Source organism: Diceros bicornis, chromosome 30 (genome assembly GCF_020826845.1).
Source record: "Diceros bicornis minor isolate mBicDic1 chromosome 30, mDicBic1.mat.cur, whole genome shotgun sequence".
NCBI classification, from domain to species: domain Eukaryota; kingdom Metazoa; phylum Chordata; class Mammalia; order Perissodactyla; family Rhinocerotidae; genus Diceros; species Diceros bicornis.
The window spans coordinates 1,273,209-1,404,334 of NC_080769.1; the positions used below are offsets into that span (position 1 = coordinate 1,273,209).

At 44.0% G+C, this 131,126-nt stretch overlaps 1 protein-coding gene and 1 long non-coding RNA gene across 7 annotated transcripts; both read right to left on the bottom strand.

The window, feature by feature from the left end:
- Positions 1–48,209: 48,209 nt before the first annotated feature.
- On the bottom strand, positions 48,210–82,815 carry LOC131394246 (ral guanine nucleotide dissociation stimulator-like). Of its 6 annotated transcripts, none has more exons than XR_009216087.1 (8): positions 82,732–82,815; positions 81,747–81,962; positions 81,270–81,372; positions 80,213–80,337; positions 78,862–78,933; positions 77,596–77,777; positions 76,964–77,054; positions 48,210–48,514 (listed from the first exon to the last, which is right to left on the bottom strand). XR_009216087.1 is itself a non-coding variant. In XM_058525458.1 (7 exons), exons 1-7 carry the CDS (start codon positions 82,780–82,782, stop codon positions 77,024–77,026), a joined length of 780 nt encoding a protein of 259 aa, XP_058381441.1. In that variant the 5' UTR covers positions 82,783–82,815; the 3' UTR covers positions 76,759–77,023. The 6 variants fall into 6 exon arrangements, 2 of the variants coding, with proteins under 2 accessions (XP_058381441.1, XP_058381443.1); XR_009216088.1 differs by lacking the exon at positions 48,210–48,514 and adding an exon at positions 63,449–63,917; XR_009216086.1 differs by lacking the exon at positions 48,210–48,514 and adding an exon at positions 76,263–76,321.
- A 45-nt stretch (positions 82,816–82,860) lies between these two features.
- LOC131394254 (uncharacterized) lies at positions 82,861–105,235 on the bottom strand. Its single transcript, XR_009216093.1, has 3 exons — positions 105,192–105,235; positions 90,125–90,244; positions 82,861–83,045 (listed from the first exon to the last, which is right to left on the bottom strand). It is a non-coding gene; the product is annotated as an uncharacterized LOC131394254 (long non-coding RNA).
- Positions 105,236–131,126: the final 25,891 nt, after the last annotated feature.

A 131,126-nucleotide genomic window follows, 5' to 3' on the forward strand; every position in this document is an offset into this window, starting at 1 on the left:
ATGTTCTGAATGCCCGAATTGGGAATCTGTGTCAAAACTTTGTTAGGAATTATGTGATCCTTACTAGCTGGAAGTAAGGGAGATGGGGCATGAAGTTATTTCTAGGAGTTGGAGACATACAACGTTTAGCTCAGTTCTGGGCATCTTTGAAACACCTATACAAACTTGTTCCTACATAGTAACTTGCAACTTTGAATGAGAATGTGCTTGCTTACAGCAACGTGCTATATGTTCTGAACGCACGAAATGGGAATCTGTGTCAAAACTTTGTTAGGAATTATGTGATCATTACTAGCTGGAAGTAAGGTAGATGGGGCATGAAGTTATTTCTAGGAGTTGGACATATACCCACTTTAGCTCAGTTCTGGGCATCTTTGAAATACCTATACAAACTTGTTCCTACATAGTAACTTGCAACTTTGAATGAGAATGTGCTTGCTTACAGCAACGTGCTATATGTTCTGAATGCCCGAATTGGGCATCTGAGTCAAAACTTTGTTAGGAATTATGTGATCCTTACTAGCTGGAAGTAAGGGAGTTGGGGCATGAAGTTATTTCTAGGAGTTGGAGACATACCAAGTTTAGCTCTGTTCTGGGCATCTTTGAAATACCTATACAATCTTGTTCCTACATAGTAACTTGCATCTTTGAATGAGAATGTGCTTGCTTACAGCAACGTGCTATATGTTCTGAATGCCCGAATTGGGAATCTGTGTCAAAACTTTTTTAGGAATTATGTGATCCTTACTAGCTGGAAGTAATGGAGATGGGGCATGAAGATATTTCTAGGAGTTGGAGACATACAACGTTTAGCTCAGTTCTGGGAATCTTTGAAATACCTATACAAACTTGTTCCTACATAGTAACTTGCAACTTTTAATGAGAATGTGCTTGCTTACAGCAACGTGCTATATGTTCTGAATGCCCGAATTGGGAATCTGTGTCAAAACTTTGTTAGGAATTATGTGATCCTTACTAGCTGGAAGTAAGGGAGAAGGGGCATGAAGTTATTTCTAGGAGTTGGAGACATACAACGTTTAGCTCAGTTCTGGGCATCTTTGAAATACCTATACAAACTTGTTCCTACATAGTAACTTGCAACTTTGAATGAGAAAGCGCTTGCTTACAGCAACGTGCTATATGTTCTGAATGCCTGAATTGGGAATCTGTGTCAAAACTTTGTTAGGAATTATGTGATCATTACTAGCTGGAAGTAAGGGAGTTGGTGCATGAAGTTATTTCTAGAGGTTGGACACATACCAAGTTTAGCTCAGTTCTGGGCATCTTTGAAATACCTATACAAACTTGTTCCTACATAGTAACTTGCAACTTTGAATGAGAATGTGCTTGCTTACAGCAACGTGCTATATGTTCTGAATGCCCGAATTGGGAATCTGTGTCAAAACTTTGTTAGGAATTATGTGATCCTTACTAGCTGGAAGTAAGGGAGATGGGGCATGAAGTTATTTCTAGGAGTTGGACACATACCAAGTTTAGCTCAGTTCTGGGCATCTTTGAAATACCTATACAAACTTGTTCCTACATAGTAACTTGCAACTTTGAATGAGAATGTGCTTGATTACAGCAACGTGCTATATGTTCTGAATGCCCGAATTGGGAATCTGTGTCAAAACTTTGTTAGGAATTATGTGATCCTTACTAGATGGAAGTAAGAGAGATGGAGCATGATGTTATTATTAGGAGTTGCAGACATACAACGTTTAGCTCAGTTCTGGGCATCTTTGAAATACATATACAAACTTGTTCCTACATAGTAACTTGCAAATTTGAATCAGAATGTGCTTGCTTACAGCAAGGTGCTATATGTTCTGAATGCCCGAATTGGGAATCTGTGTCAAATCTTTGTTAGGAATTATGTGATCCTTATTAGCTGGAAGTAAGGGAGATGGGGCATGAAGTTATTTCTAGGAGTTGGAGACATACAAACTTCAGCTCAGTTCTGGGCATCTTTGAAAGTCCTATACAAACTTGTTCCCACATTGTAACTTGCATCTTTGAATGAGAATGTGCTTGCTTACAGCAACGTGCTATATGTTCTGAATGCCCGAATTGGGAATCTGTGTCAAAACTTTGTTAGGAATTATGTGATCCTTACTAGCTGGAAGTAAGGGAGATGGGGCATGAAGTTATTTCTAGGAGTTGGAGACATACAACGTTTAGCTCAGTTCTGGGCATCTTTGAAATACCTATACAAACTTGTTCCTACATAGTAACTTGCAACTTTGAATTAGAATGTGCTTGCTTACAGCAATGTGCTATATGTTCTGAATGCCCGAATTGGGAATCTGTGTCAAAACTTTGTTAGGAATTATGTGATCCTTACTAGCTGGAAGTAAGGGAGATGGGACTTGAAGTTACTTCTAGGAGTTGGAGACAAACAACGTTTAGCTCAGTTCTGGGCATCTTTGAAATACCTATACAAACTTGTTCCTACATAGTAACTTGCAACTTTGAATCAGAATGTGCTTGCTTACAGCAACGTGCTATATGTTCTGAATGCCCGAATTGGGAATCTGTGTCAAAACTTTGTTAGGAATTATGTGATCCTCACTAGCTGGATGTAAGGGAGATGGGGCATGAAGATATTTATAGGAGTTGGAGACATACAACGTTTAGCTCAGTTCTGGGCTACTTTGAAATACCTATACAAACTTGTTCCTACACAGTAACTTGCAACTTTGAATGAGAATGTGCTTGCTTACAGCAACGTGCTATATGTTCTGAATGCCCGAATTGGGAATCTGTGTCAAAACTTTGTTAGGCATTATGTGATCCTCACTAGCTGGAAGTAAGGGAGATGGGGCATGAAGTTATTTCTAGGAGTTGGAGACATACAACGTTTAGCTCAGTTCTGGGCATCTTTGAAATACCTATACAAACTTGTTCCTACATAGTAACTTGCAACTTTCAATGAGAATGAGCTTGCTTACAGCAACGTGCTATATGTTCTGAATGCCCGAATTGGGAATCTGTGTCAAAACTTTGTTAGGAATTATGTGATCCTTACTAGTTGGAAGTAAGGGAGATTGGACATGAAGTTACTTCTAGGAGTTGGAGACATACAACGTTTTGCTCAGTTCTGGGCATCTTTGAAATACCTATACAAACTTGTTCCTACATAGTAACTTGCAACTTTGAATGAGAATGTGCTTGCTTACAGCTACGTGCTATATGTTCTGAATGCCCGAATTGGGAATCTGTGTCAAAACTTTGTTAGGAATTATGTGATCCTCACTAGCTGGAAGTATGGGAGATGGGGCATGAAGTTATTTCTAGGAGTTGGAGACATACAAACTTCAGCTCAGTTCTGGGCATCGTTGAAAGTCCTATACATACTTGTTCCTACATAGTAACTTGCGTCTTTGAATGAGAATGTGCTTGCTTACAGCAACGTGCTATATGTTCTGAATGCCCGAATTGGGAATCTGTGTCAAAACTTTGTTAGGAATTATGTGATCCTTACTAGCTGGAAGTAAGGGAGATGGGGCATGAAGTTATTTCTAGGAGTTGGAGACATACAACGTTTAGCTCAGTTCTGGGCATCTTTGAAATACCTATACAAACTTGTTCCTACATAGTAACTTGCAACTTTGAATGAGAATGTGCTTGCTTACAGCAACGTGCTATATGTTCTGAATGCCCGAATTGGGAATCTGTGTCAAAACTTTGTTAGGAATTATGTGATCCTTACTAGCTGGAAGTAAGGGAGATGGGGCATGAAGTTATTTCTAGGAGTTGCAGACATACAACATTTAGCTCAGTTCTGGGCATCTTTGAAATACCTATACAAACTTGTTCCTACATAGTAACTTGCAACTTTGAATCAGAATGTGCTTGCTTACAGCAACGTGCTATATGTTCTGAATGCCCGAATTGGGAATCTGTGTCAAAACTTTGTTAGGAATTATGTGATCCTTACTAGTTGGAAGTAAGGGAGTTGGGGCATGAAGTTATTTCTAGAGGTTGGACACATACCAAGTTTAGCTCAGTTCTGGGCATCTTTGAAATACCTATACAAACTTGTTCCTACATAGTAACTTGCAACTTTGAATGAGAATGTGCTTGCTTACAGCAACGTGCTATATGTTCTGAATGCCGGAATTGGGAATCTGTGTCAAAACTTTGTTAGGAATTATGTGATCCTTACTAGCTCGAAGTAAGGGAGATGGGGCATGAAGTTATTTCTAGGAGTTGGGGACATACAACGTTTAGCTCAGTTCTGGGCATCTTTGAAATACCTATACAAACTTGTTCCTACATAGTAACTTGCAACTTTGAATGAGAATGTGCTTGCTTACAGCAACGTGCTATATGTTCTGAACGCACGAAATGGGAATCTGTGTCAAAACTTTGTTAGGAATTATGTGATCATTACTAGCTGGAAGTAAGGTAGATGGGGCATGAAGTTATTTCTAGGAGTTGGACATATACCCACTTTAGCTCAGTTCTGGGCATCTTTGAAATACCTATACAAACTTGTTCCTACATAGTAACTTGCAACTTTGAATGAGAATGTGCTTGCTTACAGCAACGTGCTATATGTTCTGAATGCCCGAATTGGGCATCTGAGTCAAAACTTTGTTAGGAATTATGTGATCCTTACTAGCTGGAAGTAAGGGAGTTGGGGCATGAAGTTATTTCTAGGAGTTGGAGACATACCAAGTTTAGCTCTGTTCTGGGCATCTTTGAAATACCTATACAATCTTGTTCCTACATAGTAACTTGCATCTTTGAATGAGAATGTGCTTGCTTACAGCAACGTGCTATATGTTCTGAATGCCCGAATTGGGAATCTGTGTCAAAACTTTTTTAGGAATTATGTGATCCTTACTAGCTGGAAGTAATGGAGATGGGGCATGAAGATATTTCTAGGAGTTGGAGACATACAACGTTTAGCTCAGTTCTGGGAATCTTTGAAATACCTATACAAACTTGTTCCTACATAGTAACTTGCAACTTTTAATGAGAATGTGCTTGCTTACAGCAACGTGCTATATGTTCTGAATGCCCGAATTGGGAATCTGTGTCAAAACTTTGTTAGGAATTATGTGATCCTTACTAGCTGGAAGTAAGGGAGAAGGGGCATGAAGTTATTTCTAGGAGTTGGAGACATACAACGTTTAGCTCAGTTCTGGGCATCTTTGAAATACCTATACAAACTTGTTCCTACATAGTAACTTGCAACTTTGAATGAGAAAGCGCTTGCTTACAGCAACGTGCTATATGTTCTGAATGCCCGAATTGGGAATCTGTGTCAAAACTTTGTTAGGAATTATGTGATCATTACTAGCTGGAAGTAAGGGAGTTGGTGCATGAAGTTATTTCTAGAGGTTGGACACATACCAAGTTTAGCTCAGTTCTGGGCATCTTTGAAATACCTATACAAACTTGTTCCTACATAGTAACTTGCAACTTTGAATGAGAATGTGCTTGCTTACAGCAACGTGCTATATGTTCTGAATGCCCGAATTGGGAATCTGTGTCAAAACTTTGTTAGGAATTATGTGATCCTTACTAGCTGGAAGTAAGGGAGATGGGGCATGAAGTTATTTCTAGGAGTTGGACACATACCAAGTTTAGCTCAGTTCTGGGCATCTTTGAAATACCTATACAAACTTGTTCCTACATAGTAACTTGCAACTTTGAATGAGAATGTGCTTGATTACAGCAACGTGCTATATGTTCTGAATGCCCGAATTGGGAATCTGTGTCAAAACTTTGTTAGGAATTATGTGATCCTTACTAGATGGAAGTAAGAGAGATGGAGCATGATGTTATTATTAGGAGTTGCAGACATACAACGTTTAGCTCAGTTCTGGGCATCTTTGAAATACATATACAAACTTGTTCCTACATAGTAACTTGCAAATTTGAATCAGAATGTGCTTGCTTACAGCAAGGTGCTATATGTTCTGAATGCCCGAATTGGGAATCTGTGTCAAATCTTTGTTAGGAATTATGTGATCCTTATTAGCTGGAAGTAAGGGAGATGGGGCATGAAGTTATTTCTAGGAGTTGGAGACATACAAACTTCAGCTCAGTTCTGGGCATCTTTGAAAGTCCTATACAAACTTGTTCCCACATTGTAACTTGCATCTTTGAATGAGAATGTGCTTGCTTACAGCAACGTGCTATATGTTCTGAATGCCCGAATTGGGAATCTGTGTCAAAACTTTGTTAGGAATTATGTGATCCTTACTAGCTGGAAGTAAGGGAGATGGGGCATGAAGTTATTTCTAGGAGTTGGAGACATACAACGTTTAGCTCAGTTCTGGGCATCTTTGAAATACCTATACAAACTTGTTCCTACATAGTAACTTGCAACTTTGAATTAGAATGTGCTTGCTTACAGCAATGTGCTATATGTTCTGAATGCCCGAATTGGGAATCTGTGTCAAAACTTTGTTAGGAATTATGTGATCCTTACTAGCTGGAAGTAAGGGAGATGGGACTTGAAGTTACTTCTAGGAGTTGGAGACAAACAACGTTTAGCTCAGTTCTGGGCATCTTTGAAATACCTATACAAACTTGTTCCTACATAGTAACTTGCAACTTTGAATCAGAATGTGCTTGCTTACAGCAACGTGCTATATGTTCTGAATGCCCGAATTGGGAATCTGTGTCAAAACTTTGTTAGGAATTATGTGATCCTCACTAGCTGGATGTAAGGGAGATGGGGCATGAAGATATTTATAGGAGTTGGAGACATACAACGTTTAGCTCAGTTCTGGGCTACTTTGAAATACCTATACAAACTTGTTCCTACACAGTAACTTGCAACTTTGAATGAGAATGTGCTTGCTTACAGCAACGTGCTATATGTTCTGAATGCCCGAATTGGGAATCTGTGTCAAAACTTTGTTAGGCATTATGTGATCCTCACTAGCTGGAAGTAAGGGAGATGGGGCATGAAGTTATTTCTAGGAGTTGGAGACATACAACGTTTAGCTCAGTTCTGGGCATCTTTGAAATACCTATACAAACTTGTTCCTACATAGTAACTTGCAACTTTCAATGAGAATGAGCTTGCTTACAGCAACGTGCTATATGTTCTGAATGCCCGAATTGGGAATCTGTGTCAAAACTTTGTTAGGAATTATGTGATCCTTACTAGTTGGAAGTAAGGGAGATTGGACATGAAGTTACTTCTAGGAGTTGGAGACATACAACGTTTTGCTCAGTTCTGGGCATCTTTGAAATACCTATACAAACTTGTTCCTACATAGTAACTTGCAACTTTGAATGAGAATGTGCTTGCTTACAGCTACGTGCTATATGTTCTGAATGCCCGAATTGGGAATCTGTGTCAAAACTTTGTTAGGAATTATGTGATCCTCACTAGCTGGAAGTATGGGAGATGGGGCATGAAGTTATTTCTAGGAGTTGGAGACATACAAACTTCAGCTCAGTTCTGGGCATCGTTGAAAGTCCTATACATACTTGTTCCTACATAGTAACTTGCGTCTTTGAATGAGAATGTGCTTGCTTACAGCAACGTGCTATATGTTCTGAATGCCCGAATTGGGAATCTGTGTCAAAACTTTGTTAGGAATTATGTGATCCTTACTAGCTGGAAGTAAGGGAGATGGGGCATGAAGTTATTTCTAGGAGTTGGAGACATACAACGTTTAACTCAGTTCTGGGCATCTTTGAAATACCTATACAAACTTGTTCCTACATAGTAACTTGCAACTTTGAATGAGAATGTGCTTGCTTACAGCAACGTGCTATATGTTCTGAATGCCCGAATTGGGAATCTGTGTCAAAACTTTGTTAGGAATTATGTGATCCTTACTAGCTGGAAGTAAGGGAGATGGGGCATGAAGTTATTTCTAGGAGTTGCAGACATACAACATTTAGCTCAGTTCTGGGCATCTTTGAAATACCTATACAAACTTGTTCCTACATAGTAACTTGCAACTTTGAATCAGAATGTGCTTGCTTACAGCAACGTGCTATATGTTCTGAATGCCCGAATTGGGAATCTGTGTCAAAACTTTGTTAGGAATTATGTGATCCTTACTAGTTGGAAGTAAGGGAGTTGGGGCATGAAGTTATTTCTAGAGGTTGGACACATACCAAGTTTAGCTCAGTTCTGGGCATCTTTGAAATACCTATACAAACTTGTTCCTACATAGTAACTTGCAACTTTGAATGAGAATGTGCTTGCTTACAGCAACGTGCTATATGTTCTGAATGCCGGAATTGGGAATCTGTGTCAAAACTTTGTTAGGAATTATGTGATCCTTACTAGCTCGAAGTAAGGGAGATGGGGCATGAAGTTATTTCTAGGAGTTGGGGACATACAACGTTTAGCTCAGTTCTGGGCATCTTTGAAATACCTATACAAACTTGTTCCTACATAGTAACTTGCAACTTTGAATGAGAATGTGCTTGCTTACAGCAACGTCCTATATGTTCTGAATGCCCGAAATGGGAATCTGTGTCAAAATTTGTTAGGAAATATGTGATCATTACTAGCTGGAAGTAAGGGAGATGGGGCATGAAGTTATTTCTAGGAGTTGGACACATACCCACTTTAGTTCAGTTCTGGGCATCTTTGAAATACCTATACAAACTTGTTCCTACATAGTAACTTGCTTCTTAGAATGAGAATGTGCTTGCTTACAGCAACGTGCTATATGTTCTGAATGCCCGAATTGGGAATCTGTGTCAAAACTTTGTTAGGAATTATGTGATCCTCACTAGCTGGAAGTAAGGGAGATGGGGCATGAAGTTATTTCTAGGAGTTGGAGACATACAAACTTCAGCTCAGTTCGGGGCATCTTTGAAATACCTATACAAACTTGTTCCTACATAGTAACTTGCTACTTGGAATGAGAATGTGCTGGCTTAAACCAACGTGCTACATGTTCTGAATGCCCGAATTGGGAATCTGTGTCAAAATTTTGTTAGGATTTATGTGATCCTTACTAGCTGGAAGTAAGGGAGATGGTGCATGAAGTTATTTCTAGGAGTTGGAGGCATACCAAGTTTAGCTCAGTTCTGGGCATCTTTGAAATACCTATACAAACGTGTTCCTACATAGTAACTTGCAACTTTGAATGAGTATGTGCTTGCTTACAGCAACGTGCTATATGATCTGAATGCCCGAATTGGGAATCTGTGTCAAAACTTTGTTAGGAATTTTGTGATCCTTACTAGCTGGAAGTAAGGGAGATGGGTCATGAAGTTATTTCTAGGAGTTGGAGACATACAACGTTTAGCTCAGTTCTGGGCACATTTGAAATACCTATGCAAACTTGTTCCTACATAGTAACTTGCAACTTTGAATGAGAATGTGCTTGCTTACAGCAACGTGCTATATGTTCTGAATGCCCGAATTGGAAATCTGTGTCAAAACTTTGTTAGGAATTATGTGATCCTTACTAGCTGGAAGTAAGGGAGATGGGGCATGAAGTTATTTCTAGGAGTTGGAGACATACAACTTTTAGCTCAGTTCTGGCCATCTTTGAAATACATATACAAACTTGTTCCTACATAGTAACTTGCAACTTTGAATGAGAATGTGCTTGCTTACAGCAACGAGCTATATGTTCTGAATGCCCGAATTGGGAATCTGTGTCAAAACTTTGTTAGGAATTATGTGATCCTTACTAGATGGAAGTAAGGGAGATGGGGCATGAAGTTATTTCTAGGAGTTGCAGACATACAACGTTTAGCTCAGTTCTGGGCATCTTTGAAATACCTATACAAACTTGTTCCTACATAGTAACTTGCAACTATGAATGAGAATGTGCTTGTTACAGCAACGTGCTATATGTTCTGAATGCCCGAATTGGGAATCTGTGTCAAAACTTTGTTAGGAATTATGTGATCCTTACTAGATGGAAGTAAGAGAGATTGGGCATGATGTTATTATTAGGAGTTGCAGACATACGACGTTTAGCTCAGTTCTGGGCATCTTTGAAATACCTATACAAACTTGTTCCTACATAGTAACTTGCAACTTTGAATGAGAATGTGCTTGCTTACAGCAACGTGCTATATGTTCTGAATGCCCGAATTGGGAATCTGTGTCAAAACTTTGTTAGGAATTATGTGATCCTTACTAGCTGGAAGTAAGGCAGATGGGGCATGAAGTTATTTCTAGGAGTTGGAGACATGCCAAGTTTAGCTCAGTTCTGGGCATCTTTGAAATACCTATACAAACTTGTTCCTACATAGTAACTTGCGACTTTGAATGAGAATGTGCTTGCTTACAGCAACGTGCTATATGTTCTGAATGCCCGAATTGGGAATCTGTGTCAAAACTTTGTTAGGAATTATGTGTATCTTACTAGCTGGAAGTAAGTGAGTTAGGGCATGAAGTTATTTCTAGGAGTTGGACACATACCAAGTTTAGCACAGTTCTGGGCATCTTTGAAATACCTATACAAACTTGTTCCTTCATAGTAACTTGCAACTTTGAATGAGAATGTGATTGCTTACAGCAAAGTGCTATATGTTCTGAATGTCCGAATTGGGAATCTGTGTCAAAACTTTGTTAGGAATTATGTGATCCTTACTAGTTGGAAGTAAGGGAGATGGGGCATGAAGTTTTTTCTTGGAGTTGGAGACATACCCACTTTAGCTCAGTTCTGGGGATCTTTGAAAGTCCTATACAAACTTGTTTCTAGATAGTAATTTGCAACTTTGAATGTGAAAGTGCTTGCTTACAGCAACGTGCTATATGTTCTGAATGCCCGAATTCGGAATCTGTGTCAAAACTTTGTTAGGAATTATGTGATCCTTACAAGCTGGAAGTAATGGTGATGGGGCATGAAGTTGTTTCTAGGAGTTGGAGACATACCCACTTTAGCTCAGTTCGGGGGATCTTTGAAAGTCCTTTACAAACTTGTTCGTACATAGTAACTTGCCACTTGGAATGAGAAATTGCTTGCTTACAGCAACGTGCTATATGTTCTGATTGTCCGAATTGGGAGTCTGTGTCAAAACTTTTTAGGAATTATGTGATACTTACTAGCTAGATGTAAGGGAAATGGGGCATGAAGTTATTTCTAGGAGTTGGAGACAAACCCACTTCAGCTCAGTTCTGGGGATCTTTGAAAGTCCTATACAAACTTTCTCCTACATAGTAACTTGCTACACTGAATGAGAAAGATCTTGCTTACAGAAACGTGCTATATGTTCTGAATGTCCGAATTGGGAATCTGGGTCAAAACTTTGTTAGGAATTAGGTGATCCTTACTAGCTGGAAGTAAGTGAAATGGGCATGAAGTTTTTTCTCGGAGTTGGAGACATACCCACTTTAGCTCAGTTCTGGGGATCTTTGAAGGTCCTATACAAACTTGTTCCTAGATAGTAACTTACAACATTGAATGTGAAAGGGCTTGCTTACAGCAACGTGCTATATGTTCTGAATGCCTGAATTGGAAATCTGTGTCAAACTTTGTTAGGAAATATGTGATCCTTACTAGCTATAAGTAAGGGAGATGGGGCATGAAGTTTTTCTAGGAGTTGGAGACATACCCACTTTAGCTCAGTTCTGGGGATCTTTGAAAGTCCTATACAAACTTGTTCATTGATTGTAACTTGCTAGTTGAAATGCGAAAGTGCTTGCTTAAAGCAACGTGCTATATGTTCTGAATGCCCGAATTGGGAATCTGTGTCAAAGGTTTGTAAGGAATTATGTGATCCTTACTAGATGGAAGTAAGGGAGATGGGGCATGATGTTATTTTAAGGAGTCGGAGACATACCAAGTTTAGCTCAGTTCTGGGTATCTTTGAAATACCTATACAAACTTGTTCCAACATAGTAACTTGCAACTTTGAATGAGAATGTGCTTGCTTACACAACGTGCTATATGTTCTGAATGCCCGAATTGAGAATCTGTGTCAAAACTTTGTTAGGAATTAGGTGATCCTTACTAGCTGGAAGTAAGGGAGATGGGGCATGAAGTTATTTCTAGGAGTTGGAGACATACCAAGTTTAGCTCAGTTCTGGACATCTTTGAAATACCTATACAAACTTGTTCCTACATAGTAACTTGCAACTTTAAATGAGAATGTGCTTGCTTACAGCAACGTGCTATATGTTCTGAATGCCAGAATTGGGAATCTGTGTCAAAACTTTGTTAGGAATTATGTGATCCTTACTAGCTGGAAGTAAGGGAGATGGGGCATGAAGTTATTTCTACGAGTTGGAAACATACCAAGTTTAGCTCAGTTCTGGGCATCTTTGAAATACCTATATAAACTTGTTCCTACATAGTAACTTGCTATTTGGAATGAGAAAGTGCTTGCTTAAAGCAACGTGCTATATGTTCTGAATGCCCGAATTGGGAATCTGTGTCAAAACTTTGTTAGGAATTATGTGATCCTTACTAGCTGGAAGTAAGTGAGATGGGGCATGAAGTTACTTCTAGGTGTTGGAGACATACCAAGATTAGCTCAGTTCTGGGCATCTTTGTAATGCCTATACAAACTTGTTCCTACATAGTAACTTGCAACTTTGACTGAGAATGTGTTTGCTTCCAGCAACGTGCTATATGTTCTGAATGCCCGAATTGGGAATCTGTGTCAAAACTTGTTAGGAATTATGTGATCCTTACCAGATGGAAGTAAGGGAGATGGAGCATGAAGTTATTTCTAGGAGTTGGAGACATACCCACTTTAGCTCATTTCTGGGCATCTTTGAAATACCTATAGAAACTTGTTCCTGCATTGTAACTTGCTACTTGGACTGAGACAGTGCTTGCTTAAAGCAACGTGCTATATGTTCTGAATGCCTGAATTGGGAATCTGTGTCAAAGGTTTGTTAGGAATTATGTGATCCTTACTAGACAGAAGTAATTGAGATGGGGCATGAAGTTATTTCTAGGAGTCGGAGACATACCAAGTTTAGCTCAGTTCTGGGCATCTTTGAAATACCTATACAAACTTGTTCCTACATAGTAACTTGCAACTTTGAATGAGAATGTGCTTGCTTACACAACGTGCTATATGTTCTGAATGCCCGAATAGGGAATCTGTGTCAAAACTTTGTTAGGAATTATGTGATTCTTACTAGCTGGAAGTAAGGGAGATGGGGCATGAAGTTATTTCTAGGAGTTGGAGACATACCAAATTTAGCTCAGTTCTGGGCATCTTTGAAATACCTATATAAACTTGTTCCTACATAGTAACTTGCTACTTGGAATGAGAAAGTGCTTCCTTAAAGCAACGTGCTATATGTTCTGAATGCCCGAATTGGGAATGTGTCAAAACTTTGTTAGGGATTATGTGATCCTAACTAGATGGAAGTAAGGGAAATCGGACATGAAGTTATTTCTAGGAGTTGGAGACATACCCACTATAGCTCAGTTCTTTGCATCTTTGAAATACCTATATAAACTTGTTCCTATATAGTAACTTGCTACTTTGGATGAGAAAGTGCTTGCTTAAAGGAACGTGCTATATGTTCTGAATGCCCGAATTGGGGATCTGTGTCAAAACTTTGTTAGGAATTATGTGATCCTTACTAGCTGAAAGTAATGGAGATGAGGCATGAAGTTATTTCTAGGAGTTGGAGACATACCCACTTTAGCTCAGTTCTGGGGATCTTTGAAGGTCCTATACAAACTTGTTCCTAGATAGTAACTTACAACATTGAATGTGAAAGGGCTAGCTTACAGCAACGTGCTATATGTTCTGAATGCCCGAATTGGGAATCTGTGTCAAAACTTTGTTAGGAATTATGTGATCCTCACTAGCTGGAAGTAAGGGAGATGGGGCATGAAGTTTTTCTAGGAGTTGGAGACATACCCACTTTAGCTCAGTTCTGGGGATCTTTGAAAGTCCTATACAAACTTGTTCCTTGATTGTAACTTGCTAGTTGAAATGCGAAAGTGCTTGCTTAAAACAACTTGCTATATGTTCTGAATGCCCGAATTGGGATTCTGTGTCAAAACTTTGTTAGGAATTATGTGATCCTTAGTAGCAGGAAGAAAGGGAGATGGGGCATGAAGTTAATGCTAGGATTTGGAGACATATCCACTTTAGCTCAATTCTGCGGATCTTTGAAAGTCCTATACAAACTTGTTCCTACATAGTAACTTGCAACTTTGAATGAGAAAGTGCTTGCTTACAGCAACGTGCTGTATGTTCCGAATGCCCGAATTGGGAATCTGTGTCAAAACTTGTTAGGAATTATGTGATCCTTACCAGATGGAAGTAAGGGAGATGGAGCATGATGTTATTTATAGGAGTTGGAGACATACCCACTTTAGCTCAGTTCTGGGCATCTTTTAAATACCTATAGAAACTTGTTCCTGCATTGTAACTTGCTACTTGGACTGAGAAAGTGCTTGCTTAAAGCAACGTGCTATATGTTCTGAATGCCCGAATTGGGAATCTGTGTCAAAGGTTTGTTAGGAATTATGTGATCCTTACTAGATGGAAGTAAGGGAGATGGGGCATGAAGTTATTTCTAGGAGTCGGAGACATACCAAGTTTAGCTCAGTTCTGGGCATCTTAGAAATACCTATACAAACTTGTTCCAACATAGTAACTTGCAACTTTGAATGAGAATGTGCTTGCTTGCACAACGTGCTATATGTTCTGAATGCCCGAATTGAGAATCTGTGTCAAAACTTTGTTAGGAATTAGGTGATCCTTACTAGCTGGAAGTAAGGGAGATGGGGCATGAAGATTTTTCTAGGAGTTGGAGACATACCCACTTTAGCTCAGTTCTGGGGATCTTTGAAAGTCCTATACAAACTTGTTCCTAGATAGTAACTTGCAAATTGGAATGTGAAAGTGCTTGCTTACAGCAACGTGCTATATGTTCTGAATGCCTGAATTGGGAATCTGTGTCAAAACTTTGTTGGGAATTATGTGATCCTTACTAGCTGGAAGTAATCCTGATGGGGCATGAAGTTATTTCTAGGAGTTGGAGACATACCCACTTTAGCTCAGTTCTGGGGATCTTTGAAAGACCTATACAAACTTGCTCCTACATAGTACATTTCCACTTGGAATGAGAAAGTGCTTGCTTACAGCAACGTGCTTTATGATCTGAATGTCCGAATTCGGAGTCTGTGTCAAAACTTTTTAGGAATTATGTGATCCTTACTAGCTGGAAGTAAGGGAGATGGAGCATGAAGTTATTTCTAGGAGTTGGAGACATACCAAGTTTACCTCAGTTCTGGGCATCTTTGAAATACCTATACAAACTTCTTCCTTCATAGTAACTTGCATCTTTGAATGAGAATGTACTTGCTTAAAGCAACGTGCTATATGTTCTGAATGCCCGAATTGGGAATCTGTGTCAAAACTTTGTTAGGAATTATGTGATCCTTACTAGCTGGAAGTAAGGGAGATGGGGCATGAAGTTATTTCTAGGAGTTGGAGACATACCAAGTTTAGCTCAGTTCTGGGCATCTTTGAAATGCCTATACAAACTTGTTCCTACATAGTAACTTGCACCTTTGATTGAGAATGTGCTTGCTTACAGCAACGTGCTATATGTTCTGAATGCCCGAATTGGGAATCTGTGTCAAAACTTGTTAGGAATTATGTGATCCTTACCAGATGGAAGTAAGGGAGATGGAGCATGAAGTTATTTCTAGGAGTTGGAGACATACCCACTTTAGCTCATTTCTGGGCATCTTTGAAATACCTATAGAAACTTGTTCCTGCATTGTAACTTGCTACTTGGACTGAGAAAGTGCTTGCTTAAAGCAACGTGCTATATGTTCTGAATGCCTGAATTGGGAATCTGTGTCAAAGGTTTGTTAGGAATTATGTGATCCTTACTAGACGGAAGTAAGGGAGATGGGCATGAAGTTATTTCTAGGAGTCGGAGACATACCAAGTTTAGCTCAGTTCTGGGCATCTTTGAAATACCTATACAAACTTGTTCCTACATAGTAACCTGCAACTTTGAATGAGAATGTGCTTGCTTACACAACGTGCTATATGTTCTGAATGCCCGAATTGGGAATCTGTGTGAAAACTTTGTTAGGAATTATATGATCCTTACTAGCTGGAAGTAAGGGAGATGGGGCATGAAGTTATTTCTAGGAGTTGGAGACATACCAAGTTTATCTCAGTTCTGGGCATCTTTGAAATACCTATATAAACTTGTTCCTACATAGTAACTTGCTACTTGGAATGAGAAAGTGCTTGCTTAAAGCAACGTGCTATATGTTCTGAATGCCCGAATTGGGAATGTGTCAAAACTTTGTTAGGGATTATGTGATCCTAAGTAGATGGAAGTAAGGGAAATCGGACATGAAGTTATTTCTAGGAGTTGGAGACATACCCACTTTAGCTCAGTTCTTTGCATCTTTGAAATACCTATATAAACTTGTTCCTATATAGTAACTTGCTACTTCGGATGAGAAAGTGCTTGCTTAAAAGAACGTGCTATATGTTCTGAATGCCCGAATTGGGAATCTGTGTCAAAACTTTGTTAGGAATTATGTGATCCTTACTAGCTGGAAGTAATGGAGATGAGGCATGAAGTTATTTCTAGGAGTTGGAGACATACCAAGTTTAGCTCAGTTCTGGACATCTTTGAAATACCTATACAAACTTGTTCCTACATAGTAACTTGAAACTTTGAATGAGAATGTGCTTGCTTACAGCAACGTGCTATATGTTCTGAATGCCCGAATTGGGAATCTGTGTCAAAACTTTGTTAGGAATTATGTGATCATTACTAGCTGGAAGTAAGGGAGATGGGGCATGAAGTTATTTCTACGGGTTGGAAACATACCAAGTTTAGCTCAGTTCTGGGCATCTTTGAAATACCTATATAAACTTGTTCCTACATAGTAACTTGCTACTTGGAATGAGAAAGTGCTTGCTTAAAGGAACGTGCTATATGTTCTGAATGCCCGAATTGGGAATCTGTGTCAAAACTTTGTTAGAAATTATGTGATCCTTACTAGCTGGAAGTAAGGGAGATGGGGCATGAAGTTACTTCTAGGTGTTGGAGACATACCAAGATTAGCTCAGTTCTGGGCATTTTTGAAATGCCTATACAAACTTGTTCCTACATAGTAACTTGCAACTTTGATTGAGAATGTGTTTGCTTACAGCAACGTGCTATATGTTCTGAATGCCCGAATTGGGAATCTGTGTCAAAACTTGTTAGGAATTATGTGATCCTTACCAGATGGAAGTAAGGGAGATGGAGCATGAAGTTATTTCTAGGAGTTGGAGACATACCCACTTTAGCTCATTTCTGGGCATCTTTGAAATACCTATAGAAACTTGTTCCTGCATTGTAACTTGCTACTTGGACTGAGAAAGTGCTTGCTTAAAGCAACGTGCTATATGTTCTGAATGCCTGAATTTGGAATCTGTGTCAAAGGTTTGTTAGGAATTATGTGATCCTTACTAGACGGAAGTAAGGGAGATGGGCATGAAGTTATTTCTAGGAGTCGGAGACATACCAAGTTTAGCTCAGTTCTGGGCATCTTTGAAATACCTATACAAACTTGTTCCTACATAGTAACTTGCAACTTTGAATGAGAATGTGCTTGCTTACACAACGTGCTATATGTTCTGAATGCCCGAATTGGGAATCTGTGTCAAAACTTTGTTAGGAATTATGTGATCCTTACTAGCTGGAAGTAAGGGAGATGGGGCATGAAGTTATTTCTAGGAGTTGGAGACATACCAAGTTTAGCTCAGTTCTGGGCATCTTTGAAATACCTATATAAACTGGTTCCTACATAGTAACTTGCTACTTGGAATGAGAAAGTGCTTCCTTAAAGCAACGTGCTATATGTTCTGAATGCCCGAATTGGGAATGTGTCAAAACTTTGTTAGGGATTGTGTGATCCTAACTAGATGGACGTAAGGGAAATCGGACATGAAGTTATTTCTAGGAGTTGGAGACATACCCACTTTAGCTCAGTTCTTTGCATCTTTGAAATCCCTATATAAACTTGTTCCTATATAGTAACTTGCTACTTCGGATGAGAAAGTGCTTGCTTAAAGGAACGTGCTATATGTTCTGAATGCCCGAATTGGGGATCTGTGTCAAAACTTTGTTAGGAATTATGTGATCCTTACTAGCTGGAAGTAATGGAGATGAGGCATGAAGTTATTTCTAGGAGTTGGAGACATACCCACTTTAGCTCAGTTCTGGGCATCTTTGAAATACCTATAGAAACTTATTCCTACATTGTAACTTGCTACTTGGAATGAGAAAGTGCTTGCTTAAAGCAACGTGCTATATGTTCTGAATGCCCGAATTGGGAATCTGTGTCAAAACTTTGTTAGGAATTATGTGATCCTTACTAGCTGGAAGTAAGGGAGATGGGGCATGAAGTTATTTCTAGGAGTTGGAGACATACAACGTTTAGCTCAGTTATGGGCATCTTTGAAATACCTATATAAACTTGTTCCTACATAGTAACTTGCTACTTGGAATGAGAAAGTGCTTGCTTAAAGGAACGTGCTATATGTTCTGAATGCCCGAATTGGGAATCTGTGTCAAAACTTTGTTAGGAATTATGTGATCCTTACTAGCTGGAAGTAAGTGAGATGGGGCATGAAGTTACTTCTAGGTGTTGGAGACATACCAAGATTAGCTCAGTTCTGGGCATCTTTGAGATATCTATACAAGGTTGTTCCTACATAGTAACTTGCATCTTTGAATGAGAATGTGCTTGCTTACAGCAACGTGCTATATGTTCTGAATGCCCGATTTGGGAATCTGTGTCAAAACTTTGTTAGGAATTATGTGATCCTCACTAGCTGGAAGTAAGGGAGATGGGGCATGAAGTTATTTCTAGGAGTTGGAGACATACCCACTTTAGCTCAGTTCTGGGCATCTTTGAAATACCTATACAAACTTGTTCCTACATAGTAATTTGCAACTTTGAATGAGAATGTGCTTGCTTACAACAACGTGCTATATGTTCTGAATGCCGGAATTGGGAATCTGTGTCAAAACTTTGTTAGGAATTATGTGATCATTACTAACTGGAAGTAAGGGAGATGGGGCATGAAGTTATTTCTAGGAGTTGGAGACATACCCACTTTTCCTCAGTTCTGGGCATCTTTGAAATACCTATACAAACTTGTTCCTACATAGTAACTTGCTAGTTGGAATGAGAAAGTGCTTGCTTAAAGCAAGGTGCTATATGTTCTGAATGCCCGAATTGGGAATTTGTGTCAAAACTTTGTTAGGAATTATGTGATCCTTACTAGCTGGAAGTAAGGGAGATGGGGCATAAAGTTATTTCTAGGAGTTGGAAACATACCAAGTTTAGCTCAGTTCTGGGCATCTTTGAAATACCTATACAAACTTGTTCCTACATAGTAACTTGCAACTTTGAATGAGAATGTGCTTGCTTACAGCAACGTGTTATATGTTCTGAATGCCCGAATTGGGAATCTGTGTCAATAGTTTGTTAGGTATTATGTGATCCTTACTAGCTGGAAGTAAGGGAAATGGGGGATGAAGTTTTTTCTCGGAGTTGGAGACATGCCCACTTTAGCTCAGTTCTGGGGATCTTTGAAGGTCCTATACAAACTTGTTCCTTCATAGTAACTTGCAACTTTGAATGAGAAAGTGCTTGCTTACAGCAACGTGCTGTATGTTCCGAATGCCCGAATTGGGAATCTGTGTCAAAACTTGTTAGGAATTATGTGATCCTTACCAGATGGAAGTAAGGGAGATGGAGCATGATGTTATTTATAGGAGTTGGAGACATACCCACTTTAGCTCAGTTCTGGGCATCTTTGAAATACCTATAGAAACTTGTTCCTGCATTGTAACTTGCTACTTGGACTGAGAAAGTGCTTGCTTAAAGCAACGTGCTATATGTTCTGAATGCCCGAATTGGGAATCTGTGTCAAAGGTTTGTTAGGAATTATGTGATCCTTACTAGATGGAAGTAAGGGAGATGGGGCATGAAGTTATTTCTAGGAGTCGGAGACATACCAAGTTTAGCTCAGTTCTGGGCATCTTAGAAATACCTATACAAACTTGTTCCAACATAGTAACTTGCAACTTTGAATGAGAATGTGCTTGCTTACACAACGTGCTATATGTTCTGAATGCCCGAATTGAGAATCTGTGTCAAAACTTTGTTAGGAATTAGGTGATCCTTACTAGCTGGAAGTAAGGGAGATGGGGCATGAAGATTTTTCTAGGAGTTGGAGACATACCCACTTTAGCTCAGTTCTGGGGATCTTTGAAAGTCCTATACAAACTTGTTCCTAGATAGTAACTTGCAAATTGGAATGTGAAAGTGCTTGCTTACAGCAACGTGCTATATGTTCTGAATGCCTGAATTGGGAATCTGTGTCAAAACTTTGTTGGGAATTATGTGATCCTTACTAGCTGGAAGTAATCCTGATGGGGCATGAAGTTATTTCTAGGAGTTGGAGACATACCCACTTTAGCTCAGTTCTGGGGATCTTTGAAAGACCTATACAAACTTGCTCCTACATAGTACATTTCCACTTGGAATGAGAAAGTGCTTGCTTACAGCAACGTGCTTTATGATCTGAATGTCCGAATTCGGAGTCTGTGTCAAAACTTTTTAGGAATTATGTGATCCTTACTAGCTGGAAGTAAGGGAGATGGAGCATGAAGTTATTTCTAGGAGTTGGAGACATACCAAGTTTACCTCAGTTCTGGGCATCTTTGAAATACCTATACAAACTTCTTCCTTCATAGTAACTTGCATCTTTGAATGAGAATGTACTTGCTTAAAGCAACGTGCTATATGTTCTGAATGCCCGAATTGGGAATCTGTGTCAAAACTTTGTTAGGAATTATGTGATCCTTACTAGCTGGAAGTAAGGGAGATGGGGCATGAAGTTATTTCTAGGAGTTGGAGACATACCAAGTTTAGCTCAGTTCTGGGCATCTTTGAAATGCCTATACAAACTTGTTCCTACATAGTAACTTGCAACTTTGATTGAGAATGTGCTTGCTTACAGCAACGTGCTATATGTTCTGAATGCCCGAATTGGGAATCTGTGTCAAAACTTGTTAGGAATTATGTGATCCTTACCAGATGGAAGTAAGGGAGATGGAGCATGAAGTTATTTCTAGGAGTTGGAGACATACCCACTTTAGCTCATTTCTGGGCATCTTTGAAATACCTATAGAAACTTGTTCCTGCATTGTAACTTGCTACTTGGACTGAGAAAGTGCTTGCTTAAAGCAACGTGCTATATGTTCTGAATGCCTGAATTGGGAATCTGTGTCAAAGGTTTGTTAGGAATTATGTGATCCTTACTAGACGGAAGTAAGGGAGATGGGGCATGAAGTTATTTCTAGGAGTCGGAGACATACCAAGTTTAGCTCAGTTCTGGGCATCTTTGAAATACCTATACAAACTTGTTCCTACATAGTAACTTGCAACTTTGAATGAGAATGTGCTTGCTTACACAACGTGCTATATGTTCTGAATGCCTGAATTGGGAATCTGTGTGAAAACTTTGTTAGGAATTATATGATCCTTACTAGCTGGAAGTAAGGGAGATGGGGCATGAAGTTATTTCTAGGAGTTGGAGACATACCAAGTTTATCTCAGTTCTGGGCATCTTTGAAATACCTATATAAACTAGTTCCTACATAGTAACTTGCTACTTGGAATGAGAAAGTGCTTGCTTAAAGCAACGTGCTATATGTTCTGAATGCCCGAATTGGGAATGTGTCAAAACTTTGTTAGGGATTATGTGATCCTAAGTAGATGGAAGTAAGGGAAATCGGACATGAAGTTATTTCTAGGAGTTGGAGACATACCCACTTTAGCTCAGTTCTTTGCATCTTTGAAATACCTATATAAACTTGTTCCTATATAGTAACTTGCTACTTCGGATGAGAAAGTGCTTGCTTAAAAGAACGTGCTATATGTTCTGAATGCCCGAATTGGGGATCTGTGTCAAAACTTTGTTAGGAATTATGTGATCCTTACTAGCTGGAAGTAATGGAGATGAGGCATGAAGTTATTTCTAGGAGTTGGAGACATACCAAGTTTAGCTCAGTTCTGGACATCTTTGAAATACCTATACAAACTTGTTCCTACATAGTAACTTGAAACTTTGAATGAGAATGTGCTTGCTTACAGCAACGTGCTATATGTTCTGAATGCCCGAATTGGGAATCTGTGTCAAAACTTTGTTAGGAATTATGTGATCATTACTAGCTGGAAGTAAGGGAGATGGGGCATGAAGTTATTTCTACGGGTTGGAAACATACCAAGTTTAGCTCAGTTCTGGGCATCTTTGAAATACCTATATAAACTTGTTCCTACATAGTAACTTGCTACTTGGAATGAGAAAGTGCTTGCTTAAAGGAACGTGCTATATGTTCTGAATGCCCGAATTGGGAATCTGTGTCAAAACTTTGTTAGAAATTATGTGATCCTTACTAGCTGGAAGTAAGGGAGATGGGGCATGAAGTTACTTCTAGGTGTTGGAGACATACCAAGATTAGCTCAGTTCTGGGCATTTTTGAAATGCCTATACAAACTTGTTCCTACATAGTAACTTGCAACTTTGATTGAGAATGTGTTTGCTTACAGCAACGTGCTATATGTTCTGAATGCCCGAATTGGGAATCTGTGTCAAAACTTGTTAGGAATTATGTGATCCTTACCAGATGGAAGTAAGGGAGATGGAGCATGAAGTTATTTCTAGGAGTTGGAGACATACCCACTTTAGCTCATTTCTGGGCATCTTTGAAATACCTATAGAAACTTGTTCCTGCATTGTAACTTGCTACTTGGACTGAGAAAGTGCTTGCTTAAAGCAACGTGCTATATGTTCTGAATGCCTGAATTTGGAATCTGTGTCAAAGGTTTGTTAGGAATTATGTGATCCTTACTAGACGGAAGTAAGGGAGATGGGCATGAAGTTATTTCTAGGAGTCGGAGACATACCAAGTTTAGCTCAGTTCTGGGCATCTTTGAAATACCTATATAAACTGGTTCCTACATAGTAACTTGCTACTTGGAATGAGAAAGTGCTTCCTTAAAGCAACGTGCTATATGTTCTGAATGCCCGAATTGGGAATGTGTCAAAACTTTGTTAGGGATTGTGTGATCCTAACTAGATGGAAGTAAGGGAAATCGGACATGAAGTTATTTCTAGGAGTTGGAGACATACCCACTTTAGCTCAGTTCTTTGCATCTTTGAAATCCCTATATAAACTTGTTCCTATATAGTAACTTGCTACTTCGGATGAGAAAGTGCTTGCTTAAAGGAACGTGCTATATGTTCTGAATGCCCGAATTGGGGATCTGTGTCAAAACTTTGTTAGGAATTATGTGATCCTTACTAGCTGGAAGTAATGGAGATGAGGCATGAAGTTATTTCTAGGAGTTGGAGACATACCCACTTTAGCTCAGTTCTGGGCATCTTTGAAATACCTATAGAAACTTATTCCTACATTGTAACTTGCTACTTGGAATGAGAAAGTGCTTGCTTAAAGCAACGTGCTATATGTTCTGAATGCCCGAATTGGGAATCTGTGTCAAAACTTTGTTAGGAATTATGTGATCCTTACTAGCTGGAAGTAAGGGAGATGGGGCATGAAGTTATTTCTAGGAGTTGGAGACATACAACGTTTAGCTCAGTTATGGGCATCTTTGAAATACCTATATAAACTTGTTCCTACATAGTAACTTGCTACTTGGAATGAGAAAGTGCTTGCTTAAAGGAACGTGCTATATGTTCTGAATGCCCGAATTGGGAATCTGTGTCAAAACTTTGTTAGGAATTATGTGATCCTTACTAGCTGGAAGTAAGTGAGATGGGGCATGAAGTTACTTCTAGGTGTTGGAGACATACCAAGATTAGCTCAGTTCTGGGCATCTTTGAGATATCTATACAAGGTTGTTCCTACATAGTAACTTGCATCTTTGAATGAGAATGTGCTTGCTTACAGCAACGTGCTATATGTTCTGAATGCCCGATTTGGGAATCTGTGTCAAAACTTTGTTAGGAATTATGTGATCCTCACTAGCTGGAAGTAAGGGAGATGGGGCATGAAGTTATTTCTAGGAGTTGGAGACATACCCACTTTAGCTCAGTTCTGGGCATCTTTGAAATACCTATACAAACTTGTTCCTACATAGTAATTTGCAACTTTGAATGAGAATGTGCTTGCTTACAACAACGTGCTATATGTTCTGAATGCCCGAATTGGGAATCTGTGTCAAAACTTTGTTAGGAATTATGTGATCCTTACTAACTGGAAGTAAGGGAGATGGGGCATGAAGTTATTTCTAGGAGTTGGAGACATACCCACTTTTCCTCAGTTCTGGGCATCTTTGAAATACCTATACAAACTTGTTCCTACATAGTAACTTGCTAGTTGGAATGAGAAAGTGCTTGCTTAAAGCAAGGTGCTATATGTTCTGAATGCCCGAATTGGGAATTTGTGTCAAAACTTTGTTAGGAATTATGTGATCCTTACTAGCTGGAAGTAAGGGAGATGGGGCATAAAGTTATTTCTAGGAGTTGGAAACATACCAAGTTTAGCTCAGTTCTGGGCATCTTTGAAATACCTATACAAACTTGTTCCTACATAGTAACTTGCAACTTTGAATGAGAATGTGCTTGCTTACAGCAACGTGTTATATGTTCTGAATGCCCGAATTGGGAATCTGTTTCAATAGTTTGTTAGGTATTATGTGATCCTTACTAGCTGGAAGTAAGGGAAATGGGGGATGAAGTTTTTTCTCGGAGTTGGAGACATGCCCACTTTAGCTCAGTTCTGGGGATCTTTGAAGGTCCTATACAAACTTGTTCCTAGATAGTAACTTGCAACTTTGAATGTGAAAGGGCTTGCTTACAGCAACGTGTTATATGTTCTGAATGCCTGAATTTGGAATATGTGTCAAAACTTTGTTAGAAATTATGTGATCCTTACTAGCTGGAAGTAAGGGAGATGGGGCATGAAGCTTTCTCTACGAGTTGGAGACATACCCACTTTAGCTGAGTTCTGGGGGTCTTTGAAAATCATATACAAACTTGTTACTACATAATAACTTGCTTCTTGGAATCAGAAAGTGCTTGCTTAAAGCAACGTGCTATATGTTCTGAATGCCCGAATTGGGAATCTATGTCAAAACTTTGTTAGGAATTATGTGATCCTTACTAGCTGGAAGTAAGGGAGATGGGGCATGAAGTTATTTCTGGGATTTGGAGACATACCCACTTTAGCTCAGTTCTGGGCATCTTTGAAATACCTATAGAAACTTGTTCGTACATAGTAACTTGCTACTTGGAATGAGAACGTGCTTGCTTATAGCAACGTGCTATATGTTCTGAATGCCCGAATTGGGAATCTGTGTCAAAACTTTTTTAGGAATTATGTGATCCTTACCAGCTGGAAGTAAGGGAGATGGGGCATGAAGTTATGTCTAGGAGTTGGAGACATACCCACTTTAGCTAAGTTCTGGGCATCTTTGAAAGTCCTATACAAACTTGTTCCTACATAGTAACTGGCAACTTGGAATGAGAAAGTGCTTGCTTACAGCAACGTGCTATATGTTCTGAATGTCCGAATTCGGAATCTGTGTCAAAACTTTGTTAGGAGTTAGGTGATCCTTACTAGCTGGAAGTAAGGGAGATGGGGCATTATGTTATTTCTAGGAGTTGGAGAAATACCCACTTTTGCTCAGTTCTGGGAATCTTTGAATGTCCTATACAAACTTGTTCCTATATAGTAACTTGCATCTTGGAATGAGAAAGTACTTGCTTAAAGCAACGTGCTATATGTTCTGAATGCCCGAATTGGGAATCGGTGTCAAATCTTTGTTAGGAATTATGTGATCCTTACTAGCTGAAAGTAAGGGAGATGGGGCATGAAGTTATTTCTATGAGTTGGAGACATACCCACTTTAGCTGAGTTCTGGAAATCTTTGAAAGTCCTATACAGACTTGTTCCTAGATAGTAACTTGCAACTTGGAAGAAGAAAGTGATTGCTTAAAGCAACGTGCTATTGTTCTGCATTTCCGAATTGGGAATCTGTGTCAAAACTTTGTTAGGAATTATGTGACCCTAACTATCTGGAAGTAAGGGAGATGGGGCATGAATATATTTGTATGAGTTGGAGGCATACCCACTTTAGGTCAGTTCTGGGAATCTTTGAATGTCCTATACAAACTTGTTCCTAGATAGTAACTTGCAACTTGGAATGAGAAAGTGCTTGCTTCAAGCAACGTGCTATATGTTCTGAATGCCCGAATGGGGAATCTGTGTCAAAACTTTGTTTGGAATTATGTGATCCTTAGTAGACGGAAGTAAGGGAAGGGGGCATTAAGTTATTTCTAGGAGTTGGAGACATACCCTCTTTAGCTCAGTTCTGGGGATCATTGAATGTCCTATACAAACTAGTTCCTACATAGTAACTTGCAACTTGGAATGAGAAAGTGCTTGCTTAAAGCAACGTGCTATATGTTCTGAATGTGCGAATTGGGAATCTGTGTCAAAACTTTGTTTGGAATTATGTGATCCTTAGTAGATGGAAGTAAGGGAGATGGGGCATGAAGTTATTTCTAGGAGATAGAGACATACCCACTTTAGCTCAGTTCTGGCAATCATTGCACTTCCTGTACAAACTTGTTTCTACACAGCAGCTTGCAACTTGGAATGAGTAAGTGCTTGCTCAAATCAACATACCATATGTTCTAAATGCCCGAATTGGGAGTCTGTGTCAAAACTTTTTTAGGAATTATGTGATCCTTAGTAGATGGAAGTAAGGGTATGGGCCATGAAGTTATTCCTAGGAGTTGGAGACACACCTACTTAAGCTCATTTCTGGGAATCATTGCAAGGCCTATACCAACTTGTTGTTAGATAGCAACTTGCAACTTGGAATCAGAAAGTGCTTCTTCAAAGTAAAGTGCTATTTCTTCTCAATGCACCAAACATGAATCTCTTCCAAATCTTCTTTAGGATTTATGTGATCCTTAGTAGCTGGAAGTAAGGGAGATGGAGCAAGAAGTTATTTCCTGGAGTTGGAGTCATAGCAAGATTTTCTCAGCTGTGGGCATCTTTGCATGTCCTATACAACTTGCTAGACAGCAACTTGCAACTTGGAATCAGAATGTGTTTCTTCAAAGGAACTGGCCATTTCTTCTCGATGCCCAAAAAGGGAATCTGTGCCCAATCTGGTCAGGAAATGTGTGATACTTACCAGATGGAAATAAGTGAGATGGGGCATGAAGTTATTTCCAGGAGATAGACACATACCCACTTTCGCTCAGTTCTGGCAATCATTGCAAGTCCTATATAAACTTGTTTCTACACAGCAGCTTGCAACTTGGAATGAGAAAGTGCTTGCTCAAAGCAACGTTCTATGTGTTCTGAATGCCAGAATTGGGAATCTGTGTCAGAACTTTTTTAGGAATTATGTGAACCTTTCTAGATGGAAGTAAGGGAGATAGGGCATGAAGTTATTTCTAGAAGTTGGAGACATACCCACTTAAGCTCAATTCTGAGAATCTTTGCAAGTCCTATGCAAACTTGTTGCTAGACAGCAACTTGAAACTTGGAATCAGAAAGTGCTTCTTCAAAGGTACGTGCCATTTCTTCACAAAGCACCAAACATTAATCTGTGCCAAAACTTCTTTAGTAATTATGTGATCCTTACGAGATGGAAGTAAGGGAGACGGAGCATGAAGTTATTTCCAGGACTTGCAGTCATACCCAGTTTTTCTCAGCTGTGGGATTCTTTGCAAGTCTTATACAAACTTGTTACTAGACAACAACTTGCAACTTGGAATCTGAAAGTGTTTCTTCAAAGGAACTTGCGATTTCTTCTCAATGCCCAAAAAGGGAATCTTTGACAAACTTTTTTAGGAATTATGTCATCCCTACTAGATGGAAGTAAGGGAGATAGGGCATGAAGACATTTCTAGGAGTTGAAACATGCCCACTTTAGCTCATCTCTGGGAATTTTTGCAAGTCCTATACAAACTTGTGGCTAGACAACAATTGCAACTTTGAATCCGAAAGTGCTTCGTCAAAGGAACATGCTATATCTTCTCAAGGCACCAAACGTTAATCTCTAGCAAAACTTCTTTAGGAATTATGTCATCCTTACTAGCTGTACGTAAGGGAAATGGGGCATGCAGTTATTTCCGGACATAGAGACCTACTCACTGTAGCTAAGTTCTGGCAATCTTTGCCAGTGCTATACAAACTTTCTTCTACACAGCAGCTTACAACTTCGAATGAGAAAGTGGTTTCTCAAGGGAAGGTGTTATTTCTTCTCAATGTCCTAATTGGGAATCTGTGTCAAACCTTTATTAAGAATTATATAAACCTTACTAGATGGAAGAAAGGGAGATGGGGCATGAAGTTATTTCTAGGAGTTGGATACAGACCCACGTTAGTCCAGCTCTGGGAATCTTTGCCAGTCCTATACAAGGTTGTTGCTAGAGATCAACTTGCTGCTTGGAATCAGAAACTGCTTCATCACTGGAACGTGCTTTTTCTTCTCAAGACACCAAGTATTAATCTCTCCCAAAACATCTTTAGGAATTATGTGATCCTTACACGATGGAAGTATTTGAGATGGACCATGATTTTATTTCCATGACTTGAAGTCATACCCAGTTTTTCTCAGCTGTGGGCATCTTTGCAAGTCCTACAGAACTTGTTGCTTGACAGCAACTTGCAACTTAGAATCAGAAAGTGTTTCTTCAAAGGAACGTGCTATTTCTTCTCAATGCCCAAAAAGGGAATCTGAGACAAAACTTATTTAGGAATTATGTGATCCTTATTAGCTGTAAGTAAAGAAAATGGGGCATGCAGTTATTTCTAGGAGATAGAGACATACTCACTTTAGCTCAGTTCTGGAAATCTTGGCCAGTCCTATGCAAACTTGTTTCTACGCAGCATCTTACAACTTGGAATGAGAAAGTGCTTCCTCAAGGGAATGTGCTATTTCTTCTCAATGCCCTAATTGGAAATCTGTGTCAAACTTTTTTTAGGAATTATGTGATCCTTATGAGATGGACGTAAGAGACATGGGGCATGAAGTTATTTCCCGGACTTGGATTCTTACCCAGTGCTTGCTCAAAGGAACTTGCAATTTCTTCTCAATGCCCATTTGGGAATCTGTGACAAATCTTTTTTAGGAAATATGTGATCCTTACTAGATGGAAGTAAGGGAGATGGGCCATGAATTTATTTCTAGGAGTTGAAGACATACCCACTTATGCTCATCTCTGGGAATCTTTGCAAGTCCTATACAAACTTGTTGCTAGGCAGCAACTTGCAACTTGGAATCAGAAAGTGCTTCTTCAAAGGAATGTGTTATTTCTTCTCAAGGTACCAAACTTTAATCTGTCCCAAATCTTCTTTAGGAATTATGTGATCCTTACTAGGTGGAAGTAAGTGAGATGCGGCTTGAAATTCTTTCCAGGAATGGGTGCTATATATGGCTTGGCTTACCTCAACTCTGGATTGCCAGTCCTATAGTAACCTGTTGCCATACCTGCCCTGAGAAGCCATGATCAAGACACTGTCTTCTGAAAGGCATTTGAGATTCTTTCTCAAGGACCAAAAATGGCATCTTTTTCTTAACCTGGTTTACGTGTCTGATCATTACAAGATGGAAGGGAGAGAGTTCAGGCACAAAGCAATTTTTAGGAATGGATGTCACACCCAGTTTCGCTCAGCTCAAGGTATTACTGCCAGTCCTATACAAACATTTTGCCAGACAGCGACTTGGAACTTGAAGAAAGAAAGTGCCAACTCAAAGAAATGTGTAATTATTTCTGAAGTCCCAAAATGGTAGTCTGTGCCAAACTTGTTTAAGTATTATGTGAGCCTTATTAACTTGCACTAAGGGAGATGCGGCATGAATTTATTTCCAGGAATGGGTGCTATACATGGTTTGGCTCAGCTCCACTCTGGATTGTCAGTCCTCTACAAACCTGTTGCCAGAGCTGCCCTGAGAAGCCGGTATCAGAACATTGTCTTCTGAAAGACATGTGAGAATCCTTCTCAAGGGCCGTAAATGGCTTCATGTTCTAAACTTCGTTTAGGTATGTGATCCTTATGAGATGGAAGGGAGAGTGATCAGGCACAAAATCATTTTCAGGAAAGGGTGTCATACCCAGTTTAACTCAGCTCTAGCTATGTTTTGCAGTCCTATACAAACTTGTTGCTAGACAGCGACTTGCAACTTGGAATCAGAATGTGCCTCCTCAAAGGAACGTGCAAATCCTTCTCAAGGCCCCACAGAGCATTCTGAGCCAAATCTTGTTTAGGTACTATGTGATCCTTACTAGATTGAAGGAAGTGAGATGGGGCATCAAGTTATTTCCAGAAATGAGTGCTAGACATGTTTTGGCTTATGTCTACTCTAGATTTCCCGTCCTATACAAACCTGTTCCCAGACGTGACCTGACAAGCCTGATTCAGAACTCTGCCTTCTGAAAGTCATGTGAAAATCCTTCTCAAGGGCTGTAAATGCCATCATGTTCTAAACCTGGTTTCAGTGTATGATCTTTGCGAGATGGAAGGGAGAGGGATCTGGTACAAAGTTATTTTCTGGAGTGGGCATCATACCCAGTTTAGCTAAGCTCTAGGTATGATTGCCAGTCCTATGCAAACTTGTTGCTAGACAGCGACTTGGAACTTGGAATCAGATACTGCCTTCTCAAAGGAACGTGAGATTCTTTGTGAAGGCCCAAAACGTGAATCTGTACCAAAATTTGTTTAGGTATTATGAGATACTAGCTGGAAGGAAGGTAGATGGGGAATGAAGTTATTTCCAGGATTGTGTGCTAGACCTGGTTTGCCTCAGGTCCACTTTGGATTTCCAGTCCTATACAAACCTCTTCCCTGATCAGCACTGACAAGCCAGGATCAGAACACTGCCTTCTGAAAGGCATGTGAGAATCCTTCTCATGTGCCATATATGGCATCATGTTGTAAACCTGGTTTCACTGTGTGATCCTTACGAGATGTAACGGGGAGAGATCAGGCACAAAGTTATTTCCAGGAATGGGTGTCATACCAAGTTTAGATCACCACTGGTATGATTGCCCATCCTATACAAACTTGTTGCTAGACAGCGACTTGGAACTTGGAATGAGAATGTGCCTTCTCAAAGGAACGTGTGATTCCCTCTGAAGTCCCTAACTGGGAACCCGTTCCAAATGTTGTTCAGTTACTACTTGATCCTTACTAATTGGAAGGAAGAAGTGGCTGTGCAGTTGCCGTGCCCAGGTGAGGCTCACCCCGAGGCGGTCGTGAGGGTGGTGGGTGGAATTGGGATGGCGTGTGTGTTGGCACCAGCAGTGGCGACAGAGACTCAGAGATCAGGGATCTCTCTCTCTCTCTCTCTCTCTGTCTTTCTGTCTCTCTCTCTTTTTCTCTCTCAGGGACCTGAGGAGAGGAGGTTGGCATGCCCTGCCCACCTCACTTACCTCTCCCCTGGGCCCTTCTTTCTCAGGCCACTCCAGGAGCCCTGCGGGCTTGGATTCCACCCATCAGACCAAGGGTACATGCGCAGCCACCGGGACCTGTGGCGGGCCTCAAGAGTCCTCAGTTGAGGCCCCGCCGACTGCCAGGCTCTGACCGGGTGGGGCTCTCTTTCTTGCCTGCCAGATTCAGGTGAAGAAGGAATGCCGCCCTTCTTTACTTGGCTTCAGCTGTTGTCTCCCTCCATTCCCCCACTTCCACTCAACTGGCTGGCTGCTTCCCTTCTTTGGAAGCGGTGGTCTGCCCCTGGTGGCCAAAGGCAGACTGGGGTGGGAGGTCAAGGCTCTGTTTCAGCCAGCTGTTTTGTGCCAGGCCTCATTTCATCCTGGAAAGACAGAACCATAGCGTCACCCCAGGCCTGCACTTTTTGACTCCAACCAGGTGGAGGAAAGGCTCTGTGGAGTCCGAAGGGCTGAGACAGGCATATGGCAATGTAATGAGTGTGGCCCAAGCAGGCCTCAGGCCTAGGGACCCGAGCCCACACTGGGCACACCCTTCCAGCATCAGGTCCCAGCCTCTTCTCTGGAGTTGGGAAGGCCTGGCCTTCCTAGTGCCCAGGTTATGGCTCTGAGGAGAAATCCATGATGGAGGGCATGTGTAAGGTCCTCTGCCTGAGGGTGCAGGTGCAGTGCCCATGGCGACAGCAAGGCTGGCTCGGCTTGCCTGCTTTCTCCAAAGGAGGCTGGCCAACCAGCCAAAGCAGCCACCTGGTCCATGCCCCTTTTGAGTGGACAAGTTCTGGAGGAAAATGCTCTGGGGCCTGGCACCAAGATTCCTTGGATGTGTGCTGGGCCCCATCAGAGCAGGAAGCAGCCTGGCAACCAGTGTGCCAGACCTGAGATCTGGTCTCCCACACCTGCATCCCTGTCCAACCCAGACCTCTCGAGGGAGGACGATGGTCTTGGCAGTGGTGAGTGAGGTAGGACTGGCAGTAAGACTTTCCTGGGATGCTCCGGGAGAGGGGGCCAGGGGATGGCCTGCCCCTGGCCAGGACTGCGGGACTGACCCAGCTCAGGGCTGTCAGGGGCAGAGAGAGAATCACCCTCTGCCCCTTCCCTTTAGGTTCTTATGGCAGGCCAAATGCTTAACAAATCAGATTATCTGGAGAAAATAATACCAAGCTTAAGCACGTGTGTACATGGGGGAAACCAGGGAAACTGAGTCTCTAAACACAATGGCAGAGGTTCTCCTCTTATATCCTATCTTCACCCAAAAACAAAGGAGGATTTTGGGGATGGGGTTTTGGGATTAGAGAGAGGCAGAAGATAATTATCATGGAGTGGGACATGTAAACAATTGTCTGAACCATTTCCCCTGCACTGGGTTCAGGTCCAGAAGGGACAGCATGGAGGTGACCAGGAACTGGCCTCTCTGTGGTGGGGCTGGCCCAAGACAGCAGTGGTGGTGGGTGGAAGTGGGATGGCATCTGAGTTGGTACCAGCCATGGTGACAGCGACTCAGAGATGAGGGATCTCTCTGTCTCTCTGTCTGTCTGTCTCTCTGTCTCTCTCTCGGGCACCTAAGGAGAGGAGGTTGGCATGTCCTGCCCACCTCGCCTACCTCTCCCATGAGCCTTTCTTTCTCTGGCTGCTCCGGGAGCCCTGCAGGCTTGGGTTCAAACTGTCAGGCCAAGGGCGCAAATATGGCTGCCGGGGCCTAGGGCAGGCATCGGGGGTCCTCAGTCAAGGCGCCGCCTGCCCTCCAGGCTCTGACAGACTGGGGTGCTCTCTTGCGCCCACCAGGTACAGGTGAATAAGGTGCACCAACGTTCTTGACTTGGCTTCAGGTGTTGTCTCCTTCCCATCCTCCGCTTCCACTCAGCTCGCAGGGTGCTTCCCTTCTTTGGAAGCAGTGGTCTGGCTCTGGTGGCCAAAGGCAGACTGGGGTGCCAGGCCAAGGTTTTGCCTCAGCCAGCTGCTTCGTCCCGGGCCTCATTTCTTCCTGGAAAGACAGAACCACAGCCTCACCCCACGCCTGAACTTTTCAACTCCAACCAGGTGGAGGAAATGCTCTGTGGAGTCAGAAAGGCCGAGACAGGCATAGGACAAAGCAGTGAGTGTGGCCCCAGCAGGCTACAGGCCTAGGGAGCCGGGGCCACACTAGACAAGCCCTTCTGATGACAGGTCCCAGCCTCTTCTCTGGAGTCAGCAAGGCCTGGCCTTCTTAATGCCCAGGCCACGGCTCTGGGGAGAAATCCATGATGGAGGGCACACATGAATCCCTGTGCCTGAGGGCCCAGGTGCCATACCCAGGGCAGACTGCAAGGCTGTCTCGGCTCGTCTGCTTTGTCCAAAGGAGTCTGGCCAACAAGCTGAACCAGCCACGTGTGCCAGGCCCCTTTCAAGGGGACAAGTTCTGGAGCAAAGAGCCCTGGGGCCTGCCGCCAAGTTTTCTGGGGCTTGTTCTGGGCCCCGTCAGAGGAAGAAGCAGCCTGGCAACCGGTGTGCCAGACCTGAGATCTGGCGCCCTACCACACCCGAGTTCCATTCCTGCCCAGGCCTCCCAAGGGAGGAAGACGGACTTGGCAGTGGCGAATGTGGTGGGGCTGGTGCTGAGCATTTCCTGGGATGCCCCAGGAGAGGGCGCCTGGGGATGGGCTACCCCTGGCCAGGTCTCAGGGACCAAGCCAGCTCAGAGCTGTCGGGAGCAGAGAGAGAATCCCCCTCCGCACTTTCCCTTAAGGTTCTTATGACTGGCCAAATCATTAACAAGTCAGGTTAGCTGGAGAAAATAGTACCAAGCTTAAGAACTTGTGTACATGGGAGAATCCCAGGAAACTGAATCTCTCAGCACAGTAGCAGAGATTGTCCTGTTGAATCCTATTTTCCACTAAAGACAAAGGAGGATGTTGAGGGTTAGGTTTTGGGATTTGAGAGGGGAAGAAGACAATTCCCATGGAGAGTGACATGTAAATGTTTCTCTGAACCCTTTGCCCAGCACTGGGGTCAGGTCCAGAAGGGCCAGAATGGAGAGAATCAGGAACCGGCCTCTCTGTGGTGGGGTTGGAATGGGTGAGGGCGTGGGGGTGGTGGGGGAAGTGGTATGGTATATGAGATGTCACCAGCGGTGGCGGCAGAGACTAATGGTCTGGGATTTCTCTCTCTCTATCTCTCTCTCTCTGTGTTTCTCTCTCTCTGTGTCTCTCTCTCTCTGTCTGTCTCAGGGACCTGACAAGAGGAGGGGGGCATGCCCTGCGCACCTTGCCTACCTCTCCCATGGGCCTTTCTTTCTCTGGCCCCTCCTGGGGCCCTGTGTGCTTGGGTTCAACCTGTCAGGCCAAGGGTGCATGCGTGGCCACTGGGGCCTATGGTGGGCCTTGGGGGTCCTTAGTGAAGGCTCCCCCCATCTGCGAGACTCTGACCAGCTTGGGCATTCCCTCATGCCTGCCAGGTGCAGGTGAAGAAGGTGCACAGCCATTCTTGACTTGGCTTCAGGTGTTGTCTCTCTCCCATCCCCCACTTCCACTCAGCTCGCAGGCTGCTTCCCTTCTTTGGAAGCGGTGGTCTGGCCCTGATGGCCAAAGGTGGACTGGGGTGCGAGGTCAAGGTTCTGCCTTGGCCAGCTGCTTCGACCCAGGCCTCATTTCTTCCTGGAAAGACAGAACCATGGCCTCACCCCACGCACGCACTTTTTGACTCCAACCAGATAGAGGAAAGGCTCTGTGGAGTCAGAAGGGCTGAGACAGGCATACAGCAAAGCAGTGAGTGTGGCCCCAGCAGGCTACAGGACTAGGGAGCCAGGTCCATGCTGGGGAATCCCTTCCAGCGACAGGTCCTAGTCTCTTCTCTTGAGTTGGCAAGGCCTGGCCTTCCTAGTGCCCAGGCCACAGCTCCAGGGAGAAATGCAAGATGGAGGGCACCTGTGAGACCCTGTGTCTGAGGGCCCAGGTGCCACACCCAGGGCAGACTGCAACGCTGGCTTGGCTCGCCTGCTTTGTCCAAAGGAGGCTGGCCAACCAGCCGAACCAGCCGAACCAGCCACATTTGCCAGGCCCCTTTCAAGGGGACAAGTTCCGGAGCAAAGAGCCCTGGGGCCTGCCGCCAAGTTTTCTGGGGCGTGTGCTGGGCCCCGTCACAGGTGGAAGCAGTCTGGCAACCTGTGTGCCAGACATGAGATCTGGCAGTCTCCCACACCTGGGTCCCTGCCCCACCCATGCCTACCTTCATCGAGGGAGCACGACGGTCTTGGCAGTTGCGAGTGTAGGTAGTCATTAGAGACTTAACTTGGACTTGTAGTAAAAGAGCCTAACATAAGAACATTGGGCTTGGGCTCTGCCATTTGTAACCTGGGTGAGTTTCCTAGCCTGTGTACCCAGTCTCTTCATCTATAAATTGTGAGAAGAAAAACATCTACTACATCTGGATATTTTGAGTGTTATGTGCGTTAATGTATGTTCAAGCGCAGAATTAACATTCAGAGTGTAGTCCCTGGCTCAGAAGAACTGTTTGATGCTATTATCATAATTATCATTATTTCACGTCCTTATCATCCTCGTGAGTTGCCTGTAAAACCAACCATTATCCACAGTGTCAACAGTTTTCTTCCTGGTCCCTGCTTAAAGGCCTGCAGTTGGTGCCTCGTGCTCTTAATCTCCTGTTTTTATCCCAGTCCTTGTAGGGATACATTTATTCCTTTCTTCTTTGCACTAAGGTGCTGAATTGGGGGCCCACACCCAACCCTGCATGTTCTTTTAATATCCGATGCTTTTGAAACACTTATTACTGTTTACCTGGTGGATTATACTCCCTCACATGAACAACGTACAGAAGATAGGATGTAGGAATCGTTACATGTAGGACTCTGAGTTTATCATAACACAGATTACAGTTGATCAAGGACCAAAGTAGTGTTCCTTAATGCAAAAATCTTCAGAGATGAGTGTGTTCTAATGTGACACCACCTGAAAATAAAACAAGCACATAAAAGCATAAGTAGTTTTAAAAGGAAAAGCACACAACTAAAAGAATTGATCCCATTAAATACACTATTCTATTTGTTTATGTATCAAATTATTGATAGGAAATAGCCAGGTGTAGAGATAGTAGAATTGAAGAATTTCATAGAGAATTATTTAACAATTGTTCATATCTTGTGTTTTACATCTTTGATTAGGGTAATATTTTCACCTTTTCCTTTCCTGGTGTCTCTATCTTTCTCAACTTTTCCAAGAGATATATTTATATTATCCTCTAAAATTTTAGAGAAATTTTTAAAAAGTTCTGAAACATTTTAATTTGTATTAAATTAATGTTGTTGATTTTGTATATTGGAATAGCACTAGATTGCAAGTTAATTAGTGATAATTCGAGATTTAGTTTGGTAAAAGATGGTAGTTGGAATTAATACCAGGATGTTTGTAACCTAGTTTTTCTTCATTATTTGATGTAGTTTTCAAAGTGCCAGAGCTGGTCATTTTTAATATAATAAAGAGTCTCATTTTAAAATATGTGTTCCTGGAGAGGGTGATGGAAGTAAGTAGAAAATAATTTACTGTAGTGACTTGTTTTTCTCTAATGGATCTGTTATAAACCCAACAGCCATATAGCATTCTTTTGTCCAAATGACCTGATGGCACATAAATTTTCTTGCTGTGAATCGAGCAATCTGGGATCACACTATCTTCTCCCTCTTAGTCAGGCTTTCAGTTGTAACAGTGACATTGTCAATAATATAGTGACAAATTTGCACACAGTCTAATATTTACTAAAATATATATATATCAATTGCAACTTTGATAACATAATTGTTAAGTAAGGAACTATTTGCAGTGCACTTAAGAACTGATTGCTACACATTACTGTGTAGTGACATCATGGTTAAAACCATTCTTTGCAACATGTGGCCCATTTCAATTTTATTTTAAAGGAAAAGGTTCAATAATCTTTCTCTTTTTGAAGAAGAAAGAATTGCATTTCCATCTTAGAAAATTGAGAACTTGTTTTTTGCCTTCGTTTTTCTCTTCAGCTCTTTATATTGCTTATTAATTCACATGTCCAGTTACTTCAGATTCATGGTGCTACCTCCTCTGCCTTTTTCATGGCTCTCACTTTAATTTTTTCATAATCCCGTCTGTGAGAGAGGTTTCTCTCCACCTTCATATATCAAGGAAGGAACTGACCCTCCTTTATGTGAACTTGGAGACAGAGGCCAAAGTGAAGCCTCAGTGCCCCTCCCCACCAGTGAGCGGCAGAAGGGCTGCAGATTCCTGTGAATCTTTTTCTCCCCTCCTGGCTCTCTACATAGTTGGCATTGTCTCCATGGAGGAGCCCAGCTTGTTACAATGGAATTTTTGAAGTCTATAGGAGCTGGCTGAAGGATGAGACTGGCTAGAAAGGACACCAACAAGCAGTGTGTTCCTAAAGTTGGTGGCAGAAACATTAAGAAGAAGAAAACCTTTGCATTTATCTTCTTTTGTCTTTATCTTCTCGCTCTTTGTTTTCCTTTACTTATATGGTACAAACCCTGTCCACCCCCCATGGCGGTTTTTTTTTCCCTCAAATCCCCAGTACTTAGCTGTATATCTTGGTTGTGGTTCAACCCCTGGTGGTTCTTTTTCCTAGAGTCCCCTTGCATTTTATACATATCTCTTTAGTTCAAATTATTTCTGTAATGTAATTTATCTGTTTATACATATCTGTCTTCCTTGCAGACCCCCAACATTTCAAGACCTTTGGGCACATAGTATATACTTAAGTATTTGAGTGAATCAATGAAGATCTTTTGTGGAATAAGATCTAAATAAATAAAATACCTACCCAGCACACGAATGCAAGCATTTGAGAGAGAGTTTTGTGTCTGCTGAAGCAGGCTGTGGACAAGTTTAGGGGCTCAATGCCAAGGTTACTCAATAGATTTAGATAAAATGAAAGAGATAATTAACTTCAGTTTTAAAATTCATGGAGAACAGGAGCAGGATATCTAGGTGTGACTCAGGACTTGATCATTCTTGTTGCATCTTTGAAAAATCCAGTGCTTTATCTTTCTATGAACATGTGACTGGCCAAGAGAGTGAACAGAGGACTGGCTTTTAGAAAGGCTATTTTGTCACAGGAAATCCTGGAGGAAAATATATGGAAGGAGAGCTGGTAGAAACATGGCAGAAACTTTTTGTGTAGAAACCCTAAAAATTGTGTTTACATGCTGGCTGAAAGAATTGTAATCCAACTTTTCTCCAATATAGATTTGAGCAGCTTTTAAATATCTAGGTATACAAAAGGATTACAATGGAAAATAGATCAAACCTAAAGGAATTTAGGATGGAACAATGAAATGAAGCTGAAATAAGCCAGTGCACTGAAATGTGTTTCAGAAGGACCTGCAGTTTTTTTTTTTTAATGTTTTAATTTTTTTTGTGTGTGTGTGTGTGAGGAAGATCAACCCTGAGCTAAAATCCATACCTCTCCTCCTTTTTTTGCTGAGGAAGACTGGCCCTGAGCTAACATCCGTCACCAATCCTCTTCCTTTTTTTCCGCCAAAGCCTCAGCAGATAGTTGTATGTCATAGTTGCACATCTTTCTAGTTGCTTTATGTGGGATGCAGCCTCAGCTTGGCCAGAGAAGCAGTTCGTCGGTGCGTGCCTGGGATCCGAACCCAGGCTGACAGTAGCAGAGCTTGGGCACTTAACCACTAAGCCATGGGGCTGGCCCGAGGACCTGCAGTTTTTAAAAGTAGTTGGAAATGTATCCCTCAGGTTTAAAGTAGAAAGGGAAATGGGAACAATTCTCTATCATCTCATGTCCATGAGATTAAAAGCAACAGTCTCTCAGAGAAGCAAAACTTTTCTGGCCTCTAATGTCCCAAAAAAGTGTTTTGAATGGTGCCTAATGAAAGAGATTCTGTGTGACGTAATGCAAATACAGTGTCATCAGCTCATTTTCAAGTTTAGTTCAAACACTTTAGGACACGTTCGGTTGAGGCAATGCAGAATTCTATAAGGGGCCAAGGAAGAGGCTGACAGCATTCCCTCTCTCAGCTTCTCACTTGAAGGGAGAAAATGTTCTTGAACAGAATGACCATGTCTCCTAAAGATAATGCTCCATCTTCAATTTTTCTTTTTGTAAACTCAGCCCACATTTCCCCTTACATATGCAAGCTAAAGCCTGAGTGTAGACATCCTTTGTTGGCAATGAGGAGCAGATCCATGCTATTAAATGATCAAATAGGCAGAACATACGGTTGGGCCCTTTCAGGAAAATTACAGGTTCAACCCCACCTTCATTGGTGGAGGACATGGTATACCAGAATTAAAATATCTACCATTTATTATGTAGTTAATCATAAATCATGTTATTTAAATGAAATTTAATGAATTCTTCTTCTATTAAGTTGACTAGACTTTAGTCAACCTGATGTATAATTTCATATAGGTGCATTTTTACTTAAAATGTAAAACTCTTTAGAGACAGCTTCATTCAGTTTTAGAGGTGTATTTTGTATATTTTGGTGTGATTTTATTTATTTTCCTTCATAGCAGAGAGGCACATCCTAGTCTTTTTCTTGCTGCCCTCTCTCTACAAGATAAAACTCATCCAAGTTTATTTTGTTTTTTAAGGCATAGGCTTACTTTGTGATGATACAGAGATCATTTCTGAAACATATTTAGAACTGTGGGGAGCCCAGAATTTTAGATTATGCTCAGAATTTTGTGATGTAACTTCAAAAAAAATGGAACATTTAAAGTTTTGCCAGGAAAGTTTTCTCCTACTTTGCTTCACAGTAATTAAAAAAAAAAACTGTTTAGTTTCTTAATTCTTCAGAAGGGTGAGTGAAGGATTTGGCAGGTTTAAATGTACCCTTGAGAGAGCTCTCTCTGAGTTACTCTTTCAAAGCAACCATCCCAGTTGATGAATATTTAATGGGGACTCTGTCAGTCCCAGAGATGAGAGAGGCAGTTCCTGAAGCTCCAGCAGGTACTGGGAGAGGAGAGCACTGATAAGCAGTGCCATCAGAGCTTGGATGAAGCGTGGTCATTCTCAAGATGTTGGAACTGAGTGGAGTTCTCAAATGCAGCCCAGGGACTCTAGACCTGAGCCCTGTTCAGAAGCCAGTTGAGTTGTCATTTTCTCTGAGCATGGTGTTGTCGGGGAAGAGGGAGGAGCCCCCTCTTCCCTTTTCCTTAAGGTTCTTCTGGCTGGCCAAATAATTAAAAGACAGGTTAGCAGGAGAAAATAATACCAAGTATAATAACATGTATACATGGGAGAAACCAGGGAAACTGAGTTTCTCAACACAATGGCAGCGATTCTCATCTTAAATACCATCTTCAGCTAAAGACAAAGGAGGATGTTGGTGTAGGTAGTGTTTTCGGATTTCAGAGGGGAAGAATGCAATTCACAAGGAAAGGGCAATGTAAATATTTGTCAGAAAATTCTTTACAGGGCTGCCTATAGAGAATGTGGTTAGAGAGACAGAAATCACAGTAATCAAGAGTATATAAGGCCGGCCCCGTGGCTTAGCGGTTAAGTGCATGCACTTCGCTACTGGCGGCCCAGGTTCAGAACCCAGGTGCGCACCGATGCACCGCTTGTCCAGCCATGCTGTGGCCGCGTCCCACATACAGCAACTAGAAGGATGTGCAACTATGACATATAACTATCTACTGAGGCTTTGGGGAAAAAAAGGAGGAAGATTGACAATAGATGTTAGCTCAGAGCCGGTCTTCCTCAGCAAAAAGAGGAGGATTAACATGGATGTTAGCTCAGGGCTGATCTTCCTCACACACACAAAAAAAGTATGTACATTTAAGACCTCTCCTTCTGTACTGATAAGAGTTTCCAGAGACAAGGCCATACCCCCCCTTCCCAGTACATGGAGGGAGATACCTTTACAAATGTAAATATTTGGTAAACAGAACATTGAAAAGAATGGCCTTATTGAGGACCCTGCCAGGCTGTCCATACCCAGAGTTAAATTCCCTTAGGCAGTTAGTGGGGAAGGTCAAATGTCCGCCAGAGAAAATAATCAAAGTAACGTGATATATTTCAGGGTGGTCAATTTTGATTTCCCACAGTGTGTTCTCTCTGCTCGTGCCCCTTTTTGCCATTTCTCATGCTTCCCCTAACTCTTTCTCTTTCCTACACCTTCTTTCTTCTTTTTTCTCTCTTTCTTACTTTTACTCCATATTATATTCCTTCTCCTTATCATTTTTTTCTTCTTCTCTCATTGTTCTCATTCATTTTCTTTTTATTTTGTAGTACAGTTACTCTGTACATCACTTTCATCTTAAAATCTTGACCCTCTACAACTCCTATACTTCAGCTAGCTATTTTGAAGAGAGTATTTTGATAAATTTCTCTTAGATGTTATAACATGCTGATTCAGGGAAATAAAAACTATCACGAAAGGGATGGGGATGGAGAATGAATTCAGTTCAGGTAGTCATGAAATAAGACAGAGGGAAACTGAGAGCTTAGGTGTGGGTGTTCAAAATATTTCCTGATACATCTTTGTAGTTCATTGGTGTGGTAAACTGCACACAGTCTTATTTACTGTTGGAGCCCAGAAGTTTGCTCCTCTGGGCAAGTCAGCATGTCTTGGCCTATAGAAAAGACTCTAGGAAACACTGCCTGCATTTCTAATGTAAAGAGCTGTTCGTGTTCCACCAGGAGACCCTTTGGGCTCTTCCCTGCACTATCTGAATAGAAACAGAGGAAGAGAAGCTTTTCTCAATCTGCACAAAGCCGGGACCCTATCTTGAGTTTGAGAGGATTTGCATGTGACTGAAAACACAAGTGTTCCAGAGTTTGGATTTGCTTTAATAGGATCTATTGGCTGGCTTTGATGTTAAAGGTCTTTATTCAAAATTGACTACCTCTAGTGCTAAGTTCAGAGTGGAGATTTGTCAGTATAAGAGAGAAGAATCCCTTTTTGATTAACTCAGTGAAATATAGTATTTGGGAAAATGGTTATATTTGAAGGCCACTTGTTAATATTCTGTTGCCACAGTGACATCTGTTGGTAAGTGACTACTTCATGTTATTCTTAATCATTTCTGTTTGAAAGACACACCTTGAGCTTGATAAATAAATGGCAAGCAATAGGATATATTGGAGTATATGAGGAAGCCATTTGGGGTAAAGCTAATTCGGCCTGAATTTGTTTTTCCAAAAAGGCCTGTGGCCTGCATTGTGTAACTGCTTTGCCATGTCCCAAAGAGAAGAGTAAATGCCTTTAAGATAAGGATGCAACTTCCCCGCCACTGGCATTGCCTTAAGGATAAGCATTTCTCCCTAATCTAGGATTTGATTGCTGCAGTCATCCTGTGACCACCCAGCTCCAGACAACAGACCTGACACCAGCCAAGCCCATCGAGACAGCAGACCTGCTCCCCGCTGTGTCCATCTATATCTATTCTGGCAGGGCAACCTGGCAGGGCGGATCTTCTTATAGTAAAAGAGACATTGCAATCATATGTGATACTTTCTCTTTGACAGTATGTAACTGCTCTGTACACCCCACTTCTTTGTTGCCCTTCCTTCCTTAGAGAAGGAAGGCCCCGGGCCACGGTCCTCAAAAGTTGGCTCATAATAAACTCACCCCAATTTTGATTTATAGTTTGATTATGGATTATTTACATCGACAAGCTGACATGCAGGAAGTAGTAAAGGCACAGTGGTATCTGTGTTGCCAGATATAAAATCTTTCCTCCCTCTTTCCCTTCCCAGGATGCCCACTCTTCATGGTTTCACCTACTTCCATGCTGTGCTCATTCTTCTGATTACTCCTTTCATTCCCTCCTACAATTACTCAACAAATATTTAAACACCTACTCTATGCCAGGCTTGGGATACACTAAGGAAAAAATTTTCTACAAAATCTCTGTCTTCACAGAGTTTGTTTTTGTTGGGTAAGAGAGATAATGGCTAAGTAGGCAGACAAGTGAATTACATAGTCTATCATGTGATGATCTGTTTCATGAAGAAGGTAAGTGACAGGCAATGGGGAGAGCTAGGGAATGAGTGGGTTGCTACTTTAGAGAGCCCAGGGAGGCTGGAGCAAGGCCCAGAGGGAAGAGACAGGGCAGGAGGACATGCAGATGTCCCAGGGCTGCAGAGATGCTGTGGAGGGACTGTGACTCGGATGTCAGTGGGCAGCAAGAAGCCAGTGTGGCTGGAGCACAGTGAGCAAGAGCAGAAATGCAGAGAAGGTTTGAGATGTCAGGGAGGGTGAGCAGATGAAAGAAGGCCCCTGGGCCCATCAAAATTGTGCTGTAAGTGAAATGAAAACTTTCAATGTCATTTAACTATACGTTATACAATTTAGGTAGTAAATACCTTTTGTTTTTCTATAGCCTTGTCACGTACATCAACTAAAATGTTGCTAAATTGGGAATGTCTAAATTATCCCCAGGAGTGACTGCTGTATCTTGTCAGGTGTCTAGTCTGCACAGCAGTCGGAGGTGGGAGTGACGTGACAGTCAGGAGATGAAGTCTAGTCTTCAGGTTGCCACCAACTGCTTGTGTTATGTCTCATCTGTAAAACGTGGAGGATGGAAAAGACGAGTGGTTTTCAGACTCCGATCCATGGAGCACTGGGGATTCCTGAAGGCTTTTTGTTTTTCTTCTTATGTTTGTAAACATCGCTGCAAGCTTCACGTAGAAGAAAGTGTCCCCTAGCTTTAAAAAGATTCCTAGACTTGGTTATCCCTCAGGTTTTCCAGTATGAAGAATTTGCAGTCTCACAGACTCCTAAAGGACAGACTAAAGGAGCACAATCCCTTTCTCCCGAATGTCTCTGGTGACAGTGCTCATCATCTCTCATTCAAACCAGAAGGTGATTTGTCAATAGTGAGATGTGGCATTTGAGACCCCATCCTTCAAGATGGCTGAGTTGTCATCTATCATTGTACAGACTTACGATAAGTGAATAATATAAAAAGTGAATGTCTCAGCAGGTACTTTCTGGCACAAAATAGAAACTAGGAATTGAGAAAAGTAATTATGATTGATGTCTGTCAATAAGGGCATAGGGCTATTCTAATTCCAAAAGTAATTAACGGCATGAGTGTTAGTCACTGTACATATTAAATATATTGAAAAGCAGTCATGTTCTCATAACACAGAAGTATAACTGGAAGATAAACTGGATGTTTTTGGTACTTATAGCTAAAGATATATTTTATTTAGTTCTATTTTCTGATTGAGAAAATGAGAAAATTTATTTTTTAGTATACTGACTATCTTCTTCCTTTCCAACATAGAATCTCAATCTGCTATTTTGGAAACTCCGAAAAAAATGTTCAGATGTTGTTCAACAAGTAAGAAGATCTTGTTAGGATGTGGAATCCTTTTCTCTCTTATTTGTCATAAAATTGTGACAAACTCTGATTTATCTTCCTGTCTGCCCAGCTGGCTAGGCCACCTTGTTTCTCTAAGCCTGCAGGGGAATCCAATCAGGTGGAAGGGGATGTTTTCTTCCACTTAGACTTTGCAGAGGAAATCAACCTTGAAGTGGAACTGAGCACATGCTTTTCAGAAGCTGCATCATTCTCTACCCAGCCAGAACATTGGACCTGACAACAACTGGATCCAGCAGAAAACTGGCCACTCTAGGAGATGTCATGTGGAAATGTGCTTGGTTGGACTAATAATGACAAGGATATGATTTTTAACAAAATCTCTCAGAGCTTTTCTAAAATCAAATAATATTCTTAAGTTGCTTTAGTAGATGAAACATTAGTTAGTGTCTTTTTAATTTTCACAGCTTTTTTTTCTGTTACTAAAGAAGCCACATTTTATGTCTTTTTTTCTTGTACCAAAATGGACTCACTATTAAAAAAAGGAAACCTGCAAGAAAGGAAACACTCATATGGGATAGAAATTGTGGATAGCAGTTGCTACTTTTTATATAAAACTGTTTAATTTATTTATACTTTCTCCCAACTCGGCTTTTGAAAATAACTTAGTATTAGAAATTACCAGTAAGAAGAGGGTGTGCTCTCTTGAGTGTGGTCCAGTAGAAGTCAGGCGACTGAGACATGAGTTCTAGGCCCAGGTCTGTTTCTGGGTAGTGTGTGAAAATGTACTTAGGCTCTCTGGAATGTAGTATTCCTTTCTGTAAAATTAAAGAATTTGATGATTTTTGAAAACTTTTCCAAATATTAAATGACTTCTCTTTTAAAAAGAAGCAGACATATCCTCCTTAAACTTAAAAATTATCAAAAATGTTTTGTGACCTTTCACTTGTCAAGAACAACTGATGTCCCTTTAATTATATTTATTGAAAATAAAGATCATAAAAGTATAAATTTAGGAATCTAATAAATGAATTAGCATAAAAATGATCCAGGAAAAAATTTATGATCAATCAAGATACTACATTATGAAAGTATTACTGCTTATTACAGTATATAAAATTATGACACTAAAATAGCAGGTTTTTCCAGTTTGTAAGTTTATATTGTTACTCACATATCACTATTAACCCTATTATGTTTTACAAGTAATAAAATATCTTGAAAGGAAAAAACAATAAACCAGCAGCCCTGCATTTCACATGAAAGTTGTGCTCCCCTGGAGGGAAAATGAGGATACAACATTGGTCGAGTACTTCATTTTGTAATCCATTGGTGCCTCTCAAAACTATAGCTATTATTGTAAGAGTAAAGATACTCTTAAGAATAGTGCCACAAAACAGGTTTTCCCAGCTTCTTTTTGTCAAAGCTGAGACCTACATCAGGCTGGGGCACTTGAAGAGGCATGGTGGACTCAGCTGAGGGTTACTTAATTACTGTGAGATGATTAGCAAATAGCAAATAAGATGGAGAAAGATTAAAAAGAGGTAAAGGGAAACAAAGCTGGAAATAAGAATAATAGTGCCTTCAAAATATCCTCTCATTATTTTTATAGCTTTTTTTTTTTTTTTGAGGCATGACTAGGATAGTATGTTAGATTTTTCTGAATCCTTATCTCCAGGGCATATATTACTGAGTTCTTCATTATATATGAAAATGCCAAAGAAAATCTGGACAAAAGTATTCTATATTATCAACAAGGACAAAACATGTACAACATGTTAATTTATTATTATTATATTATTTATTATATTTTATATAATTTATATATATAATTATATAATTTTATATTTATTATTATATATTAAGATTCCAGCTGTAATAGTCAAGATATATATTCACGTGTGTAAAATTGTGATGATTTTCTATTTTTCTAGGGCTATGAACCGTGGTAAAATATACAGTAATAAGCAGAAAACCTGATGAACTAGGTGATTTAAAACACCTGATATTACAGCTTGGCCATTCGAGGGTGAAATGGATGAATTTAAATTTCACAGCTTCTCCTTTCTTTGTAGCCAGTGAAGTGTCTGGAAGACAGAAAACACATAAAACTAATTGAGAGTTAACAGTATTTGGAAGCAGTTGAGGTTAAGCACTCGACAATGATGTTCCTTACTTCTGGAGCTATTGACTCTTTGTTATGAGTTTATTGTATAGGCGGGTTCTCTTCTTAGATGATTTGTGTATGTGTCATAGAAGAGAGACAAAGAAGGAGAATTAACTGTCAATCTACTGTGCACCGGTTCCTTTATTGTATTATCTCATGCAATTCTTACAGTAATCTTTTAAAGTAACTATTATAATTCATATTTAACTGATAAAGAAAACCATGTTTACAAAATTGATCAAGGATAAGAGGGAAGATCTGAACATCAGTCTGTTGGGTTTTATGCCTCATATTCTCTCCACCGTGATAAAAATGGTACTTCAACATGGGTACTCACCGTCTGGCTATTTAATACCAGGTCCTGCCAACAGCATTGGATGAGATGAGATGAGAAGTTTATTTCCAAAGTTATTCTACTATATTTAAACTATATTATTTATGAGTCAGATGTCAAGACATGTTTTAGAGGCAGAGAGAGCAACTGATTAGTTCACCTACACATTTTTCAGGTTCACTATAACTTTCGTGTGCCACCTTGTGTCAACTTTACCAACTTTAGTGCTTCACTGTTCTTCTTTAAAAAACTCACAATTTCACTTTTCTTGTAAAGCACCTTGCTGTTTTCTTCTTAGTCACTAGATGGCAGTTCTGTATGTCTGTAAATTACCACTGCAGCAGGAAACGAGAGGTGTTAAGCCAGTTTACTCTGTACAAATGATGGCCATAGGAGGATTTCTGGTCCATCAAGGCTGCCTGTGTTTTTCCGTGGCCGTAACGGGGATGTCTAGGACAGCTTAGTCAGAGGCACGAAGCAGAGTCAGAAAGCATCCTCTAAGTTCTTCTTCAGATGTGCGTTCAGTCACCTGCCCTCTCACCTGAGTACAATGGAGTTTGTTGAATGTGTTCTGACTCTTACTCTCTCTGTAGTTAATAAGTCTGGGAGCTCCATACCCCTAGAAAAAACACACGACTCATAAAGCCTTTTCCATTTGTTCTCTTTAAAATATCTGTGATAGTGATTTTTATACAATGACCAGTTGGTACAATTTATTATTAGTTTCAGAAACATCTTTATTTAGGAACAAATCAAGGAAATGTAGCCAGAAAAACCCAGGACCCTGTCACCGTAGCCGAATCAATGAACGCAATGACCAGGGACCGAGGAAAAGAAAAGTGGTTTAATTTTGCCAGCAAAATGAGGCTGTAGTGGGCACATGCCCCAAAATCCACAGTCCTCCTGAGGCATTAGGAGTTGAGGCTTTTAAAGGAAAGTCTGTGGGAAATAATATATCCTTGGTGACTGATTATTTGTTGGAGGAGTGATCCCAGTCTTCTGGCGCCAAGCCGCTGTCATCTCTATCTACAGCGGGAGATCTAGGGCTCCATCAACCAATCTTCTCTCATCACCAGAAATTTGGCCTTGGGGTGTGGACGGCAACTGCTGCCAATTAACGATTACAGTTTACAAGGTTTTAGGTGGAGGAGGGGAGCTGCGGCTTTGCAGTTCGGCGTCCTCCCATCAGCCTGCGTTTAGCTGAGTTAGGGGAGCTGCAGGTGTCCTCTGTTTGTCTGTCCCTGTGATGAATGGTGGATTCGGCGCCAGGAAGCGGGAGTTGGGGAGCTTCAGCTTCTTGATAATTTTGAGATCTCAGTCTCCCTGTAACAAACCACAAGAACTGGTAATTAGTCAGAGTTTCAGTTTGTAGACACCTGGGCTTTCAACAATTTATTACCTCCATTTGTCTTGTGGAATTCAGGAACACAAAGGGTAAAACAACCCATATCTACATGTGAATATAACTTAGAGAAGCAGAGAAGGGGGAATGAGTGCTTTTTGATTTAACCCCATATATGGTGGGTTCAATGCTGGGGAACAGATATCAGGGCTGGTATCAGAAACAGATGTGAGGAATGTGGGGTTGCCTAGCTGATGGTGCTTGAGGGATTCCTCATGGGAGTCTTGGCATAGAAAAGTTTAAAGAGTAAAGCATCATTGGTCAGATCAAAAGTGTGGGGTGAACATAATTCTGAAGGAATAATGATGGAGATATAAGAACAAGAAGCCACTTGAATTGCGTTGGAAGGTATTAGACACATCAAAGAGCTGGGAAAAAAACCTTGTTTAATGTAAGTTCTTTCTAAACTCTAAGGCAAAAAGTAATATGAATTACATGGTAATTATAAGCCACAAAACAAAAATTCACAAGACAAGTAAAGAACTAAAGTAGAAACCAGAGTAAGAAAAATAGAGGTTAAAGGAGAGATGGAGAGAGATGGTTGGGGTCAGAAAACAGACAATCCTTGAAGTCTCCCTCAGACTCTGATCATTCTTAGTGCTCAGTAAACACTTTGAGCCCATGAGCCTGGGGAGGGGCAAAGTGAGAGGTGGTTGGGAGGGACCACAATGCAAGGATACCCTTGTGGAGGCACTGACATTGAAAATCAGTGACATTTTGCCAAGGTGTTTACCATAATATATTAAGGATTATTCTGGAAAGTTAAGGATTTTTCTGGAATGTACATTTTCATTTTATGGAAACTCCAACTAGCCTGGAGAACGATTTAGACATTTCAGCTTTAGAAATAAACAGAGGGGTCGGCTCGGTGGCACAGCAGTTAATTGCGCACACTCTGCTGTGGTAGCCCCGGGTTCACAGGTTCAGATCCCAGGCGCGCACCAATGCACCTCTTGTCAAGCCATGGTGTGGCGGAATCCCATATACAGTAGAAGAAGATGGGCACAGATGTTAGCCCAGGGCCAATATTGCTCAGCAAAAAGAGGAGGATTGACATCAGAAGTTAGCTCAAGGCTGACCTTCCTCCCCCCAAAAAAAAGGAAAGAAAGAAATAATGAGAATCTTTTCTGTCAGTTTTAAGAATGAAAACCAGTTAGCATCTGGAAAACAGTTGCAATTTGACATGAGAATGTGAAGAAAGAATTAGATGTCACACGTTGTTTTTGCTTTTCTCTGGGGCAGTAGGGCTTGCAGGGGGAATGAAGTTCCATCTTTGCTCTATTGAGTTTGAGAAGGTGTAAAATTCATTTGTGCTGGGCAACACTGTTGACCTGTGGAGAAAGACAAATGGTTCCAGCAGCTGATCTAAAGGAATAACTGAGCTCATAAAAGTTCTTAGCTTATAAAAGGTGCTTCTTCTTTATTGAACTTTACTGGACATCCATTGACCTATATGTGCAAGATATTTGTGGTAGGTATTGAAGAAAATACAAAGAATTATAAGGTTCCAAGCTCCTCCACATACATGAAACTGTTGCAAGATGTAATTAGGTTCTGCCAAGGTATTTAGTGTATGTTGTATTACAGAACCTAAAAAAATTGGGAATGTTATTCAGAAAATGTAATTAAGGACAGCTCCTTAGGAGAGGTAGACTAGATCAAGTCCTCAAATGGATCACTTTTGGGCAGGTGGAGGGAAGAAAGAATGAGGATTTCAAATGGAAGAAGAGGGGAAAGGTACAGACGTAGAAAGGAACATGGCGTTTGGGCATGGGGGTGGGGAGGCCATGACAGGCACAGTCTTCCTGTGACTGAGAGGCAGCTCAGTTTCCTCCTCCAGGAGCCCAGCACTGCTTCCCACCTCCTGGCCTCCTCCACCTGCAGACCCCCGGCCTGAACCAAGGCCTATTTATCTGGATCGCTGCCCAGTCTCCCAACAGGTCCCTCTACTTCCAGTCTTAATTTCTTCTAATCTTTCCTCCACAATACCTCCAGAGTTACCTTCTAGAATCTAAATTTGCTTAAATCTGATATCTGCTTAGACTGCTACAATGACTGCTCAGAGCATCCGAGAGAACATTCAGACTCCTGAGCTGGACACGCAGGCTTTCTCTTGCTGTCCTCATCTTTAGCCTCATCACCCACTGTTTCCTACATGTTGGCTTTTTTCCAGCCTTAAAAATACCCCCATACTCTGAAATCCTTAGCATCCTTTATATCTGTCTTTTTATATGTGTTTCTTCTGTCTTCCTACCCTCTTTTTTGATCAACTTAATTCCTATTTCTCAATCTAAACTCATGTCAAATGTTCCTTCCTCTTGGACACTTTTCCTGGGAGGTCTCCATTTAGAGACCCCTTTTGATGTCGCCACTCGGGGACCTTGTACTTATCTACTTTTTCTTAACTGTTGTTTTTTTCATGTCTCATTGACAGTGAGCTCCTTAAAGCTGAGACTATCCTTCTTCTTCATAAATAAATGGCAAGCAATAGGATATATTGGAGCATATGAGGAAGCCATTTGGTGTAAAACTAATTAGGCTTGACCTTGTTTTTTTTTCCCCCCCAAAAGGGGCCTGTAGCCTCTGTTCATCCATTGTATATCAGCTTTAAGCAATTAACATGTCCCAAAGACAAAAACAATGACCTAAGGTGCTGATGTGATAAATGCAACTTCTCCCACATTGGCATTTCCTTAAGGATAAGCATTTCTCCCTAGGCTAGGATTTGATTGCTGTGCTCATCCTGTGACCACCCAACTCGAGACAACAGCCACATCCATGGAGACAGCAGACCTGATACCTACTGTGTCCATCAATCAACGTGCTGAAAGGTCAATGTCACGGCTATTATGAAAGGAACATTGCAATCACATGTGAAACATGCTCTTTGATGGTATATAACCACTCTGTACACCCCACTTCTTTGGAGTGCTCCATTTCTTAGTGAAAGGACTCTCCCCGGCTATATGGCCCTCAAATGTTGGCTCATCATAAACTCAACCCAATTTTGATTTATAGATTGGTCATGGATTATTTGTGTCAACATTCTATTTGTCCCTCCAGTATCTAAACACAGTACCTGACACCTTTGGGGCACTCAGAAAATGTTTGATGATTGAATATGTATGTGAGAGACCACACTGACTGGAGAAGAAGAGGCTTTTCGGGGCGTGCTAGAAAATTCGCTCACATTCCTACCACAGTGGTTGAGGCTGTGTGCTTTGGACCAGTTTGTCTGGGCACCAATCCCAGTTATTCCACTTTTAACTGGGGAACCTGTGCAAAGTATTTACTCTCTGAGATTTAGTTTTCTCATCTATAAAATGAGGCTACTGAGAACTCCTGTCTCATAGGGTTTCAGTGAGACTGAAATGCATTAACTTATGTAAAGTGCTTAGAAGAGCTCCTGGCGCATAGTAGGCACTAAAATGTTAGCTGTTATGTTATCATTATTGCTCTTATATATAAGCAATACTCTGGTTTTGAAAAGATGCTTTCATAGTATAGTTGATCCTCATTATTTGTGGATTCCGTGTTTGCACACTTGCACACTAGCTAAAATGTACTGACAGCCTCCAAATAAACACTCACAGGGCTTTCATGTCCATTTGCAGATATGCACAAAGTGGTGAAAAACTTGAGTCACTCGACATGCACGTTCCCAGCTGAGGGGAACAAGGTGACGCTCTGCCCTCTTGTTTCAGCCCATGCTGTAAACAAGTGTCCTTCTTGCAGTCTATTTAGTGCCTCATTTCTCATCTTTTTGTGCCTTGTGTTGGTGACTTTGCTGTTCAATATGTCCCCCATGTGTAGCGCTGCAATGCTGCCTGGTGTTCCTCAGGGCAAGAGATTGTGACATGCCTTTACAGAGAAAGTATGTGTGTTCGACAAGCTTCTTTCAGACATGAGGTACAGTGCTGTTGGTGTGAGTTCAATGTTAATATATCAACAATATATTTTAAATAAGGTGACTTTAAAGAGAAACACACAGAGAATAAGGCTACGTATTGATCAGTTGAAGAAAATGTGACTAAGGCTTGCAGCAACCTAACCCTGCATTTCTCGTAGGAGCAGTGGGTCATATTCACTGACTCAGTGTTCACAGTGACTTTATAGAATGTCACACTGTGCATAACAAGCATCATTGTGCATATCTTATGTAATCCTCACATACTCCTTTATAGTAGGCAGGGTAGGGAATAGGTTGTCCACATTCTACAGGCTATTCCAGACCTTATGAGCCAAGTAGAGAATTTAAAATGTCTTGTGCTCAGCATAAGAGCCATGAGATTTTGAGCAAGGAAGATCTATGATGAACTGATGTTTAAGGAAGAATTACCTAGCAAGAGAATGTAGTATCAAGAGGAAGAGGGAGAATTGAGCCAGAAAGGAGGACCAGTTGTTAAACTCTCCAAGTATTGCCAATGCTAGATGAGGAGATTCGGAGCTAAGGTGCTGATGTGATAAAAGAAAAGTAGCAGACAAATGATGAAATAATGGATTTGGTAACCATATATAGGGTGTAAGTTAGGCTGTGGTTCTCAAAGTGGGGTCCCTGGACCAGCAGCATCAGCATAACCTGGGAACCGGGTAGAAATGCAAATTCTCAGGTGCTGCTGCACACCTGCTGAACTGGAAACTCTGGGGTGGGGCCTGGCAATCTGGGTTTCAACAAGGCCTCCAGGTGCTTCTGCTGCCCATCAAGTTTAAGAGCCAATGAATTAGAAAAATGATTCAAACACGTCACCATGCCCAGGTAAGCGACAAGGCAGAGAGGTGGTATTTGTTTGGAAGATAAGATGCATTTTAAACTTTAAGAAAAAGTAGTTCAACGTCTGTTTCATCATAAGGATTCCAGCATTTAAGATCTTTTAGCTCTCTGCATTTAAGATCTTTTTTCCACAATATGTTTTCCTTTAGAGAGCCCCTGGTAAGTTATTTACCATTTACCACATGTTCTGAGAATCCCTTCTTTCTTGAAATACCCTTTCAGACGTGAAAATGTACTTTATTTTTGTACACAATCTCCTCTATTTAAAATTCGGATTTCTCTTCTTATAGGATCATGTACGGCACATGCAGCCTTACTGTAAATTTGGGATGTCATTGGTTTGTTCCAAAACCTTAGAATGTTTTAGAATTTAGAACAAGATGAAGAGAGAATTTATATGTTTCTCTGTAGGACTCATATTTTTCAGATGTCTAGAGGTATCCCAACTTGCCAGTAATGTGGCCTTAGATTTAGCAGAACTTGAAAATCCTAATATAGTAGGAAGTGAATTACTTCTTTTTTTTTTTTAAGATTTTATTTATTTATTTTTTCCCCTCAAAGCCCCAGTAGATATTTGTATGTCATAGCTGCACATCCTTCTGGTTGCTGTATGTGGGACACAGCCTCAGCATGGCCAGAGAAGCGGTGCGTCAGTGCGCTCCCGGGATCCGAACCCTGGCCACCAGCAGCAGAGCGCGTGCACTTAACTGCTAAGCCACGGGGCCGGCCCAAAAGTGAATTACTTCTCTCGTATTAACATTTACAAAATAAATGATCACAATGTTAACTTACCAATAAGCACTTTCCATATTCCAGTCTCTGAAAGTATCTTGCTTACATAATAAACAAGATAAAGTTTCAAAGATGAGCCAAATAACTTTTCAGCAAAAGCTTGACTTGAGTCTATCTTGGCTTCCTTTTTGACAGTTTTAGCCTTAATGTTACAGTATTGTTTTCTTTTTCTAGGAATCAGATAACCTTGTATTTGGTGAATATTTTAATTTTTAATGGCCACTTGTATTTTGTGATACGCACGTGTTTAAACAATCTATAATAACCCACCATTACCACCCATATATAAGATTATACAGGAATGGAAGAATTTTGGCTGACACTGTATATAATTGTTCAGCCAAGGCAGATGGCAGACTCTACCACTTACAATGATTTAGGGGTTTGAAGCAGTATTTTTAAATACAAATAATCTCAAAATTGGTAATATATAAAATATAATACTGTGTTAACTAACCAAAAGAGTTAAATTTGTTACCTTTCCTCCATTTATAAGGATGCACCCATTATATAGATTCTGTACAAAATTGCAAAGATCACTTTTTTCCTTTTCAAAGTTTATTTATTTTAATTTTTAATAGTGAGAAGCTTAGTATTGGGTAAACTGCTGCACAATTACTGGAAATGCTGAGAGTCTTTTTGAAAAGTGTAAAAGTCTAAAGACAATGAAAAGTACATTTCTCCAATGTCAAGTCCTTTGAGCCTCTGTCTAGTAGTACACTGAAGAGATGGAAGATTAAGTACCAGCACAGGACACAAGAGAACAGGCTCCCAACTTGAGTCCTTCCCACTGACCACAGTGTGCCTGGCAGACGCTTGGAGATTAAATCTGGTCTTTGTCCATGGGTGGGCCCTGAGAGGAGGATTTTGCTTAAATGACCAAAGAATAGACAACATTTTTTCTTGATAATAAGTAATACTTACCATATAAATTTCTTTATAAATCTCTGAATAAAATAAAAAAATATAACCCGTACAGAAATCAACTCTTACTGACAAGCCCCACAGCCTTCTCTAGAAAGCTCAACAGAAAATGTCACAGCTGACTGTGAATTGGTCTTCTCTGAAAGCCAGCCAGCCCTTCACTGATAGCTTTGGATGAGGAAGGCCAGATACAATTCTTTGAAGATGTTTAGCTGAATTCAGAACCAAAAATCCTACCTCCAGTTGGCTCCTCTGTGAGAATGGATGGCCGGCCTTATTTCACAGGCTGGGCAGATGAGGTTTCAGATGAGCTCTGTTCCCCAGGGATGGAAAAGCTGGATTGTGACATTGATTCAGAGCTGACATTTTGCAGATAAAGATAGGGTCATAGAGGGAAACAAATATTTCAGCAAATTGGATTTTTGTTCTCTACAGTGGGAGTAATTTAACAAGCAGATAGTCTCTCACTCCAACTTCTCTTCCCTCTTCTCGATCTGTAATATCGCTGTAAAAATTCTCTCTATAAAAATTTCAGTCTTTTTTCTTTGCAGTCTATTTATTATCATCTTTACGAATTCTTTGACTTCACCACCTTCTTGGCACCACAACGCTAGCCATTGAGATATTAGTATAGATTCGGTTTTGCAATTTCATCCTCTTATCTCTATTTCCTCTGCCATTTCTTGGCTTTAGTTCTTATTGTATTTTATGCTTGAAAACATTTGAAGCTTACAAAGTATATCAGTTCCTTATTTTCTCAACTTTTTATTATCTAAGTGCCCTCAACTATCACTTTTTTAAAAAAAGAAGTGAAATACATAACAGAACAATACACTGTAATAAACTGACCACTTGTAAAATTAAGTTCAACCTGAAATCCTTCCCCACTTAACAGAGACCATCTTTTATAATTCACCATGCTTTAGTTTGGGCAGGGTCAGTTTATCAATGATTTTTGGATGTTTTAGACCACATGAGAGAAATACAGTGTAAGGTAAAATTGTTAATCTTGCAGAAGTTGTAGAATTTCCTGATGGTTAGGGAAATCAATGGCGGAGAACCTGAATCATAGGAAAAGTAGTTAATTAATTAGCACCTGACAGAGTTTGTTAATTTGGTAAGGATGATGATAAGACATATATGTTGAAAAGATAACTTTGCATATCAGAGTATTGTCAGAGGCTACTGGGAAAATTCGTAATGTTCTCAAATACTACAAAAAATGACCATTTTTTGATAAAAGATGTCATACATGATGGTATCATATACTTCTGTCAGAAAATTTGTAATGAAGAAAATGAACACTTGAGTCATTTTAATTCTAACAATTTTTTCATGCCTATTATTAGGTTAAAAAAATTTTAAGTAGTAAAGTGGTAAGTAATGTACTTGCTTCATTTTTAATTTCTTTTAGGAAAACAACTTTTTCACATTTTTAAAAAATATTTGTATTTATTTTATGCTGAATTTATTCCTGGGCACAAAGCCTTTTTTTTAAATTAAATAACACCAATTCTTTTCAAACTCTTTCAAAAAGTTGAAGAGGAGAGACTATTTCTAAAGTCCTCCTGTGGGGTTAGCAGTATGCTGATATCAGAGCCAAAGACACTAAGAGAAAATAAAATGACAGGTGTTTGAAACTACAGAAATAGAAAACTATAATAGAATACAATAGAAGAGAAAAGTACAATTTCTATTGTAGAAAAGTACAATATCTTTGATGAATATTGATACAAAAATCCTCAATAAAATAGTAACAAACCAAATTCAGCAGCATATTAAAAGGATTATACATCATTTTTAGGTGGGATTTATTCCTGGAATGCAAGGATGTTTCAATATATGAAAATAAATCAATGTAATAAACTACATTAACAAAATGAAGGAAAAAATAAAAAGATCATCTTAATGGATGCAGAAAAAGCATTTGACAAAACTGAACATGCTTTCATGTTAAAAACCCTCAGATATAAGGAAGCTACTTCAACATAATAAAAGCCGTATATAGAAATTCACACAGAACACCATATTCATGGGTGAAAGACTGAAAACTTTTCCTCGAAGATCAGGAACACGGCAAGAAGGCCCACATTCACCACTTCTATTCAACATGGTATTAGAAGTTCTAGACAAAGCAATTAGGCAAGAAAAAGAAAGAAATAGCATCCAAATTGGAAAGGAAGAAGTAATATTATATTTGTTTACAAATATTATCTTATATGTTGAAACCCCTAAAAATTCCAGAAAAAAATTTTTAGAACTAATAAATTCTGCAGAGTAGTGGGACACAAAATCAACATGCAAAAATTAGTTGTTCTTCTATACATTAATAATAAGTAATCTGAAAAAGAAATCTAGAGACATTACATTTTTATTTACAATATCATCAAAAAGAATAAAATACTTAAGACTCAACTTATTCAAAGAGGTAAAAGTTCCAATGATGTTTTTTGCAAAAATATAAAAATATGTCCTAAAATGCATATGGACCCTCAAGGGACCCTGAATAGCCAAAACAATCTAGAAGAAGAAGAACAAAGTTAGAGAACTCACACTTCCTGATTTCAAAACTTACTACAAAGTAATCAAAACAGTGTGGTACTGGCATAAATACACACAATATACTAATGAAATAGTATAGAGAGCCCAGAAATAAACCTTTGCTTATACAGTCAAATGATTTTTGACAAGGGTGCAAAGACCATTCATTGGAGAAAGGATAAGTTTTTCAACAAATGGTGCTGGGAAAACTGGATACCCACATGCAAAAGAATTAGGTTGGATGCTTACCTTACACCATATACAAAAATTAAGTCAAAATAGATCAAAGATGTAAATGTTAGAGTTGAAGCTATAAAATCCTTAGAAGAAAACACAGGGTAAAAGCTGTGTGTCATTGAGTCCAAATGCCATTGCCAACAATGATTTCTTTAATATGACACTAAAGACATAAGCAACAAAAAAATAACAAATTGGACTTCATCAAAATGCAAAAGTTTTCTGTATCACAAGATACTATCAACAAAGTAAAAAGGCCACCCACAGAATGGTTGAGAATATTTGCAAATCACATATCGGATAAGGGCTTAATATCTAGAATATATAAAGAACTCTCACAACTCAACAATTAAAAAAACACCCAATTTAAACATGCACAAAGGACTCGAATAGACATTTCTCCAAACAAGATAAAAAATGGCCAGTACACACATGAAAAGATGCTCAACATCACTAAGAATCAGGAAAATGCAAAATAAAACCACAATGAGATACATCTTCATACCCATTAGGATAGTTACTATCACAAAATCAGAAAATAACATGTTGGCAAGAATGTTGAGAAATTGGAACCCTTGTGCTCTGATGGTGAGAATATAAAACTGTGGAAAACAGTATGGTAGTTCCTTCAAAAATTAAAAATAGAATTACCATATCATCTAGCATTTCCACTTATGGGTTCTGAAATAATAGAAAATATATTTATTGGTCTCTGCCTCTAGTTCCTGGCACAGAGCTCCTAAAACCCTTGTAATTTCCTAAATGATAAGAGCACTAGGAGCATCTCTTGTTCTAATATTTGTCTTTGACTCCATCCCTGACACAGAGCTCCTAAAACCCTTGTAATTTCCTAAGTGATAAGAACACTAGGAGAATCTTTTGTTCTATTGAGGCAACTCTGGGTGGGCTCCTGGATGGCTCCTGGATGGGGGCTGGTCACCAGACAGACCAAGCCCTGATTAGAAGCTTGGAATATTTAGCCCTACTCCTTATCCTCCAGACAGGGGAGAGGGGCTGGAAACTGAGTTAATAATTGATCATGCCTACATGAGGGAGCCTCAGTAAAAATCCCAATAGAAGGAGGTTCAGAGAGCTTCCAGGTTGCCAATGACAAGGAGTGACTGGAGAGTGGTGCACCTGGAGATGGCATAAAAGCTCTGTGCTCTTTCTCACATACCTTTCCCTATGCGCCACTTCCATCAGGCTGTTCTTGAGTTATATCCTTGTATAATAAACTGGTGATCTAGTAAATGTTTCTCTGAGTTTTGTGAGCCACTCTAGCAAATTAATCAAACCCAAGGAGGAGGTCGTGGGAAGCTCTGGTTTACAGCCAGTCAGTCAGAAGTACAGGAAACAACCTGGGCTTCTAACTAGCATATGAAGTTGAAGTGAGGTTGGGTGGGTGTGCAGTCTTATAGGACTGAGCCCTCAACCTGTGGAATCGGATGTATCTCTGTGTTGACAGCATCAAATTGAGTTGAATTATCTGACGACCAGCTGACATTCCAAGAATTGCTTGTTGGAGGTCTGGGGAACCCTCCCACATGGGAGAAAATGAATCTCAGAACACCATTTATGGGTATACACCCTAAAGAACTGAATGCAGAGGTAAAAAGACATATACATACACCCCTGTCATTAACAGTGTTATTCAAAATAGCCAGAAGCTGGAAGCAAGCCAAGTGTCCATCAACGGATGAATTGACAAAAAAAATGTGCTGGATACACACAGTGGAATACCATTCACCCTTAAAAAGGAAGGAATTCTGACACATGCTATGGCATGGATCAACCTTAAAGACTTTATGCTAAGTGAAATAAAGCCAGCCACAAAAGTAAAATAGTGTATGATTCTACTCATATAAGGTACTTAGAGTAGTCAAATTCATAGGAATAGAAAGGAAAATGGTGGTTCCCAGGGGCAAGAGGGAGAGACAACAGGGAGTTGTTGCTTAATGTGCACAGAGTTTCACTGCAAGGTAAAAATAGTTCTGTGGATGGTTGGAGGTTATAGCTACACAATAATGTGAATGTACTGAATGTCACTGAACTGTACACTTAAAAATGGTTAAAATGGTCAATTTTATGTTATGCATATTTTATGACCATTTAAAAAAATTAATTATTTCCAACAAATAAACAAACACTAGCTACATGCAATAGCATAGATAACTATCACAATCATAATGCGGCATAAAAGAAATTATATTCAAAAGGCAATATATTTTATAATTCAATTTATATAAAATCCAAAAAAGACAAGGTCTGGCTTCCAGTAATGGTGGAGTAGCTTGTTGAACTAACACTCTCACAGATAACAATGATAAAATCTGCATAAAATATTATATATATTTATAGAGAATCATTTATCTATATGTAATATACATATAATAAATGTGTATGTGTGTGTATGTATAAATCTCTTCCAAAGCAAGCAGAACTGAGACAGCGTCTTCCCTTAAGTGATGGGAATTGCACCAGGAGATATTTGCAAGCTTGAGTCTTTTGCCTCAAAGCATTCCAAAATCTGTACATGGCCCAGACAGGGGAAAAACTACAGTCTTACTTGTAATGCTACAGGACATATTTTGGGGCTGGCAGAGTAGCTGGAAAGTTAGGGGAGAAATTCTGGAAGGGAGGGACACACAAAGAGGAAAATCTCAAAATATGTATGAATGTCTCCCCCCAACACACACCAAATTGGCAGATCTTTGAACAACACACATGCACAGTAGGCCCCAGAGGGCCTTGTGTAAACAACAGTTGGAAGATGAAAGACCTGAATGAGGATTTCAGCTATGCTCACTGTAAAGGAGACAGGATTGGAGTTTCAGTCCAGCCAAGTTAACTCTCTGCTAGAAAAACAACAACACTCTTCAAAGGAATACAATAGAATCCAGAGTCTCTATAACTATCATTCATGGTTTCCAGTACACAATTTTGAAAAATCATGAGATTTGAAGAAATAGGAAAATGTAATCCATATATGAGCAAAAGCAGGCAGTAGAAGCTATCCTCAAGGTGTTGCAATTAGCAAACAAGGATAAGAGAGTAACTATTATAAAGATGATCATGGTGGTAAAGAAAAATATTCTCATAATGAATGAACAGATGTTGAAACTCAGCAGAGAAATGGAAATTACAAAAAAGTACCAAATAAGAAGATGAAATAAAAAAATACTTTTGAGTTTACCGGTAGATGAGAAACAGTAGAAGAAACATGAAGATAGAGCAATAGAAATTATCTAGCCTGAAGAAAAGAATGTAAAAATTTTGAAGAAAAATGAAGAGAGCCTTACAACCTGTGAGATGATTGAGTCTCCAGCAGAGGGGAGAGACAGAAAAATTAAATGAGGCAGAAAGGTAAATCAATAAGTAATAGCATAACTTTCAAAATTTGGTGGAAAATCTAAAATTTTAGATCCAAGAAAGTCAGGAAACCCACAAAATAAAACACAAATTAAAACCATACCTAGGCACGTGATAGTCAAGCTGCTAAAATCCAAAGATAAAGGAAAATCTTGAAAGCAGTCAAGGAACTACATATATACATGGGAAGACATTACATACAGGGAGAAATAATGTGAATGATGGATGATACATTATCAAACACAAAAGAGACAAATCAATAACAAAATGACATCCTTCAAGTGCAAAATGAAAACCCAAAAGTCAACACAGGATTCTATATTTAGCAGAACTCACTTTCATAAAGGAAGCAGAAGCCACAATAAGAGACCGCACACATATTAGATAGCTAGAATAAAAAATCAAATTGCAAATACCAAGTGCTGGTGCGGACTAGGAGCAACTAGAACTAGGAATGCAACATGATAGTTGCATTTGGAAAACAGTTTAGCAGGTTCTTATAAAGTTAAACATACATTTATTATATGACTCAGATATCCCCCTCCTAGGTATTTACTGAAACAAATTAAAAACTAATGTTTAAACAAAAACCTTTGTGTGAATCTTTATAGCCATTTTATTCATAATTGCCAAAAGCTGGAAATAAACTAAGTGTCCTTCATCAGGTGAGTCGAGAAAGAAGCTGTGGTGCATCGGGACATTAGAATAGTACTTGGCAATAAAAAGGATAAACTCTTGATTCACACAACAACATGGATGAATCTTGGAGGCATTTCTCTAAGTGAAGGAAGCCAGATGCAAAAGGCTATATGGTATATGATTCCATTTACATGACTTTCTAGAAAAGGCAGAATTACAGAGATGGAAAGTGATCAGTGGTTGCCAAGGGATGGAGTGGGGGAAGCGGTTGACTACAAAGAGACAGTATGAGAGAATTTTGGGGGTGAAAAAAACAGCTCTGTATGGTACTGTAGAGATGGATACACGACCATAAAGTTGTCAAAACCCGTAGAACTGTACACCGCAAAGAGTGAATTTTACTCTGCAAATTTTAAAAATCAATCAGGATGCTGGGGAACTCAGATGGAATGCAGCAACAAATGAATCTCACTGTATTACAAGCACCTGACATAACCACACAGAAGGGGTGGGGGTGAAAGGTCCTGACCTAAGTAACTTTGGAAGACAGTGCTTTGACGGGATACTGTAAATCTAAAGTACTGGACAAAAACACTGTACACTAGGTGATAAATGTGTTTCTCATAAGGGTATGGATTAGCAATTCTGAAACTAGTTGACACATTAGTAAATATATTGTAGATAACTGGAGTTAAGTTTCTCACTGTTGGTAAAAGAAGTTACATATAAACAAAAGGAGAATGCTAGAATAAAATCTGTGGTGCTGGATTGGAGTTGGAAGTATCAGTATAAATCCATGTCTCTTTTAATATCTCTATCCAGATAGATAGTTAGATTGATAGATAGATGGATAGATCAACAGATAGATGTGTATACCTGAGTTTATATTCATACATACATTTCCAAGCTCTGCTGAGTGGGTCTAGAAGCAGTTACACTCTAGTATCAATGAGCACACCTAGCTCCCAGATCTGCATTTATATCATTCTCCAATAAAAAGAAGCAGGTTTTCTTGGAGAAGTGGCTAATTCTAGGGCTGGAGATGGAAAATACAAGATGAACCTGGAACACCTTGTAATGCCAGAAAGTAGGAAAGTGCTTTAAAAAAAACACAGAAAATGATGAGATGTGTCAAAAGGAATCAATCTGAAAGACTTCCCAATGGCTCAAGCTGGAAAATTGTGAGCAACAAAATAAATAATGGTAGCATTGGATTATTACCCAGAGAACAAAATAAATATCCATGAGTCTATACTGATATGAAATAGATTAAATAAGAAAGGAAGAAAGAAAGAGAAAAAAAAAAGAATGAGAGAAAGAGAGAAAGAGAGGAAGAAGGAAGGGAGAAGTAGGGGGGGAATCTTCCTCACAGAATTCCAAATAAAAACGTGGCTGGATAGCATGAAATAGAAAATTGCCACTAGAACACCACAGTAATAATTACTGTGAGCAAGACTGACTGAAGAATGCAAAAACTGTGGGTGAAACTTAAAGAAGAAACAGTACATTTGCAGAGCCTCAAAGCATCTCCCTCCAAATACTTAAATTTTTTCTCTTAATTTCTTTAAAAGACCTATGACTATTTAAAGCAAAAATTATAACATTGTATTGTGGGATTTACAACATGGGTAGATGTAAAATTTATGACAACAATAACATAATGGACAGACATAGGTAAATGGAACTGTTCTGTAGCAAGGCTTCCATATTTTACATTGATTAAACTGGTGCACTATTAAGTCTAGGTAGGCAGTGATATGTTAAAGATGCATATTGTAATCTGGACCAACCACTAAAAAATGCAAAGGTGTGTCACTTAAATGCTAATAAAGGAATTAAGAAGCAAAAAAAAGGGTTTGTACAAGAATGTTCACAGGAGATGACCTGCAAGACGAGCGCACTGTAGGGCAACCACAGAGCAGAACGCCCTCAGCCATGCCAAGGAGCAAACGCTGACACACACATGCTGGGTGAGTCTCATCAACCTCGTGTTGAGGGAGGCAAGCTGGACAGAAAACAAAACACTTGGGATGATTTCAGCCAAGATGAACCTATGATGAAAAAACCAGAGCAGTGGTTGCCTCGGGGGAAAGAAAAAATTGCCTGGGAAGGAACAGGAAGGAGTTTTCTGGGGGTGATGGAACTATTCTATTCTTAAAGGGGTGAAGGTTATATGGGCATGTTTATTTGCCAAAACTGTACAGTTGAGAGTTGTGTCTTTCAGTGTGCGTACATCTTACACCCCCCACACACAAAGGACTAAAAGAATAATAAAGTGAGGTGGGAATGGGATGGAATGTGGATGAAACAAAATTGGCTGACAGTTAGTAGTTGTTGAAGCTGGGTGACGGGCCTACTATGCTATTTTGTTTATTTTGTATATTGTTTAAATTGTTCTGTAATAAAAAACTCGTATAAGAAGACAAACTCGATATACAGTGTTTGCTGGTAAGATATCGCTTACCTTTTGGGAGGAAGGAGGGAGAAATGGATTGTTGGCGCTGGAATGAAGCTGGTGCTAGTTCTTGGTCACACAAGTGTGCTCGCTTTGTAATAATTCTTTGAGGTTTACATGGATGATTTCTGCATATATTTCTGTACTCATGTTATACATCAATAAACATTTTAAATCCTTCATATTTGCACAAAGATCCTAACTCAATATCTCAGAATAACAGCAATGTTTTGTTTTAAAGTGGAACACGTTCACTCATGACATCATCAGATGGATCTATTAATGCCCTCATCCTTGCGTGTCCCCCTGGGTCTTTCCATTTTTGCCTCAATTTGGCAAGTGGCATGGCTTTGAGTTTTTATGATGGGTATGGGCCCTTCAGGTGGGCGAGGTCCAAGGGAAAGATCTCTGCAGCGACCTTGACCACGGGAACCAGAGGGAGGATCATGGCAACCTGGAGGGATGGAGGGGATGATAGGACAGGTGGCCTTGTAAAGGCAAATTCCAGAATCCCAGGCACCCAATATTTCCATTTTAGATATAGAATTTACCCTTCAAATACTGGCCAGGAAGTTTCCAGGAGGGCTGCAAGCATCCTCAGCAATAGCCAGGCTGGTGAGCCCCACCCCTACCTGAGTGCTGGCCTCAAGGGATGTAGCCCAACCACACTGCGCATACTCTGGGGGGTGGGCAGGGCATAGAGAGTGGTCATGGTATAGAGAAGAGGCGGAATAGAGAGTGGGGTGGAGAAGCAGAGGGATGGGGACCAGGGGCGGGGGGACAAGGTAGGAGTTGGGGCCCCTAGCTGTGTATGCTGGGAGCTTTTGTCTCTTAAACGCTCCCAGCTGGGAGCTTGCAGGACCGCAGGACTACAAATCCCAGGAGGCTGTGAGCATGGGGCGGTGCCTAACCCTGGGGGGAGGAACAGGGCTGTGTGCGCTTGGCCGAGGGACACACCACCCTTGACTCAGGACTCTGGTCCTGCACCCGCTGCACGTGGACTGAATCCCAGAGGGATGCGACGGGACTAGCGGGACCAGGGAGTTAGGAGGATGTGGCGGCTGCATGGGCAGCCAAGGGCCTGCAGCGTGCAACTGGTTTTGTCCAAAATAGAAGTCGGACTCGTGCCTCTTCCACACCGCCTTCCTCCGTTGTTTGATTCCTCCTCCCACCTGCGTGCCTGTGGGTCTTTCCACAGCCCCCTACCAAGTCCAGGGCCAGGTGCTTCTCTAAAATGCTTATGGGAACTGGTTTGACATCCCAGAAACTTTCCACTTTGCCTGCTGCCCTCTGCCTTCTCCAGCCAAAGTGCCATCCTTTCATCAGCTTTTGAGAGAGATTCCCCCTTGTGGCTGGTCTTGCAAGTACAACTTAAGAGCTTTGCTGGGTGGTAACACTGGCTCTTTCTTGCCTTTTTCACAGGTGTGGAAGTTAAGGCATCTGTGAGGTTAATCACTGGTTTCCCCAGGATCCGCTAAGAGCAGAGGAGAACAACCCAATTCCCAGGCAAGTATCTAGTAGGCCATTTTCACCAACGCATTCCAGGGCAGTGGCCTCCAAAGCAGCAACCTTAAGACGAGAATAGCTTAATCATTTTGCCCTTTAGATTGATCACCTAATCTCAGCTCAGGCCTGAGTGGCCAGTCTCTCAGGGACACGAATGGCGACTCTGATCACTCAGGAAGAGACTAGTCATCCAGCTTTGGGAGAGGGATGTTCAAGGTAGACAGCACTTGGGCAGCATTTGAAACCCGTCACCTTTAACATCTCTGCTTTGGATTCTGGCAAGGTTCCCACATAAACATGCCTAGGGATAGTCAGAGGTACCATATTCTTTAAAAATTGATTAGAGTTGTGAAAGGAACAGAGCATAAAATATCTTGCTTATTTGCAAAAGATAAAATGCAAGCAAGACCTTCCTGTTAATTTTTTTCTGCTCATTCTCTTAGCTGTACTGTATGTTTGAATGCAGAAACAAAAAACTTGAATTGCCAAATTCTCTTTTCCTGAGATTGGTAAATTAACTTAAATGTCTTATTGAAACCTGTGGAGGAATGGTTAGCAGCTTTCATGATTTATGTCGTCCCTAAAAATCTGGGCGTTGATCTACATGAAAAAAACTCCCTGTTTATATTACACATCCCAATAGGTTACATTTCCGATTCCTGAATGTGGGATATTATCAAAACAACTGAAAAACCTGGTCATGGAAACTGGACCCTGTCACTTTGTCAAGAATTTGCCTCTTTATGAATTAATGACACATGAATTCTTTAACAGTTTTGTAAAGAAAGAATGAGAGTGTGTAGTGTCTCTGAATGTGGTAAGATAGGGAAGTCTTGTTAGACCACATCCTCGGGTTCTTCTCTCGTGTTCAATAGGCCCAGGTGATAGTCCGTGTAGTCAGGTGCAGCGCCGCTCCCCCAGCCCCCAGTGTTCCATCCTACTCTGGCCTGTGCCCTCTTCAGGGGGTTCTGATGACACTGGTCCACAAGTGTTGGAAGGAGACATTGTAACATGAGAATATTCATCATCTTAAAACAAGGATTAATGGAGAGGAAAGTCTCAGGGTGTGTGTGCTCTGATGCACTGCTGTTGGGGTATGGCCGCAGTGACCACTGTGCTCCCAGCAGTCCCCACAATAGCAGTCTCAGGCGTTTGATCTCCTGGCGCAACCACAGCAGCTGTTGACAGAGCTGGGAACTCATCGTGGTTCAGTGTCTTCCATCAGATTTTGTCGCTCTGACCCTCCTCTGCTTGCCCCATTCCCACGCCTATCCGCTGTGTTGATTGCTTTGTAGTTGTTTCCTAGGAGCCACTGTGTGTAACTCTATTTCACAGTGTCTTTAGGGACCCACTCTCACTACACAAGTCACTGTACAACAGCCCCTTATCCTGGTGTAGCCCATGTTTATCCTCTCCAGTGGAGCTGTGAAGAACCCTGCTTAGTCGGAGCTCCTCTCATTCTCATGCTGCTGGGGCTGCTTACGAAGCTGGGCATCTCATCTTTGGTCATCAACATTATTCTTTTCATCGATTTTCTGAAGTCAGAGACGACTTTGTTAATAATGTGACACTGATTCTAACAGACACTTTTATGTATCTTCCCCAACAGCTCTGTGAAGTAGGCCTGTGATCCCCATTTTACAGGGGGGGGACACTGAGGCTCAGAGAGGTTGAGTAGCTTCCTTCACTTCACACAGTTTCTTGGTACATTTTGAGTCTCCACCTGGAACTCCGCCTCTCAGGTGTGTGCACTTAGCTGGTGTTCCACTTTGTGCCTCTCTGCCAGCCTCTCCAAAGGCACACGCCCCATCCTGAGTCCATTTTCTGCTTGATGGCAGTCACCCTGCACAAACCGGCCCCATGCAGGGAGTGGATTAGTCGGGCATGGTCCTCCAGCTTACCCTGGGGAGGTTCTAGGTTTCTTGGGAGAGCTGGAGCAGTGGAAGATACTGACCATCACTCACCTGGAAGGTTTGTTATGTAGAAATACTCCACTGACTTTTTGCAGGTGTCATGTCTTCTTTGTCTTCATTGCTTCTCTGGGCTTTCTCTTACAGTCCGTGCTGTGCAGTAACATACAGTACAGAGACTGGGGAACATAATGTTGTTGCCCTGCACCAAACGGTCACATTACTCATTTTTCTAATTATGAAAGAGTTACATACTGTAAAAAAAGTGAAATTACCCAGATCTGTGTAGAGCAAAGTGAAACCTCCCCCATCCATCCCTTTCCCTGCAAACTCACTCCCCTACTCAGAAGGAACTATTGTTAAGAGTTTGCAGCTTATTCTTCTGGGCATTTCCTATGAATTTATAAATACACATAAAGTTTTTTTAACATAAATGACATAACTACATCATTTTGCAATTTGTTGTTTCCCAAACCATATATCATAGATGTCTCTCCTTATCAGTGCTCGCCACTCTAACTTAGTTTTTTAGAAGTTTTAGAGGTACTCCAAAGAACAGGAATACCATGATCTGTTTATCTCTTCTTTGATAGAGATGGGATTATGTCCAGTTTCACTATTATACATAATGCTACAGTAAGATCCTTGCATGGAGTTTATTACACTGCTATTCAACTGCTCAATTTTCCTTGTTTCCTCTTGGTCAGAGACTATGATATATTTTTAACAATTTTATGGGAATTATTATTGTTATTATTATTATTATTTTTTGTGTGTGAGGAAGATCAGCCCTGAGGTAACATCCATGCCAATCCTCCTCTTTTTGCTGAGAAAGACTGGCTCTGAGTTAACATCTGTTGCCAATCCTTCTCCTTTTTTTCCCCCAAAGCCACAGTAAATAGTTGTACGTCATAGATGCACATCCTTCTAGTTGCTGTATGTGGGATGTGGCTTCAGCATGGCCGGAGAAGCGACGTGTTAGTGCATGCCGGATCTGAACCCGGGCCACCAGTAGCAGAACACTTAACCACTAAGCCACGGAGCCAGCCCTATGGGAATTATTTTATAGGGAATTTAATTTTATCACTGAATAAAGACATTTATGGGGAAACTGGACTTTAAGGTCATCCATCTCAGTATTCTGGAGAAAAATCATGAAACTTAGAAGGTATGAGGCTTGCTCCATCACAATCTAACAAGTCATGTTAACAATTTAAAGTTGAATGTTTGAATAGCCACTACTCTCTCTGTTCAGAGGAAGAATGACTTTTTCTTGTCTAGAAAACATCTGACTCCAGGGGCTCTCAGTTGTGCTTCAGAGAGGGTAAGATATTGGTGTTGTATCTGTTTCTCTTCAGCTGTAGGCTGCATCTTCTAAAGATCATAGAATTGAACATGGTCCAATAAATGTATATGATTTGGGTCAAAAATTCAAAGTAATGAACCCAAGATAGGAATCCATAACTTTGGTTCTTAATAAAGAATTTCCTTTGATATCCTCAAGTCTCTGTGATTACTGTGTATACATGAATGAAGTATCCCTCTGTCCATTTCTTAAGTTGTTTCCATTGACTTTATGGATTTATCCTCTAATCCAGATTCTAAGTGTGAAAGAACATCTTGGTCCTTCAAAGAAAAGAAGCCATTGAAATTTGATTTTCTTTTAGCTCGCCATCCTACAAGTTTGAGGAATAAATTATCATGTAATGGTACAATGATTCTGAAATCTAATTTTTAATTAGAGGGGTGTAAGGTATGAATGAATGGTGGTTCATCCCCATGGTCAAGGGTATTGTACACGTGGACGTGTAAACAAGATTCAGGAAGCTGCTTCAGCCCTGTGACATCCCTGAGAACCACAGTGCAGGAGGATCTAGGCACACAGCCATCTGCCTAGATCTCCTGGGTTACATGTAGATCCAGGGGTCTTGAGAGTGGTGTCAGAGCAGCTAGCTTTTATCTATTTCTCCCCTTCCTTCTCTCCAGCTTATCTCAAACAGTCCTGACTATCATATTTTAAAGACCAATTATAGTTATTTACATGAGCTGCTTGTTCATTACTGCAGAGTAATAATCAGGCATACCATTAAATATCATTTAATCTACCTAATTAAATTTGTTGTACCTTTTGATTGATTAGAACACTAAAGTTAATTCAGAGTTTGATATTCACCAAATGTGTTAATCTGCTTACAACTGTCATGTGCCTCATTCCTCTTAGAAGTGTATCTTTGGCCCATCACAAGATTTTAATGAATCAAATCATCATAAATTAAGATAATGTACTGTCTTTTGGATGATCGGGAGGCATATGGGTCCATTTTGGAAATATGCCCATCTGTCTTTGCTCCCCATGGGAAGTTTCTGGTCACTAGGTCTCCAGGTGGCTTGCACAAGCCCTAGGTCTATAAAGCTTGGTGCCTCTCCTTCTAATTGAGGTAGAAATAAAAGAGGTCAGAGAGACTTATTAAAGTTTTGGTTGTATGAAGTCTTCAATGAAGACCATCCATGCATATTGTTCTGGATAGCTCTCTGTTCCTAAGACTACTAGCTACTTTAAGGGCTTGTCTGGAACTGTCAATGGTCTGATATTTTACCTTACCTGCAAACGAATAAGTTAGCTACCATGGTCTTACAGATGCTGGCAAAAGATACGAGACCCATGGGTCAGAGACACAGGACTTAATGACACAGCAATGGCAGTGGCCAGAGTATCAACATTTGCACTGGTTCACTAAATCCCACTTCCTGCAGGATGATACACAGTGGGTCAGGAGACATGCAGAGGGTTGCAAGAACTCAGAGCTTAAGGAACTCAAATCTTCAATAAGAGGCAGGAAATCTGCTGACCTTTGGTTTGGGGAAGGGTGTTATTTTTATTATACTGGGGAGTAAGCAAGCCTGCCTTTTGCTCCAGAGGAGGCCACTATTTCTATCTTCCAAGGTTGTCAGCTCTACACACATTCTTGAAAAGATAACCTGGTTTTACTGGCTTTCAAAGGTAAGCTTGAATGAGACTTCATCATCATTCCGTTCTTCTGTTACCTTTATTGAGATTGTCCAAATATGCTTTTTTCTCTGTAAAGTTCACTAACTTTATTCATACATAAGGGTTGCTTTTGGTTTTATTTATTAAGTTAAAATTTTCTTATTAGAGCAAATGAGGAAACTATTATGGGTTGGATCTGAAGGTATGCTTTTCCAGGAAAAATGTGAAAGAAGATCGGTGCTCACAGAACTTTGCCACAAGGAGTTGATATCAACTTAAATGATTTTGATTTGAATAGTGTTTTGTACAACTTTCTTCCATCTTACTTCATCCTCTCTGCTTCCTGTAACTCTCATATGGGAATGAGGCAGTTTCAGGGATTCACTGAACTCATTTACAATATTAAAATGGTTTTTTCTGTTGTTTTTTTTTTTTATTGAGGTAAAGTTAACATACAACATTAAATTAGTTTCAGCGGTACAACACAATAATTCAGTGTTTGTATAAATGTTGAAATGATCACCACAATAAGTCCAGTTAACATATGTCCCCATACATAGTTACAAATTTTTTTCTCTTGTGATGAGGACACGGCGTACTTCAAGGTGCAGAAGAATCAATGATGATGTCATACTTTTCCATATACAACTTGATGAATTTGGACATAAGTATACACCCTTGAGACTGTCACCACCATCAAGGCCACAAACATATCCATCACCTCCCAAAGTTTTCTCTCACCTCCTTTATTACTATTATTGTGTAGTAAGAACTCTTAGTATCTACACTATTAGCAAATGTGATGTACGCAATACAGTCTCGTTAGCTGTAAGCACTATGCCATATCCTAGATCTCCAGAACTTATTTATCTTGATTACTGAAACTCTGTATCCTTTGATCATCAGCTCCCCATTTCTCCATCCCCTTAACCCCTGGCAACCACCATTCTAACCTCTGCTTGTATAAGTTTGACTATTTAAGATTCCACATATAAATGAGTATTTGCCTTTGTCTGTCTGCCTTATTTCACTTAGCATAACGTCTTCTAGGTCCATCCATGTTGTCAAAAATGGCAGGAACTCCTTCTTTTTTCAAGGTTGACTAATATTCCATTTCTTTATCCATTCATCCGTCAGTGACATTTAGGTTACTTCCATATCTTGGCTATCGTGAATTAGCTACAATGAACATTAGAGTGCAGGTATTTCTTTGAGACCCTGAGTTCAATCCTGTGGGCATATACCAGAAGTGGGATTGCTGGATCATATGCTAGTTTTCATTTTTGGAGTAAGCTCCATACTGTTTTCCATAATGGTTTTACTAGTTTACATTCCCACAAGGGTTCCTTTTCTCCACATTCTCAAAAACATTTGCCATCTTTAGTTTTTTTGATAATCGCAGTCTTAACAGGTGTGAAGTGATAGCTCATTGTGGTTTTGATTTGCATTCCCTGATGATTAGTGATGCTGAACACCTTTTCATACACCTGTTGGCCACTTGTATGTCTTCATTAGGAAAAGTCTACTCTGGTCCTTTGCCCATTTTTTAAATTGATTTATCGTCTTGTTATTGAGCCAACACGAAAAAAGAGAACAAGATTTCCAGGCATTATGGATGCTTCCCAGTTGATACAGATGGTTTTGTATTTACAGTGGTACCAAAAGATCATGTTTCATGCTTTTTCTTCAGCTTGTTATAAGACCAGCAGTAGCTGCGGCATGGCAGATAATTGGGATCTTCTGGGTTTGGAGGTTTACAACATAAATGAGTGGTAAGGAATTTTTTATTATTCCAAGGAAATTATTGAGATCATAGTCCATGGAATTCAGGATTGATAGGTGTAGGAGGAAATTAAGGTGAGGATCGGTGATCTGGCACTACTTCTGATCATGAGGCACAGGTATCTACTGTATGAGTGTTTGAATAAAAATATTAGAGATCAGGAATTTGTGGTGGGTGAATATGTTTTCTGAATTATTTACTTTTGAACATAACCATTTGGATTATGTGAACATCTGGGATATGGGAGTAAGTCGTTAACAGGGGGTGGTTGATAATATCACTATTGATTTAACTTCTATGAACACCAAGTGGTCAATGGATTAAGCAAATGAGTAATCAGAAAACACAGAAATGGTAGGATTTGGGATTTAGTAAAGGACTGGGGACCGACTGTCCTGAGAGAGAGTGCCAGGACTTATGAGGTTGAGAGTGACAAGGACAAGAAAAGAATAGAAACACACTCAAACAAGGAGGGGGTGTTAACAGGATGGGGGAGGAGAAATGATCTGGAGTAGCCTTGAGTTTTGACCTTGAGCTTTCTGTTCTTGATGCAAATCTGCCTGATGACATCCCGGGACACAGGTCAGATCTATTCCCAGAGGATAGAGGGAGGGTGGAAGTACAAAACAGCCAGGATAATTGTCCTAAAAAGGCAGGCTTCCTTTATCATTTGTCTCAATTTCATGATTTACTTTTGTAGGGTAAGAGGAAAAGAAGGATGATAGCCACGTCTTCACAGAGGAAGCAGCATAACTGTGGGATCCAGTCCAAACCAAAGCCTGGTTTAAACATCTCCATCCCTATAAGGATGTCCAGTGACATATTCAAGAGGCTGGGTACTAGAATTCCATCCCATCCTGGCAATGAAGGGTCTCTGGGAGGACACCTTGGACCAGCCCCACCAGGTCTGCTGGCCAGAGAGACTGCAAGGACTCCAGGCCTGCAGCAGTGCAGGACAACTGGTAACTCCTTTCAAGCTTGCCAAAGGGTTGCAAAACCTAGCACCTAGTCACACAGGTGAATCCCTGCCAGGTGTGCTCGCAGGTGGTCTGCACTCCAGGTCCCATGCCCACTCCTGCCGGTCTTCAGATTTGGCAGGGATGATTCCAGGAGCTGATCTGGGCATTCCACAGCTCCACTGCCAACAATTTCTGGCGACTGAGGAAGGTATCAGGAAGGAGGAAAGGGCAGTGAAGAGCACAGGAGAGAGACTGGTGATAGCACTGATGGCGGACAGACTTGCTAGTGAGGCAGAGAAAGTGAGGGGCCAAGAAGGCCGTCTTGACAGCAGATGAAATGGAGCAGGCACCTCAGTGAGGTCTCTTGGCAGCATCCCAAATGTTTTTGTGCTTTGAGCTCTTGAAACTTTGAAATATAACAATACGTTTCTTTTATTAAACTCTGCTGCGTGAAATAGAAAATATAGACAGTGGTTTCTTTCTGAGGTGAGAGGTTGAGTTGCAGGTGAGGAGAGAAAGATCTTCCTTTTTCATGCTGTTCTCTCATTTTCCTTTACTATGTACTTTATTTATTTGTACTTTCAAGTCAGCAGCGAGTTATCAACGTCACAGGATGATTCAGTTTTTCCCCATACAGTCACAGTAAAACCTACTTAAAGTGGATTATTCTTTTTGTGTAATATTCCAATAGATTCCAAAATATTATTTCCAAAGCACTTCGATGTCTATGTTCTCAAATTAGATATTTACTTCTAGGTCTCCATTTTTGTGTTCCTTCTTGCATGCTACTTCAGAGTTGCATCTAAGGAAATACCAGATTTCCCTCAGTTTTTTAGATCCATATGTGTTGGAAATTTGATTCATGAAGATGGACATGGCAGCTGGGGGATTATGCTATTATCAAGAGACCATTTTTCGGCATCAGTAATCTGACAAGAACTCACTGCTTGTTGAGATTTAATTGACTATTTGAGGAATCAAGCTTTCACTATTGGTACTTCTCTTTCTCTTTGGAGGGGAAGTATTGCCTTCATAGTCTTTCCATTACCAAACCACTTTCCTGGGTGGCTGTGCCCTGTCAGGAAGGGCCTGGGATGCTGGGAACCAGGATTCATCCTCAGCTTCTGCCTGTCCTGAGAAGGCTTCCCTGGCAGAGTCCAGCCTGTGTGTCTGGGTGACACTTGCAGCCATCAGAAAGGAGGCGATAACTCACAAGTGCCAAGCGATTCATCTGGCTCTTGTCTTACAGGGTGTTTCCAAGGGATGAGGTTCAAAATGCCACTTGGTAACCCCTTGAAAGCTCCTGGTCACGGGGTGGGTTCTCGGTGTGAGGTCAGAGCAGTGTCTATTCACCACCAGATGGGAAGCATTTCAGTATTTTAATTGCTAAGTCTGTGTTCATGCACGACCATGGATCATCTGTTCCGTGGCATTTCCTGCTGGACCACCCCACACCCCTGTCATGCCTCATCTTTCAAAGCTCCAAACAGGGTTCACAACCCATCAGGTGGTTGTAATGTAACCACAGCGCAAGACGGGAAAAAAACACAACCACCCAAGGGTGACACACTTTAATGGTTCGGGCCAAATTGCCCCATTTGGACAAGTTGGCAACATCAACACTGAGTATGTAAACTGGAGGACTGTCTAAGACCATGGACCTCAGAATGACACGGCCTCAGATGTCACCTGGACAGCAAGGGACAGTGTGGGGTCACTCACTGGTCAGGATTATGGTCCCTTATCCTGGTAAAGCAGAGCTCACTCGGGATCCATCAGGCCAAGCCAGGGAGGAGGCTGGGGGCCTTCTAGGGAATTTCTGCCCTAAAGGGAATGGCATACGGAAGGCAGTTGTGCTGGAAATCCTGGTTCACAGAGAGCGGTCGGTCGTGTTTATGGAATGAGGCCCAGTGGTAGACTTAAAGCTGCGTCACAGATCTTTCCCATTGGATACAAAACAGCAGGAAACAGATTTCACAGTCCTGGACATGGACCCCAGCAGGATTCAATTCTAGGTCAGTGGTGAACATGGAGGCACTAGAGGGGTATCAGGAGGGAAAGTCCTGTCTGCCTTTAGTCCATTTGCAAATCACCTTTGCGGGCCTTGTCCTCTCCACATGCATGTTTTGATCTTTTTACATTGTTTTCCCCACTTACAGCTGATGCAATTCCAGAGATTGAACTAGAAAACTACAAGTTCCTAAAATTTGGTCAAAAGAAACCTCAACAGGAGAAGCAGAAAACATTCCTTCTTCCTCCAGAATGTAGAAAGGCACCCCCTGCCTATGGCACGACCTGGTCCTGGGTAGTGCTGTTTTAAAGACATCCACATTTCAGTGGTTGTTGCTTTGCCTGTGAAAGTACCATTAACCTTTAAATCCCAGGAGAACGGGCCGGGGACCGTGTCCGCCCCTGGAGCGGCTGAATGATACTGAAATGAACTTGTTCTCGGAGTTAGGGGGAATTGGGAGTGATGTCACTAGCCAAAAAGGGGGCTGGCCTTTCTCCCTTCTCCAACATACAATAAGTTGATGACTCAGAAGAGTTCTTTTTTTTTTTTATAATTTTATTTATTTATTTTTTTCCCCCAAAGCCCCAGTAGATAGTTGTATGTCATAGTTGCATATCCTTCTAGTTGCTGTATGTGGGACGTGGCCTCAGCATGGCCGGAGAAGCGGTGCATCGGTGTGCGCCCGGGATCCGAACCCAGGCCGGCAGCAGCGGAGCGTGCGCACTTAACCACTAAGCCACGGGGCCGGCCCAGAAGAGTTCTTGATTCAAGGAGAAATGTGAGATTCTGTGTCTCACTCACATGCCTACAGAAAGCGACAGAACCACACCACAACTCCCAAGCTGTAAAGGGAACAGGACTTTAATATAATATTCAAATATGTCATTTATTATTTACAACAAATAACCACTGTCTCTCCCCAATGGGTGAGTAGGTGCTGAGGTAGAGATGTCAGGGAGCTGGGATGGGGTCATCCCTTCTCTCTTGGGCTTCAGGGGACCCCAGGAATCAGCTTACAATGCTCCCCTTCCCATCAAATGGGAGGAGCTGACCCTGTGCATCGCAAGCATCCCAGCTGTGTCCCCGCTGCTGAGGATGGGGCTGTGATCGGCCACTGGTATGGGGTTCGGGGTTGGGGCCTGGGGGCTGAGTAGAAGAGTCGGGTTATCTTGCGTGGCCTCCCTCAGAATCATGGCCCCCCACCATGTCCCCACTGCACTGGGTGCTCCAGACCCTGTGCTCAGTGCTGTCAGCCACCAGTACCCCATTTGTCCCTGCCACGTGAGCGATCATTTAGTATTACCTATTTCACAGAGGGGGAAACGGAGTCTCAGGAAGCTGAAGAGAGTCACCCCAGTCACAGGACTGGTCAATAGTGGAGCTGGGATCCCAGTGCCAGCTATCCGACTCCCCAAGGCCACGCTTAGCCCAAAGCCTTACTGAACCCCTAGGAGTCAGTCACCCCGGCCCAGACACTCACTCACCCCTGACCTTGATGATGGCCGGTTCTTCTTGGCCTTGCGTACTCTGCAGGCCAACTAGGTCTAGCGCTCTGGCTGGCAGGACAAGGTGTAGCTACAGGACAGAGAGGCACCTGTGAGCCTACCAGGAACCACACCTCAGGGGTCCCCCCACTGCCTGCCCAGCAGCTGGAGTCTGGGTGTCCCAGAGATCACCATGTAATCAGGCCGGGGGATGAGTGGGGCACCATGGAGACAGGCTCTCTGGACTGGCCAACAGGGAGAGTCCACCCCTGCCCTCACCCAACTCCTGCCCGGCCTCACCTCTCATTCTCGTTGAGCAACTCCATGTCCTGGAACGAGGCCCCAAATGGCTCCCTCGGGCTCTAGCTTGTAATTCTTTGCAGCCTCCTGGAGCAGCAGGATCTCCCTCATGACTCGGTATTCCTGGGACCAGAGGGAAGGAGAGGATGCAGACAGGGCCTGGGTGGGGGATGCTGCAGGGGTCTTGTTGGAGGTGAGGAGTGGGGCAGGGGACCAGTCCTGGAAACCATCCTTCCCTCCAGTTCCATCCAGGATCTACCAGTTCTCAGAATGGGAATAATCAACCCCTCCTCCAGGAAGATTTCCTTGATGCCATCCTCCCCTCAACCCACCCGCCAATTGGATGGGTCTCCCACTTCTCTGGTATCAAACTCTTCCACTCAATGTAAGATACAGCGGGTGAAGCCAAGGACTGTTCTGCCCAGAAGGTCTCTGATTTCCACCTCCTTCCTCTCCCCTGCAGGGAGTGCCACAGCTGCTCCTCAGTACTCTTCTCAAGGTTGATCCCATTCCCCTGGAAGGTAGACAGCCAGAGTACATCAGACAAAGACCCCTAGCCTGACTAGCTCCCTATGCCCACCCCTTCTCATGTTGCACTACTGCCAGATCCCCAGAGGGGGCCAGGCATGCAGAGAAAACAGGACTTGGACCTAGGCTTGCCTCTGGGCTCCAGAGGAGGAGGACATGGGGGTGTAACTGAGGGACCTGGCAGCACAACTCTCTCTGATGACAGACTTGGAGGCTGAGGCTTCAGGCAGAGGGGACTGCTCAGGCACTTATGTGCTTCCTGACTTGGGGGGGGCCGACTTCTTTCTCCCTTCATGGGCAACATGGGAGTTACAGGCTGAGTCCAGCTCAGATAAAACCTCACGCAGCTCTGCCATCAGGCAACTCTGAGCTTCCCCAGCCTGGGTAACTGGAATGGGTTTCTCTGGCAGAAACTCTGTTCACTCATCGCTAAAATAGGCCTGATGCCCCAGCTGCCAGCGGTGGCTGCAAGGCTTTCATGAGAGGAGATGTGCCAAGTGCTGAGAACTCAGAGCTCAGTTCGGGGGCTCCCGCATCCCAAGGCTCAGAATCCTGGTCCTTCCTGCCTAGACCTCAGGTGCACCCACCTCGAAATAGTCACCCATCACCAGGTGCAGCATCAGCAGGTCACTGAGCAGAGTTCCAAGATAGGGGACAACACCTTGTGACATCGGGGTGTGGGTGGGATGAACCTTTGCTCTCAAGTCGACCCCATGTAGACCCTCTCCTGAAAAGTCCCCACACTCAGCCACCTGGCCCACCCCAGGGTTCCCACGAGGAGCAGCCTAGGACCCTCAGCAGCCTCCCGTCAATTCCTACTCCCTTCACACCCCAAGAACACCACACTCCTCCTCCTCACCTCCCAGGGCCGGCTTCTGGCAAATCACAGGGTGTGCAGTCCCTTGCCCTCCCCAAAACACACTCATCCTGCACCAGCTCTTCCAGGCCCTCCTCTTGGTCACTTCTACTGGGGGATTCAGACACTGTGGCACCAAGATGAAGGGCCCTCATCTTTTGATTTCAGGCCTCCAGCTGGGAGCACAGAGCCCCTCCCCCACAGGCACACTAACCTGCCGCTGCTGCTGCTTCTCCTGCACTCTCTGGGGGTTGCTCTCTGGGGGAGCAAACGTGGAGGGCCCCTCCTGCCAGGGTCGAGGACAGTGTCAGTGAGGCCATACTCCCCTCACCCCATTTCTCTCCAGCACCACTGGCCTCCGACACTGGACATCTGACTTGAGTCAACTGGTACCAATGTCATTCCATCCTCCAAGGTCTTGTGATTCCAGAACAAGCCCAGCTCCAACTCTCACTCTGGGTGTGAGCTTGGGCTTGTGGCCTGGCCTCCTTGAGCCTGTTTCCTCATCTGGAAAGTGTGAGAACTCCGGCTACCACACAGGTTCTCATGAGGACTCAGTGTCACAAGACTGTCATCATTGTTCTGGCCCTCACCCCTCCAGGTGGAGTAGGCAGAAAGCTCCCACATTCCTTTCCTCCCTCTTACCTCAACACCACCCTGTGAGGCCTGCACCACACAATCACCATCCCTCCATTTCCCTGATGAGGAGACAGAGACCCAAACATAGGCAGTGTGTTGCTCAGGGGCCCACAGAAGAGAGGCCGCTTGCCCCTCTCAGTCAGAGGCCCTGTTCCAACATCCTTGCCTAACCCCCAGCCCCACCACTGACAAGAGTCCTGTCCCTTGAGCTCTCAAAGCTTGGTCCTGGGCTGAGTCATGGATGGAGAGGACGGGGTGTCTTGGGAGTCTGGTTGAGTGGCTCCTGCCTGCCCCAGTCCCGTGGAGTGTCTGGGCCCCAGGCTGGGCCAGAGGCCAAGCCAAAGCCTTCTCCTCCCCAAGGAACGCCTCAGGACATTCCCCTGCACTGAATCCTTTTTTTTTTTTTTGTGAGGAGATCAGCCTTGTGCTAACATCTGCCAATCCTCCTCTTTTTTTGCTGAGGAAGACTGGCCCTGGGCTAACATCCATGCCCATCTTCCTCCACTTTATATGGGACGTTGCCACATCATAGGTCGACAAGCGGTGCGTCGGTGCGCACCCGGGATCCGAACCGGCGAACCCTGAGCCGCCGCAGCGGAGTGCGCGCACTTAACCGCTTGCGCCACAGGGACGGCCCCTGAACTCTTTCTTTATCCACTCAAGAACTGGACCTCCAAGGTGCCACCTCTGATCAACAGAGAAGGGGATGACAGGACATTTTGATTCCCCGTTTACATGAAGCTCCTAAGGTCCTTTCAGCAGGATCCACTAAGAATCCATCAGTTGCCTAGACGCTTCTCATAAGCCACTGGGGGCATATGTCATTGCCAACCAGGCACTCAGGTTAGACTCCTGTGGTTGATTCAAGTGAAGTGACTGCTCTAGGGGTCCAGTGGGGAGTCCCAGAATGCACACACATCTCTCACCTGAGGATGAGCAGCCTGTTTTTCCACCTGGGCCATGGGAATCCTCTGCCACGCACATCCCTGGGGCAGGCAGGATGCAGCCCCTTGGAGATGTGGTGAAGATAGAAGGAGCAGCAGGGTCCTGGCTTCCTGAGGATAGGTTTAGGCTGAGGGCTAAACCCACCCCAACCACCCAACAGCCTGGAAGAAGCTACATCCAGCAGGATGGACATACATGGAAGCCAGAGACCTGTTGATGGCGCCAGCTCGGCAACTCCTCCTGGAACAGCCCAGCCAACACCATTGTGTCTCATGACCAGGGCCTCCCGCCCACAAATGGCACCCCACCTGCCCATGGGCAGAACAGATCCCTCTGCTTGTTAATCTGGATGAGATAGACGGGAATGTTTCAGAGAAAGTTCAAGGGAGAAACTATCAAAACCACAGCCTGCCCAGTGCCCCTCCTCTGCACCCTTCCTCTCTTTCCAGACCCCCAGCCTCCACTCTACCTTGATCATCAGTTCTCTGCTCAAGGACTTGTCTTGACTATTGAGTTCCTTAAGATTTTCAGAGCTCTCTCTCAGGGGAGGGGAAAGAACGAGGGATAAATTTAGGAATAATGTGAGGGGTCTGAATGCAAATCCCTTTTCTTTGCAAACCCAAGAGATTCAAACTGCCTGAAGGAGTGTTCTCACTGGGCTCCTCTGAGCGCTAAGGTCTCATGGAGCTGGGAGGGGGCTCTCCTGTTGGTCACTGGGGTCTCCACTCCCCAGTTCTACAGAACAGCTCTGTTTTGACTGCTTTGAGTTTCAACTGGGCATGGGGTTCTGTTGCTATAAACACTTGAAAATCTCCAATTTGGCTCAACTTAGTACCTGACACTTAGGGAAGCCGAGTCCTAAAGCAGAACTGGTGCATTAAGGACCCCGGAAGGTTTAGAGACCCCCTGCCGAGGCCCAGGCCCTGTCCCCAGCATTTGCTGCCTCCCAGGAGTTCCCAGCTGACTGAGGGGCCAATGGCAGACATACAAGAGATCCCCCATCCACCCTGGTCCTCCTATGGAGAGAGGCCTACCCACCGGGAAACTTCCCCCGTGTGTTCTTCAGGTGGCTTGTGAAGGTTTTCTGCAGAGCAGAGTTGACAGTGCAGGACGAGAAGAAGTTCTTCAGGATCTCGAACTCCTGGGGAAGGGAAGAGAATGAGCTGTGAGGTGGGGCACTGTAGCCCAGCTTGCTCTAGCTTCAGTACCCTTCTATTTAAATCTCCCCTCCTGGATGAGACAGATGCTCAGGGAGTCCCAGAAGGGCACATTTAGGACCCAAAGAGTAACACTCACAGGGAGCAGGATTTTAGCTCAACCCAGGGAAGGAGCCAGGTAGGAAGTGAGCATCCTCTCACTGGGACCTGGAGTTAAAGTCAGCGGGCCCCTGGCAGGAAGGTCCTAGGGACTGTGCAGGGGCTTAGACCACACACTGCAATCCTGGGAGCTGATAAATGTGGAGAGGCAGTTCCCAAGGCTTCAGAGAGGGGCTCCACTGGGCCTCCCACAGCACACCTGGGCCACCTGGATCCAGCGCTCCACCACCCTCACCCTGTCCTGGGCTGTCTTGCTCGGGTCCCCGAGGCAGGGGATGATGACGAAGCTGGCCACCCTTCTGACGTGGTCGACGGTGGCCTGGACGTTGGGTGTCTGGTGCTCATTGCCGGGCTTGTTCCTCTTGCCCCAGGTGGAGCCCAGACACGGAGAGGACACCACCTTCTGGAAGAGCTCCTGGAGAACAGGGGGAGTGTCACCGAGCCCTGCCACACCCCAGGTCTGTGCCTACAGCCCCCAAAGTCCCACACAGGAGTCACAGTTTAGAGCTGGAGCTCAGAAAGCTCAGGATGTGGCCTGAGCCTTGTGACAGTCCCTGGCTTTTCTTCTCTGTCCACTGAGGACACCCAGCACAGGATGACCCAGGACCCAATACTGGCAGGGAAGGGAGAGGGGCATTTGAACCCAGCCCGTGCTGGCTAACTCCAAGCTCCAGATGGTGGCTCAACTAGGCTCATCCCAAGGGGGCATCTTCCAATACCCTGATCCCCCCTCTGGTCCCACTCCACATTCTGATGCACATCCCCGCGTGGCAGCTACACCCACAGGCCTTGTCTGTCTCCCTTGTAGTGGAGTACACATCAGGCGTCTAATAAGTCCTGAGGCTGTTGAGACTCCTGAGCAGACGGTTGGGCCACCAGGGTCCAGGCTGTACACAGTGAGCCCTTCCCTGCACAGATGGGCCAGGGCCCACCCAGCTTTCCATCTCTTCTACCTCATGGAGTTGGCACAGTCACTCTGTGCAACAGGTCCTCTTAATGTCCACCTCCACGGTCTGCAGGTGGACAGCAAAGGCTTGGGTGTTCAGAAAGTTGCCCAGGTCTTATGATTGGTAAAGGGTGGAGCCTGGATTTGGGCCCAGATCATAGGAGTCTGGATCAGGTCTGGGGCAACGATAGCAGAGGGAAGGCCTGCCCCACACCACCCTGAAAGCCCAGCTGCTCACCGCATCCATCATGGTAAACTGCTCCACCACCAGCTTAGGAGGGAAGGCCATGAGATTAAGCTTCTCACGCTCCTTAAGAGCCACAGGTGGAGATGGACTTCTCACTAGAAATGATGGTCCAGGTGACTCTAGCTAAGCAGCTCCTACTCCTGCTGGAGCCCATGTTGGCCCTTGCTCCACCTCCAACACTGCTGGTGGAGGGGACACTGGCTCCAGTGCTAGAGGGGGTGGTGTCAACGGAGCTGGAGCCAGCTCTACCTCCACCACTGCCCACTGCTCTTCTTCTGCCGCTGGCTGGAGCTCAGCAGCTGACGCTGGAGTGGGATAAAAACAAAGATTCACCCACATAGCTGACTTTCCATGTGACCTTCTAAACACAAGAAAGATCCCACTCCCTTCCAGGAATACCCAGCCTGCAGTCCCCCTTACCATCTGGCTCTGCCTCAGTGGCCTCCAGAAGCTCACACCGGACAAGGGTAAGAGGGTCACGGCAGCTCATCTCCTAGCCAGGCAAGGTGACATTCATGTACATCCCCTTTAGCTTCAAAAAGGGATAGCCTGAGTCTGGTCCCTCCCTAGTTCTAGTCCAACCTCATCATCTCAAGCTCCTGAGTGTGGAGACCCTCTGCTCCTGCTCTCATCTCAGAGCAGCACTGGAAAGTGTGGGTGGCCTCATGTACCTGCCCCTTGTCTAGTGAGTTTGTGGAGTTGAAACCATTGGGCAGTTACTCGACAACCTAATGAGTGGAGTTCTGCAAAGACTGCCTGGGAACTGGGCCAGAAGAAATCAGGGGCTGCCTGCACACTGCCACTGGGGCCAACCACCAAGAGAATATCTGTTCCTCAGTTCAGGCACAGAGGGGCATCTCTGCAAAGAACTCTGGTCAGGGAGGGAAGGAGATGAATCCTCTAGTGCTCGGTAACAATATGAGTAGAGGTGCTCACCTTCTCATGCTGCCAGGCATGGCCTGAAGTATGAACATGACCTAGCTGTTAGGTTTCCGACACCTAACAACCAGCACCTGCTCAGGAATGACCCGCCCCTTATGTCCTGCCTTCTCTCCTCCTCACAGACACATGCACACACACACACACACACAAAGAGGGGCAAGGGGTGTGGGGCTGATCAGGTGGGATCACAGCTGTGCCCTGGCCTGCACTAGCCTCCCCTGGGCTGCCCCGTGTTACCTTTCACAGCCTCCTGCCAGATGCCCAGAGGCGTCAAGAATTAAGGCTGAGCCAACATCGCCAACTACCAAAAAGATTCTCTTTCTGGGATTTTTTGAGCCCAGATCCTCCAAAAGTTGGGAAACAACAACAAAACATCTTTGCCTGTTGACTGTCTCCAATCAAGTGAGGTGGATGGGGCAATGTGGGTGCCTGGTTACCAGAGTTCTAAGATCTGTTGAGGTCTATGACCCCACGTCATCTCTTGAACTGTACACAATGAGACCACATAGCCCTACCCACAGGTCCCTGGAAACCTAACTAGGGACCTAGTTTTGAGGAGACAGAGATGAATGCAGACCTCCTTTTCCTTACTATTTCTTCATCCTGGGATAGTCCCTGTGCCTCTCAGGTCCTCCCCAGTCTCTAAACCTGCACCATGGGAATCAAGCTAGAATCTACTTCCTAGGGACATCACCCGGTGTATATGAGATAATATCTATTACCCCTGTGGGCTGGTGTCACATGTACCTAAGGCACAAACTTAGAGATGGAAGAATAACAAGGAGGGGTGGGATGTAGTACAGAACACCACTCAAAACAGGCCTGGGCTCCAAGAATGTGATATTGGGACAGTCACTTCCAACTTGGCCTCATTTTCAGGTCAACACCATGAGGGGGTTGCAACTAATGGAAATTCAGATATTGCCATCTGTGGCATAAAACCATTCAATTGTTTCCTGTTTTATGGAGAATGAGACCAAAGTGCCTCATCTTGGCCTATGAGGTGGGCAGCCTCCACAGTGGTACCCAGTAAGCCCCACCCATGTTATACACTTCCCCGTGGAACCACAAAGAGGTTAGTAACTGGCTTCTGAACATAATAAGAGCCAAAGTGATGGGATGTCTTGTCTAAATTTTAACTAAAAATGTCTCTCACTTCCTCTTACTCCCTCTCTCATGTGCCATCTCTCTCTCTCTCACTCTGTCAAATCCCTGGAAGTGAGGAATCAAATACCGGTGTATTGGGGCTGCCCAATGTGGAGGCACATTGAAGAGAGAAGCAAGGGAGTGCCTGGGCCAACAGACAGAAAGGAACTCAGGCTCTCAATACAAAATGAATTCTGAAGGCTGAGAGTGAACTTGTGGGCCAGTCCTCCCCTAGTCGAGCCTCAGTTGAGGCCACAGCCCCAATCTGTTAAACTCACTGAGACAGAGGCACCCAGCTAAAACATGCCTGATTGCTGATCCACACAAATTGTGAGATTGTCAACATTTGTTGTTTTGAAATGCAAGGTTAGGGGCAATGAAGTCAGAGAGGGAAAGGTAACGAACACAGCCTACCAGGCCCTGGCCCTACCTTCCACCCTAGCTCCTGTTCTCTTCTCCCAGCCTCCCTCCAGTTGCATTGGCCAGCTTTCTAACCTCCTCTGGCCAAACTCACTTCTGCCTGTGAGACTCAGGACCAGTGGTGCCATCTCCCTGACACACTGCTCCCAGACTTGTGCAAGGCTGACTCCCTCTTGTCATTCCGGTCCCAGAAAATGTCACCCTAGAGAGGTCTTTCAGACCCTCCTACCCAGTGACGCCCAGCCCTCCCTCACAGCCCCCTGATGTGTTTCTCCACAGCACTTGCTCTTTTCTTTCTCATGTCTTTGCTTTTGTCCATTTCCCCTCTAGACTGTGAGCTCCCGGCAGGCAGGGACCACTTGGTCATTTTCATCCTGCACTTCAGCCCACCAGGGCACCTGGCACAGGGTGAGTGCTCAGGACACAGCTGCTGAATGAGTATATGGGTAGATGTTGCACCCCGCCCCCTGCTTTTGACCAACTTTCATTGTGGAGATGAACACTAGTAATAGGAGGTACAAGTTGTTTCTGAGGCAGGGGGACAGCCAGAAAGACCTCTGGTTGACTCTTCGCTGCTCCAGGAGCTCAAGAATAGTTCAGTGGACACCAAGTAAATTCCAGGATTACAGCAGAATGACTTGATATATATATATATTATGTAATGGTTACCAAAATAAGTTTAGTTAACATCAATCACCAAACAGAAAAAAAGATTGTTTCCTGATGATGAGACTTTTTAGGATCTACTCTCTTAGCAAGTTTCAAATATACCACACAGCAATGTTAACTTAGTGCTGTATATCAAGTATACCTCAATACAACTGAAAAAAAATAAAAGCAAAAACTCACTGGCCACCACTGACACAAGAGGCTGCCCGCCCCCTCGTGGCCAGAACTAGCACTGCTGCCCAGGCCGGAACTCCAAACAGAAAGGAATCTTTCTTCAGGTGTCCTCAAGGCAGATGCTCTCCAGGGTCCCAGGGGTAAAGCAGCAGGACCTGTCAGCTTCGAGGGAGTGGGAGGAATCTCGGGAGCCTACCGTGCACCTCTCTTGCTTTTCCCCACCAGGTGTCCTCTTCACTCCTAAGGCATCCTAACTGCAGCCATGACAATGATTTCCCCTACTTCCAGATGAGGACCGCAAGGGTCCAACAAGGATTAGTCTTCTCCCTGGACTCTGGACTTGGTGTCCAGTGCTCTGGCATCTTCTTCCTTATCCTCAGTTCTCATCCACCCAAGCCCCCTAGCCTCGTCAGTTCTAAAGGATCTCCAGGGGCTGGAAATCATTTTCTCAGGGTTTCAGAGCACAGTAGGTCATCAACAGAGAACCTAGTCCAACAGACATGTAGTGAGTGCATGGAACACTTGGAGTCACTCGCTGGATGCACTCCACTTTATACAGGAGGACCCTCACTGAGATCTTCTCTCCTGTTCCCAATGCCTACACAAAGGGAGGATGGGCTCATCACAGTTTTGGGTGCCCACAGAGGTGGACTGCAGGACCCCAGTCCTGTGATCCCCAGGCTGGGCCAGGGATGGATCTGGAACAGGTAGACACCTAGGAACCTTAGGGATTCCTCTTCCCATCTCTGGGCCCCTGTGCACGAATCTAGGAGAACGGATGCTACTGCCCCGTGGGAGAGCTGCCTCCAAACTCTCTCCCTCCTGCCTCTTGTCACATCCCCGGTGTCAGCTCTTTCTTGACTGCACCTCAGTGTTCTCCATATGAGAAGTCAAGTGTGACGGAGTGTGCCTGTGCAGGTGTGATGATGAGGAGAGGAAAATGACCCCATATGGAAAAGGGTGCGCAGCAATCCTCTAGGATCTTAAAGCCACTCATTGCCAAAGGAAACCTGAGGGAAGAGGTGGAGCCTTGGCCAAGTAAGCTGGAGCTCTCTCTAGTCTTCAGGACTCTGACGACCTCCTGTGGTCTGGGACAGTACCTGCCTCTTTCTAGGCCAGTTTCCCAACTGCACAGTGAGGGGTAAGATGTGCAACAGCACAAGCATGTGCTCGGCCAGGACAAGTCATCAGGCCCCATAGATACATTAAGTATGTTTTAATGTGTATTGAAGTGTATTGAAGACATTAATATTGCTGTGCAATCATCACCACGATCCATCTTCAGAACACTTCTCATTTTACAAAACTGAAACTCTATACCCATTCATGAATAATCCCCCATTCCCCCTCCTCCCACCCACTGGCAAACACCATTCTACTTTCTGTCTCTCTGAATCTGGTGATTTCAGGAAGCTCTAGAAGGGAAATCACACAAGGTTGTATTTTTGTGACTAGCTTATTTCATTTAGAGTAATATCTTGAAGGTTCATCCATGGTGTGCCGTATATTAGACTTTCCTTCATTTTTCAAGGATGAATAATATACCATTGTATGTATATAGCACATTTTGCTCATCCATACATCCCTGGACAGATACCATAGCAAGGCCCACAACCAAGCCCAAAATAAAATGGGGCCCCAGCCAGATTTTTCTCAACAGTACCCTGGAGACTACTTTTTTAAGCCATATCCCATATGATATTTACTAAGGATTTAATCTTGGGCCGAGAGTTGCTTTTCAGAAACTCCATTTCTCTTCCTTAAGCAAGTTTCAACTACTTTGAACCAATGAGACAACAAGACGGCTTGCAAGACTCAAACTGCAACTGCATAAGTGACTGGAGGATGAACTGGGGGACCAAGAACTCCCCTGCCAATCATGTTAAGGACACCGTCTTTTGAACGTGGGATGTGTGACAGAACATGAAAATCTGTGCTTGCACAAAATAAGTGACTGGAGGATGAACTGGGGGACCAAGAACTCCCCTGCCAATCATGTTAAGGACACCATCTTTTGAACGTGGGATGTGTGACAGAACATGAAAATCTGTGCTTGCACAAAATGCCTAGGACTGCTCCCAAACTTACTGCACCCGCTCCTTTGCCCTTTTCAAGCCCTTTTCAACAGCCCATTGGGGAGAAATATTTAACCTTCGTCTCTTTGCTGGCCAACCTCGTAATAAAGCTTTTTCCCCTTCTACAAGAGCGGGTATCCTGTTTGGCTAATGGGTGCATTGGGCTGTAAGCCCTTCCTTGATTACAATACTTGTGTGGCTTCCATGTTTTAGCTATTATGAATAATGATGCCATGAACATGAGTGTTGAAATATGTCTTTGAGAACATGCTTTCAACTCCTTGGTGGGGTATACACCCAGAATAGGAATTGCTGGGTCCTATATAATTATATTTTTAATTTTTTTTAGGAATTGTTATACTGATTTCTACAGCAACTATATATTCCCACCACAATACACAAGGGTTCCAACTTCTCCACATCTTGGCCAACAGTGGTTCTATTCTTTTTCTTCTTCTTTTTTTTTTCTTTTTGATAGATGCCATCCTAATGAATGTGAGGTGGTCTCTCACTGTGTATCTGATTTGCATTTCCCTAATGATTACTGATGATGAGCATCTTTTCATATGCTTATTGGTTATTTGCATATCTTCTTTGAGCAAATGTCTACTCATATACTTTGTTCAAATTTGATTTGAGTTGTTTGTTTTTTGTTGTTGAATTTAGGAGTTCTCTAACTATTCTGGATATTAAGCCTTTGTCAGATACATGGTTTGCAAATATGGTCGCCCATCCTATGGGTTGTGCTTTTACTCTGTTGATAATGGCTTTTGAGGCACAAAACTTTTTAATATCCATGAAGTCCAGCATATGTATTTTCCTATTTTATTGGCTGCTCTTGGGTGTCAGAACCATGAAATCATTACCAAATCCTATCTTGTCAAGTTTTGCCTTATGTTTTCTTCTAAGGGTATTATAGCATTAGCTCTTACACTTAGGTATTTGATTCACTGGGAATCAAGTTATGTATACAGTGTTAGGTAAATGTCCAAGTTGATTCCTTTGCATGTAGATATCCACTATTTCCAGCACAACTTGTTGAAAAGACTTTTCCCCATTTAATAATCTTGGCACCCTTGTCAAACATCATTTGATCACATGGGTGAGGGTTAATTTCTGGGCTCTCAATTCTGTTTCCATTGCTCAATATGGCTGTCTTTATGCCATGACAATGCTGTTTTGATACTGTAGATTTATAGTAAGTTTTCAATCAGGAAGAATCAGTCCTCCAACTTAGTATCTCCTTTCAAGATTATTTTTGGTATCTGGGCTTATTTGAGATTCCATAAGAATCTTAGGATGGGTTTTTTTCTATTTCAGCACAAAATGCCCTTGGGATTTTGATAAGGACTGCACTGCATTTGTTGATCTCTTTGGATAATGTTGACACCGTCACAATAAGGAGTGTTCCAATCCACGGTGATCGGATGTCTTTCATTTCTAATAGTGCCGGATGGCTGTTCAGGTGGGGGGGGGCCCTCCTCGAGGTAGTCGTGAAGAAACCCACAGTTCCTCCTCACTGTGCCTTCACCATTTCCTTAGAACCCATCAACAGTCAACAGAGGTCAAAATGCATGTAAAATGCACGCAGGAAGTTTTCAAAGATTGGATGTGCATGGAGCACACATTTCTTCCACTCCTCTCCATTAGCAAGAACCACGGACTGAAGCAGCAGACCCTAACACATGGAGACTGCAGACTCACCCAGCAGACCCCAACAAACGGGGACTGTGGACTAACTAAGGGCCAGGGACTCGGGTTCCTGGCAGAACCATCTGGCAGCTCAAGCTGAACCACTAAGCCTTTGCCTGGCACTGCTGACTAACCAAGTGCTAAGACTGATGCTCTCTTAGAGCATCCTGTCAGTCTAGACTGACCCACTGACCCTGGACTGGAAAGCCAGGTAGATCAGGAGGTGAAGGCAAACAGAGTGGATCTCAGATCCAAGAGAAACTTACCCACAGCCCTCAGAAACAGTGAAAAAGATGGAGAACTCAAAGGTTTTGCTGGTACCAATGACTGTTTCTCATCCTCGAAGCCATCAGGCGTCTCCTTTGGATCCCACTGCTGCCACCAAACTGGTACAAAACAAAATAAAATTCAGTAAATTTTAAACATCTTATTGGCTTTATTCAACAGTTCATGAATCAGGCAGCATCCAGTCTAGCAGAGAGAAAGGACCTCCAATGAGTTCTACAAAATGAAGGAATTTATAGGCAGAAGGGAGCAAGAACAAGGAAGTTACACTAGATAAAAAAGCGGGTTGGTTACTGCAAGGTTACTTTCCTTTAGAGGATGGCAGGGTTCTATCAGGAAGATGACCTACCTGCTGCGCATGAGGTGATTCCTGATTGACTGGTTTAAGATTCTATTCCTGGGCCAAAAGTCTAATTAAGTCTCGACTTGTTTATGTGAGGCATAGCCTAAGCGGCTCCATTTGGGTCTGGTGTCTTGTTTTAAACACATGACTTCTGCTGGTCCCTGCTTTCCCCAGTTACCCCCCGGCTGTCCCTTCACTGACCATTGTTGGTCACACACCCACTGCACCTGCCTCCAGTCCTTCCCCTTCAACACCGTAATCTCACACACAGCTCCTCCCGACACTATCATGACGTCTCCCACCACACGTCGCCTATACTTTCCACACTGCCATCAAGATGCTTCACAAACACCACCACCATTTATGTCCAATGGGCTGAGAGGCCTGCCCGTGCACTGGGAATCAGGAGCCGCAGGGTCTGTCACTTGGCCTCCAATCACCTATTGTACCCCAGCTGAAGGGCTTACCCTGCGGAGACACTCAGTTTTACCCAACTCAATCGCACAACATCTTTGCCCCAGGCTTCCTTCAAAATGCTCCACTCACTTTCTGCCCCAACTGCTCCTTGAGGAGTCATTTTGGGGTAGCCTTCGAGACCACCTTGGTGATTTTGTGCTCAGGCCCAAACAGATCTTGGCCGACAAACACTTTAACCATACCCCCTGAAATCATATAGCATAGGTAACTAGTGAATGGGTGCAAATTACTGGTTTTACTTCCAAAGGCCGTAATGAATATTTCACACCAGGAACATCCACTTTTGGGTTTTACTGTAGGCTGATATCACAAGGCTCTCACACAGTGAGGCTCTCTCTTCCCCAGCCCTCTGAGCAGATTTCTCCAAGCTATATTCTGCAATACATCATTGTTTCTATCTCAGCCTGCTTCCCTCAGGTTGCAGGTCCCCTGAGGTTCCTGCCCTGACTGGCTACCACCAACCCATAGAGACACTGTCAGTCCTATAGGACTGGGTGTTCAGTTCTACTAGGACTGACTGACTGGACTGGACACAGGTGCGGTGGCCCTACCCACGCAAAATCAGGTAACTGAGGCAACCAAGAAGTATCAAAAACCTTAACCCAACATCGACAACAACTCCATAAGACCCTATCCTAGCCCTTGTGGAACAGTCTCATGAGTCTCTTGCCTAAATGGTTTTAGAGAATGGCCTGGCCCTAGATTGTCTATACCAACCAACGAAGGAGGGGTTTTTGCCTTTCTTAGAACCACTTGCTGAATGTACATCAACACACAAGTTCAAACCTACCTCCACCAGATGGCCCAAGAGGTTAAAATATTGTGTAATGTTACCTAAATCTTTTAAAAGATACCCAAGGCCCCCGAGATCACTGACCTATTTTCATGGCTGGTCTTTCCAAGTTGGCGACAATGGAAACAGACTGGATTTTAGACTGTTGCTTGTACAATTTTAGGATCTGTTACTATAGCCATCATCGGATATTTACTCTCTTGGCTACAATGTGCCCTATCCCTAATAACTCTATTAATTACCCTTATTAACTATCCCAACCAACTTTAAATTAACTAAATTAAAATTAATCAATACCCTGATTAATTTAAAAAATTCAAAATTTTTATGGAGAATCTACTTAACACAGAATACACTGTTGTAAGCATTTAAAGTATACAGTTCAGTGCCATTTAGTACAATGATTATGTCGTGTGGTTATCACCACTAACTAATTCCAGAACATTTTCAACACCCCCAAACAAACCCATACTCATTCACACTATTTTCTCCTAACCCAAGCCCATGAAAACAACTCATCTGTTTTCTCTCCCTATTGATTTGCCTATTCTGGACAGTTCATTCAAATGGCATCATGCTATCTGTGGCCTTTGTGGACGACTTCAGTGAGCACACATGTTTCAAGGTTCATCCATGGCCGAGCATGTAGCAGTAGCTTATTCCTTTTTATGGCTCCATAATGTCCTATATTATGAATAGGGCACATTTGGTTTATGCAGTCATAACTGGATAGAAATTTGGGTTTGTTCCACTTTTGGACCACTGTGAATAATGTTGCTTTGAATATCCATGGAAAAGTTTTTCTTTGAACATATGTTTCCAATGGTCTTTTGGACATACCAACCTTGTGACTCTCCTGGTCCATGGTAATTCTAGGTTTAAGATTTTTAAAAATGGCAAACTGTTTTCTGCAGTGGATGCATCAAATTACTTTCCCACCAGTAATGTATGTGGGTTTCCCATTCTCCATATCTTTACTAACACTTGTTACTTTCCATTATGTGGAGTATAGCCTTCATTTTGAGTGTGAAATAGTATCACACTATGCTTTGAATTTGCATTTTCTTAATGATTTATGATACTGAGCATCTATCTAGTGCTTATTGGCCATCTGTGTTTCACCTGGAGACATGTCCATTGCAGCTAGTTACCCATTTTCATTGGGTAACCAATGAAAATGGTTTCATTTCAAATTTCTTTGAATGAAGTTTCATTTCAAACTTCTTTGTTTTTTATAATTGAGTTCTAAGAGATCTACCCCAGGTAGATTCCATGGCTCCAGGCTCCCCGGGGGCTACTAGGAACTCAGGCCCGTGGCTTAGCACACCACCTGCCAGTTCCAGCAGCCATAGACAGCTCTCATGGAACCAGGCTTCTGACAGGCTTCTGCAGAACCAAGCCCCCAGCCCACCCAGGTGCTTGCTGACTCAGGCGGCCCCAGGCAGCTCCCATGGCACCAGGCACTGGCAGGTTCCCATGAACCCAGTCTTCCATCTTGACCCAGCGCCTGCTGGCTCCTGCAATCTCAGGTAGCTCCTGTGGCCCCAGGCTACCAGGAATCCAGACTTCTGGCCCACACCAGCACAAACTGTCTCTCATGGCACAGGCTTCTGGCAGGCTCCCGTGAGCCAAGACTCTCAGATCATCCCAGCTCTGGCCAACTCTCATGGCCCTGGATGACTCCTGTGGTCACAGGCTCTCAATGAGGACCTGCCAAACCAGGGTCCAGTGGGGTTACTCGTGAACTCAGGGTCCCAGCTGTGCCCAGGGCCAGACACAATACCGTGGACCCAAGCTTTCCACTCACCCCAGTACCAGGCTGCTCAAGGACTCCAGCAACAAGCCTGCCCCTGGACACCACCAGATGGCCTACCCAGGACCCCTAGATGGGCTGAATGTGAAGGCTTTGGTTTACTAAAGCCAGTCTGTAATAAGTGGAAGAAATGCCTACTTCCTCAAATTTGCAGACACCAATGGAAGGTCACAAGGATCATGAATAATCAAAGATCCATGACACCACCAAAGAAAAAGAATAAAACTCCAATGACCGACAAAGAAATGGAGATATAGGAACTATGTGACAAAGACTTCAGAACAATGCTCTTTGAGAAATTCATAAAACTCTAAGGAAACAAAGATAGACTACTAAATAAAATAAGGAAATAGTGCATGAACAAGTGAGAAGTTCAACATAGAAACAGAAATCGTTAAGGAAAAATAAACAGAAATCCTAGAGTTGAAGAACACAATGACTGAACTGAAGAATTCAATAGAGACCTTCTAAATCAGATTCAACCATGTACAAGAAATAATTAGTGCACTAGAAGATGTGTCATCTGAAATCATCGAGTCAAAGGAGCAAAAAGAAAAAAAAGGAACAGATAAGATTGGGGAAAGGCAGTGTGAATTATGGGATACCTTGAAAAGAAATAGATAAGCATTATTAAAATACCAGAGGAGAAGACAGGGAGAAAGGAAAAGAAAGTTGACTTAAAAAAGTAGCAGCTGACACCCTCCCAAATCTGGGGAGAGATGTAGACATCCAAGGTCCTGAAGCCGATCAGTCACCCTAAAATTTCAAACTAAAACATTCTTCTCCAAGACACATTGTAACAAAACTATCTAAACTCAAAAAAAGGATCAAACAACATGATCAAGTTCAACATGATGCAAATCAATGAATGTGATGCACCACATTGATAGAATGAAAGATAAAAATCCTAAAATAATCTCTCAAATCAGAAAAAGCAGTTTGACAAATTCAACGCCCCTTCATGATAAAAACTCTCAAGAAAGGGTTACAGAAGGAACATACCTAAACATAATAAAAGGTTTACATGACAAACCCACAGCTAACATCATATTGAACAGTGAAAGGTTGAAAGCTTTCTTGCTAAGACAAAGAACAAGACAAGGGAGCCCAGTCTCAACACCACTCTTCAACATACTGCTGCAAGTCTTAACCAGAGACATTTGGCCAGAGAAAGAAATATAAAGCATCTAAATTGGAAATGAAGAAACAAAGTGGTCTCTGTTTGCAGATATGATTTTATGTAGAGAAATACTTAAAGACTCCTCCCCAAACTGTTAGGACTAATAAACAAATTCACTCAAGCTGCAGGAGACAAAATCAACATATAGAAATCTCTTGCCTTTCTCTACACTAACAATGAACTATTTAAAAATGATATAAAGGGCCGGCCCCGTGGCTTAGCGGTAAAGTGTGCGAGCTCCACTGCTGGCGGCCGGGGTTCGGATCCTGGGCGCGCACTGACGCACCACGTCTCCGGCCATGCTGAGGCCGAGTCCCACATACAGCAACTAGAAGGACGTGGAGCTATGACATACAACTATCTACTGGGGCTTTGGGGGAACAAATAAATAAATAAAAATTATTAAAAAAAATGATATAAAGAAAAAAATCCTATTTACAATGCCATCAAAAATAGTAAAATACTCATGAATAAATTTAACCAAGAAGGTGAAAGATCTAGAAACTAACAACTATAAGACACAGAGGAAAGAAATCAAAGACACAAAGAAATGAAAAGATATCTTATGCTCATGGATCAGAAGAATTAGTATTGTTAAAATGTTCATGCTATTCAATGCCATCTCAAGATTCTCTGCAATTCCTATTAAAATTCCCATGGCATTTTTCAGAGAAATAGAACAGATAATCCTAATATTCATGTGGATCCACAAAAGACCTCCAATAACCAAAGGAACCCCGAGAAAGAAAAAGCTGAAGGCATCACAATTTCTGATTTCAAATTTTATTACAAATCTATAGTAATAAAAACAGTATGATACAGGTATAAAATGAGACACCTAGACCAATAGAACAGAATCAAGGACCCAGAAATAAAACCACACACATACAGTTTGCTAACAGTTGACAAGTCAGCTAAGAAGACTCCATGGGGAATGGATAGTTTCTACAACAAATGCTGTTGGGAAAACTGGATAACCACATGCAGAAAACTGAAATTGGACCCCTATTTTACACCACTCTAAAAATGATCCCAAATTGAATTAAAGACTTAAAGGTAAGACACCAAATATAAAACAACTAGAAGAAAATATAGAGAAAAAAGCCCCATGAAACTGGTCTTGACATCGAGTTTTTTGGATATAATATCAAAAGTGCAAGCAACAAATGCAAAACTTAACAAGTGGGATGACATCAATCTAAAAAGCTTCTGCATAGCAAATGAAAAAATCGGCAAACTAAAGGGGTTAATATCCACAGTATATAAGAAACTCTTACAACTCAACAGCAAAGAAACCAACAAAACAATATGAAAATGGTCAAAGGACCTGAATAGATACTTTTCCAAAGAAGACATAAAAATGGTCAACAGGTACATGAAAAGATGCTCGTAATCACTCATCATCAGGGAAATGAAATCAAAACTACAATGAGATATCACCTCACGCCTGCTAGAATGGTTATTCTCAAAGAGACAACAGACAACAAGTGTTGGCGAGGCTGTATAGAAGAGAGAACCCTGTGCACTGATGGTATGAATGTAAATTGCTACAGTCACTATGGAAAAAATATGGAATTTTCTCAAAAAAATAAAAATAGAAATATATATAAATGAGCAATTCCACTTCTGCTTGTATATCCAAAGGAAATGAAGTCACTATTCTGAAGAGATATCTGCACCCCCATGTTCATTTCAACATTATTCACAAACAGAGAACATGGACACAATCCAGGTGTCCCTCAATGGATAAATAGATAAAGAAAATGTGAGATATATGTATACATGTAATATATAATGGGATATTATTCAGCCATGCAGGAGAATGAAATCCTGCATTTTGAGATACCATGGATGGACCTTGAGGCATTGCGCTAAGTGATATAAGTCAGACGGAGAAAGACAAATACTATATATTCTCACTCATATGTGAAATCGAAAAAAGCCCAACTCAAAGGAATAGAGACAAGAATGGGTTTCCCAGGGTCCCGGGGTTAGGGGAAATGGGGAGATGTGAGTCAAATTGCACAAATTTCTAGCTGTAAAATGAACAAGTTTTGGGGATCTAATGTACAGCATGGTGATCATAATTAACAATACTATATTATAGACTTGAAATTTGTTAAGAGAGTAGATCTTGAAAGTGATCACTAGAAAAAACAAGTTAATTATGTGAGGGAATGGAGGTGTTAACTCAGGGTATTGTGGTAATCCTTTCACAAATCACCATCTTGAACACCTAAAACTTACATATGTTATATGTCACTAATATTTAAAGAAATCTAAAAAAAAAATCTCTCAACAAAGTAAAACCCAGGACCAGATGACTGCACTGGTGAATTCTACCAAAACATTTAAAGAAGTATTAAAAACAAGATTTCTTACACTCTGTCAAATATTGAAAAAGAGGGAACACTTCCAAGCTCACTTTACGAGGCCAGCATTACCCTGATACCAACACTAGACAAGGACACTAAAAGAAAATAAAATTACAGACCATTATCCCTGATGAACATAGATGCAAAAATCCTCAACAAAATACTAGCCAATTAAAAATGAATTCAATAGCATATTAAAAGAGTTATACACTACCACCAAGTGAAATTTATTCCTGGTATACAAAAATCGATCAATGTAATAAGCCACATCCAGAAAATGAAGGGGAAAAAAATGACCAACTCAATTGATGCAGAAAACCAATTGGCAAAATTCAACGCCCTTTCATGATAAAACACTCAACAAACTAGGAATAGAAGGAAAGTGCCTCAACATAACATAAGCCATATATGAAAAACACACAGCAAACATATTACTGAATGATGGAAGACTGAAAGCTTTTCCTCTAAGATCAGGAACAAGGCAAGGATGCTCACTTGCACCACTTCTATTCAACACAGTATTGAAAGTTCAAGCCAGAACCATGAGGCAATAAAAATAAATAAATAAATAAAAGGCATCTAAATTGGAAAGAAATAAGTAAAATGGTCTCTGTTTGAAGATGATATCATGTCGTATGTAGAAAAATCCAAAAGACTCCACAAAAAAGCCGTTTGATCTAACAAATGAATTCAGAAAAGTAGCAGGATACAAAGTCAACACACAAAAATCGGCAGCATTTCTATACACGAACCATGAGCTCTCTGGAAAGGAAATTACAAAAACAATTCATTTATAATAGTATCAGAAAGAATAACATGCTTAGGAATTAACTTAACCAAGGAGGTGAAAGGCTTACACCATAAAAACTACAAAACATTTCAGAAAGAAATTAAAGAAGACGTTCATAAATGGACACACATCCCATGTTCATGGATTGGAAGGCTTACTATTGTTAAAGTGTCAGTATTACCCAAAGCAATCTACAGATTCAATGTATTCCCTATCCAAATCCTAATGATATTTTTTGCAGAAATAGAAAAACCCGTCCTAAAATTCACATGGAATCTCAAGGGACTCAGAACAGCCAACAACAATCTTGCAAAAGAAGAACAAAACTGGAGGACTCACACTTCCTGATTTCAAAACTTACTACAAAGCTACAGTAATCAATAGTATGGTATTGTCATAAAGACAAACATAGAGATCAATGGCATAGAATAGCAAGCCCAGAAACAAACCCTCACATATATGGTCAAGTGACTTTTGACAAGGGTGCCAATACCATGGAATGGAGAAAGGTTTCTTTTCAACAAATGGTGCTGGGAAAACTGGATATCCCCATGCAAAATCTTGAAGCTGGACCCCATCCAACACTAGATACAAAAATTAACTCAAAATGGATCAAGGACATAAATGTAAGACCTCAAACAAGAAAATTCTTAGAAGAAAACATGAGATTAAATCTTCATGACACCAGACTTGGCAATGATTTCTTGGATATGACACCAAAGGCACAGGTAACAAAAGAAAAACAATGGAAAAATTGAACTCCATGAAAATTTTATAAGTTGGTACATCAAGAGGCACCCACAGAGTGGGACAAAATATTCGCAAATCATATTTCTGACAAGAGACTGGTATCCAGAATATACAGAGAAGTCCTAAATTAAACAAATAAAAAACAAGCCAATTCAAAAATGGGCATGGATTTGAAGACTCCGTTGCGAAAGAAGACTTAGAAATGGCATATAAGCACATGAAAAGATGCTCAACACCACTAATCATTAGGGAAATGCACATCAAAACCACAATGAGACACCACCTCACACCCACTAAGTTGAGTGCTATCGAAAAGACAAAACAGCAAGTGTTGGCCAAGATGCGGCAAAATGGGAACACTTGTACACTGTTGATAGGAATGTAAAATGGTGCAGCTGCTATGGAAAACAGTGTGGATGTTCCTCCAAAAAATTGAACATAGAATTATCATGTGATCCAGCAATTCCACTTCTGCATATACACCCAAAAGACTTGAAAGCAGAGCCTTGAAGAGATATTTGTACACCCATGTTCATAGCAGTATTATTTACAATAGCTAAAACGTGGAAGCAACCCAAGTGTTTATTGACACATGAGTGGATACACAAAATGTAGTATATCCATACAATGGAATATTATTCAGTCTTAAAAAGGAAGCAAATTCTCCAATATGCTATACATGGATTAACCTTGGAGACATTATGCTAACTGAAATAAGCCAGTCACAAAAAGACAAATACTGTATGAACTGAGAGTAGTCAAATCATAGAGAGAGTAAGTAGAATGGTGGCTGCCAAGGGCTGGGGGAGGGGAGAAGGGAGGGTTATTGTTTAATAGGTATAGAGTTTCAGATTTACAAGAGTTATGTGGATGAATAGTGGTGGTGACTGTACAACTGTGGAAATGTATTTAACGCCATTGAAGTATACACTTAAAAATGGTTAAGATGAAACACTTTTTGTTATGTATATTTTGACTCAATATACAAAAAGGAAAAAAAAAGAAATGAGCTATCAAGTCACAAAAAGACATAGTGGACACTTAAATACATACTGCTAAGTGAAAGAAGCCAACCGGAAAAGGCTATATACACTGTTCCATAGTTTTCATATATTCCAATTACACGACATTCCAGAAAAGGCAAAACTAGAGAAACAGTATAAAGATCAGTGTTGCCAGGAGTTGGGGGGCAAGGGACGAAGAGGTAAAGCACAGGGATTTTAGGGCAATCCAACTCTTCCGTAGGATACTGTCATGGTGGATACATGAGATTATGCATTTGTCAAAATCCAAGTACATGACAGCAAGACAATGAACTTTAATGTAAACTACGGACTTGGTTATGAACGCTCTATGAGCATCAGCTCCTCACTTGTAAGGAATGGACTGCACTAACACAGGTGGTCAAGCAAGATGTTAACCGTAGGGGAAACTGTGGGGGAGGAGGGAGAAATGCTCTGCACTCTCTGCTGAATTTCTCTGTCCATCTAAAACTTTCCTAAAAAACAATCTATTAATTAAAAAATAATCAATGGAAGGTAGGGAGTGGGTAGAAATATAGACGAAACAGGAATATCAGAATATTAATAAATGTTGAAGCTGGGTAATAGAAACATGGGGGGCTATCACACTTTTCTGTTTAATTTGTGTATGTTCAAGGTTTTCCACAATAAAACATTTTTAAAGCTCCAGATTAAATCTAGATTATATGTACAAGGAATCAAAGAATGTGAAGAAAACAGATATTTTTGAAGCAAGTACACTGAGGGAACGTGCAATCACACTGGATAGAGAGTGAACGTCCTGGTTCTACCAGGAAAGTTCAGAGCTCAGTGAGCAAGGCAGGTGACAGCACAGTCAGGGAAGTGACAGATAATGATCACAGAAAAATGTTTGCCCTCACTAATCACAGAAATGCCAACCATGGGCCCTGACAGAACTGCCCCAGGATTTATAATGTCATGACACCCAGAATTAGAGCGGGCTCAGGGACAGAGCACCACGTCCTGTGAGAATACCAACCAGCATCGGCTTTCTGGAGGGCAAATCTCCCTAACCCTGGAACCTGCAGGCCACTGGCTCGGCTGCTCTGTTGTATGGAATCTGTCCAAAAACAAAGGGATTGGGTACAGATGATGGACTGAATAAACACATGTAGAGCCCCTTTGACATAGAATCCCTTAAAAATGACCCAAAGATTCCTTCATTGATGAACAAATTCATAATAGCCTTGGGAACCATCAAGAGAGCCGACATTTTGATGAAAACATCAAAGAGAGTCAACAGTTGGTGATCGGAGATCCCAGTGGGGAGCTCCATGTGAGCCATGAAGACCAAGCCACAGTGTCCTCTCTCCCTCTCCCTCCTCCCCCTGCCGTTCACCTAACACCTTCTGCATCGCCCCTCCACTCCCAACCACTGCCCACCTCACGCTCCAGGAATACAGGAGCAGAGGCACAGGGCGCCCTTTCCACGACCACATCTGTCCTCTTGCTCTCTGCCCGTCACCAGGCAGCGGAGCTCTCTTGACATTAGTACAGCCATGTTTGGCCGCTCCATTGACCTACAGCCACCAGCACAAAAAGAAATATAAAAGCTGCTTTCTGCATGGTGGGAACTGGCCCTTCTCCCATGGAGATGGTTGCAATGTGTAAAAAATTCAAGGCCCCTCAAGCGCCGCAGCCTGGGGCAGACTGGCCATCTGAGCTGGGCTGGGAGGATAAGCAGGGTAAACAATGCACGTACACAACTACTGGGCTGGGACAATAGCCAGAGGGTGGGGCTCAGTGCTAGTACGCCACTGATAACCATTTGTGCATGGGAACATTGAATGCTCTCTCTGTAAACTCTGTAACTGCTTATATAAACTGCTGGAGACTGAGACACGGTGAGAGTTCCACCTGTGGAAGAGACGCCTTGCCCAGGACTGTGATTCCCGCCCAGCAGTGTCAATTGACAGGACTCTCCCAGCAGTGGGGCATGGATGTTGTGAGTAATTGATTTATTGTGAAGTAATTGATCTGATGTGTTCTCTTTTCAGTCAACCTGGTGTTTCTCTTTCTGGTTGATTTGTGTCATTTCACTTCAGTCGATCTGGTGTTTCCTTATCCGATAGATCTGATGTTTTTCCCTCTTATTATATGACCTATTCAAATGTGCTGCTATCTCAGCCGATGGGGATGTTTTCCCTTTCCAGTCGAGCTGGTGTTTTTTCCCTCTTATTATTTGACCTATTCAGATCTGTTTGCGGACTATCACCTTTACCATCCTCTCTATAATAAAATATACCTTCAGTCCATTTGTTTGGAGTGGAAAGTTTCTTTTACCTCTCCAATCGAATCCCCAAACCTCTCATAACAGGAGCCCAGCCCGGCACCTCTTCAGGGCCCAGCAGACTCCTCCTCCCTATCTGGTCCTACCTGCAGCACAGACACCTTGTAGCTAATCTCCGCCTTACAAACAAAACTCTCCCTTGGACCCATGCTCCCTTTTGGTTATTGTCCACTTTCCCAACTCCCCTTCATGGCTAAACCTCTTAAATAAAGTGCCTCATACCTACTGCCCTCCCATGGCTTCCCTTCCCCCACTCTAGACCCAGCTTTATTCTCACCCTCTCAAGGAGACTGAGGTCACCAGTGATCCCATGTGGCCGAGTCCAGCCATCTTTTCTCCATTCTGATCAGAGCTGTATCCCATCCAGCTGAGCACCCTTCCTTTCTGCAATACCCTTTCCCCTCATGGTTCCTGCAACTTCATGCTCCACCATTTCAGGCCCCTTTCCTGGACCCTCTTCAGCTACACCTCTGCAAACACTGCCTGCTCCTAGGCTGGGCCCAGGGCCCTTCCACAGCTACAGTGTCTCCAGGAAACCTCATTCAATTCCACGTTTTTAAATATCTCTGACCTCATCCCGACTCTGCTGACACACCAATGCAACTTTAAGAGGTTAGGTGCTAGCTCCCCAGCATCAGTACCTAAGGACTATCTCAGACTCGATTCGTCTCAAAATTTCACTGTCATATGAGTTCCAAAATAGCATCAAATCTTTCCAAAAGGAGGAAAAATTTGGATACAATAAACAGTTGTGAACAAAGTAACCAATAAAACGTATACTTACATCCAATCCTGGTTGCTTGATGGGGAAAATAAGAACACAAAACTAAGATCAGATATTCTCAAGCCGGGGACCGGAAGGTGATGAGTTGGGAGTGTAAAACACAGGAACTGATCAACTCTAAGCATTTACAGAAAGAGAGGCAGAAATGGTTGTTCCTAAAAGCTGAAAGACACCCACTAAAGGAATAGAAAAATCATGAGAAAACCTAACAAATTAAAAATTAAATTAAATGGTAGACTCACATTCCAATTTATCAATAATCACAATTGTAAATAGATCAAATTGCTCTATAAAAACATGAAGGTTCTCAAGTTGAGTTAAAATATTGTTATAAAATAAAGGGATATAATATGGTTGAAAATAAGGAGATAAAGAAATAAGACTTTAAATGGGACAAAAAGGGGTTCTCTGTGTTGATAACTGTCAGGGACACTTATGCACCTAACAATATGGTCTTGAAACATAAAGCAAAACTGGACAAACAAGAAGACACAGGCACCCCAAGGGAGGTGCCTTCCCTTTCCACAGGGAAACCTACCTTACCTCTCTTAAAAAGCCACAGGTCAAGTGATACAGTAAGTTAGGAAACAGATCTGCTGACAAACACAAAAAAGCTAGATCTAGCCTCAGCCCCAGGGACAACGTAAGCATCTAGTGGAGAGCGAACATTCTCCTCAAACCACGATGAAACAGTCACCACAATGGACTGTGTGCTAAGCCACAATGAAATCTCTAAAGAGTCCAAAAAGCAGAAATCTATAAGTGACTATATTACTGGAACTTAAAGCAATAAAAGTAAAAAATAATCACAAAATATTGGCTCCCCTCCCCCAACATAGCCACTTGAAAATCTGTCCACACCCTTCTAAATCTCTCAGGTTAAAGAGGGAATCCAGACAGACAGGAGAAACTCTTTAGAAATGAACAGCAATGAGAGCAGCATGAGGCAAATCCATGACGTGGGGACAAGGGGACAGAAGAAGGGACACAGCCTCCACTGCAGGTATCAGGGAATATCACCTGTACAGCAAGCTGAGCACTTCCCTCCAAGAGCCAGAACAACACCACAATAAAACCAATGACAGCAGAATGAAGGGAGAATTCACCAGACAGGAACAACAACATAGACCTGAGCAATGGAGTCAAGGGCTGGCTGTCTGGAAAGACCTGTAACAGTGAGAAACCTTGGTCAGTCTGACCAAGAAGAACAGACAAAGGCACCAAGAGGAACAGACAAAGGCACCAAATTGTACCATCAGGTACGAGAAACTACAGAAACAGCTTTAACGTGATAGGAGAACATAGTGGATAACTCTGACCAGGACATCAGTGGTCCTCAACTGGAGCCGTCCTTCCCATAGGATGCATCTGGAAACATGCGGGATGGGTTTTGTTTCTTGTTTTGGGTTGTCCTACTGGTTGTTGCCCTGGGGGTCCCGGAGATCCTGAATAGCCTGTCACATAGACCCTTTTCCCTCTTGAAGTGTTACTGACATCTGGGAAGACAAGCACTGATCCAGATTAAATGAGCAATGTGGTAGGAAAATGTTTTCCATGGATGTATAACAGGGAAAAGATGGTACCCTCAATATGTAAGGAATATCGAGAAACCAATGTTTACAACTACTAAACTGTAAGAGAGCAGGAAAATCAGAAACATAGCAAAGAAACACACCAAAAATATATCCAACCTATTTGTACAGGTGGAGAAATATGTAGGTAAAGCACAGGAAACAGTGGAGGAGATTACACACCAAATTTTACTACCGACAAGGAATAAAAGTTGGGAGGTAGGTGAGAAATAGGAGTTTTTACCACTTCTTAGCTTATGTATTTCTCTAGTGTTTTAATTTTTACAAAAGAGAATGTATTCTACTCAAAAAGATGTTTCAAATTTTAAAGAAATTATTAAAATGTTCAAAATGACTTCAGTTCAAGGATATTCATTAAAACATGTATGGAAAGCACCTCCCCATAATGTTAAGAGTCTCCTATAACTTTTCCAATAGTTTACTATGTCGATTTTATTTCACATTTAGATCCTAACTCATTGGAATTTACATTTGTGTGAGGGATGCAACAGAAGCTGATTTTCTCCTGTTCAAGTGGAAAACCAACTATCCAGGCACGATTCATTGAGTAGGTCTGGCTTTCCCAGCTGACCTGCAATGCCTCCTTCCCCACCTGCTAAACCCTGACAACTACCGGTGCCTCTTGAGCACCCTAGAGCTAGCGGGGTGAGCTCTGCAGCCTGGGCTCCCTGTGTGCAAGGGGCGGCTACCAGCAGAGCCTTCTCCCAAGACAGCAGCAGGCATGCTGCACACAGAGGTGCTCAGGGGCCGTCTGCTGTGGAGCAGGAAACTCCTCATGAGGAGCAGGCAGTGGGGGAGCCCTGAGCCCCAGGACTGACCTCGGCTGGGGGCAGCAGGCTGCTCAGTTAGGGAGCCCCTCCCTTCAGCTCGTCCAGCTCCTCCTGCAGCGTGTGCACCTGGCTGTCGGCAGCTGCCCCTCTTCAGCTCGCTGTCCTTCTCCACCTGCTCCTGCAGGCGGCACCCGTGCTCCTGTTCCCCCGGGACCAGAAGCAGTAGGAGTGCAGCGAGTCCAGGAGTTCTTAGGCCCCAGCGCTGACAGGATGACCCCGCTGAGGGACCTGGGGCCGGTGTTGCTGTGTTCATCCTGCACATCTTCCACGGCTGGCTCCGGGGTGACATCTGTTGGAGGGTGAAGGGGCTCTGGGAGAGTTTCTGAGGCATCATTGTGAATGATGAACGTGGGGGCTTTGGGCCAAGCTCTCATCAGGCCCAAGGCTGGCCCCACTGTAGGTGGGCTCCACATCTCTCTTCAGCCTCTTTCGGTCAACAGCCTCTCGAGGGACAGATGGCCTCTCTTGAGTGTGTGCTGAGGAGAAACTGTAAGAAGGATGCCAGCCAATAAATCTGCATGCCTCAGATCCTGAGGGATAAAGTCACCCACGGAAATGCCACTCTTATCCAGCAGGCCCTGGCTGGGAAGAGGCGGTCTCATCGCCAGCATCTACAGCAGACCTGTTTGCATCTCCCTGGCTGCCTCACGCTGTGGAGACCACACTGTCTCCTGGAGTTCCTTCCAGAGACTCTTTGCCCGCTCCTGACTGGTGGCTTCCTGGGTGGCATTGGGTTCGGGTTTGCCCTGCAGAAGGGCTCGCTTCAATTTGCGGGACCCTTCCTGGGCCCTCAGGTTTTCCCTCGAGGATGAGGATGAACCTGAAGCTCCTTTCCCATCTGCTTCACTGGCATGTTCCTCTTGTCCCTGGCGGCTATCTTGGTCTCATTTCTTCTGGGGCGGCAGTGGCCTTCAGCTCCTCCTTCTCAGTCAGGTGGAAGATGGAGGGCAAGGCCGTGGGCTTTAACATGTAGTACTGACCCTCCAGCCTGTTCAAGAGTTTTTTTTGGTGAAATGTTCACTACAGATGAAAGAATACTTAATAGGGTCCAGTCATCCCTGTGAACAACTTTTAGCAACTGGACAAGACGTTTTGAGTCCTTTATGTGGAGCCTGCAAGGATACATGAAAAAGTAATTAAAAAGAAAGAATTAAATGTCTCCCCCTAAAATAATCAATTATAAAAGCAAAACAAGTGTTTTTGGGAACACCCACACTTAGGAATTTTGCCCAGTTAAACTTTAATAAAGTTTTAAGGAACACCTCTGCTTGCAAGTTATTACTGTAATAGAAAGATGAAAGACCCACTGTCTACCTTAAGGAGCTGACCATCTGTAGGGCAGAGAAGGAAGGAAGGTGAAGACCTTCTCCCAGGTTGTGGTAAGTGCCCTGTAGGAACAAAGATGCTCGGGCAGAGAGCACAGGATGGCACCAAGACAACACGAAAGGCTTCAGGAAGCCTCAGAAATAGTTCCTAGAAGCTCATGGCTGTCCAACCCTCCTGCTGTCCCTGGGATGCAGGACTTTGGGTGCTAAAATGGGGAGGATTGGTCCCCCTATTTCAAAGCCAGGCCAGGTGTCGGCCAGCAGAGCCTCCCAGGCACTCAGCAGGGCGCCTGGCCCCAGCTCTACTCAAGCAGCCGAGGATGCAGGACTGCCGCCAAGAGGAGGTCAGCCCCAAGAGCTGTGGTTCTGTGTTCCTCCTGTCCTTCCACTACCAGGAGGAAAACTGCTTCCTGTACCAAGCAACCAGCCCCTGAAATGTACTGACCAAGACACTTCATAATCTTTTCTCCTCATTAAGGTAAAATCTCTATTTAGAGAAAACTATGCACATGGGGAGGAAGGGGGTCTCTCTCGAGGCTTTCTTCTCCTCCTGAGTTCATCTAACCCTCATGAGGCCGAGTGGATACTAGGTCCTCAGGGAGTTCCAAGCAACCTGACCTTCTAACATTTCTCAATGCTTTGTGACAAGTTACAAAAGGACCCCCACTTCCTTTGCCCCCATACCACGTTAAACAATGACACATGCCAAGAGCAACCTTCTCTGTAGTGTTTTGCATCATTCTCAAAAACAGTAACAAAACTTTTGGGACACAGACTCTGAAGGAAACTGTCAAGAAAGCATGTTCTCTGACTTCTGAAACAAGCTCACATTACTAGTTCTTTGGGTGGATTGTAACAACTTCCGACTTAAAACAAACCACTGTTAACTTTGAATAAGACTAAAGACAACAAGTGGCATTCAGGTCTTTAAATATTCAATAACAACCTGCAACATGAAACAAAAGGATCTGCCAGGAGGTTTTCAAAGTAGAATGTCTTCAGTGCACTGTTCTGGGACCTCCATTGCAGAGTCTGCAGGAAAGGACTCACTCAACTGGCTGAATTCCAGAAGCCCTCATGAAGGGAGCCAGGCCAAAGGGAAGGCAAACCCCTCATCTTGCTGTGGGATCCCAAGGAAGAAGTGAAGAGAGGAGCCCCTTCCCTGAGTCCCCAGGGTAAGCCTCCCAGTGAGGAGTGGGTTGCAACCTCCTCCACCCAGGATGCTGTCACATGCAGAATCTGCAGAGTCAGACGCCTCTCCAGGACTCACCTCCAGTGCAGAGCCACCTTTCCCTGCACTGCCAGGACCCTTCTAGCAACAGAGCATCTGAGAGGCGTGTCAATTTGGAGGTAGAAGCTGCATTTGCTCAGCCACATTCCTGATCTCAGAGATCAAGGCAGGCTCCCTGCCATCAAAAGAGCAGAAAAGTCATGGCAAATGCAAGAAGATAGTGACCTAAGAAAGAGTGTTTCCAGAATACCCTGTTTCTTGACATTGTTGGCCCCAGCCTGAATCAGTGGAGAGCAGAGTGGCCAGGGGGTGGGGGTGACAGTGTGGTGGAGGCCATAAGGTGGGTGCCAGTGGCCATGGGATGGCCGCAGTGGCCCGAGGTGCCCAGAGCAGAGACAGTGGCACAGACCAAGGCCACATAGCGCCCGGCGCTCACTCACCTTCTGGACCGGCCCCGAGGCCCCAAGCACAGAGTGCTGCCTGCCTTGGGCTGGAACACCAGGGGTCTGACTGGGCGGCAGCAGCTGGTTACCTGTGGAATGAGATGGCTGTTTCTCCTCGTTGCCCAGTGGTGGGAGCAGTTCGTGGCAGTGCAGTGATCACCATCCCGGGCCTCAGGCTGTCATGCTGCCAGGCTCCGGCCCCCTCTTCTCCGCCCCACAGTGGGACTGCCACAAGAGTAGGGCTCAAAGCGACACTGTGCAGCAAGTGGGAGCTGGTCCCCACGCCCCGCAGGATGGCAAGATGGCGGCGCGTGCCCATCTGTCCTCCGTAAAGCAAGATGGCCACATCTGTGGGCCTAGGCAAACTGCTGCCTGATGCACCCACCCTGGGGTAGCGCTGCCAAAACGCGTCTGTTCCGCTGCCCTGATGGGTCGCTGCTGCGGTGTTCATAGCAAATGACCCAGACCGAGGGGGGAGGGAGAATGTGGCCGGCCCTCCGAGAGGGGCCCCGCCGGACGCCAAGATGGCGACCGATGCACTTCCGCCCACACTTCTGGCCCTGCCCACGTTGCTCACCTGGATTGGCCCCAGTGGTTGAGCATCACATTCTGCTCATTCTCCTGGGCAGCGGGGAGAGGGACGCGGGTAGGGGCACCTGCACCGGTCAGCATGGAAGACTGTGCTCGCCTGGACTCTTAGCCGCTGGGACTGGCTGGCATGGTTTGGGGCGGGGCCGTCGGGGGGAGCAGCTCCTCAGGTGGAGCGGGTGGGGGCAGCTCCCATAGTGAGACCGGTGCGTCTGACAACCAGGTCCCTGCGGGTCTGGACGCTCTTTCCATCCGCCCTCGGTGCTCTGGCGCTGGCCTGACAAGCCCATGGCTGTTGGGGCAGGAGGGGCAGCAGGGAGTCAGGGAGGGGAGGGGCGTGCTGGGCGGGGCTGGGGCAATGGTTCTTGGGAGGCTTTTTCCTTCCCCACCAGGATTAAGAAGTCCCTTCTCTGGAACTGGCTTCGGATCCAACCACACAATCCCTGTCTGTGTGCAGAACTCTTGCCCTGGTCTCACGCCTGGCAAAGATTTCTTGCTTTGACCAAACTTTAGTCAGGCTCCTGAACCTTCTTGTAGGCCTGTCTGTACACTTCCTTGTAAAATCCAGTTTTAGCAAGAACCTTGCTAATTCAGTTTAACCAGAACACCCACCCGTATGTCTGATCACCATCGAGATCTGCTCAGGCTCCTCCTCCTCCTCCACCATCCCTCAGGTGGTGTCTGATCACTCTGGCCTCTCTTTGGTAAGAATCCTGTTAGGTCAGGTTAGCCAGAAACCCCAACACTTGTTTTTTCTCTTAGTAATTTTCCATCCTGTGACCCCCACCATGCTGCCTGGCCATGAATTCCCACTTGCCCATGCTGCATTCAGAGTAGAGTCCAATCTCATTTCTCCCCCGCTTTGAATCCCATCACGGTGGTCCCTACGTATCACAGTGGTTCTGAATAAAATATGCCTTACCATCTTTGACAGGTGTCATTAAATAATTTTTCTTTAAAACCTCCAACCACAACAAAAACCCAGACCAGGCTCCTTTCCTTGCTCCCTCAAGCCATTTCAGAGCTACTTCAGATTCTGGCCCTGCTCTCCTCAGAGACCTCTATTATGCGAGTCATAAGACTTTTCCTAACTTTGGTGCGTGTGTGGAGGGGGGCACACACCAACATCAGTCTCTCCATGGGAACCCCAGCACTTGCCAGTGAGCAGTCATATTTTGAAAGGAATCTCTTTCTCTGAGTGGTAGGTCTCAACAGTGGACTCAAAATATTCAGTGAACCATGTTGTAAACAGATGTGCTGTCACATCCTTGTTGTTCAATTTGAGCATTGACTTTAACTTCAAGTCAGCAGATGCATTATGTCTAACAAGAGAGTGAGCCTGTACAAAGGCCCTAGGATGTGGATCGGAGGGAGAGGGGAGAGAACAGGATCAGTTAGAGGACCAGAGGTCAGAATGTGAGACAGGATTTGGAGAAGGAGCCAGAGCAGTCAGTAACAGCACAGCAGCCAGGTCAATGCCCCGCACACCATATCTGGGAGTCAGGACCATCTCCTAATTGCAGTCAGTGGCAGAGCCCCATTTCTGGTTGGATCTCTTGGGGGACAAGAAGGCAGTGTCTTACCACATCTGTCTGTCCACGTCTACCAGACCCTGGCCAGGGAGTGTGAAGAGCTGATGCAGAAGTACCTGCACCTGCTGCAGATCATGGAGACGAGACGACAGTAGCCAAGCAGCTACGGCAGCAGATCGAGGATGGGGAGATCAATATCGAGTGGCTGAAGGCAGAGGTGACTGCTGGCTAGGGGTGCAGAGGAGGCTGGCCAGGGGGCCCAGGGCACAGGCCAAACACCTCACACTCTGGGCTCCTGCAAGATCGGGGGGGCACATGATGGGCAGGGGGACCAGCTTCCAGCCACAGCTATGCCAGCCTAGAAACTTAAATTTAGTGATGCTGGCAGAGTGGGAAGGGCCTTAGCCAGATCTGAGTTCAGATCCTACCTCTGCCACTTGACGGTTGCAACCTAGAGTACATCCCCCCATCATCTGTGCCTCAATTCCTTCATCTATAAAGCAGCCTTTTTATACTTGCCTGATAAAGTTGTGAGGATTGAGTGAGGTTATTTATGGGCGAGTTTTTAATTACTCTGCTGATGACCACATTGACTAAGCATTCCCACATTATCAGCTGAAGTGTCCGGGGACACAGAGTTACTGGTGAGTCATCACAGTGTGGGCTGCTGGCTAAGTTCTAAGCAGTCGTTCCCTCTGCCTGTCATAAGAGCTCCTACAGGGGCTTGCCGGGCATCAGTCTGGAGGCCACGCTGTTCCTAGGTTAAGGCTTCTAGAACTTCACTACTCAAAATGTGGTCCATGAAGCAAGAGCATGTTAGAAATGCAGAATCTCAGGCCCTGCACAGACCTCCAGAATCAGAATCTGCACTTTCACAACATCCCAGTCGATTGCCATTTACATTAAAGCTTGGGAGGCGCTGGCTCTCTGTCCCTTAGATGCCCCTCACCAGCTGTCTACCCCAGCGCCGAATGATGTGATTGCCTCTCCCCCCCTCATCTCACCAGTGCGCATCAGATGCTCAGAGCAATTTGGCCACATCACATAAGGACCGTGGACTCTGAGCTGAGGATGGGAAAATGGAAACAGATTCTAACCAGGGTTGGCTGCATGATTTGTAGGGCCTGATGCAAGGGAAAAATGCAAGGCCCTGGGTGGAGTCGGGGAAGTCGACCTCCCCTTCTCACAGCCCACCAACCCACCCATGGCAGACAGGCAACCGCCCAATATCAACCTTCAACCTCCTCTAAACTCTGTGCCATGATACACTTGGTACCTAGATGAGGGGTGGGCAAGATGCCCCTGCTGAGTCACCCACCTAGTGCCCAGGCATTGTCTCCTTGCCTTGCCCTGAGACAGGATCGGGTGTTCACTGCACCCGCCATTTCTGCACCTACCCCAAGGCCCCTGCAGAAGGTGGAGGGTGACTCACTGTGGAATGTGAGTCTTCCTGGCTGACTCCACCCATTTGCTCCCAGACAGAGGATAGAGGAGGTCATGGGTTCTGGGGGTGCCGGCATGTGAGGAGCAAGCAGCTGAGACACCATCCCAGGGAGGCAACAGTAGGCAGGAACACATGAGGGCTGAGGCTCCAAGCCCCTGGGGTGTGCTCCATTGTTCCATCAGATGTTTCTCATGAAAACAAATTCAAAGAGAAATAATAACTTCAAGATTGCAACTGCAGAACTTGAAGCCCCAAGCATGGGGCCTTCTGAGCACAGGACTCCATCACACGCCCTTGAAGCCAGCTCTGCCTAGAATGTTCAATGCTCTGAAGTTGCTAATTCCACCTTATGGTGCCGCTGTCAAGCTCTGAACTAATGATCACATCAGCTTGAAACTTGAGCTTGAACAAAAGTTTCAGATTCCACACACCTCCTCTACACTGCAGCAGGCACTGTCAGAGATGCTTTCTTAGTCAGTCCCCATAACCATCCTCATAGGTTGGAACGAGGAAGCAGGCTCAGAGAACTCAAGGCACCTGACCAAGCTCACACAGCTGGGAGGTGGCAGAGCCAGGACTAGAACCCAGGTCTGTGTGTCTGCTTGCCAGTCTTGCCACTCTACTTGTGGGTCCTGGGATCGGGGCTTGTCCCATGTCTAAACCATCTAGTTCATTCTGAGATCTATCCTAGCCCTACACATAGCCCTGAAACCAAGCTGAGTCCTTGCTAAGGACGAAGGAATAGGTCTAAGGACCAGTACCAGGTTACTGGCTTCATGATCAAGGGGGTCATTCACTCACTCACTCATTCTCTAACTGCCTAAAATCTGCTGACCACTGCCTCATCCTCTTCCCCAGGCTCCTCTTACCCCATCACTCGGGGCTCCAGCCAGTGTCCCCGGTCATGAGCTGTGCACACCTTGGCCTTTGCATATGCTGGGGCTTCTGTATGGAGTGCCCCTTCCACCCCCACGCTTCCCTGCCTGGTGGAATCCTACCAAGCTCAAATGCCTCCTCCTGGGGACTCTCATCCCAGAATGTGCTCCATGACCCCTGCTGCCACAGCTTTCCCACCCTCAGCATGCCATGGCAGAGCCGGCTCCTCAGGTGTCTGTCCCTCACCTGGTCTGGTGGGACTTCCTTGAAGGCAGGGGTGTCCTTTATCACTCTGTCCCTTCTGCCTCGCACATAGTAGGTACTCTGTAAGGACTTGATGAATGAATGGACATCAGGTTCTGTGGGAGGCAGCAAAGAGATGGAAGCTTCTAGCCTTAAGGTCTGATTGTGGTAGAGTGTGATGGGCACCATAATATAGTTTGCAGTGTGAACCCAGGTAGAAAACGAGTCATTTTATGGCCAAAGAAGGTATGGGTTCATATCGCATATGGCCTTGAAAGTTTTCGGGGGTTGGTAGGCCAGAGAAGGGGTGGGTGCAAAGGGCAGGGCCCTCTCTGGTGCTGGAGAGCACAAAACTGGTCAGTTTTGGTGAAAGTGTGTGTGTGTGTGTTTGTGTCAGCGTGGCAGCAGAGGCCTTTGTGGTGAGAATTAGGAGCAACGTTTCCAACTGAGTAGATTACTCTCCAGGGAAAACGATATTTTAAAGTAAGGCTTTTTTTGTGTGTGTGTGAGGAAGATAAGCCCTGAGCTAACATTCATGCCAATCTTCCTCTTTTTGCTGAGGAAGACCGGCTGTGAGCTAACATATATTGCCAGTCCTCCTTTTTCTCCCTAAAGCCCCAGTACATAAGTGTATATCACAGTTGCACATCCATCTAGTTGTCGTATGTGGGACGCCGCCTCATCATGGCTGGACGAACGGTGCGTCAGTGCGCGCCCGGGATCCGAACCCGGGCCACCAGTAGCGCAGCGGGTGCACTTAACCACTAAGCCATGTAGCCGGCCCCTAAGTAAGACTTTGCAAGATCAGCTTGGTAAACCTTTCTGGCTGTAGTCTTTCTCTCTCTCTCTCTCTCTCACTCCCTCACTCACTCACTCTCACTCTCTCTCTCTCTCTCTCTCTCTCACACACAAACACACACACACACACACACACGCACACCCTGCAGAGCAGAGGGCACTTGTGTGTTCTGGAGGGGCTCCAGGAAGTTGAAACAGAGCCCATTTCCCAAGAAGTAGGCCATCAGGTAGGCAGGAGGTGCTGAGGAGCCAAGTAAGTGATGAATGATGCCCGTGACAAAGACAGAGGGTCATAGAATGTCAGAGCTGGGAGGGATCTGAGAACTGAGAGGTCCACAGAAGAGGAAAGGACTTATCCAAGGTCACTCCAAGGTCACTTCCAGCGCTGGAATCCAGGCTTAACTTTGGGTCTCCTGGCTGTAGATCCGTGGCCTGTGCCTGCCACACACGTTATTCCTTCCTTGCTGGGGAGACGGGCCATATAAAATGTGCATATTCAGGAAACACTGTGTCACCTGATAGCCAGAAAACTCCCTCAAGCCCCATCCCACGTATTCCTGAGGATTTTCAGGGTCTTCCATTTTCCTGGCCACATCTGGCTTCCAATTCTGCTCTCCTGGCTTCTTGTATCACTTCTCACAGTGCCAGTCTCCACTCAGTCTTGACTGCTCCTTGCCCCCTTGTGGTCGCTCCATGTGTCCGTGAGGTGGAGCTAGATTCTGCTGCAATTACAAACAGCCCCCAAGTCTCAGAGGCTTAAAACAACAAAGATTGCTTTCTCTCTCACACTGTGTGTCCATTGTGTGTTCTGCTCCACAACATTCTCACTCAGAGTCAGGGACACAGGCTGACGGGGCTCCCACCATCAGGAAATTCACCAGTCCCAGGGCAGGGGAAGGAATGTGGCAAATGATGCCTGACAACTCTGCTCAAGTTTTATTGGACACAGCGAGTCACATGACCGCACCCGACTTCAGGGCCCTGGGCAGTACAGTCCTGCCCTGACCCAGGAGGAGAACCAGAGTATCCAGGAAAGCCCTAATGACACCCAGCTGGCTCCTCCTTCACTCCCCAAGCCCTCAACATGGGCCAAGTATGGACCAGACTTTCTGAAAGGCTTAGATGCACTCGAGGGGGTTTCCAGTACTGAAACAGAAAACAGCTGAAAGCTGAATAGAAGACATCCTTGCCCTCCTGTCACTCAGCCTTTCCTGCTACAGGGATTTCTTGCTGACCTCCTCTCCTCACGCTGGCCTCTCTCCACACTCTCCCAACTGCCATTTTGGTGGTGGTGCGGGGGTGTTCATAATCCCTTTATCTGCCAAGACCCTCGCCTTACATCCAGTGATGTGCTGGAGCTGGCTCACACCAACTTGCAAGTCGGTTGTGAAATTTTCAAGAATCTTGCAAGCTTGTTATTCACTCTTTGGTAGCTTAAAATGGGCCAAGGTAGGAATGTTTACAGCATGGAAATTGGCCAGTGCTACCAATCAGAGTTTTTCTTTCAGAGAGCTGGTCATTAATCCTTTACCAATATACCCTTGTCTACACCTTTTTTCAGGATCAGCTAAATACTTTGCTGGGCCCAGTGCAAATTGAAAATGCAGGGCTCTTAAGAATTTCAAGGCAACAACAGCAGAGCCTTAAACCAGGCATTAGACCCTTCTTAGCAGGCTGTGCACAGGTCAGACATCGAGGACACTGGCCCTGTCTCTACTCCCTCTATACCCTCTACACTCAGAGCCCCCACCAGCAGCCAACTCTCCCTAGAGGTAACGGGAGATCACACCCAAACAAAAGCAAAGTTATTAAGCAAAACTGTCCAGCTCTGCTCAGTCTCTTCTCTCCCATCTAAAGAGTCCTCTTGGGCTTCATCTTTTGTAACCAAAAAGCTACAAGGACCATCTAAAACAAAGGGAACATCCTCTTCTGAGAAGAATCCTTCCCTCCTCTAGAATCCTCAGTTTGGCACCATTTCATTGTTTTAATAGTTATTTTTCTCCCATTTATGATTGGAAGTAAGTTGGGACGGCTCAGGCAGCCCAAAGGGAAGGGTAGGAATTTAGAGGTGGTCATGGTATTTTCCTGGCTTGGGAGCACTCAGAATCCTGGAAGGCTGACTCTGCAAGAAACTGCACAGATCTTCAGTTCAGGGTTTGTAGTAAAACTGTAGCCTTGGGATCATGTTTACAAACCAACTTTGACATGGAGAGGGCCACCTTGACCCTCCCCAGGCAGCCTCTCTGCAGGGCCCACTCCATGCCTTGAGTCCTGTTTCCCATGTTCCTCCTGCCATCCCCACCCCTGCTGCCCTGAACTCAACACCCTGTTGTATTCTGCATCTTTGTTCACATCATCCCTTCTGCTCCAATTCCTTCTATACTCTAGCACACATGTTGAGTTTCTTTTTTTTTTTTTTTGTGAGGAAGGTCAGCCCTGAGCTAACATCCATGCCAATCTTCCACTTTTTGCTGAGAAAGACTGGCCATGGGATAATATCTGTGCCCATTTTCCTCCACTTTTATATGGGACACAACCACAGCATGGCATGACAAGCGGTGCATCAGTTTGGATCCCGGGCCACCAGCAGCGGAGCTCATGCACTTAACTACCACAGCACGGGGCCAGCCCAATTGGGCTCCTGTTTTGTCCTTCAAAACCTCTGAGTAGCACTTGTGGATTCCATGGTGAGACCCTCCCACTGCATTAGGGGCCCACCTCTGTTCTGGCCTCACCTTGTTGGAGTATAAGTTACCTCTGTGGGTTTCTGACCCTTTTCTTAGGCTGGAAACTCCTCCAGTGAAGGGATCTGACTTATCCCCCTCTGGCTGTCTCACCCATGCCCAGCATGGTGCCACCACACGAACTCCATCAGGACATGCTGACAGGATTGGCACAAAGGGAGACAGAGATGGGCATCTCTTAGGCTTGGAAGAGGCCAGAGGGAATGGAGAAGGAAGGAGAGAGAACTGAGTTGTGTGGCAGCTGTTTGAAAAACAGGAAGTACAGAGATCTTTAGCAAAACCTTGACTGCTAACAAAAGAGAGAAAACCATGGACTAATTCCTCCATCAATGACTGCACCGACTAAATGCATTCTGGATTAAAGACACTGTCTCCAGAGAGGGGACTGTGGTGGGGCAGGAGCGAACGAGCAGTGCCGCCGAGGGATGCGGCAAATGAGGGTTTGCCTCTGATGGGCCAAGAAGGCCAGACTGTGGGATGGCAAGTGGGCAGGGCTCAGCTGAGACGCCCGACATTGAGCCAGGTTGGGTAGCCAGAGCTGGACTCTAGCCAGCGAGTTGGGATAATAAGCCGAATTCCCAACTCTCCGTGGTCATCATTGACAAAGGTCAACTGAGCAGGCCTTGGACGTCAGCCAAGCCAACCTGGATCCAAAGCAAATGCATCCTCAGAAGGAACCTTCAGGATAAGAGAAAGGCTATCTCTGTGATCTCAGAGGGGCTGGGGTTCCTGCGGCCATCCTGACATTGGCTCCTAGCAGGGGTGGGCCGTGGCCCAAGGCTTCTGCAAGGTCTCCAAGCTCACAGCTCTCCAGAGCATTGCCCACCCAGCACAATCCTTAAATCAGACTCCCAGACTGCCAGTGTTGCCTGTGCAGGCAGCAGAGCATCTGACCTGACTGCATCTGGTTTTTGCTCTGGTCCCAGGGGAGTAGATGTCCTGTAGATGCCTCTGAGAAGAGCGCCATCAGTTTTACGTACAGACTACATTTACCCACACACCCACACCCACACGCATACCCCACAATCCTAAAGAGAAAAGGCTACCACGTGCAAATCCCAGAACTGGCAAAGAGAGCAGACTGGCATGGGGGTGATGAAATCAGGGCAGTGAGGGTGCTGGTTGGGCATCCACGTGTCTCTGAGCTCTCCATGAGCCTGTGTGTGAGTCCCTTAGTTCTTTAGAGTTCAGATCCAAGAACAGCCATTATTTCATGTGCCTAGGTTCTCAGAGAATGGAAAAAATAGAAAAGCTTGCATTGACACTGAATATTTCTCCATTAGATATTTTCAGCCGCTCTTCAAGCACAGGCTGGTGTAGTTTTAGCAACCCGGAAGTGGAGAGTGGCTAACTGTCCCATTTTGCTTTCAAAGTGCTCCATTCCGTCAATTGTCAGAGCCCATTCATCCTGTGCTTCAGCAAGTGGCCTTGAGGGGACAAAGCCACATGCCCTGGAAAGGGAGGGGAGCTGGCTCTGTGGCATGTTTGTGATTTCCTGAGCTACTATCTTTGGACGTGTGCCACACAGCTCAAGTGTGTCTCTGTGCCCACTAAGCACGTTCCACCCCTGCTCTTGTTGTACTGAGAGAGTGAGACCCCAAGGTGGGGGTTTGCCCTCAGGGCACAAACTGCTGGGAGAGGAGACAGCCCCGTGGCAGCTCACAGAAGAGGAAAGCACCAGGGGACTCCAACACCCAAAGTGCTGGGTCATCATAGAGGGAGGGAGCAGAGAGCACACGTGGAGAATGGGACTAGGGAGGGGCATCTGATGTGGCAGAGAAAGACAGAGACCACTGCAGGGATATGAGGACAGGCTCCTACGCTGGGGTTGCCCTGACTCCCGGGGGCTTCACGCTTTCTCTCTGGGTCTGTTTTCCTGTCTACAAATGGGGTGCACGACAGAGTCCCTTTGGCTTCCCCTCTGTCGTTCAGCTCAAACACCAGACACATTGGGGTGGTTCCCAGGTCTCCAGGGTGGTAGGAGCTGAGGGTGATGAACAAGAACAGAGGAGGAACAGTTGGGAGGGGAGGGGGCTGCAGGAAGTCTCTCTGGTATCCTTACAGCTCATCCTGAGGGAGGAGACTCGGGCTGTGTTCTGGAGCTGGCTGGCTGGGGAGCATGGGCGGGGAAGAGGGTGCTGGGAGGGGAGCCACGGCAAATGTGGCTGCCAGGGGTGCTCAGAGGCCCATTACCCAACCTGGTGCTAAGCTGCCAGTGAGAAGGCATGATACCCAGGGATCTTTAGGTGGTGACAGGGCATGTGCTTGGGAGAATCTGGGTGTTTTTGCTTTTCTAAGTTGTCCCCACAAAAGGGGGTGGTCGAGAGGTAGTCTTTACTGAGCAACTTCTCTGTACCAGGCCCTCAAATTGTCCCATTACTTACAGGAGTGACATCATTTCACCTTCATATTTTACAGGAAAGACCTGAGGTTCAGAGATATTAGGCATCTTGCTGGAGGTCACACAGCTGAGAAGCAGGATAAGGTGGATTTGAGCCTGATCTGTGTGGGTCTCAAGCCCTAGCTCTTTTCACATCATCAGTGGCATTTCCTCTGAATTCTCCAGAGCCCTGAGTTCCTCTAAGATCCCTTGGGGTCACCGCAGCAGGTGGACACTGAGGGTGCCAGGAAGGCTGGCAGCGAGAGCAGCTCCCGTCCTCTGCCAGCTTCTGGGGCGTGTGATCCATGTTTAGAAAAGTCTATGTTTGGTTTAGTGCTCTGCTGTCACCATCTTGAAATTTTGTCATTTTTTAAGAAGGGGTCCTGCATATTTTCTCTGCAGTGGGCCACAAGTTACATAGTCCATCCCGCTGATGGTGTTTTCACATAAGGTGTCACTTGAGAAAGGCTGCTCGAGTCCCACCGGTGGTGGCAGCCCCTGCCCTCTCCCTAGTCCCCTCAGCTCTGCTGGACTTGTGGGCGAGGTCTTGGAGGGGCAGGAACTCCGTGGCCGGAGCTTACCCTGTGGTTCCTCTGTCAGTGAGGCCATCGTGTGTTTGCACCAGATCTTGACCAAGGCCTGAAGACCTGCATCTCCAGCTGGCCCTCTGGGATCTGGGTGAGGAGGCAGCCCTGGTAGAGGTCCCCAGCCCCACCTGCACCAAAATCCACCTGAGAAGTCCCTCTCCAGGGCCCACTCCTCCAGGCTGGCAGCTCTTCCATCCTCCCGGGGTGTAAAACACACCTTAAAACACACAGAATCCCTCAGAGGGAGCAGAAGAGGAAAGACAAGTTGGCAAAAGCTGTTTTTCTAGGAGGAAGTGATATATTTTTAGTTCCTTATCTACTTTTCCCTTTTAAAAATTATGTATATGAACCCATTTGAGAAAATTTGACAATCTAGAGAATCAGAAAATGTTCAAAGCTATACCAACCATAGTTCTCCTTCCCAAAGATAACCACTGTAAACACTTTGTTGTGTTTTCTTCAAATTTTTTTCTATGCACAGACCTTGGGATGTTCCCCCCGCTTTATTTACATAATATCACATATATGAATGTTGAATTTGAATCTTGATGTGTTTGTTTTTTTACTTAACATTATAGCACAAGTGTTTTCTCATGCTGAAAGTATGCTTTTTGATGGCTGTATGATCCTCCAGTACCTGTGAGCATGCCATCATCCATGCAGCCATCTCCCATCATTGGTTCTTAAAGTTGTTGCAAATTTTTGTTACTAGAAACACTCATCTCTGCAACTGAAATGTTCCTATGAGAGAGCGTCTCCTTAGGACAGGTTTCCAAAAGTAGAATGACTGAAACAAAAGGTAGAAGCACGGTCAAGGCTCCCACTCCTTCCACCCTGCGTCACTGCTCTCTGAGCTGACTGCAACGCCCTGACGGCCCCGAGGGCTGCACAGTAGGACCACCTGCATCGCGCCTCTCCCACACTGAGTGTGACATTTTCTTGTTCACTTCCCTAAGTCAGAGAGCCCCGCTTTTCCCCCAAGGTCACAATGGGAAGAGGCCCTAGAAAGACGAGGTCTGCACTTCCTGTAGTTGTGTGGGTGATGGTGCCGTCCCATGGGTAGTGGAATGCCCTGTGTAAGCTCCCACTTAGAGTTTATTGCAAAGGAGGCATGTTTTTCTTTAATGGAGTTTATAAGCAGAGGTTTCAGTGGACCCATCCCTGCCAATCAAGTACTGAAGGGCAGGTTTGGGGAGATTGGCTGGGCTTTCGGGAGCTGGAAGGCAGGGTATTGTGTTTCCAAGAGGTTGGGACAGAACAGGCCAGCAGCAGACCCAAGTTGCTGAGCCTGGGGAGGTGTGGAAGGACAGGGACAAATGGATAAAGGGACAGACAGCTGAAGGGACGTGACTCGGGAGGGCATGTCTTGTGGAGGGAAGCCCTGGAATGGAGGACTCAGGAGACCTGGTTCCAGGCCAGCTACTGACTCACCTTATGACCTCGGATGAGTCACTTCTGTCACTGGTGGGGCACACTGGGAGGGAGGCCTCTTGGGGGAGCCAGGGCTGAGGGGGATGTGGAGCTGCAATTCAGTGACCACGGAGGCCTCAGCTGAACCCCCAAAACTCCGGAGCTGGGTAGCCCTTCAGACCCTTCAGGCGGCGAGGCACACCACAGCACCCACAACAGCCCTCTCCGACCTTCCAATACACAGGTGTCAGACAAGATGGGGCCCCATCTCTATAAAGATCTGTGACTCTGATGGTGTCCTGATGCCTGGGGCCAACTATCTGGCCCTGGATAGGGCAGTGGTGCCAGAATCATCCTCAAAGTCAAGGGTGTCTCTGGGTGGGAGCTCTGAACTATGTCTCAACCTCTGTGGGTGGGGTTGGGTGACCAAGGGCTTGTGGAGCCACTCCTCGTGCAGACCCATTAGACATCCTGCTGCCCATGGTCAATTTCTATCAGGAGTTGGTCTCCAGCTACCAGTACAGCCTGCAGATCCTGGCCCACTGCAAGCAGAACAGTGACTTTGACAAGCTGCTGAAGCACTATGAGGCCAAACTGACTGCAAGGAGAGAGTTCTGGAGATCTTCCTCACTGACCCCATGTTCCAGCTGACACCTAGCCCTGTCCTTGAGGGCACATGCCTTGGGAGCCTTCTGGGGGTCCATGGCAGTGAGGGCCCCAGCTGGGAACAAGCCACAGCTGGGGGCACCATGGAGCCATGGCCGGGAGAGCCCAGACCCTAACAGGCCCCAGCTCTGAGCTGCCTGGAGAATGGGGTTAGGGCCAGCCCTTGACCCAGCAGACCGCAGGGTTGTCCAGCTCCGCAGAGCATGCAGTGTGGGAAGGTGAGCGGGAGCTCCTGGTACTGAGCCCACCTCCAGGCCCTTTCTCCTGCTGGCTTAGAGCATCAAGATCTGGGCTCTTGCCCCAAACAAGACCCTGGAAGATCCTCCACATTAGAGTTGAGATCAGAAGTGCTGTGGGTGTCCGTCCTCATCCCTGCTCATGAGAGTGCTGGTTGCTGAGAGAACCATTCTCCGTCCACTTGGTCACTCTCTCTCCCTCTCTACATTGCTGTTTTCTCTCTGACTTACTTCATCACTGTCTCTCTCCTTGCCTCTGTCCCTGTCCCCCTGCCTCTCCCTGCCGCAGATTCCCAGGCACATTCTGACACTGCATGAGCTCCTGGCCCACTTTTCACGAGCACATAGAGCCAACAGACTGGACGATGCCAGGGCTAAACTGGGGGAGCTCTCTGGGTGAGCCCGGCTCCGGGGTGCCCCCATCAGTGGAAAGGCCAGGGCTAAGGATGCTCCCCAGCAGGAGTTTCCTGAGCCCCAGATGCTAAAATATCATGTTCAGGTTAGGATCCCAAGCGGTGGTGGTTGGGGCACCCCCAGCTTGCCCCACCTGGAAGCAGGGTCTCCGGAGCAATCTGAGGAGTTCACAGCTCAAGCTCAGGGGGCAGTTGGTGGGATGGTGTGGGTGGTGTGCTGTCCCTGGCACAGATGGGGTTTGAGGAAGGGCCCTGGGCACTCACGTGGGCCCATCTGCCAGAACAGGGATCCGCCCAGGGACTCGCAGACACTCTGCCAACTTCCCCTGTTCTCCAGTGTCAGTGTCTCACAACCTGTGGTATAGGAGCCCCAGAGGGAGTCCTGGCTGATGGGCCTTCATGTGCCCAAGGGTGCAGTCACAGAAGGCAGTGTCATGGATGGACAAACGCCTGACTTTTCCAGTGTCAGAGGCCCCAGCCCTCTGGTCAAGGCCCCTCCGCTGCCCCTCATTCAGTCTCCAAAGCCCAGGGGGATCCTTCCTCTGCCGGGGCAGAAGCAGAGAGACCAGGGAGGAGGCGCCTACAACAGCCCAGGCAGCAGTTGACGGTGGCCTGCACCAGGTGGTGGCAGTGGAGGTGAGGAGGAGGTTCAGATTCGGGGTGTGTTTTGAAGATGGAACCAACAGGAGTTTCTGATGCATTAGATGTGGGGAGAGAGAAGATGGGAGGCAAGAGTGATTCGACAGTTTTTGGCTGAGCAAGCAGAAGGTTGGAGTTGCTGCTAACCAAGATGGAAAAACTGGCAGGATGGGCAGGTGTGGAGGGGAAATCTTTCTTGCTTCACTGGATCTTGACTGGGGGCATGTTGAGCTTGAGATGGACAACAGTGGTGGAGGGGACAAGATGGAGGAGGGCGTTTGAGTCTGAAGTGTAAGGGAGTGAGCCATTCAGGAGCCATCAGCTCGAGATGGTATTTAAAGTCACAAGACTGGTGAGATCACCAAGGGAGTAGGTTTAGGCAGGAACGAGGTGCGTACCAAGAGCTGAGCCCTGGGGTCTGCACCTTATGGAGGCTAAGAGATGATGAGCAGCCTTGTACTCAACGATGGGCTGCCAGAATCTGCAAAGGAGGGTCGGTCTGCAGCATGTAGGATCCAGTACCCAGCCCTGCCAACCACTCAGTGCCCTAAATGGCTTCCCGAGCCCAGCAAAAGGCAGCCAGTAGGGCCACGTCTCCCAGCTGGGCAGAGGGAGGACCAGGCTGGACTAGGGCAGGGCACAGGCCGCGGAGTGGGGGTTCATTCAGGGAGCAGATGTAATCAGAGTGTGTTTGTAGACTAACAAAAACCATTGTGGGGTGGAGACCCCAGTCCTCTCATGACCCAAGGAGCCAAATCCTGCACACTTCCCCAAGGAGAAGACTTGGGACTCCAACGAGGCTCCTCATCCCTGTGGCATGCCCTGTACTGGTGCGGGCCATAGCAAGGAAGGCACATGAGTGCCAAGGCATTTATCCTAAGATCCCGATCCCCTTTCCCGAAGCCTACTCATCTGATCACCTGATCCCCTGCATCTGGCCTGAACACACCCCTAGTGGCACAGAGGAGGGTTTTCCTATAGCCCTGACAGCAGCCCTTTCATCCTCCTCTCTCTCTCCCTTGGGGGACTGAGGAAAGCTCCCAGCCCTGCAGGAAGCCATCAGATAACAAACCCTCCCTGGCTGTGCTCAGAAACACTCCTGCCCTGGGGCTGACTCTCTCCTACCTCTGGCCTTTGTCCCGCTTTTTCTCCTGAACCTCATCTCTTGGGCTCACTGTAACCCAGGTTGTCAATTCCAGCTGCCCCGGTAGACTGCGGCCCTGGGAACTCCTCCCCAGCTGCGTGGACGGTGTGGCTTTCAGCACAAAACCCAGCCGGGGCTGGCAGGGGTCCTGAGCAGCTGCAGCTGGCACTTGTCTAACAGTGAAACTAGTGTTGCTACTGTGGGATCGCCCCCTTGTTTGTAGCAAATACAGCCCTCCTCAGCAAAATCTCCACCATCGTCAAAAGAAATGGTTCTGTTTACCTTTGCTAACTTCCAAAAATGAATCCCTATCCAGGGAACTAGCATATCCTTGAATGGTGCCTCCCTGTGCCCCGACCCTTCCAGAAGAGGGCTAGGGACTGGGCTGCTGAGAAGAGCATTGCTGGGAGGGAGGGACTGAGGATTCTAAGGAAGAGACTCCATCTCCATGCCACAGTCTGATAGCCAGAAAACAACGGGTAATAATAGTTGGATAATAACACCTTTGCAACCAGTGATACTAGCAACAGTGATCACGGCCCTTTACTCAAGCACCTGCCGTGTGTGCTGGGCCTGAGGTCAGCACGTGAAATGCATTCTTTTCCATCCTCACTCCGACATTCTACAGGTGAGCACACTGAGGGTCAGAGGGGCCCAGTAATTGGCTCATCGCTGAGTTCGTTAATCACCGATCCAGCTCGACCAGTGTCATCTCTCTTTGCTGGGAGGGTTAAATTGGACAGTGTCTACTAGAGAACTTTGGAAGCCATGTATATTAAGCAGCCCTCTTGGTGATCTGGTCGTGGTTGTAGAATTTGAGGCATCAGCAGACAAATAAGACATTTGTGCTTTTCTTGGAGTAAGTGGGGTACTTTCTCCAGATGCTCATCCCCACAAAATTACTATCTTCCTAAGACTTCTGAAAACCCACCAAGGCTCTTAACAAAGTTGGCAACTCACAGGCCTCTTTTCCAACGAATGCTATTTGTTTGTGTGTGAGGAAGATCAGCCCTGAGCTAACATCCACGCTAATCCTTTTGTTTTTTTTTTTTGGCTGAGGAAGACCGGCTCTGAGCTAACATCTATTGCCAATCCTCCTCCTTTTTTTCCCCAAAGCCCCAGTAGATAGTTGTGTGTCATAGTTGCACATCCTTCTAGTTGCTGTATGTGGGACGTGGCCTCAGCATGGCCGGAGAAGCAGCGTGTCGGTGCGCGCCCGGGATCCGAACCCGGGCCGCCAGTAACGGAGCGTGCACACTTAACCGCTAAGCCACGGGGCCGGCCCCACCACCAATGCTATTTTTAAAAAGCAGTTAAATGGCGCCACCTCCTGGAGGAGGGGTGTTGCGGCAGTCAGAACAGGACAAATAGGAGAGTTGTCCTTATTCTCACATTAAGGGACAAGGTGTGTCTTGCTCCCACCAAACATGCTGGAGCCTACGGGAGTCAGACTTTCATTGAGCCAGATGGATTGCCAGGTGCTCCAAAACTAAGCCATTCCAGGACCTGAACATTAAGGAAGCAGCTATATAACATGCATTGAGGGAGGGGTGGAGACAGTAAATGCAAAGGCCCTGAGGAAGGATGGGTGGGTGGAGTTCTATGGATGGAGATAAGGCCAGTAGTGGTGTGGGGGGCAGAGTAATGAAGAAAGGTTGTTTCCTATACTCCTGTCCTCCCAGTTTTGCCGTCTCAGTTCCACGTGGTTCAAACTTTTAAATCAGACCTGCTTTCTAGCTGTTAATCTCCATTTCCATTTCCAACACCTGTCTCCTTGGGCTATGAGAAGGATGATGTGATACCATGCCCATAGAGTGCCCGGCAGAGCGGGCATTCAATATGCATGCTCTCTCCCCCTTTGTGACCACAGGCTCCACCTGAGAATCCTGGGTGCCGGGCCTTCTTCCTAGGTCTGGCCAGACGCCCGGCATTCCCTTCTCCCTGAGAGACGGGGGCAGCCTGTCTCTGACATTTTCTGTCCTGACAGGATAATGTACAATGAAGTAAACAAGACAAAGAGCATCCAGGAAAACATAGCCATGGAGGGCATGATTGTCGAAGGCTGTGAGACCCTCCTGGACACCAGCCAGACTTTTGTGAGATGGGGCATGGCACCCTGCCTCCCCCAAATCTCAAGGTAGACCCCAGCAGTGGTGGCACTTGGGGACACCACCAGTTCGTTTGGCTACTATGTGCCAAAACCTGCCAGCATGATTGTGGAGTATTCCAGGGCTGCTGGAAGAATGTGACAGCTGTATGTAGATGTCGGTATCTGCACACATGGATGCAGATATTACTGGTTTTCACAGTTCCCTTCTCTCCAGATGTACACATGATTCTTCCCAGATGCCCTTGATGTGTCTTTGGATGTCATAGTAAACACTGACATGTCCTTTTGGGGAGAGAGGAGTGGAGGAGAAGGACAGATACTGATTGGCCTGGTGAATCACAAGCATGTTCAGCATCCGAGGGGAAGTCATGTGGGTCAGTCCCTCTGTCCCTTGCTCATCATCCTTAGCCCCTTGTGGGAGGCCGTGATCACAGCGGTTCTCACGGGTAGGAGGTTGCCTTCACCCTCAGCCTCCACTCTCCTTGGGAGCGGTGTTTGTGAGGCACAACCCTGTGAGGGGGCAGCTAGAGGCTGTGACTGAGGGGACTGACTTCCAACTCAGAGACGTTAGTGCCGCAAGGAGTTTGAGGGTCACCTCTTCAGATTCCACTTGCTGTGGGACCCTCAGCTTCTGCTTGCGTGCCCCCGAGGTGACCTGCACCTCAGATGGGCCTCCTGAGTTCCTTCTATCCAGCCCTGGGACTCTCGGAGCAGATGAAAAGCTCGCCAGCACTTCCTGTGGCCTGTGCAGCTGCCTTTGGCCCCTGCTGCCCTTAGCAAGGGTATCATCGACTTGGAGTTTTGTCCCGAGCCCCTCTGTGTGGCCCCCTGTAACTTTTCCCTAAGCCGACGCTGTGATCTGCTGGGCCCAGAGCCAGCCTCCCTGTGTCCTGGCTCCAGCTGAGCTGCAATGGGCCAAAGCTGGAAAAGGCCCAAAGAATGACCTCTCCTGGGGTGGGCAGTGTCACCACAGTCCAGGAATCTGCTCCATTGCCCTGAGCCTAAGAATTTCCTTCCCACCTGAGGGGCTGGGGTACACGTGAAGACCAGAGAATGGGGCCCAGCAAGGTTCCAGGCAGTGACAGATGTGGGCAGGAGGCAGAGTGGTGGCCCAGAGCAGGCCTAGGGAGATGGAGCGTCAGGGAGGGCTTCCTGAGGAGGCATCACTGGAGTCGAGTCTTGAAGGGTAAGTAGGCATGCACAGGGTGGATGACGTGAAGGAAGGCCCTTCCAGGCCAAGGAGCATCACTCAGGAGCCACAGGTAACTTGCCCTGGAACTAGAGTGGGAGCAGAGAGGGGAGGCGATGGTAAGGAAGGAGAAGTGCTGGAGCAGCCTGCTGGCGGGCCTTGAAGGCCTGAGTCCCGAGGACAGTGAGGAGCTGGCGGAGTAAGTGGGGAAAGGAGGCCTGGAGCACGTCTTAGGGGAGCTGGGATGGCAAATGGGTTCATCACTGCCCCCTGCTCTGCCCGGGAGTGGCTTCCGTGTGCAACTTGTTGAGGACTGGTGGGCTCTCTGGGCTCTGCAGCCCAGCATGTCGTGACTGATTGGTGATGTCTGCTGTGGCTGTGTGTGGCAGCAGGTGTCCTGTGTCTCTTGCTCATCCCTCTGGGCCAGAGCCAGCTCCACACTTGCCCAGCCTCCTGCCTTCCCCAGACTCAGCCCTAAAGAGGTACAGCCTTTTAGATACAGGATACAACCTTCCTTAGAGAGGGAGCACAAACAATACACTAGTTGGCCTAAATTCAGCCACCAATTAAGAAAGCCTTCAGGTGCAACAATATACTTATCTTAATTTCAATCTCAGAAACTAACTCCTAATCTAATACTGCATTAATCTATTAATTCATAGAAGTAGTACTGTTACTATGAGGAACAAGAATTATTTCTCCTTGCATAATCTTAGAACAGATAGATAATCACCGAAAGTTAACAATAAAATAAATTCAACCCAATAATTATTTATTACATTAACTGTTAACCCAACACAGGTAGGCATTCAAGCAAAGATTTAGAAAAGTAAAAGAAACTCGGCAAACACAACCCCCACCTGTTTACCAAAAGCATCTCCTCTGGCATTTCTGGTGTTACAGGCACTGCTTGCCCAGTGACACGGTGTAAAGGCCACAGTGACTGGACCCTGCAAAGGCAGCATCATCATTTGTTGTCTAAATGAGGACTTGTATGAACGGCCACTCAAGGGTTTTACTCTCTCTTACTTTTAATCAGTGAAATTGACCTTTCCCTGAAGAGGCGGGAATGACAAAGACGAGAAGACCCTATGGAGCTCCAATTAATTAAAAAAAATCAAAGGTAAGCCAAATCAAGGGCTAACAAAACTTAAAGGGACTAACAATTTTGGTTGGGGTGACCTCAGAGAATAAAATAACCTCTGAGTGATTAAAATCTAGACCAGCTAGTCAAAATATTTTATCACTTATTGATCCAAAATATTGATCAACAGAACAAGTTACCCTCGGGAAAACAGCACAGTCCTATTTTACTGTCCATATCCACTATAGGGTGTATGACCGCGATGTTGGATCAGGAGATCCCAGTGGTGTAGCCGCCATTAATCTCTCATTTGTTAAACGATTCAAGCCCTACATGATCTGAGTTCAGACCAGAGTAATCCAGTCAGTTTCTAGCTATTCCATATTTCTCCCAGTACGAAAGGGCAAGAGAAACAAGGCATACTTTACAAAAGCACATTCAAACTAATAGGTGACATAATCTTAATCTAATATATATATGTATATAGACCTGCCTATAAACAGGGTTTGTTAGGGCGGCTGATTAATTGCATAAAAAGTAAACCTTTATACCCAGAGGTTCAATTTTTCTCCCTAACAGCATGTTCATAATCAATCATCTTTTGTTAATTGTCACCAATCTACCTACCATAGAATTCCTTACACTAATAGGATGAAAAGTATTAGGTTATATATGACTATCTAAAGGACCACACATCATTGGCCCCATGATCTGTGGAGACACCAGTATTTATATCAGTGTCACAAGGCCATCAGCTGGAGTTCACATTGGAAAACGTACCCGGGAAGACACCCTACGGAGGACCCATTAGCACACAACTGAACAAGTAATGTGGACTTTTGTCGATGATCATTTGAAAACGTAACTGGGAAGACACCCTACAAAGGATCCACTAGCACACAACTGAACAAGTCATGTGGACTTTTGTCAATTACCTAGTATTTAAAACGGGAGGATAGGGCTGGCCCCATGGCTGAGTGGTAAGTGCGAGAGCTACGCTGCTGGTGGCCCGGATTCGGATCCTAGGCGCACACCGACACACCGCTTCTCCGGCCATGCTGAGGCCAAGTCCCACATACAGCAACTAGAAGGATGTGCAGCTATGACACACAACTATCTACTGGGGCTTTGGGGGAAAAAATAAATAAATAAAAATTATAACAAAAAAAATAAAATGGTAGGATAAAGATGCAGGATTCTAATGGGTTCATGGAAATTCTGAATGCACAATTCGGAAACAAGGAATAATCGACAAGGTAAACCAACTCCAATAGATTTATAATTGCTTACTTGTACACAGAGTTTTTGCTGAACAATTAAGTATTCATGTATTTGTCTTGATGAAAACATGAAACTTTATGTTGAATAAAAATGGACCATTTTCCTGTATTAGTACATTACTACTCATCATTTAGTCATTTCTATAGTTAATGGAGTTATAAACATAATTACAAATGCATGCTTCCATCAGAAAACAACTATGAGTGAATCTGGAAATTGTAGGGCCAAAAATAATGTTTTCAATATTATGTATTAGAACATGTATATACATAACAAGGATGAGAGAAAACTCTGATTAAAGGAGATTAAAATGTAATCTAATCTTAAAAGAATAAAAAGAGTGTCAGTCCTGGGAGACTGGGGATAGGCAGTAAAATTTCACAGAATTCTGAGACTGGAAATGGGCCATTCCCTACCTTCATTTTTTTATTGTCGTTGCCAAGGGAATTTTTCCACCAAGAACAGAGAGATGGAGGGGAAAGAGGACATGGAAGGATATGGCAGACATGGGAAGGGTTCCATTTTCAGGACACATTAGAGCAGTCAGGTGTCCATATTCTAGGTCATGTAACCACAAAGAATTTCCCCTGGGAGATGCCTTCTGTAGCTCTTCCCTCCAAATTTCCACTCATTCCTCCTGGTGAGATCATCCTAAATGAGAACAGGCTGGGAGAAACACAGAGCTGCCTGGAAAAAAGCCTATCTTGTAAATTGACCCTGCCCTGGAGCTGACTGGGCAGAGGGCAGGAGCTGCACGATGGATACCGACTCCTCTTCAGTCCAGGGACTTTCCTTTATTGCCCTTTGGGGAATACACTGACTGTAACACTGAGGTTCACTGAAGGCCAATAAGATCTAGTGTGAGACTAAGTTGTCAATAAAGCACTTGACGCAACATGTTTTCATGTGTATCAATATGTGCATAACTAGGGAGAAGGGTCTTAACATCTTTATGATCCTTAAGGGAAATTTGACTCACATCAATTTAGGAATGATTGACAATAACGTGTCATGTAGAAGAAGGATCGTCAATCTAAATGAACTTATTCACACAGTCAGTGTCCTAGTCAGTATGGGATGCTGTAACAAAAATATCATAGACTGGGCACTTTATTTATTTATATTTTTCTGAGGAAGATTCACCATGAGCTAACATCCTTGCCAGTCTTCCTCTATTTTGTATATGGGTCATGCCCACAGCATGGCTGCTGGTGAGTGGTATAGGTCTGTGTCCAGGAACCGAACTCAGGCCACCGAAGAGGAGCTCATTGAACTTAAACATTAGGCCATGGGGCAGACCCCTAGACTGGGCATCTTTGGCTTTTGTGTGTGTGTGTGTGTGTGTGTGTATGTGTGTGTGTTTGTGTGTGTGTGTGTGTGTGAGGAAGATCAGCCCTGAGCTAACATCTGATGCCAATCCTCCTCTTTTTTGCTGAGGAAGATTGGCCCTGAGCTAACGTATTTGCCCATCTTCCTCTACTTTTTATATGGGACGCTGCCACATCATGGTTTGAGAAGAAGTGCATCAGTGCATGCCCGGGATCTGAACCTATGAACCCT

Bases quoted from the DNA above. Each gene is read 5' to 3' on its own strand.
- LOC131394246 (XM_058525458.1), bottom strand. From the start codon at position 82,782: ATGGCCTTCCCTCCTAAGCTGGTGGTGGAGCAGTTTACCATGATGGAT. The intron at 81,373-81,746 runs GTGTGCTGTGGG...TCCCTTCCCCAG, and splicing joins GCTGGATCCAGGTGGCCCAG to GAGTTCGAGATCCTGAAGAA. The intron at 77,778-78,861 runs GTTAGTGTGCCT...TCTACCTTCCAG, and splicing joins AGAAGCAGCAGCAGCGGCAG to GGGAATGGGATCAACCTTGA.